At 44.0% G+C, this 144,179-nt stretch overlaps 1 protein-coding gene across 1 annotated transcript; it reads left to right on the top strand.

The window, feature by feature from the left end:
• Window positions 1-51,590: 51,590 nt before the first annotated feature.
• Window positions 51,591-143,799, top strand: CCNI (cyclin I). The gene is made up of 7 exons (XM_075861707.1): window positions 51,591-51,907; window positions 62,960-63,116; window positions 116,785-116,919; window positions 133,728-133,802; window positions 137,867-138,007; window positions 139,307-139,537; window positions 142,214-143,799. The coding sequence occupies exons 2-7, from the start codon at window positions 63,003-63,005 to the stop codon at window positions 142,667-142,669; spliced, it is 1,152 nt and encodes a 383-aa protein (XP_075717822.1). The 5' UTR covers window positions 51,591-51,907; window positions 62,960-63,002; the 3' UTR covers window positions 142,670-143,799.
• The last annotated feature ends 380 nt before the right edge of the window (window positions 143,800-144,179 follow it).

The following is a 144,179-nucleotide window of genomic DNA, read 5'->3' as shown; positions in this document are numbered from 1 at the left end:
ATACGAATCTGTACCCTTTTCTATCTTGGGGTCACTCTTGCTGATGGTAATGGTGATCCCTAATGAAAAGTAAATACATTAGCGGATTTGGCCAGACGTACTGCTTCACACTGATACATTGTAATTTGTTGGAACACCTTTGATTGGCTTACTATTCTGTCAATCGATCAGCTCACCTATTTGAGGGCCGTTTGTTTGGCGGTCATCAACCCTAGAAGAAGCCGGAAACGCCGGCGAAATGCAATACAGCATACACTCTGCATATATAAGATGTGTTATTTATACGAGTGATTGTGCTGCATGAAGATACTGGTAATTTTACCCAATAGCAGTGTAGATATGATATATAGTGAATAACTACAACAATTCACAATTAACACGCTACAACAATCTGGAGTCTCTGTACCCTATGGTTATTATCTCCATTTTACATAACAATTTGTGGGTATCCACACTTGGGATTTGTGATCCATACATACCTAAGCATCTTATACTCTTGTGTTTTTGTCCAACTTAGGGTAAGGCCACACGGTGCATCGTTGACGCGGTTTTGTTGCGGTTTTGTTGTGTTTGAAAACAGCATGCAGTAGGCTGCATGCGGTCAACTGCATGCGTTTTTTCTCTCTGTAATGCTGCAGTTGTGTTGCATTTTTAACCCCTTGAGGACCTAGGTTATTTTGGCATCAGGACCAGACCCATTTTTTCAAATCTGACATGTGTCACTTTACGTGGTAAAAACTTGGGAATGCTTTTACCTATCAAAGCAATTCTGAGAGTGTTTTCTTGTGACTTATTGTACTTTATGATAGTGGAAAATTTGGTCGATAAATTCAATATTTATTAGTGAACAACACCAAAATGTTGTGAAAAATTGCAAAAATTTGCATTTTTCTCAATTTAAATGTATCTGCTTGTAAGACAGATAGCAATACCACACAAAATTGTTGCTAATTAACATCCCCATATGTCTACTTTAGATTGGCATCGTTTTTTGAACATCCTTTTATTTTTCTAGAATATTACAAGGCTTAGAACTTTAGCAGCAATTTCTCACATTTTCAAGAAAATTTCAAAAGGCTATTTTTACAGGGGCCAGTTCAGTTGTGAAGCGGCATTTAGGGCCTTATATATTAGTAACCACCAATAAGTCACAACATTTTAATAACTTCACCCCTCAAAGTATTCAAAACAGCATTTAGAAAGTTTCTTAACCCTTTAGACGTTTCGCAGGAATTAAAGCAATGTAGAGGTGAAATTTTCAAATGTTCTTTTTTTGCAGAAATTCAGTATTAATCTATTTTTTTTGTAACACAGAAAGTTTTACCGGAGAAATGCAACTCAATATTTATTGTCCAGATTCTGCAGTTTTTAGAAATATCCCACATGTGTGCTACTGGACTGAAGCACCGGCCTCAGAAGCAAAGGATCACCTAAAGGATCTTAGGGCCTCCTTTTTATTAGAAAATATTTTAGGCACCCTGTCATGTTTGAAGGGCTCTTGCGGTGCCAAAATAGTGGAAATCCCCCAAAAGTGATCCCATTTTGTAAACTATACCCCTTGAGGAAATTATCTAGAGGTATAGTGAGCATTTTGACCCCGCAGGTTTTTTGCAGAAATTATTGAAACTAGGCCGTGAAAATGAAAATCTACATTCTTTCAAAGAAAATGTAGGGTTAGCTAATTTTTTCTAATTTCCACAAGGACTAAAAGAGAAAAGGCACTGCAACATTTATTTGTAAAGCAATTTCTCCCAAGTAAAACAATACCCCACATGTGGTCATAAACGGCTGTTTGGACACACTGCAGGGCTTAGAAGGGAAAGAGCGCCATTTGGCTTTTGGAGCTTAAATTTAGCAGGAATGGTTTGCGGAGGCCATGTCACATTTACAAAGCCCCTAAGGGACCAAAACAGTGAAAAATCCAAAAAAGTGACTCCATTTAGGAAACTACACCCCTTGAAGAATCCATCTAGGGGTGTAGTGAGCATTTTGACCCCACAGGTGTTTCATAGATTTTATTAGAATTGGGCAGTGAAAATAAAAAAAATCCTTTTTCTTCAATAAGACGTTGTAATGTCGGGGTAGGGAAACAGACAAGTGAGCCCTAATCTACCCGCTACTCAGTCCCTGCCTACTTGCAACGACCCGCCCTAGGCGACGGGGTACAACTGGGCGACGGTCCCTACACTCAATAGGTGCACAGACACTCGATAGGTGTACAGACAAACAGACAAGGGTACAAAGAAGCCAGGGAAATGGGGAAGTTGCCCACGGGAACACCGTGAGCAACAAGCGAGGTGAACGAGCCGAGTCAAACCAGGAGATGAGCGAGGTACAAAAACGCAGAGCAGAAGAGTGGTCAGAAAAGCCAAGGTCAATCACAAGCAGAGGATAAGTAGTTCAAGAAGCTGCAGCAGGGCCAGGAAACCAACAGAGAAGAATCACAAGCAAAGGAGGAACAGGAAAGGCAGGTATAAATAGACAGAGGGCGGGAGCTAGCTCCGTCTGGCCAGGCTGTGATAGGCTCTCCCACTCCTAAGCCTGCCATCCTGGGTGGTGGAAGATGGAGTCAGTCTCACAGACATAGAAGCAGGTGCAGACTGATTACCTATGGGCGTTGACACAGAAGTTGTGTCTGGCAGATCCTTTACAGGCAGTGAAAATAAAAATTTCATTTTTTTTCCCAATAAGCTTTAGTGCAAAATTTTTCATTTTCTCAAAAATAAAGCATGAAAAGAACCCCAACATTTGTTAAGCAATTTCTCCCGAGTATGGCAATACCCCATATGTGGTTATAAACTAAGTTTTGGGCACACGGCAGGGCTCAGAAGGGAAGGAGTGCCATTTGGCTTTCGGACTACAGATTTTGCTGGATTGGTTTCTGGTCGCTATGTAGCATTTGCAAAACCCCTGTGGGACCAAAACAGTGGAAACACCCCAAAAGTGACCCCCATTTTGGAAACTACACCCCTCAGGGTATTCACCTAGGGGTGTAGTGAGCATGTTAACCCCGCAGGTGTTTTGTAGAAATTAGTATGCACTCGATATTCCAGAGTAAAAATAGGATTGTTAGGTCTCCTGGTGTCATAATAGCAGTCGGCAGTCGTGCGATTGCAGGGCACAGCTTACTATCTGCTAGAAACCACAAAGATGCAGCGATCGCATCCAATCGCTGCATCTGAGGGGTTAATGGCTAGCTCCAGTTCCTGCCGTTACAGGTGGTTGTCAGCTGTAACATACAGCCGATATCCTCCGCTGATGACGCCGGCGCTATCTTGCCGGCGGCTACGGAAGCCTTTCAGGCCCCGCCTCCGGGCGGGGGCTGGAAGTTTTCCGTGCTAGGCACACCAGGAGGCCAGTATTAGGCCTCCGGTTGACATTGCAGCCACCAACACCCCGGCGATTTCATTGCTGGGGTGTCAATGAGCTGCAAACACCTTAAATGTAGCCATCGCTTTTGACGGCTGCATTTAAGGGGTTAATGGCGAGGATCGAAGCTAACGCCGTTACAGCCGGATGTCAGCTGTCAGATAAAGCTGACATCCGGGGATGATGGCACCGACTCAACTTCTGAGCCGTTGCCAAGCATTTGGCGTAAGTATACAACATTTTGTGGGAAGCACTGGCTTTCCATTTCGTATACTTATGACAAATATCGGGAAAGGGTTAAACCTGAACAGTATTAGTAAATCTGCCCCACTGTGTGCAAAATGTATTAATAAACAGCGCAGTCTCACTAACGCTGCCCATAGACATTGGAATTTGAAGAGATCTGCCAACTAAGGCCGGATTCACACGAGCGTGTTACATAGTTTGTACGGTAGAAAAAAGACACATGTCCATCAAGTTCAACCAAGGGATGGGAAAAGGGTAGGGGAAAATTTCTACACATAGGAGCTTATATTTTTTTGTTCTAGGAAATTATCTAAGCCTTTTTTAAAGCCATCTACTGTCCCTGCTGTGACCACCTCCTGCGGTAGGCTATTCCATAGATTCACAGTTCTCACAGTAAAGAAGGCTTGTCGCCTCTGCAGGTTGAACCTTTCTTTCTCCAGACGGAGGGAGTGCCCCCTTGTTTTTTGAGGGGGTTTTACATGGAACAGGATTTCACCATATTTTTTGTTTGTGCCATTAATATATTTATATAAATTAATCATGTCCCCCCTTAGTCGTCTTTTTCAAGGCTAAATAGGTTTAATTCTTTTAATCTTTCCTCATAACTTAGTTTCTCCATGCCCCTTATTAGCTTCGTTGCTCTTCTTTGTATTTTTTCCAACTCCAGGGCATCCTTTCTATGAACTGGAGCCCAGAACTGAACTGCATATTCTAGATGAGGCCTCACTAATGCTTTGTAAAGTGGTAATATTACATCCCTATCCCGCTAGTCCATGCCTCTTTTAATAAATGACAATATCCTGCTGGCCTTTGAAGCAGCTGATTGACATTGCATGCTGTTATTTAGTTTATGATCTACAAGTACACCCAGATCCTTCTCAACAAGTGACTCCCCCAGTGTAGCTCCCCCTAGGACATATGATGCATGCAGTTTGTTGGTACCCAGATGCATAACTTTACATTTATCTACATTACACTTCATTTGCCAACTGGATGCCCAAACACTATGGGCTTATTCAGACGAACGGGATATACGTCCGTGCAACGCGCGTGATTTTCACGTGCATTGCACGGACCTATATTAGTTTATGGGGCCGTGCAGACATGTGCGTGATTTTTACGCAGCGTTGGTCCACTGCGTAAAAGTCACGACATGTCCGTTCTTTGATTGTTTTTCGCGCATCACGCACCCATTTAAGTCAATGGGTGCGTGAAAACCACGCTTGCCACACGGAAGCACTTCCGTGCGACCAGCGTTATTCGCGCAACAGCTGTGAAAAAGATGAATGAAAACAGAAAAGCACCACGTGCTTTTCTGTTTACAAACATCCAAACGGAGTGTCATAATGATTGCGGCTGCGCGAAAAGCACGCAGCCACGCATCATATGCTGATGCCACACGGAGCCGTTAAGTGCCAGGCAAAACGCCGCATTTTTTGCGTGCGCAAATAGCACGCGCTCGTGTGAATCCGGCCTTAGTGTGTTCAAATCATCTTGCAATTCATGAACATCTTCCATAGACTCAACTATATTTTAATAATGAGTCCACAGATACTAGCACCAGTGATCAGAGAAACAGTCTAGATATACAAAGGAAACTTAAAAATCTACTCCACAGACGAACAAAAACGTGGTGGAATAGAGCTTTCCTTGAACAATATATACAAAAAGGGCTAATACCCAGAGGACTGCGTATACAGCTATTTCCCTCTTTACCCATAGACAATGAGAGCTTCATCTCTAACTGGGAAGAAGCCTGCAATCTATGTTCAATAAAATTTATGAATCTGCTCATAGGCCTCAACAAAGGAACACTAGAAACAATAGATAGTGAAATTGAGGCGAATCAAATTATACTTAAAGAGATAACTACACCAGAGAATCTCTTACTGTTTAGCCAAGATCTGGACAAACAGTTTGAAATCTGGGAAAAGGAGATTCAAGGCGTAAAAACGAAAAAACTTTTGAGAGATCAAAATGATGCATCTCAACAAAGAGTATATCGTTGGAGACGAAAAGAACGTCAGGGAAATCTGAGTAGATCATCGTCTATGTCCTCTATTTCGCTCCAGAGTGAGAACGAAGAAACAGTACAACAGTCTATTACACTTAGTCAAAGACCAATCAGATCCAAACGGAAATTTGATCATAAAGACAGTGGCTATAGTAAAAGGAGAATTAATAGGCCTGGTGAGTCATCGGATCGGAACCCCAAGGTAATTAATCTGTCAGAACATATATTTTCTAAAACTGACATAAATGTATTAAGTAGAGGTCTGACCTTTTCACCAACTGCACCATTTGATGCATTCACAGCAATAAAAGATCTGAACCTGTTCGCCAGAACTTTGATGTTCAAGAGATGGCATTACAAAGAAGAGGATCAGATCTTTAAAACTGCTGAGGAAAGGACTACACTAAGAGACCTAGAAATACTTATGGGTGAACAAGATGACACACAGGTAAGAGCCATTCCTGACTGTATTAAAAGAAAATCAGAAAAATTTCCACCTCTATTTTTATGCCCAGCAATTGACACATTTGTGAAAACCGTATCTAAAGAATTTGATAAAATATCGAAAACTTTGGTCAACGATAATCTATCTAAAAATGAAAGAGAAGTCTTTTTCCTTAATATCTAACGTTACTCGCTGCACAATCCTCTCGTCTCCGGCTCTAGCTCTATGCTTCATAGGCATTATGGACATCCCGCAATCCATGAGGACGATTGTGGGACATATAATAATGGCGACTAGAATTATAATAGCTAGATCCTGGAAGTCCCCGTCACCTCTTGTTCTTCAGGAACTCACTAACCAGGTGCGCTTGGATTGGTTAATGGAAAAAATGTTGGCAATACGAACCTTCCGATACTCTGCCTTTGCCTTACGTTGGTCTCTTTGGTCAGACTTTGTAGAACAACTTCCTGATATACGCTCGCAAACTCCTGTGGTATCTGTCTGCTGAGATATTTCCATTATATTTGTTTTTCGATTCTGGGAAGTATAGTTTCTGTCTCTCTGCATATAGGATTTAGACCTGATAAGGTTTGCACATTCTGTTAACCATAATATCTGTTTGACACGCAATAGATATGTATAACATTTACACTCCTTTTCTCTTCAGCAGTCACGGTTTCCTTTTTACTGTCTGTTTGTTTCTTATTGTTCTTCTGTAATTCTGTACTAATGATGTACCTCATTATCCTTTGGATTAAGGGTGTGAGGATTGTTGTAAATGCTCATGTTTTGTTTTTTTTCTCAAAAAATAAAAACTTTATTTGGAAAAAAAAAGGAAAGAGAAAGCCTTTATAGATTAAAAAATCTTAGAGATGTAATTTATAAGCCCGCCGATAAGGGGGGAAACATTGTTGTGTGGCCGAGGACCATGTATGAAAATGAAGCAAATCGTCAGCTAAGAGACAAAAAATGTTATAAAAAACTAACATTTAATCCTACTTCTTTTTATAGTGAACAACTGGTTAAAATTCTAAAACAAGCGATGGATGACGGTGTGACCAAAAATTTATATGATGCACTTATTGTCCCAATACCTGTAGTAGCGACACTTTACCTTTTGCCAAAAGTCCACAAAAATATAAAGACTCCACCAGGAAGACCGAGCATTTCTGGCCAAGGTAATTTCACAGAGAACATCTGTAAATTTCTAGATTACCATCTTAAGCCTTTAGTGGAATGTCTACCCTCCTACATTAGGGACTCATCAGATCTCTTGCAAAAATTGGAATGCACCCATCTAGATACCGATATGTGGTTAGTCACCTGCGACGTCGAATCGCTGTATACCAGTATCAGACACAGTGATGGGGTCAAAGCCACCAATTTTTTCTTGAGTATGAGTCATTTGGAGGAAGGGTTTGTTCAATTGCTTAGTACACTACTGGACTTTGCCCTTACACACAATGTGTTCACGTTCAATGGGTCATTCTACCTACAGCTCCAGGGAACGGCGATGGGGGCAGCCTGTGCGCCCTCGTATGCCAATTTGTTCCTGGGGCTGTGAGAGAGAAACCTATTCCTGTCAGATCATGGTACGTCAATGAACCGGGTCATCTTCTGGGCCCGCTTCATTGACGATATCTTCTTGATCTGGCAGGGCACTTCTGAGCAATTGCAACAATTTATGGCAGAATTGAATCTGAATGATCAGAATATTAAACTTACATACAAATGTGACCAAAAACAAGTAGATTTTTTGGACATCAAAATCCAATGTGATGAGAATGGTGATGTCCAAACTGATCTATTCAGGAAAGAAACCTCTTTGAACTCTCTTTTACACGCCACCTCTGCACATCCGAAACAAACGATTCCTGTTATTCCCACAGGCCAATTTCTTAGATTAAAACTTACTTGTTCAAGGAAAGAAGATTTTATAAAACAAGCTAAGGACTTAGAACATAGATTTATGGATCGGGGTTACAGCAATCGATGTATTAGGAAAGCGAAAAAAAGAACCCAAGAAACGGAGAGAAACAAACTCCTACAACCAGCGGTTCGAGCAAATAAAATCAATGAGGTGAGATTCATCACGCCATATCATTCCCGCTGGGAAGAGATGAAGGGCCATTTAAATAGATATTGGCCGATTTTGAAAGCTGATCCGATACTTAACAAAATATTACCTAAATTTCCTTCTGTAGCCTACCGTCGTGCTAAAAATTTGAAAGATCATTTGGTCCGCAGTTTCTATACCCCAGTCCCACAGGGAAGAAAATTCTTTGGAACTAAAGGCCCTAAATGGGGCTGCTCCCCTTGCGGAGACTGTATTTCATGTCTCAATGTTGAACGTGCAGTAGAGTTCACGGACTCTGAAAGAAATAAAACGTTCAAAATCGGGTGGCACATTACATGTGCGACACGAGGAGTGATATACTATGCAACGTGTCCTTGCAATAAAATCTATATAGGACTGACCACACGGGAATTTCGAATAAGAGTCCGTGAACATGTACGGGACATTGAATCCGCAAAGGAGGTGTATGAATCTGACAAAATAGAAAAACTAAAAACAATTCCACGTCATTTTAAACAGCATCATAACTGTAATTCCAGACTACTGAGGGTGCGAGGAATAGATCATGTGGAACTGAATATAAGAGGTGGAGATCTGATGAAGAAGTTACTAAGGTTGGAAAGCAAATGTATCTGGACTTTGAGGACCATGCAGCCGAGAGGCTTAAACGAATCGCATGGGTACGCTTCGTTTCTCTGATCACTGTGTATGTGTTTGTGTGGCAACATTTTTTAATTTTGTAATGTAATAATGTTTTTGTGATTTGAACATATGTTCTTCCTTCTTCCTAGTTCATCAGACATAGATATTTATGAAATACCATCGTTTCAGAGATGCATCAACTTTGCAATAAAAGAAATTATATTAAAATGATATGTTATACTGATTTGTATGGAAACGGTTTTTCAACTACTTGTTCACTAATCCCCATGGTAATATATATATATGGCAGTGGAAAATAATGAAATGCACAGACTTTTAATGAATAATTTTTAAATTCAATGAATTTGTTGTACTATTGCACTTTAGTCACTTAAATGTACATTTTTGTACTCTTAATGTTGGCACTAATTTGTTGTATATATCTTTTTAATATTCCTTCACATGACTATACATGCATATGATTTGTGTACGTATATATTCGTATATAATTTTTTATCACTAGATAGTATTTATTTACTTTTGTAATCACTTTGCACATATTATATCACCATGGTCAGCACATGTGTTTCACATATGTGTATGAATAGCACTTATATATGTATGTATATATTATATTTTCCTATATTATATAGTATTTATTTATTTATTCACAATGTCACACACATATATATATATATATATATATATATATATAATTTTTTATGCACATTATACTTTATGTGAATATGGTTTATTTCCATATTTAACTACTATTATTATTTTGTGTACCATATATAAAAATCTTTGTTTAATATAAAGTAATGTGTTTTATATTCAAATATAATTTATTATATATATATTTTTTTAATGTTCTGTGCCGAATGTCCAAAGGATCTTTCTTATGTCAAAATAATTTTTTGGTTATACATAATTATGGTAGGGGATATATGTACAAGTATTGAATATGGAATTTCCATCAAATGTTGTGGAACTCTTCTCTATATATATATCGTACTTGGTAGATTCATTGTAAACATACCTCAATCAAGTGCGCATGCGCTGGCGTCCCTAGCAACTCACCACGAGTCGGCATCTTGATGTGCACGTGACAAGAGACGCTGCTGTGACATCATCACGCGGCGTACTCATCACGCATCACATGATGCCCACACCATGTGATGATTGTCTATCGACAAACGCGGACATGACGCCAACAGTTGATTGAGGTAAATATTTGGTGCATTACTTTCACCTGGCCAATCGGTCTCTGATTGGCTTCTATGTAAGATAAATAGGAAGGATATACTTGTAAGTGCCACCCCCAGACGAAGGCGGAAGCCGAAACGCGTTGGGGCCGGTCGCCATTCTTTGAGTCTCAGCCACATGGGTTAGTACTTTGTTATCCATTGCTTGTTGTTCTTGTTGCTTGGAAGAAATATATACAAATTGCATTTAGCATTCACATATGTATGAATATATCTTTGGATATAATACTCTTTATTGGTCCGTTTGGTAACCTAATCTTCAGTATATGTTATTAACATCCTTCCTATTTATCCTCAAACAGCAGAACACATTATTTGTAACCAGTATACCCTACTACATTCATACTATGCTATATGCATTTGTTTTGAGGTATATTCCAATAAGCTCATATTCACATGATTTCATTTGTTGAACATTTGACTATTGTTTGGCGGCCATGCTTTTATTTGTGATTCATTTTTAGAAACACATATGTGTAACCAGTATAATATTGTTGTGTAATAAAAAGATTATATATATTTTTTGACTTATAGACTCCAGGGTCCTTTTCTTGTTTGGTTAAATATATATTGGGAGTACAGTCGCGTTACAAGGGAGGATGTACTTTGCTAGATGATGCAGTATGTATGCCCTGTGTATAGGATTTATTGAACTATATTACATAGCTTGAGTCATCCGCAAAAATAGAAATAGTGCTATTAACCATTTCCCGCAATTTCACGTACAGTTACGTGATGGAAGATGGTGTTTTCCCGCAATTCCACGTAACTGTACGTGAAACAGATGGAGCTGGCTCAGGTGCTGAGCCAGCGACATCCCCGCCAGGTGACAGCTGTATGTTACAGCTGGCACCCTGATGTAACGGCCAGTACCGGAGCTAGCCTCCGATCCGACCGATTAACCCCTCACATGCTGCGTTCAATAGAGATCGCAGCATGTGAGGCGTTTATAGCCACCGGCACCCCAACAACGTGATCGCTGGGTTGCCGGTGGCTGCCAAGGCGATCGGAGGGCTAATACTTACCTCCCGGTCTGCCAGTAACGGAATCCTCCTAGTGGGACTAAAGAAAAGTGTAAAAAAAAAGTGTAAAAAAAGTAAAAAATAAAAGTTGTAAAAAATACAATAAAAGTTTCAAATAATAACACAAAACACAATCGCCCTTTTTCCCTTATCAAGTCATTTATTATTGAAAAAAAATAATAAAGACATACATATTTGGTATCGCTGCGACCGTAACGACCTTAACTATAAGAATATAATGTTATTTATTCCGCACAAATGCCGTAAAAAAAAAACTAAAAAATACTGACATAATTGCTATTTTTTGGTCACTTTGTCTTCCAAAAATTGAAATAAAAAATGGTACCTATAAAAACTATAACTCGTCTCGCTAAAAAATTAAAACTGTTATGGCTCTCACAACTTGGCGACAGAAAAAATCCATTCTCTTTACAAAAGTTATTTTATTGTGCAAAAAGTTGTAAAACATAAAAAGTGCTATAAATTTGGTATCACCGGAATCGGACTGACTCGCAGAATAAAGGTAACATGTAATTTATAACGCATGGTGAACGCTGTATAAAAAGAATTAAAAAAATATGCCAGAATTACTGTTTTTTGGTCACCTTGCCTCCAAAAAAAAAAGGATAACAAGTGATCAAAAAGTCGCATGTACCCCAAAATGGTACAAAAAAAAAACTACAGCTTGTCCTGCAAAAAAAAAACAGCCGTCATACCACTACGTCTATGAAAAAATAAAATTAGTTAAGGCTCCAATAAGCCAGGAAATAAAAATATGCAGTTGTGCGGGCCCGAGGGGAACGTTTCTTCTGTTTCAAATGGCGAATTATCAAGGCCCCTAAAATTAGGGAACCAGGAAGAGGAGGGCCCAAACATATCTGCTGGAAGGGTGCCCGTATTATACCAGGACAACACTTCCCAGCAAAATTCCTCAAACTGCAACTGTGGACCAAAAGGGGAATAAGTAAAGACCATTTATTAGTGCGACACCGGCCTGTGCAGAAAGGATTGTGTCGCAGCGTAACACACATCTATGGATTATTTTATTGTTTTTTTTTACCACATTATTATACCACCTGACTATGCCCCTTAAATACTCCGCCCAGCTTACATGTACCCCCACATTATAAACGGAAACACCAGTAAGACTCCAAACAAAACTACCACCAAGCAAAATCCACGCTCCAAAAGCCAAATGGCGCTACCTCCCTTCTTAACCCTACAGTGTGCCCAAAAAGCAGTTTACTTCCACATATATGGCATCGCCATACCCGGGAGAACCCTTTTAACAATTTTTGGGGTGTGTGTCTCCAGTGGCACAAGCTGGGCGCCACATATTGGCATATTTATGGAAAAAAAATCCCATTTTCACTCTGCAACATCGAGTGCACACCAATTTCTGCCAATCACCTGTGGGGTTAATATGCTCACTACACCCCTAGGTGAATACCTTGAGGGGTGTAGTTTCCAAAATGGGGTCACTTCTGGGGGGGGTCCACTGTTTTGGTCCCACAGGGACTTTGCAAATGCGACATAGCGCCCAGAAACCAATCCAGCAAAATCTGTACTCCAAAAGCCAAATGGCGCTCCTTCCCTTCTGAGCCCTACACTGTGCCCAAACAGCAAGTTTATGACCACATATGTGGTATTGCCGTACACAGGAGAAGTTGCTTTACAAGTGTTAGGGTGCTTTTTTTCATTTATTTGTTGAGAAAATGAAAAATTTTCAGCTAAAACTACGTCTTATTGAAGAAAAAGTATTTTTTTTATTTTCACTGCCCAATTCTAATAAAATCTATGAAACACCTGTGGGGTCAAAATGCTCACTACACCCCTAGATGAATTCCTCAAAGGGTGTAGTTTCGTGAATCGAGTCACTTTTGGGGAGTTTCCCCTGTACTGGTACCTTAGGAGCTTTGCAAAAGTGACATAGTGTCAAGAAACCAATCCAGCAAAATCTGTGCTCCAAAAGCCAAATGGCGCTCCTTCTCTTCTGATCCTTGCCGTGTGCCCAAACAGCAGTTTATGACCACAAATGGGGTATTGCCGTACTCCACAGAAGTTGCTTTACAAATGTTGGGGTTCTTTTATTCCTTTATTTGTTGAGAAAATGAAAAATGTTGAGCTAAAGCTATGTCATATTGGAAAAAAAGGATTTTTTTTTTATCTTCACTGCCCAATTCTAAAAAAATCTATGAAACCCCTGTGGGTTCAAAATGCTCACTACACCCCTAGATGGATTCTTTAAGGAGTATAGTTTCCTAAATGGAGTCACTTTTTTGGTGTTTTCACTGTTTTGGTCCCTTAGGGGCTTTGCAAATGCGACGTGGTCTCCGCAAACCATTCCTGCTAAATTTGAGCTCCAAAAGCCAAATGGCGCTCTTTCCCTTCTAAGCCCTGCCGTGTGTCCAAACAGCCTTTTATGACCACATGCGGGGTATTGTTTTACGCGGGAGAAATTGCTTTACAAAAGTAGTGGTGCATTTTCTCCTTTTAATCCTTGTAGAAATTAGGAAAAATTAGCTAACCCTACATTTTCTTTGTAAGAATGTAGATTTTCATTTTCACGGCCTACTTCTAATAATTCCTGCAAAAAACCTGCGGGCTCAAAATGCTCACTATACCCCTAGATAATTTCCTCAAGGGGTATAGTTTCCAAAATGGGGTCACTTTTGGGAAATTTCGACTGTTTTGGCACCGCAAGAGCCTTTCAGACCCGACATGGTGCCTAAAATATTTTCTAATAAAAAGGAGGGCCCAAAGTCCTCTAGGTGTTCCTTTGTTTCTGAGGCCTGTGCGTCAGTCAATAAGGGGTATTTCTAAAAACTGCAGAATCTGGGAAATAGATATTGAGTTGCGTTTCTCTGGTAAAACTTTCTGTGTTACAAAAAGATAGATGAAAAATGAATTTCTGCAAAAAAAAAAAAAGAAATTTGAAAATTTCACATCTACATTGCCTTAATTCCTATGAAACATCTAAAGGGTTAAGAAACTTTCTAAAGGCTGTTTTGAATACTTTGAGGGGTGAAGTTTTTAAAATCGGGCGACTTATCGAGGGTTTCTAATATATAAGGCCCTAAAATCCACTTCACAACTGAACTGGTCCCTGTAAAAATAGCCTTTTGAAATTTTCTTGAAAATGTGAGGAATTGCTGCTAAAGTTCTAAGCCTTGTGATGTCATCGATAAAAAAAAAAAGGATGTTTAAAAAACAATGCCAATCTAAAGTAGACATATGGGTGATGTTAATTAGCAACAATTTTGTGTGGTATTACTATCTGTCTTACAAGCAGATACATACACTACCGTTCAAAAGTTTAGGCTCACTCAGAAATTTCCTTATTTTTGAAAGAAAAGCCGTTTTTTTCAATGAAGATAACATTAAATTAATCAGAAATACACTCTATACATTGTTAATGTGCTAAATGACTATTCTAGCTGCAAACGTCTGGTTTTTAATGCAATATCTACATAGGTGTATAGAGGCCCATTTCCAGCAACCATCACTCCAGTGTTCTAATGGTACATTGTGTTTGCTAACTGTGTTAGAAGGCTAATGGATGATTAGAAAACACTTGAAAATCCTTGTGCAATTATGTTAGCACCGCTGTAAACAGTTTTGCTGTTTAGAGGAGCTATAAAACTGACCTTTCTTTGAGCTAGTTGAGAATCTGGAGCATTATATTTGTGGGTTCGATTAAACTCTCAAAATGGCTAGAAAAAGAGAGCTTTCATGTGAAACTCAACAGTCTGTTCTTGTTCTTAGAAATGAAGGCTATTCCATGCGAGAAATTGCCAAGAAACTGAAGATTTCCTACAACGGTGTGTACTACTCCCTTCAGAGGACAGCACAAACAGGCTCTAACCAGAGTAGAAAGAGAAGTTGGAGGCCCCGCTGCACAACTGAGCAACAAGACAAGTACATTAGAGTCTCTAGTTTGAGAAATAGATGCTTCTCACAGGTCCTCAACTGGCAGCTTCATTAAATAGTACCTGCAAAACGCCAGTGTCAACGTCTACAGTGAAGAGGCGACTCCGGGATGCTGGCCTTCAGGGCAGAGTGGCAAAGAAAAAGCCATATCTGAGACTGGCTAATAAAAGGAAAAGATTAATATGGGCAAAAGCACACAGACATTGGACAGAGGAAGATTGGAAAAAAGTGTTATGGACAGACGAATCGAAGTTTGAGGTGTTTGGATCACACAGAAGAACATTTGAGAGACGCAGAATAACTGAAAAGATGCTGGAAGAGTGCCTGACGCCATCTGTGAAGCATGGTGGAGGTAATGTGATGGTCTGGGCTTGCTTTGGTGCTGGTAAAGTGGGAAATTTGTACAAGGTAAAAGGGATTTTGAATAAGGAAGGCTATCACTCCATTTTGCAATGCCATGCCATACCCTGTGGACAGCGCTTGATTGGAGCCAATTTCATCCTACAACAGGACAATGACCCAAAGCACACCTCCAAATTATGCAAGAACTATTTAGGGAAGAATCAGGCAGCTGGTATTCTATCTGTAATGGAGTGGCCAGCGCAGTCACCAGATCTCAACCCCTTAGAGCTGTCGTGGGAGCAGCTTGACCGTATCGTACACAAGAAGTGCCCATCAAGCCAATCCAACTTGTGGGAGGGGCTTCTGGAAGCATGGTGTGAAATTTCTCCCGATTACCTCAGCAAATTAACAGCTAGAATGCCAAAGGTCTGCAATGCTGTAATTGCTGCAAATGGAGCATTCTTTGACGAAAGCAAAGTTTGAAGGAGAAAATTATTATTTCAAATAAAAATCATTATTTCGAACCTTGTCAATGTCTTGACTATATTCTTTAGTCATTTTGCAACTCATTTGATAAATATAAGTGTGAGTTTTCATGGAAAACACAAAATTGTCTGGGTGACCCCAAACGTTTGAACGGTAGTGTATAAATTTAGAAAAATGCTAATTTTTGCAATTTTTCGCTAAATTTGGGTGTTTTTCACAATTAAATACTTAATGTATCGAGCAAATTTTGCCAGTCCAATGTGTCATGAGAAAACAATCTCAGAATCGCTTGGATAGGTAAAAGCATTCCGAAATTATTACCACATAAAGTGAAACATGTCAGATTTGAAAAAATTGGCTGCGTCCTGGAGGCCAAAACAGGCTGCGTCCTGAAGGGGTTAATAAATAAGTTGAATAGTAGTGGTCCCAGCATGGAACCCTGGGGTACACCACTTATATCCGGGGACCATTCAGAGTAGGAATCATTGACCACAACTCTCTGGATACGGTCCTTGAGCCAATTCTCAATCCAATTACAAACTATACTTTCTAAACCTATAGTCCTTAATTTACCCATTAGATGTCTATGAGGGACAGTGTCAAATGCATTTGCAAAGTCCAAAAACACTATATCCACAGCGGCCCCTCTGTCTAGGCTTCTGCTCACCTCTTCATAAAAACAAATTTGGCACGACATTTGCCCTGCGCCAGTCCCTTGGCACTATACCAGTCACTAGAGAATCTCTAAATATTATGAAGAGGGGGACAGAAATAACTGAACTAAGCTCCTTAAGAACTCTAGGGTGTAACCCATCTGGTCCCGGGGCCTTGTGTACGTTTATTTTATTTAATTTAGCTTGCACCATATCTACATTCATCCAATTCAGTATATCAACTGATATATTAACAGCACTGGCACCAGCTACATCAGCTGCTCTTTCTTCTGTTGTATATACAGAGCTAAAGAACCCATTTAGTAATTCTGCCTTCTCTTGATCCCCTGTGACCAACTCCCCATTACCACTATCTAGGGGTCCTACATGTTCAGATTTTTGGGGATTTGTTTTACTATCCTTGGCCACCTGCCTTTCATTTTGTATTTTTGCTGATTTTATTACCTTTTTACAGATTTTATTAAGCTCTTTATAATTTAAAAAGGCTACAGCTGTACCCTCAGATTTGTATTTTTCAAATGCCCTTTTTTTTTGTCATGTATTGCCCTTTTTACAGAAGGTGTAAGCCATGTGGGGTTTAATTTTAGTAGTTTATACTTGTTACCTATAGGAATAAATTTTGCACTATAATTACCCAAAGTAGATTTGAAAATCTCCCATTTATCATTTGTCCCATTATTTGACATTAGTTCTTCCCAGTCTATATCCTGAACCGCAGCCCTCATCCTGGGGAAATTGGCCTTCTTAAAATTAAGTACTTTTGCCCTCCCAGCCTGTGTTTGTTTTTTACAGTATAGGTAAAATGTAACTATATTGGGATCACTGTTACCGAGGTTTTCACGAACATTGACGTTCCCAACAAGCTCTGCATTATTAGAAATGACCAGATCCAACAGAGCTTCACCTCTAGTCAGGTCTTCCACAAACTGGCCCATAAAATTTTCCTGCAACAGGTTGAGGAAATTTCTCCCTTTTGCAGTTGAAGTCGAACCATGACACCAATTAATATCCCGGTAATTAAAATCTCCCATTATCACTACAGTACCGACCTGTGCAGCCCGCTCCATCTGTTTATATAGCTGACCTTCCATCTCCTCAGTTATATTGGGGGGTCTATAGATTACACCAAAAGTAATCTTTTCAGTGTTTACCTCCCTTTGTAATTCCACCCACAAGGTTTCAACCTCCTCACAATCTTCACCCTCTAATGTCTCATTCACACTCGCCTTCATATCACTTCTCACATACAGACATACACCACCACCTTTCCTATTCGCCCTGTCTTTCCGAAACAGTGTAAAACCCTCTATATTTACAGCCCAATCATGTGAAGAGTCCAGCCATGTTTCAGCAACACGAACTATATCTATATTTTCTTCCAGTATCAAGGCCTCCAGCTCCCCCATTTTGCTTGCTAGACTTCTGGCATTTGTGAACATACACTTTAACTTGCCTTTAAATGTTTCACTTTCAGTATCAGAAATGTGATTATTTGGCGTTATTTGGGCATTTTTATTTTCACTGCTGTTTTGTAACGAAAGGATCTCCTTATCCAGTTGTCTAGTCCTCTCCCCACCATCTGTTTCTCCCCCCACCAATATAGTCTGACCCCTCTCTAACCTAACTACCCCTTTATTTTCTACATTGGCCTCCCTCCTCAGCCCTAGTTTTACCCCTTCCCGACGTAAACAACTTTCAGATTTTCATTTTCGTTTTTTCCTCCCCACATTCCAGAAGCCATAACATCTTTATTTTTCCATCGATATAGTACTATGAGGGCTTGATTTTTGCGGTACGAGTTGTAGTTTTTCGTAGCACCATTTATTATTTTGCCGTATAACTGTATGTACTAGGAAACGGGAAACAAATTATTTGTGGGGTAGAAAATGAAAAAAAACAGCGATTCCTCCATTGTTTTTTGCGCACCTTTTTTACGGAATTCATTGTGCAATTAAAACAACATGTTAACTTTATTCTGCGGGTCAATACGATTACGGCGATACCAAATATATATAGTTTTTTTTATATATTTTACTACTTTTACAAGTAAAAACCTAAGTGTAAAAAAGAAAATTTATTTTGCGTCGCCAAATTCCGAGAGCCATAACTTTTTTATTTTTCCGTCGATTAAGTGGTATGAGGGCTTATTTTTTGCGGGATAAGCTGTAGTTTTTAATAATACCATTTTGGTGTACATGCGACTGTTTGATCACTTTTTATTTCCTTTTTTGTGTTAGATTAGGTGACCAAAAAATAGAGATTCTGGCGTTTACAATTTATTTTTTTTACGGCGTTTACCATGCGGGTTAAATAATGATATATTATAATAGTTCAGACTTTTGCGGACACGGCGATACCAATTATGTTTATTTATTTATTTATTTACTATGCTCTAGGGGGAAAATGGGAAAAGGTTTTTTTTTTAAACTTTTAATACTTTAACTTTTTTTTACACAAAACCTTTATTTAACAAATTTTTACTTTTTTTATTAGTCCCCCTAGGGGACTTCAACCAGCGATCGTTTGATCGCTTGCACGATATACTGCAATACTAATGTATTGCAGTATATTGTGATTCTGACAGGCACCTATTAAGCCCTGCCGGAGGCGAGGCTTATTAAGTGTATAAAGATGGCGGACCTGGGGGTCTTCATTAGGCCCCCATGCAGCTATAGCAACCATCACCCCCCCCCCCCCTGCGATTGCGCTGCGGGGAGCACGATGAGCTGTTATAGGGGGTCGCCCCCCCCTTTTTCTCACGATTTAAATGCTGCGGTCGGTATTGACCGCGGCATTTAACTAGTTAAACTAGCGGGATCATGCTCGAGCACGATGCCGCTAGTTACTCTGAAGTGTCGGCTGTAATATACAGCCGACACCGGCATCGTATGGGGCGAGCTCACTGCGTGAGCCCGATCCATACTTCCCCTTCCCGGCTATGACGTAACTGTCATATGTCGGGAAGGGGTTAAATACTCTGCCACCCCAGCTGGAAGTCTTTCCCCCAGCACAGCGAACCCCCTTCCATTTAGGTGCAAATCATCTGCAGAATACAGTTTGTACCCCAATGAAAATTCAGCCCAGTGCTCTAGAAACCCAAAACATTCTCCTCTACACCAAGACTTAAGCCAAGCATTTAACTCCCTGAGCTCCCGCTGTCTTTCCTGTGATGCGCATGGCACAGGCAGTACTCCTGAGAATATAACCTTGGTGTTCGCTCCGTGATATACGGTCCGCATGTTGGCCGCATTTCCCAGACCGAACACACTGCAGGGAGCCGGGCTCCTAGCATCACAGTTATCTATGACGCTATGAGTCACTGCCTCGCTGTGGGACAACTGTCCCGTACTGTAATCATGTTTTCAGTACTGGACAGTAGTTCCGCGGGGAGGCAGGGACTCATAGCGTCATAGATAACTATGATGCTAGGAGCCCGGCTCCCTGCAGTGTGTTCGGTCTGGGAAATGCGGCCAACATGCGGACCGCATATTACGGACCGAACACCCATGTGTGAATCCGGCTTAAGGCCCAGGCACCCTTCCCATCACATTTATTCCCTACATTTAGCGTGTACGTTTGGAAAGTGTACATAGGGCTCCATTAGACAGAGGGAGGCCAAAAGAGTACCCTTTTGGGCACTCTCGGGCTGGTATGCATCAGCACACATTTTTTTTTTAAGGATGGAATAGCGTTGTAGACTATAAAGGTGGCCGTAGCCCATAGAAATTAATAGATGAAAAATACGGTGGTGTGGATGGGGCCCAAGGCCAGGGCTACACCTAGACTTTTTGTAGAACTACTGATTGATTTTAACTCTTGAGTGATAGCTGCAGTCCACAAGATTGCATGCAACTCAATGTACTCATTTGGACTGCAGCTGTCACTCTATAGTTAAAATCATTCAGTAGCACTATAAAAAGTCTAGGTGTAGCCCTGGCCTTAGATTTAAAGGGGTTCTCCACTTGATAGAAGTGTGCCTTGACAAAAAGCTGATTATAAAGTGTCCCCCTGCTGGGACCTTCAGCAATCTGGTGTAAACTGTTGGGAATATTGTCACTAAGTGTTTATTTCTCTAGGGCTCCAGCACTACAGAGAAAAATAAGCATTACACAGTGCCTATTTAAATCAATAGATTGTCTGTGTAATACAGGAGACGCTCTTTGTAACCACTCTCTGCTCTAGCTAATAGATCCGCAAATAGATGTACAGTTATGTCCAGTGGATGGCACAGGCACAGGAGCTGTGCCCCCACCATCCTCAGTGGGTGCCGGCTGTAATATACAGATGACATTACCCTGCAATGGCCAGGATCGGAGCTGGCTCCAATCCCTGCAGTTTAACCCCTTAGATGACAGTCAAAAGCAACCATAACAAAAAAAAAATATTTAGTAAAAGTGTTATAAAAAATACACATGTACGGTATCACCGCAATTGCAACAACCCATATAATGAAGTTAACATATTATTTAAAGTGCATATTGCATGACGTAAAAGAAAATGCAATATAAACAACATTGCTGGTTTTTTCCAATTACCCAAAACAAAGTTAATAAATGTTAATCAATAAGTTCACACTACCGTTAAACTCCGTCTAGCTCTCATCCGTCGGAGGAAGAGATAAACGAGAGTCCAAACGGAAATCATCGCTTCCGTTAGAATTACCATTGATTTTAATGGTAATTCTTTTGTTTCAGGTGCTTTCTGTTTGCCTCCATTCGCTAGGTTTCTGTTTTTTTGACGGAAGCAAAAGCGCAGTCTGCAGCACTTTTGCTTCCGTGAAAAAAAAAATGGAAACCTAGCGAACGGAGGCAAACGGAAAGCATCTAAAACAAAAGAATTACCATTGAAATTAATGGTAATTCTAACGAAAGTGATGATTTCCGTTTGGACTCTCGTTTATCTCTTCCTCCGACAGAAGAGTTCTAAATGTACTATAACGGTAGTGTGAAAGGAGCCTAAAAAATACAACTCATCCTGCAAAAAACAAGCCCTCATACAGCTATAGAATAAGTCAAAAAATAAAGTTATGGCTCTTGCAATTCGGCGACATAAAAACTACGGCACAAGTTCCTAGAAGATGCTCCAGGATTGTTATTTCATTGATAATACAAGTATTTTCTAAAACAGACATATCAGGAAACTGACAGTTTCTCTTCAGCCCTTTCTCCGTACATTTACAGCGCTAGTGAATGAACTTCCTGCACAGCGCCAATGTATGGCGCAGGCATAGGAGCTGACACCCTGTTGCTACGGCTGGGATTGGAGATAACTCTGATACCAGTCATTTGACTCCTTGGATGCCACGGTCAATAAGGAGCTGTAGCCCCTTCAACGCACCCACGATGTGTTCAGGGGGTGCCGATGGGATGCCATGGCAGCCGGGGCTTAACAAAGGCCCCCAGGTCTGCCATGGACGTGAGCCTATTAGTTTGTGTCGAGGTAGGGGTGAATAGGCTGCCAGTCAGTTTTACGCTGAAGCAGTAAACTACAGAAGCAGTACAGTGTATTATGTAAGCGATCAGAGGATCGCATGTTTAAAGAGGCTCTGTCACCAGATTTTGCAACCCCTATCTGCTATTCCAGCAGATAGGCGCTGCAATGTAGATTACAGTAACGTTTTTATTTTTTAAAAACGAGCATTTTTGGCCAAGTTATGACCATTTTCGTATTTATGCAAATGAGGCTTGCAAAAGTACAACTGGGCGTGTTGAAAAGTAAAAGTACAACTGGGCGTGTATTATGTGCGTACATCGGGGCGTGTTTACTACTTTTACTAGCTGGGCGTTGTGTATAGAAGTATCATCCACTTCTCTTCACAACGCCCAGCTTCTGGCAGTGCAGCACTGTGACGTCACTCACAGGTCCTGCATCGTGTCGGCACCAGAGGCTACACTTGATTCTGCAGCAGCATCAGCATTTGCAGGTAAGTAGCTACATCGACTTACCTGCAAACGCCGATGCTGCTGCAGAATCATCTGTAGCCTCTAGTGCCGACACGATGCAGGACCTGTGAGTGACGTCACAGATCTGCACTGCCAGAAGCTGGGCGTTCTGAAGAGAAGTGGATGATACTTCTATACACAACGCCCAGCTAGTAAAAGTAGTAAACACGCCCCGATGTACGCACATAATACACGCCCAGTTGTACTTTTACTTTTCAACACGCCCAGTTGTACTTTTGCAAGCCTCATTTGCATAAATACGAAAATGGTCATAACTTGGCCAAAAATGCTCGTTTTTTAAAAATAAAAACGTTACTGTAATCTCCATTGCAGCGCCTATCTGCTGCAATAGCAGATAGAGGTTGCACAATCTGGTGACAGAGCCTCTTTAAGTCCCATTGTGAAAAAAGTATTTTTAAAAATCACAACTGTAAAATGTTTTAATAATGTCTGCCTACTATTTCCAATGTTGAAATCACTAGATAACTTATTGCCACGATAAATATGTATATATTCTTCTAATTCTAAGCAATCACACTTGAGACATTGTTTCTTGAGGACGGAGTTTCTCTGTCCTGTAGACATTTATTAAGGAAGCTAAAGATTACAAAGACAACACAAGGTTATTGAAATTGCTAATGGCTAGCTTTGGGCACGGAGAAAGCGTTTGACCGCATTTCTTGGTCGTACGCCCTCACTACCCTTAAACAAATGGAATTCTCAGGCACTATAATGTCGGCCATACAGGCGTTGTATTCTGCTCCTTCGGCAAAGGTATATACAAATTAGGTGTTTTCTGGAGAATTTGGAATTTCTAATGGCACTAGACAGGGTTGCCCATTGTCACCCCTCATATTCGTGTTGTCCATGGAACCTTTAGCTCAACTTCTAAGACTACATATGGATGTGCAGGGTATAAAAATTGGATCAAAGACGCATATTATCTCCTTATATGCGGATGACGTAATATTGTCTCTGTCCAGCCCGGAGACGTCTCTGGAAGCTGCTATGGACTGTAAATCTAAATTTGGTTGTGTCTCCCTTTATAAACTTAACACACAAAAGTCTCAGATCCTTCCCCTGCATCTCTCAGTCTCATCATTACATTTTCTCCAATCTAAATACCCATTTGTATGGAATAAGACACAAATCACCTATTTAGGACTCAATTTGACGGCTAAACATAAAGCATTATTCGGGACGAACTATATCCCTCTCCTACAGGTGTTTCAAGAGGAGATCGACAGAATGCTTAAAGTAGAGGTTTCATGGTTGGGCAGAATTGCCGCGTTTAAGATGCTTCTCCTACCAAAACTACTATACTTTTTTCGAAGCCTCCCCATAACAATTCCCAAATCTTATTTTAAGCGCACTCAACGCATTTTGATGAACTTTATTTGGGCAAAACAGAAACCAAGAGTTGCGTCTCACATACTCCTCAAAGATCAAAAGTCAGGGGGCCTAGGGGTTCCTAGTATATTTGGGTATTATGTTGCTTCTGTGGCAGCTCAAGCACAGTCGTGGTGGACTGGTGATATCTCAAAGCATTGGGTTCATATGGAATCATCCTATTTGGGATCCGGAAGTTTGAGATCCCTACTCTTCTTACCATTTTGGGATATACCACTCCCAGTTGAGATTTCCCCTCTCACAAAAGCCACCTTACACTGCTGGTCATACTTACGTTTACATGCGTCACAACGTCTATCTATAACTAGTTTCTATCTCCCATTTGATTTTTTGGAGCTTTCTATACCTAGCCTGAACCTTCAGTGTTGGAACACACGGAGAATGATTACATGTGACCAACGCTTTCATGACAATCAATTGTTGAGCTTTGCACGATTAATGTCTACATTCATTATTCCTCAGAGGGAGTTGTTTACATATATTAGGATAAAACATTTTATACATAGTCATGCAGATATTCACTTCCAGGGAAATCTCCAGGTAATGAGAGGGTTTAAGGCCTCATTTACACGAGCGTGTGCATTTTGCGCACGCAAAAAAACGCAGCGTTTTGCGTGCGCAAAAGGCACTTGACAGCTCCGTGTGTCATCAGTGTATAATGCGCGGCTGCGTGATTTTCGCGCAGCCGCCATCATAGAGATGAGGCTAGTCGACGTCAGTCACTGTCCAAGGTGCTGAAAGAGTTAACTGATCGGCAGTAACTCTTTCAGCACCCTCGACAGTGAATTCCGATCACAATATACAGCAACCTGTGAATAAAAAAAAGACGTTCATACTTACCAAGAACTTCCTGCTTCCTCCAGTCCGGTCTCCCGGCCGTTGCCTTGGTGACGCGTCCCTCTCTTGACATCCGGCCCCACCTCCCTGGATGACGCGGCAGTCCATGTGACCCCTGCAGCCTGTGATTGGCTGCAGCCTGTGCTTGGCCTGTGATTGGCTGCAGCTGTCACTTGGACTGAATTGTCATCCCGGGAGGTCAGACTGGAGGAAGAAGCCGGGAGTTATCTGTAAGTCAGAACTTCTTTTTTTTTACAGGTTCATGTATATTGTGATCAGAAGTCACTGTCCAGGGTACTGAACCAGTTTAACTCGTTCAGCACCCTGGACAGTGACTGTCTCCTGACGTCGCGTACCGGAAAAATTTTTGCCGGGTTCGGTCAAAACGAGTTCGGCCGAACTCGGTGAAGTTCGGTTCGCTCATCTCTAAATTCTGACACTCCGTTTGGATGTTTGTAAAAAGAAAAGCACATGGTGCTTTTCTGTTTACATTCAGAGTTTGACAGCTCTTGCACGAATCACGCAGTTCGCACGGAAGTGCTGCCGTGCGACCTTCGTGGTTTTCACGCACCCATTGACTTCAATGGGTGCGTGATGCGCGAAAAACGCAGAAATTTAGAACATGTCGTGAGTTTTTTTCAGCGCACTCACGCTGAGCAAAACTCACGGACTGTCTGCATGCCCCCATAGACTTGCATAGGTCCGTGCGACCCGCGTGAAAAGCACGCGCGTCGCACGGACGTATATCACGTTCGTGTAAAGGAGGCCTTACACTGGGAAGAAGGGCTTAAAATACCTGTATAACTCAATTTCCTCTCACTCGGAGTTTCATAAAACTGGTCCGATTGTTGGGAACAGGAGTTGGGGGAAACATTCTCAAATCATCAATGGACCTCAGCCTTTAAATGGACACATATCTCACTGAGATGTGTTTCCCATGTAAAAGTTGCCACTAAAACATTTCTTTGTTGGTATTATACACCAGATCGTTTACATACAATGTTTCCAAACGCCTCCTCATTATGCTGGTGCAAGTGTGGTAATGAGGGGGTCGCTGCTACATATTTTATGGGAATGTCCCCTTATTAAGAAGTATTGGAATGAGGTGATTAATCTATTGTCTGACATATTTTCTATGGAGGTCTTGCCTAACCCACAGTCAATCCTATTATTTTTGGAAATGGACAAAATACCTGTTATTCATAGGAGGGTATTTTGTAAGATCCTAGTTATGGCAAAATTGGTTCTTACACGGTATTGGAAGCAAGTGGAAACCCCTCCACTTTCGGAAGTAATTTCGGTAATAAACGCATCCTATGTCTACGAAAAAGCCATTGCATATGGAAATTTTTCGATATCATCTTTTGACAAATATTAGATAGCTTGGACAAGCTGCCACTATTGCTCAGGGACATAATAAACTATGCCCGGCTAGATATGGTGGATCTGTCGGATTAGTACTATTGTTGCTTTTGTTTGTTGTTTGTGTAATATAACATATGCTTGTATTGTCATCAAACATAATGTATAATTCAATTTAATGCATAGAGCATGGTCTAATCTGTGAATTCATTGATACTTGCAGTTTTTCTTTGTACCATGCTAACATCTTGTGGCAATGCGGATTTTGCTGATATTTTATGAGTTTATGTGAAAATTTTATAAACATTATTTGAACGAAACTGCTAATGGCGAGATCACATAAATGTTACCAAAGTGTCGGGATTGTGAATAGACATCATGTCCTGGCTGGAAGCGATGTCTATTCACTCTCAAGACACTTCAGTAACGTAAAAATGTGGGTGTATGTGACTGCACATCATGATCTAGCAAGATCACTATGTGCTGTGTAAATGAATGGAGAGGAGTGTATGACGATAATTGGTCAGCGTCATACACTTCTCTCCACAACGCCCACTTGGTCAAAAAGTAAAAACACGCCCACTTGGTCATATAGTAAAACACGCCCAGTTGGGCATTAAGAAAGTCATTAGCATAAATCTAAAATAGGTCATAACTCTGTCAATATTGACAGTTTTTCTAAATAAAAAAATCACTGCTGTAATCTACATTACAGCGCCGATCACATGATGTAGAAGATAGGCAACTTATAATGTGGTGACAGAGCCTCTTTAAGGGTAGGAACACACACAGTATGTTCAGAGTGGATACGCTGCATCAAGCTGGACAGAGTATCCGCCCAGAACACCACAGGGAATGCCTTCCGAAAAAACGGAACACAAAAAAACTTTCATACTTACCCCCTCTGTCAATTCTGTGTGTAGTCCTGGAATGACGCTGCAGGCCATGTGACCGCAGCAGCCTGTGATTGGCTGCAGCGGCCACGTGGGATGAAACTTCATCCCAGGAGGCCGGACTAGAGAAGCGGTGAACTTTTTTTTCTTACTTGCGATTTTTGCGGCTGAAAAGCTGTCATTCCGCCGCAAATGACGTAACACACTACTTTGTTGCAGTTTTTTTCCGCTGTATGGGGATGAGATTTGTTGAAATCTCATCCACACTGCTGCTACTGTAATACACTGCGTATTTTCCGCAGAAGAAATGAGTTGTGGAAAATCCGCAGTGTTTACACCGTGTGTGTTCGCACCCCAAGATAGCTGTCGGCTGAACACTCGTTCAATTCCTGACTCCTGCATACACTACGCACAGTGCATGTATATTCAATTGGGAGAGGGGAACAAAGGAATCGGCTTCCTGCCTCTGCACCAGGCGAGACCCCTATTCTAAATATAGGTACAGGTCCTAGAGCTGGTACCCACATTTATTAGACATTTATGGCATATACTGTATATATGCCATAAATGTCTAAGTTGGAAATATCCCTTTAATTGATCTTTTACAATACTACTTGGTGTTATTATTCCAACATGGTAAAGTTCTAGTGTTCACAGGGTTAAAACCTTTTTGTTTGTGTAAAGTACAGCTTTGTGGAGTACACAGAATAACTGTAAGTAGTGGTGGGTGTGACACTGCACATGGTGACCTCCTATTGGCTGTACAGACACACCTCCTAACCAGCTGACAGTACAATAGGCTCTTCTCTGCTTCTCTCTATGGGACAAGTGAGGGGTGTGTCTGGCAGCTACAGGAGGAGACCAGGGACAGGTCACACAAGTCTGATTCCTCCGCTGTGGAATGCAAAATAGTCTTATCTAGGAGTATACCAAGGGTGATGGGTTTATTTCCCCCTACAGTAATGTGAAGGCACCATGACAAAACGCTGCATACATAGCACATTGATTTGCAGACATGTTTATCATCAGCCAAAGATTTGTTTTGCCTTTTATATGAGACGTTGTCTTTTTGTTTTGCATTGTATTAACCCCTTCCCATACCTTAGCGTAAATGCACGTCCAGGTAAGCAGTAACTTCGCATAAGAACGACCTTTGTCAGTATGAGCGGTATTTACCGCTGGCTTTCCGCAGCGGAAATTCCATCCGAAAAACGAACCATAACGTGATGCGGTTTTCAGACGGAATGTACTGCAGCATATCTGTCCTGTGGGAACCCGACCTAATAAATTGACCTGCGCTGCGGAATCTAAATCCGCAGCATGTCGATTTATGCGATTTTCTGTTGCGGGTTTTCCCCCATTGAATTCAATGGGGATGCAAAACCCGCAACAGAAAGCCAAGTGTTGCGACTTTTGCGGCAGAATCGCTGCGATTCTGTCGCAAAAGTTGCAACTCAAGAAAAAAGAAATAACTCATACTTACCCAGACCGCTCTCCTTCGTCCTGCAGACCGGCCTCCTGGGATGACGTTTCATCTCATGTGACCACTGCAGTCAATCACAGGCTGCAGCGTCACATGGCCTGTGACGTCCTCTTGGGAGGTCGGACAACGCGCAGAAGAGAGGGAGGGGAAGTATGGTAATTTATTATTATTTTTTTAACCCAGCTCTGCATTCCACAGTGGAAACTCTGTTCGAAAAACTGCACCACGATGTGGTGCGGTTTTTCGGACGGAAGGTGCTGTGGGTTCTAGGTCGTATACGCTGGACAGTTTTTACGCAGCGTATCCGACCTGTGAGAACCCGGCCTTAGGGTATGTGCACATGGGGCGCATTGGCTGCAGATCTTCCGCAACATTTTTAATTGCGGAAAATCTGCAGCGTATTACAGTATCAGCAAAGTGGATGAGATTTGAACAAATTTCATCCACATGCTGTGGAATAAAATTTGGTGAGAAAATGTACATAAATTGACCTGCGGTGCAGATTTTTAACCCCCTGCATGCCAATTTATGCTGCGGAATCATTTCACTTTTGTTGTGTTTTTTCCCCTTCGAGTCCAATGCTGGGGAAATAGCCGCAACAAATAGCAAATTGCGTTTTTTTGCAGCGGAAAAATTGCAGTCTATACTTACTTCCCTGGCATTGTCATAGCGACGGCTCCTTGTTCATCCGGCTTTTCTCTGTGCTTCTGGCCTCCTGGGATGAGGTTTCATCCCACGTGACTGCTGCAGCCATTTACAGGCTGTAGCGGTCACATGGGCAGAAGCGTCATCAAAGTAGGCCGGGCTGCACTAAGACCAGAGGAACTAGTCGCATTCACTGGTGTTGCCAATGCAAGTTTTGACTTTTTTTTTCTGTTCTGTTTTCCGCAGCGGCAATTCTGGGCGAAAATGTGCACGAAAATTTGGTGCAGTCTTTCAGGCAGAATTCCCCACGTGTTCAAGGTCAGATAGGCTGTGTTCTTTTACGCAGTGTATCTGGGAGGCTGATGCTTGGTCTATCTAGCCCCACAACAGCCCTATAAGTGATGCAACATTCAGCTGCCCGATTACTCGGGGAGCCAGCTTAGTATATGCGCCATAAATAACATGTTGATTCTGTGGGTCGGTATGATTACGGGTATGCCAAATATATATAGTTTTTTTAATGTTTTACCCTTTTTTTATTATTCCGCTGATGTGGCCAAATATGGCCTTGTTTTTCGCGGGACAATGTGTAATTTTCATTGGTACTATTTTGGGGTACATGGGACTTATTGATTAACTTTTTATTTTTATTTTGGGGGGGGGGGTTAAAAAAATAAGGAATTTAGCATTTGTTTGTACGTTGATCAGTTGACTGTTTAACATGTTTATTTTATTGTTCAAGTCGTTGTATGTTCAAGTCGTTGTATGTGTATTTGTAAAAAAATGTTTTACACTTTTACTAAATTAAACCGCTTTTTATTAAAAAAGTGGTGTTATTTTATTTCCACTGTAATCTTTTTCTTAGTTAATAGCTTTATTTAACTGTTTTTAATTTTTCCCACTAGGGAACTTCACAATGCAGACTTCTGATCGCAGATTTAATGCTTTGGTGTGTTTAGTATACCAAAGCATTACTGCCTCTGGCATGGTCTGATAGGCAGTTACTGATGGCAGACCTGGGGGGCCGGCTGCCATAGCAACCCATCAGCGCCCCACGATGGGGTGACAGAGGGACTTCCCTCTCTCTGTCAAACATCTTAGATGCCGCGGTCACTATTGACTGCGGCATCTAAGGGGTTAAACTGCCGGAATTAGATTACTCTCCAATTCTTGCAGGGGCCCGCCTGTGTATAACAGTCGTGCTCCTGCCGCTGATCTTGTGGGTACAGTGGTACCCATGAGATGCGAGTGACAGATACATCAGCTATGATGCGGGAACTAGCACCTGCTTGTGACGATTATATCCGTTGCTCATCGTTAAGCTGCACTTTATGTGCACAGTGATAAAATAACGAACTGGGGAGATTTATTTAAAAAAATAGAGGAAAAGCGGAGTAAGTTTCATTTTACAAAGGCCCTAAGGTGTAATCTGATTGGTTGCTATGGGTAACTGTTTGACAAATCTCCCCATGTATTTTTACTTCTTTTGTGATATCAAAATGTGTTATAATGAGTTGATCCAAAGAGCAAATAAAACAAAAACGTTCAGCACAACAGTCTCCAGTGGTCCATTCAGTGTACACTACTTCCTAACGAAACAGGTCAGAGGAGAATGGCTCGATAGTTTCCAGCTAACAGGAAGATGACTGTAAGGCCTTATTCACACGGACGAGGTGCTTTTCTGTTTTCATTCATTTATTTTACTACTGTGTGAAGTGCTTCCGTGTGCCGTGCGCGATTTGCACGCACCCAATGACTTCAATGGGTGCGTGCTGCGCGAAACACGGGCAAGTATAGGACATATCATGAGTTTCACGCAGCGCAGATACGCTGCGTGAAATTTACTCACAGTCTGAACGGCCCCATTCACTAACATAGGTCTGTGCGACGCACGTGAAAATCATGGGCGTAGCACGGACGTATAACACGTTCGTGTGAATAAGGCCTAAGGGTACATGCTTAATAAAAAACAGCTGAAAACACGGAGATGTTTTCAAGAAAAAACAGCCTCTGATTTTCAGCCGTATTTTAAGCAACTTGCGTTTTTTATGGCCGTTTTTAGAGCAGTTTTTCTATTGAGTCAATGAAAAATGGCTCAAGAAGTCACATGCACCTCTTTTTACGAAGGCTTTTTTTACGCGGACAGTTTTTAAAAGCAGCCGTGTAAAAAACGCCCCGTGGGAACGAAACGCCGTTTTTCCCATTAAAAGTCATGGGCAGATGTTTGGAGGCGTTTAGCCCCTGCATTTTTTACGGCCCGAAAAATGGCTGAATATAGGTCGTGTGAACATACCCTAACTCATAGGAGCATTGCTGAAGACACAGCACGTCAAACTTCTCTCTTAGCTAAGAATAGGAAACTAAAGTGGACTCCCTTAAACTACATTCACACATAGCGTAATTGCTGCGGATTTTCGTCTGGATTTCCACAGTGCATAACAGTAGCAGCAAAGTGGGTGAGATAATAAAAATCTCATCCACAGGCTGCAGAAAATTTCCATGCGGGAAATTGGCCTCTGGTGCAGATTTTTTAATCTGCAGCGTGTCAATTCATGAAGAGGAATGATTGGTGTATTTGTTGTGGATTTTCCACAAGTGAAGTGAAATTCTATAAACAAATAGCAAATATTGCAAAGTAGAAAAAAAAAAACAACATATTTCCATTTTAAAATAAAAACTCTATGCTCACCCCCCTTGGCGTTCACATAGTGACGCATCATTCCTCCCCATTTTGTCTTAGTGCTGCCGACCTCCTGGGATGACGTTTCATCCCATGTGAATGCTGCAGCCAATCACAGACTGCAAAGGTCACATGGAAGAAAACGTCATCCCAGAAGGCTGGCAGCTCTGACACCAGTCTTAGGAGGAGTGACGCATCTCTATGGGAGACCAGGAAGGGTATGGACTTTTTTTATCCACTTATATGGTGTCCGCAGTGGCAAATCTAAGGGTACGTGCACACACAAAGGGTATGTTCATTCTGCTTATTTTCGGTTGTTTTTCTGTACTGACGGGCCGTTTTTTTACGGCCCATTTTTTTTAAAAACGGCCGCGAAAAATAAGTGCAGGTCACTTCTTGAGACGTTCTTGGAGCCAATTTTCATAGACTCTATAGAAAACAGCTCCAAAAACGGGCGTAAAAAACGCAGCGAAAAATGCTTAAAAAACGGCTGAAAATCAGGAGCGGTTTTCCCTTGAAAACAGCTCCGTATTTTCAGAAGTTTTTGCGTTTGCGTGTTAACATACCCAAACTCAAAAACTTCTGAAAATACGGAGCTGATTTCAGAGAAAACAGCCTCTGATTTTCAGGTGTTTTTGAAGCTGAAAATGAAGCTTCCTTGGATATGTTCACACGCAGTAGCAAAATACGTCTTTTAACAGCGGCGCGTAAAAAAAATGACCGTCGGCACACAACATTGTAAAGCACATTGAAATGAATGGGCAGATGTTTTCCGGCGCTTTGGAGCCGTATTTTCGGACATAATTCGGGGCTAAAACGCCGAATTACGGCCGTAAATAGGGTGAGTGAACCCAGCCTTAAAGAAGTGCAGGACACTTCTTTGGACGTTTTTGGAGCCGTTTTCTCATAGACTCCAAAGAAAACAGCGTCTATGAAAAAATAAAATTAGTTATGGCTCCAATAAGTCAGGAAATAAAAAATATGCAGTTCTGCAGCCCGAGGGGAACATTTCTTCTGTTTCAAGAGGCGATTTATGAAGGCCCTAAAATTAGGGAACCAGGAAGGGAAGGGCCCAAACATATCTGCTGGAAGCGAGGGCGCCCGTATTATACCAGGACAACACTTTCCCAGCAAAATTCCCCAAACTACAAAGGTGCGGAGTGTGGACCAAAAGGGGCATAAGAAAGGACGCCATATATCAGTGCGACACTGGCCTGTGCAGAAAGGATTGCTTTACAGCGTAACGCACATCTCAGGATCGTTTTATTGTTTTTTTTACCCCATTATTATACCACCTTACTATGCCCCTGATGTATTCCGCCCAGCTCACATATGCCCCAGATTATAAATGGAAACACCAGCAATGCTCAAACAAATCTACTACCAAGCAAAATCCACTCTCCAAAAGGCAAAGGGCGCTCCCTCCCCTCTGAACCTTACAGCGTGCCCAAACAGCAGTTTCCTTCCACATATATGGCATCGCAATTTTCGGAATTTTTGGGGTGTGTGTCTCCAGTGGCATAAGCTGGGCATGACATATTTGCCACTGAAATGGCATATCTAGGGAAAAATATACATTTTTAATTTGCACCATCCGCAGCGCATTCATTTATGGAAAAGACCTGTGGGGTGAACATGCTCACTACACCCCTTAATAAATGCCTTGAGGGGTGTAGTTTCCAAAATGGGGTCACTTTCTTTTTATTATTTCACATCTGAGCCTCTGTAATTGTGAACCAATACTTTGTAAATCGCCAAATTAGGCCTCAATTTTACATGGTACTCTTTCACTCCTGAGCCTGGTCGAATGTCCAGGCAAAATATTACGGTCACATGTAGAGTGTTTCTAATACTGGGAAACACCGCATAATAATTAGAGAGCTGTCTTGTTATGGTGGCACAAGCTGGGCCCCACATATTGGCATATCTATGGAAAAAAATCAAATTTTCACTAATTTCTACAAAACACTGTTTTGGTCTCACAGGCGCCCAGAAACCAATCCAGCAAAATCTGCACTCCAAATGGCGCTCCTTCCCTTCTGAGCCCTGCCGTGTGCCCAAACAGCAGTTTATGACCACATATGCGGTATTGCCGTACTCGGGAGAAATTGCTTCACAAATGTTAGGGTTCTTTTTTTTCCTTTATTTGTTGAGAAAATGAAAAATTTTGAGCTAAAGCTGCGTCTTATTGAAGAAAAAGGATTGTTTTTATTTTCACTGCTCAATTCTAATAAATTCTATGAAACACCTGTGGGGTCAAAATGCTCACTACACCCCTAGATTAATTCCTCAAGGGGTGTAGTTTCCTAAATGGAGTCGCTTTTTGGGCGTTTTCATTGTTTGTCCCCTCAGGGGCTTTGCAAATGTGACATGGCCTCCGCAAACCATTCCTGCTAAATGTGATCTCCAAAAGCCAAATAGCGCTCTTTCCCTTCTAAGCCCTGCCGTGTGTCCAAACAACCATTTATTACCACATATGGGGTATTGTTTTACTCGCGAGAAATTGCTTTACAAATTTGACGGTGCTTTTTCTCCTTCAGTCCTTGTGGAAATTAGAAAAAATTAGATAAAGCTACATTTTCTTTGGAAGATTTTATTTCAGGGCCTACTTCCAATAATTTCTGCAAAAAACTTGTGCGGTCAAAATGCTCACTACACCCCTAGATAATTTTCTCAATGGGTGTAGTTTCCAAAATGGGGTCACTTGTGGGGGGTTTCTGCTGTTTTGTTCCCTCAGGAGCTTTGCAAATGTGACATGGCCTCCGCAAACCATTCCTGCTAAATTTGAGCTGCAAAAGCCAAAGCTTTCCCTTCTAAGCCCTGCCGTGTGTCCAAACAGCCGTTTATTACGACATGTGGGGTATTGTTTTACCTGGGAGAAATTGCTTTCCAAATTTTGCAGTGCCTTTTGTCCTTGTGGAAATGAGAAAAAATAAATAAATCGCTAAACCTACATTTTCTTTGAACAAAATGTAGATTTTAATTTTCACGGCCTACTTCCAATAATTTCTGTAAAAAACCTGTGCGGTCAAAATGCTCACTATACCCCTAGATAATTTCCTTGAGGTGTGTAGTTTCCCAAATGGGGTCACTCTTGGGGGATTTCCACTGTTTTGGCACCGCAAAAGCCCTTCAAATCCGACATGGTGCCTAAAATATATTCTAATAAAAATAAGGCCCCAAAATCCACTAGGTGCTCCTTTGCTTGTGAGGCCGGTGCTTCAGTCCAGTAGCACTCTAGGGCCACATGTGGGATATTTCCTAAAACTGCAGAATCTGGGCAATAGATATTGAGTTGCATTTCTCTGGTAAAACTTGCTGTGTTATAAAAAAAATTGGATTAAAAATTTATTTCTGCAAAAAAATATGAAATTTGTAAATTTCCCCTCTAATTTGCTTTAATTCCTGTGAAACGTCTAAAGGGTTAATACATTTTCTAAATGCCGTTTTGAATACTTTGAGGGGTGAAGTTTTTAAAATAGGGTGACTTTTTGGGGGTTTTTAATATATAAGGCCCTCAAAGCCACTTCAGAACTGAACTGGCCCCTATAAAAATAGCCTTTTGAAATTGTCTTGAAAATTTGAGAAATTGCTGCTAAAGTTCAAAGCCTTGTAACGTCCTAGAAAAATAAAAGGATGTTCAAAAAACGATGCCAACATAAAGTAGACATATGGGGGATGTTAATTAGCAACAATTTTGTGTGGTATAACTGCCTGTCTTACAAGCAGATACATTTAAATTGAGAAAAATGCTAATTTTTGCAATTTTTTGCTACATTTTGGTGTTTTTGACAATTAAATACTAAATGTATCGAGCAAATTTTGCCAGTAACATAAAGTCCAATGTGTCACGAAAAAACTATCTCAGAATCGCTTGGAGAGGTAAAAGCATTCCGAAGTTATTACCACATAAAGTGAAACATGTCAGATTTGAAAAATGATGCTCTGCCAGGAAGGTCAAAAGTGGCTGAAGAGGGAAGGGGTTAAAATAAAAAAATGCTGGAAATAGATCACTCTGTGTGGAATGAATCTACATTATAATGGTGGATTTACACGAACGTGATTTGCGTTCGTGCAACGCGCGTGATTTTCACGCGGGTCGCACGGACCTATGCGAGTCTATGGGGCAGTGCAGACTGTCAATGATTTTTGCGCAGCGTGAGTCCGCTGCGTAAAACTCACGACAGGATCTATATTTCGGCATTTTTCGCGCATCACGCATCCATTGAAGTCAATGGGTGCGTGAAAATCACTACGTGCTTTTCTGTTTACAAACATCCAAACGGAGTGTCATTAACCCCTTCCCGCGATTGGGAGTGACTGTACGTCCGGAAACCAAGTGAGTTCCCGCAGACGGGGGTACAGTTACGCCCTGTAGATAAAGCGAGCACAGGAGCTGTGCGCGCTTTATCTTCAGCGGCTGTCAGCTGTCATACACAGCTAACATGCCGCTGCAATGGCTGTTACCGCCGATCGCAGCCATTTAACCCCTTCAATGCGGCTGGCAATGAACGTCCGCCGCATTGAAGTGGTTTACAGAGGGAGGGAGCTCTCTCTGTACCCCCGCCCCCCCCCCGCGATGGATCGCGGGTGGCGATGGTTGCTGTGGCAACCAGGAAGCCGTTGCTAGGCTTCCTGGTTGCCCAGGTACGGAAGCCTATTAGGTCCTGCCCGAGGCAGGACCTAATACGCTAACTGTCAGTTGATGAATGACAGTTACAATACATTGCACTACATAAGTAGTGCAGCGTATTGTACCGGGGATCAGAAGACCAGATCTTCATGTCCCCGGTCAGTGTAAAAGAAAAAGTAAAAAAAAATGTGAAAGAAAAATAAATAAATAATAAAAACAATAATCGCCCTGTTTCCCTGATCAACTCCTTTATTATTAGAAAGAAAATGAAAATATGAAAAAAAACTATACATAATAGGTATCGCCGCGTTCAGAACGGCCTGATCTATAAAAATGTCACATTATTTTTACCGCACGGTGAACACCGTAAAAAATTTTAATAAAAAACAATGACAGCATTTTATTTTTTGGTCATCTTGTCTCAAATAAAAATTCATAAAAAGTGATCAAAAAGTTGCAAGTAACGCAAAATGGTACCAATAGAAACTACAGTTCGTCAGGCATAAAAACAAGCCGTCCCGCAGCGATATCAACGAAAAAATAAAAAGTTATGGCTGTCAGAAAATGGCGACACTAAAACATGATTTTTTTAGAAAGAAGCATTTTTATTGTGGGAACGTAGTGAAACGTAAAAAAACGATATAAATTTGGTGTCGCTGTAATCGTATCGCCCCGCACAATAAAGTTAACATGTTGTTTATACTGCACGGTGAACACTGTAAAAAAACCAAAAAAAAAACGTTCTAGAATGGCTGTTTTTTGGTTTCCTCATCTCCCCAAAAATGGAATAAATAGTGATAAAAAAAAAATCGCATGTACCCCAAAATGGAACCAATAAAAATTACAGTTCGTTCCACAAAAAACGCGCCCTCACACAGCTCCGTCACCGGAAAAATAACACGTTATGACTCTCAAAACGCAATGATGCTAAATTATGCTAAATGACGGCCCAGACTAATTTTTTAGGTCCAGTAGAATTTCACTAAATACCCCACATCGTCATTTGCTGGACCCCACAGGTGGACCCTGTAGATGCAGCGGAGATGAGGAAACTTTAGGGCCTTGTGCAGCTTATAGGGCTAGTGAAGAATCAAAGATTAGGCAATACTGGAGCGCAGATATATTATATAATACCCCAAAAACCTGGCCTGTGCATGAAGGATTAGTTCAAAGCGACCACACCAATCCATGGATTATTCATTCACCCCATTATTACATCATTCTATTATGCCCTGATGCACTCCGCCCAGCTTATATATACCGATGTACTCCGCCCAGCTTACATATACCCTCATGCACTCCGCCCAGTTTACATATACCCTGATGTACTCTGCCCAGTTTACATATACCCTGATGTACTCCGCACAGCTTATATATACCCTGATGTACTCCGCCCAGCTTACATATACCCTGATGTACTCCGCACAGCTTACATATACCCTCATGCACTCCGCCCAGTTTACATATACCCTGATGTACTCCGCCCAGTTTACATATACCCTGATGTACTCCGCCCAGCTTACATATACCCTGATGTACTCCGCCCAGATTACATATACCCTGATGTACTCCGCCCAGCTTACATATACCCTGATGTACTCCGCACAGCTTACATATACCCTGATGTACTCCGCCCAGTTTATATATACCCTGATGTTCTCCGCCCAGCTTACATATACCCTGATGTACTCCTCACAGTTTACATATACCCTGATGTACTCCGCGCATATTATATATATCATGATGTACTCTGCACAGCTTACATATACCCTGATGTACTCTGCATAGCTTACATATGCCCTGATGTACTCCGCCTAGCTTACATATACCTTGATGTACTCCGCCCAGTTTACATATATCCTGATGTACTCCGCACAGATTACATATACCCTGATGTACTCTGCACAGCTTACATATGCCCTGATGTACTCCGCCTAGCTTACATATACCTTGATGTACTCCGCCCAGTTTACATATATCCTGATGTACTCCGCACAGATTACATATACCCTGATGTACTCCGCCCAGTTTACATATACCTTGATGTACTCCGCCCAGTTTACATATATCCTGATGTACTCCACACAGATTACATATACCCTGATGTACTCCACCCAGCTTACATATGCCCTGATGTACTCCGCCCAGCTTGCATATACCCTGATGTACTCCGCCCAGCTCACATATGCCTCCACATTATAAGATAAAATACCACTAAAACACCAAGCAAAATCTGCGCTTCAAAAGCCAAATGGTGGTCCAACTAAGCCTGGCAGCAGGGCCGCCATCAGGAATTTCAGGGCCCCCTACAGCTAAATTTTCTGGGCCCCCCTACCGTGGCACCGCCTGTTAACGGTACTCCGTCCAGCACCATATCATGGTACCCAGGGCCGCCATCAATTATGGGTACTGATGTGAGAGGCCCGGCCAAACCTAACTGAAAGGGGGGCCCGGCAACTGCCGCGACTTGCCTTTGGTAGAAAAAAAAAACAAACCCCTGCAATGGGGCTTGTTTTCTTCACCAAAAGAATGTCGTGAGCTGCGAGCCCCCCTTACAATTAGGTTTGGCCGGGCCTCTCACATCAGTACCCATAATACCCCCCTGATGGCGGCCCTGGGTAGCATGGGGGTCGTCATGGGGGCCGTCAAACACTGCCGCCCGTGCGACCGATCGCGCGCACCCGCAAACTCCCGCGCATGCCCACCCGCGACCGCCTGGAACCGCGCACCGAATTTTGAGGCAGATTTTGACCTGCCCACACTATCTTGCCGCGTTTTTTGCCCGCGGTGATTGAGGACAGCAGACAAAAAACGCAGGGAAAAATGCATTTTCTACCTCCCATTGATTTCAATGGGAGGTCAGAGGCGGAACCGCGGCAAGAAAGGACGTGCTGCTTTTTCTTTTTTCCGCGACTGGCTCCCATTGATTTCAGATTAAATCAATGGGAGGCGGTTTTGGAAGTTGTTTGGTGCTGATTCTGACGCAGTGTCCGAGTCAATATCAAGGCCCAAAAACTCTGTGAACTTCGCCTATTGTTAGGGCTTATTCAGACGAACGTGTAATACATCTGTGCAATGCTCGTGATTTTCACGCGCCTCGCACGGACCTATGTTACTCTATGGGGCCGTGCTGACTGTCAGTGAGTTTCATGCAGCGTGTGTCCGTGTGTCCGCTGCGTAAAACTCACGACATGTCCTATATTTGTGCATTGTTCGCGCATCACGCACCCATTGAAGTCAATGGGTGCGTGAAAATCACGCCCAGCACTTCCGCAGCCGTATAAACTATGAATGAAAACAGAAAAGCACCACGTGCTACAAACATACAAACAGAGTGTCATAATGATGGCGGCTGCGCGAAAATCACGCAGCCGCGCATCATACGCTGCTGACACACGGAGCGGTTATGGACCTTTTTGCGCACGCAAAAAGCACACGCTCGTGTAAATCCGGCCTTAGGGTAGGTACACACTAGGCATGAACGCTGCGGATTTTATGCAACACATTTTATTGTGGAAAATCCGCAGCGTATCACAGTCGCAGCAGAGTGAAAATCACTGACAGTCCGCACGGCCCCATAGAGTAACATAGGTCCGTGTGAGGCGCGTGAAAATCACGCGCGTTGCACGGATGTATTACACGTTCGTCTGAATAAGCCCTAACAATAAGGCCCAGTTCACAGAGTTTTTGGGCCTTGATATTGACTCGGACACTGCGTCAGAATCAGCACCAAACAACTTCCAAAACCGCCGCCCATTGATTTAATCTGAAATCAATGGGAGCCAGTCGCGGAAAAAAGAAAAAGCAGCACGTCCTTTCTTGCCGCGGTTCCGCCTCTGACCTCCCATCTAAATCAATGGGAGGCAGAAAATGCATTTTTCGCTGCGTTTTTTGTCTGCTGTCCTCAATCGCAGCGGGCAAAAAACGCAGCAAAAAACGCGGCAAGATAGTGTGGGCAGGTCAAAATCTGCCTCAAAATTCTTTAAGGAATTTTGAGGCAGATTTTTTCGGCCTGCAAAATACTCTGTGTGAACAGGGCCATACATGATCAGCACTTTGAGACACTTTACTCACCGTGTCAGAAGAGCTGCTCCCACTCCAGTCCTCTTCAGGCGATGTCTTCGGTCCAGATGTCGTCCTTGACCTCCAGGCTCCAGAAAATGGCGGGGATCGTAGAACTCCTGCCGCCGCGCAACAACTAGACTCCTCCCCCTCTCCTTACGCAGCTACGCTCTGGAGAAGGAGGATGAGGCGGAGTCGGACGAGGAGGACGACGAGGAGGCGGAGTCGGACGAGGAGTTGGAGGCGGGCCAGCAGGTAAGTAAACTGTGCGCCGCTGTCCCTGTGTGGCTGTCCTTCCCCGTAGATCGGACTTGTGTTGCGGGCGCACCGCCTCCCTCTCGGCGGCGCGCCTGGTCGTTCGCGCGTGGGCGCGCGCTTGCGGTCCTGCGCGCGCGGGTGCGAGCTTGCGGTCGTTCGCGCGCGGGTGCGAGCTTGCGGTCGTTCGCGCGCGCGCGCAAGCGGTGTTTCGCGGCGGTGATGAGAGGGGGGCCCGCAGCTCACGGCGGTGTTTGACGAGAGGGGGGCCCGCAGCTCACGACATTGTTTTGGTGAAAAGAACAGGCCCCATTGCAGGGGCCTGTTTTTTTCTACCAAAGGCAAGTCGCGGCAGTTGCCGGACCCCCCTTTCAATTAAGTTTGGCCGTGCCCCCTACACTAGTACCCCTAATACCCCCTGATGGCGGCCCTGTGTAGCGCGAATCACGCGCGTCACCCGGAAGTGCTTCCGTGTGCCGTGCACGATTTGCACGCACCCAATGACTTCAATGGGTGTGTGCTGCGCGAAACACGGGCAAGTATATGACATGTCGTGAGTTTTACACAGCGCACACACGCTGCGTGAAATTCACTGACAGTCTGAACGGCCCCATTCACTAACATAAGTCCGTGCGACGTAATAAGTATCACGGACGTATAACACGTTCGTGTGAATAAGGCCTTATATTGTCATTTGTAGTGAATTTTCAGTGCACAATCCGCACCAAAAATAGGAGGCAAGTAAGTGACTTATTCAGATGTCCATGTTCGGTCTGTGATATAAGGACCGTGTATCGGCCATATTTCCCGGACCGACCACAGTTCAGGGAGCCGGGTTTCTAGCATCACAGTTATCTATGATCATAGTCCCTCCCTTCCCATGGGAATACTGTCCCCGGTCCCGTACTGAAAGCATCATTACAGTATGGGACAGTATTCCCGCAGAGAGGCAGGGACTCCCAGCAACACTGATAACTATGATGCTAGGAGTCCGGTTCCATGAATTGTGGTCAGCCTGTGAGATACAGCCGATACACGCTCCGTATGTCACGGACCGAATGCGGCCGTCTGAATAAGGCCTTAGTCTAGTTACACAGTGTGGTGAAATCCCATTTTTTTGCCACAATTTTTGCAAAAAAACGTGACTTGACCGCACTGTGAGAATATAGCCTAACAGCACTTTTCATGTTTTGTATCTTTTTTTTATGCAATTTTCGTAATTGCGGCACAAATCACGCGGTTTTGCCGCGATTTTTATATAATCGCGGCAAAACTGCGCCATTTTTGCCGCGATTACGAAAATCGCGGCAAAAAAGCGCTAGGAAAACGAAAAAATACCAAAAAACTTTTTAACCAACTTTATACAATCTACAAATGGGGTCAGGGGGATGGGAATCAGAATGGATAGGGGAACATACTCACCAGCCTGCAGGTCCTGTCGGCAGTGTAGAGGAGCTGGGGGGCGGGATCTCCACACGCAGCTTCAGCACATGCTGCATCTTCCCCTCCAGTGAAGCTACAACAGGTATGCAGGGGCTGCCGCGAGTGTTGCTAGGGGAGTGTCGCTAGGGGGGTGTCGCTAGGGGGGTGCCGCGGGCGTTGCGAGGGGGGCCCGTGAGCATTGCGAGGGGGGGCCGTGAGCGTTGCGAGGGGGGGGGCAACAGTCCGAGGGGGGGGGCAACAGTCCGAGGGGGGGGGGCGACGGCAGCCCGGCGGGCCCCTTTTACTTCATTCATGTGGCCGGGCCCCTGACGGGAGTACCAGTAATACCCCCCTGATGGCGGCCCTGCCTGGCAGTGTGCCCAAACGGCAATTTATGACCACATATGGGGTATTACTTTATTCCGGAGAACCCGCTTAACAATTTATGGGGTGTGTGTCTACGGTGGTACAAGCTGGGCACAACACATTGGGCACTGAAATGGCATATCTGTGGAAAACAGCAATTTTCAATCTGCAACATCTATTGTGTACTCATTTTTGCAAAACACTTGTGCGGTCAAAATGCTCACTACAGCCCTAGATAAATTCTTTAAGGGATCTAGTTTCCAAAACGGGGTAATTTATCGGGGGTACCACTGTACTGATACTATAGCTCAATGCAACATGGGGTCAAAAAACGAATCTTGTAAAATCTCCACTCCAAATACTAAATGTCGCTCCTTCCCTTTAGAGCCTTGCTGTGTGTCCAAATAGCAGTTTATGACAACGTGTGGGGTATTTCCCTACTCTGGAGAAGTTGCTTTACAAATGTTACGGTGCTTTTTCTCCTTTATTTGTTGAGAAAATGAAACATTTTGAACCAATGCTGCGTCTCATTGGAAAATAATGTAATTTTTCATTTTCACTGCCCATTTCTAATAAAATATATGAGACACCTGTGGGGTCAAAATGCTCACTACACCCCTAGATGAATTCCTCAATGGGTGTAGTTTGCCAAATGGAGTCACTTTTTTTCCACTGTACTGGTACCTTAGGAGCTTTGCAAAAGCGACATGGTGCAGAGAAATCAAACCAGCAAAATCTGTGCTCCAAAAGCTAAATGGCGTGCCTTCCCTTCCGAGTCCTGCCGCTTGCCCAAACAGCAGTTTATGACCACATGTTGGGTATTTCCGTACTCTGGAGAAGTTGCTTTACAAATGTTGGGGTGCTTTTCATCATTTATTTGTTGAAAAAAATAAAAATTTTGAGGTAAAGCTACATCTTATTGGAAAATAATGTGATTTTTCATTTTCACTGCCGAATTCTAATGAAATCTATGAAACAGCTGTGGGGTCAAAACTCTCACTACACCCCTAGATGAATTCCTCTAGGGGTGTAGTTTCCTAAATGGAGTGACTTTTGTGGGGTTTCCTTTGTTTCGGCATCACAAGACCTCTTCTAACCTGACATGGTGCCTGAAATATAGTTTAAGAAAAGGAAGGCCCAAAAATCCACTAGGTGCTCCTTTGCTTCTGGGGCTTTTGTTTCAGTCCAGTAACACGCTAGGGCCACATGTGGGATATTTGTAAAAACTTCAGAATCGGGGCAATAAATATTCAGTTGTGTTTCTCTGGTAAAAACCTTTAGTATTACAGGAAAAATTGATTAAAATGGAATTTCTGCAAAAAAAAATGAAATTTGCAAATTTCCCTTCCACTTTGCTTTAATTCCTGTGAAACGCATAAAGGGTTAAGAAACTTTCTAAATGCTGTTTTGAATACTTTAAGGGGTGCAGTTTTCAAAATGGGGTGATTTGTGGGGGTTCCTAATATATAAGGCCCTCAAAGCCACTTCAGAACTGAACTGGTCCCTAAAAAAATAGGCTTTTGAAATTTTCTTGAAAATTTGAGAAATTGCTGCTAAACTTATAAGCCTCGTAATGTCCTAGAAAAATAAAAGGATGTTCAAAAAATGATGCCAATCTAAAGTAGACATATGGGGGATGTTAGCTAGTAACTATTTTGTGTGGTATAACTGCCTGTGTTACAAGAAAATACATTTGAATTTAGAAAATGCTAATTTTTTGCAAATTTTCTCTAAATTTTGGTGTTTTTCACACAAAAATATTGAATATATCGACCAAATTTTTGCACTAAGTTAAAGTACAATATGTCACGAGAAAACAATCTCAGAATCGCTTGGATAGGTAAAAGCATTCCGGAGTTATTACCACATAAAGTAACACATGTCAGATTTAAAAAATGAGGCTGTCATTTGGTCCAAAAGTGTCTGCGTCCTTATCCCCTTCCCGCTCCTTGACGTACTATTACGTCATGGCAGCTGTATCGTTCGCGCTCCATGCCGTAATAGTACGTCTCGGGAGTAACGGCCGTTTCGGCCGTCCTCCCGACACATACAGGAGCTGTGACAGCTGCTGTCTTGTTCAGCAGCTGTCACAGCTCCTACAGCGGGGACCGATCGCTGTGTCCCCGCTGATTAACCCCTTAAAAGCCGCGTTCTATAGAGATCGCGGCTTTTTAGGGGTTAAGCTGCCATCGCCGGCCTGCTACGCGATAGCGGCCGGCGATGGTGACTATGGCAACCGGACACCAAACAATGGCGTCCGGCTATGCCATAGACGGAAGCCTAGTGGGTCCTGACAATGTCAGGACCCACTATGCTTGCTGTCAGTGAGTAGCTGACAGTTCTAATACACTGCACTACGCATGTAGTGCAGTGTATTAGAATAGCGATCAGGGCCTCCTGCCCTCAAGTCCCCTAGTGGGACAAAGTAATAAAGTTAAAAAAAAGTTAAAAAAAGATGTGTCAAAATAAGAAAATAAAAGATTTAAAAGTAATAAAAGTAAAAATCCCCCTTTTTCCCTGATCAGTCCTTTATTATTAATAAAAATCTATAAACAAACAAATAAACTATACATAATTGGTATCGCCGCGTCCGTAACGGCCTGAACTACAAAATTATTTCATTATTTATCCCGCACGGTGAACGCCGTAAAATAAAATAATAATAAACCGAACCACAATCACAATTCTTTCGTCACTTCACCTCCCAAAAAATGGAATAAAAAGAGATCAAAAAGTCGCATGTACCTAAAAATGGTACTGATCGAAACTACAGTTCGTTACGCAAAAAATAAGTCCTCGCACGGCTTTATTGATTGAAAAATAAAAACGTTATGGCTCTTAGAATAAGGTAACACAAAAAGTTAATGATTGTTTACAAAACGTATTTTATTGTGCAAACGCCATAAGACATAAAAAAAACTATAAACATCTGGTATCGCCGTAATCGTATCGCCCCGCAGAATAAAGTGAATGTGTCATTTATAGCGCACGGTGAACGCTGTAAAAAAAAAACGAAAAAAAAACAATAGTACAATTGCTGTTTTTTAGTCACCACGCCACCTAAAAATAGAATAAAAACTGATCAAAAAGTCGCATGCACCCCATGAAAACTACAATGGATTCCTCAAGGGGTCTAGTTTCCAAATTGGGGTCACTTTTGGGGGGTTCCCAATGTTTTGGCACCATAAGACCTCTTCAAACCGGACATGGTGCCTAATAAAAAAGAGGCTTCAAAATCCACTAGGTGCTCCTTTGCTTTGGAGGCCGGTACTTCAGTCCATTACCGCCCGAGGGCCACATGTGGGATATTTCTCAAAACTGCAGAATCTGGGCAATACGTATTAAGTTGCGTTTCTCTGATAAATCCTTTTGTGTTATAAAAAAAATGGTATAAAGAGGATTTTCTGACAAAAAAAAAATGTACATTTCACCTCTACTTTGCTCTAAATTTTTGTGAAACACCTAAAGGGTTCATAAACTTTCTAAATGCTGTTGTGAATACTTTGAGGGGTCTAGTTTCTAAAATGGGGTATTTGATAGGGGTTTCTAATATATGGGCCCCTCAAAGCAACTTCAGAACTGAACTGGAACCTAAAAAAATAAATAAATGAGGCAATACTTCGCTTCTTACATTATACTGATAATGAGCCGTGCCCACCCCGAGATGACCCCAGTTTTGACCGTTTGTATAAACGGAGACCCCTATTAGACCGTTCCAGTGTCCGGTTTTCCCAAGCATACACCCCCGAGAAGTGTATTTCTATTGATGAGTCCCTGGTACATTTTAAAGGGAGGGTTCAATTCCGCGAGTACCTGCCGGGTAAGAGGGCAAGGTATGGCGTGAAGATGTATAAGCTGTGAGAGTGCATCAGGGTATACCTACAGGTTTAGGATATATGAAGGAAAGGCCACCCCCAAACCAGACTGCATCCTGGACTACAATAGGTACATGGGAGGGATGGACTTGTAAGATCAAGCCCTGAAGCCCTACAGCTCCATGCGGTGTGGTATAAGAAGCTGGCTGGGCACATCATACAGATGGCTTTGTACAATACGTACGTGCTACGTCGATGTGCAGGCCAGAGGGGAACTTTCCTGGAAATTCAAGAGGTGATTATCAAGAACCTAATCTTTAGGGACCAAGAAGGGGGGCACCCAGTACTTCTGGTAGCGAGCCCACACGCATCGTACCAGGGCAACACTTTCCAGGGGAAGTTCCCCAAACTGGCAAGAAGGGAAAAAGTCAAAAGAGGTGCAAAGTCTGCTATAAGGGATGACACAATATATCAATGTGACCCGTGTCCCGTTATAACCAGAGCTCTGTATGAAAGAGTGTTTTAAAATGTATCATACATCCCTTGGTTTATAATTTACCCCAATTTTACTTACCCTGATGCACTCCGCACAGCTTATCCCCCCTCGTCTTTCCCCTCTGAGCCCTGCTGTGTGTCCAGGCAGCTGATAACAGCCACATGTAGGGTATTGCCATACCCGGGAGAACCCACATTACAGTTTATGGGGTGTAGGTCTCCGGTCAAAATGCTCACTACACCTCTAGATGAATGCCTTAAGGGTGTAGTTTTTAAAACGGGGTCACTTCTTGCGGGTTTCAACTGTACTGGTACCTCAGGGGCTTCTGCATACATGACTTCGCACTAGAAAATCCCCAGTAGGCCAAATGGTGGTCCTTTCCTTCTGAGCCCTCCCATGGGCCCAAACGGCAGTTTATTACAACAAATGGGGTATTGCGGCACTCAGAACAAATTGCGCAACAGAATGGGGTATTTTGTTTCTTGTGAAAATAAGAAATTTTCAGCCAAAACTACATATTATTTGAAAAAAATAATTTTGTTTTCATTCCCAGCCCAATTCAAATAAGTTCTGTGAAAAAACTATGGGGTCAAAATGGTCACAACACCCATAAATGAATTCCTTGAGGGGTGTAGTTTCCAAAATGGGGTCATTTGTGGTGGGTTTCTATTGCTTTGATACCTCTGGGGCTCTGCAAATGCGACATGGCACCCGAAAACCAATCCAGCAAAATCTGTACTCCAAAGAACACACAGCGCTCCTTTCCTTCTGAGCCCTCCCATGGGCCCAAACGGCAGTTTATCACCACAAATGGGGTACTGCCGCACTCAGGACAAATTGGGCAACAAAATGGAGTATTTTATTTCTTGTAAAAATAAGAATTTTTGAGCTAAAATGACATATTATTGGAAAAAATATATATTTTTTTAATTCCCAGCCCAATTCAAATAAGTTCTGTGAAGAAACTATGGAGTCTAAATGGTCACATTACCCATAAATGAATTCCTTGAGGGGTGTAGTTTCCAAAATGTGGTCACTTCTGGTGGGTTTCCATTGCTTTGATACCTCTGGGGCTCTGCAAATGCGACATGGCACCCGAAAACCAAACCAGCAAAATCTGTACTCCAAAGAACACACAGCGCTCCTTCCCTTCTGAGGCCTCCCATGGGCCCAAACGGCAGTTTATTGCCACAAATGGGGTATTGATGCACTCAGGAGAAATTGGGCAACAAAATTGAGTATTTTGTTCCCTGTGAAAATAAGAAATTTTGGTAAAAAATTACATCTTATTGGAAAAAATTTCATTTTTTTTATGTCACAGCCCAATTGAAATAGGTGCTGTGAAAAAACTGTGTGGTCAAAATGCTAACAACAACCATAAATGAATTCCTTGAGGGGTGTAGTTTCCAAAATGGGGTCACTTTTGGTGGGTTTCCATTGCTTTGATACCTCTGAGGCTCTGCAAATGCGACATGGCACCCGAAAACCAATCCAACAAAATCTTGACTCCAACAAACATATAGCGCTCCTTTCCTTCTGAGCCCTCCCATGGGCCCAAACGGCAGTTTATCACCAAAAATGGGGTATTGCCACACTAAGGACAAATTGGGCAACAAAATGGGGTATTTTGTTCCCTGTGAAAATAAGAAATTTTGATCACAAATGACATTTTATTGGAAAAAATGACATTTTTTTCATTTCAGAGCCCAATTCAAATACGTGCTGTGAAAAAACTGTGCGGTCAAAATGGTAACAAAAACCATAAATGAATTCCTTGAGGGGTGTAGTTTCCAAAATGGGGTCACTATTGGGGGATTCCTACTGTTTTGACACCTCAACACCTCTTCAAACCTGGCATGCTGCCTAAAATATATTCTAATAAAAAAGAGGCCTCAGAATGCACTAGGTTCTTCTTTGCTTCTAGGGCTTGTGTTTTAGTCTACGAGCGCACTAGAGACACATGTGGGACATTTCTAAAAACTGCAGAATCTGGAAAATACATATTTAGTAGTATTTCTCTGGTAAAACCTTCTGTGTTACAGAAAAAAAAATGAATAAAATTGAAATTCAGCAAGAAAAATGAAATTTGCAAATTTCACCTCCACTTTGCTTTAATTCCTGTGAAATGTCTGAAGGGGTAAAAAACTTTCTAACTGCTGTTTTGAATACTTTGAGGGGTCTAGTTTTTAAAATGGGGTGTTTTATCAGGGTTTCTAATACATAGGCCCCACAAAGCCACTTCAGAACTCAAGAGGTACCTTAAAAAAAAGGCTTTTGAAATTTTCTTAAAAATATGAGAAATTGCTGTTTATGTTCTAAGCCTTGTAACGTCCAAGAAAAATAAAATAATGTTCAAAAAACGATGCCAATCTAAAGTAGACATATGGGAAATGTGAACTAGTAACTATTTTGGGTGGTATAACAGTCTGTTTTACAAGCAGATGCATTTAAATTCTGAAAAATTCAATTTTTTCAAAATTTTCTCTAAATTTTGCAATTTTTCACCAATAAACACAGAATATATCAACCAAATTTTACCACGAACATGAAGCCCAATGTGTCACGAGAAAACAATCTCAGAATCGCTTGGGTAGGTTTAAGCATTCCGACGTTATTACCACATAAAGTGAAATATGTCAGATTTGAAAAATGGGCTCTGAGCCTTAAGGCCAAAACTAGGCTGCGTCCTTAAGGGGTTAAAGAGGCTCTGTCACCAGATTTTGCAACCCCTATCTGCTATTGCAGCAGATCGGCGCTGCAATGTAGATTACAGTAACGTTTTTATTTTTAAAAAACGAGCATTTTTGGCCAAGTTATGACCATTTTTGTATTTATGCAAATGAGGCTTGCAAAAGCACAACTGGGCGTGTTTAAAAGTAAAAGTCCAAGTGGGCGTGTATTATGTGCGTACATCGGGGCGTTTTTACTACTTTTACTAGCTGGGCGTTCTGATGAGAAGTATCATCCACTTCTCTTCAGAACGCCCAGCTTCTGGCAGTGCAGATCTGTGACGTCACTCACAGGTCCTGCATCGTGTCAGACGAGCGAGGACACATCGGCACCAGAGGCTACAGTTGATTCTGCAGCAGCATCAGCGTTTGCAGGTAAATCGATGTAGCTACTTACCTGCAAATGCTGATGCTGCTGCAGAATCAACTGTAGCCTCTGGTGCCGATGTGGCCGACACGATGCAGGACCTGTGAGTGACGTCACAGATCTGCACTGCCAGAAGCTGGGCGTTCTGAAGAGAAGTGGATGATACTTCTCATCAGAACGCCCAGCTAGTAAAAGTAGTAAAAACGCCCCGATGTACGCACATAATACACGCCCACTTGGACTTTTACTTTCAAACACACCCACTTGGACTTTTGCAAGCCTCATTTGCATAACTACAAAAATGGTCATAACTTGGCCAAAAATGCTCGTTTTTTAAAAATAAAAACGTTACTGTAATCTACATTGCAGCGCCTATCTGCTGCAATAGCAGATAGGGGTTGCAAAATCTGGTGACAGAGCCTCTTTAAGGGGTTAATGATGGCGGCTGCGTGAAAAGCACGCAGCCGCGCACCATATGAACATGACACACTGAGCTGTAATGTGCCTTTTGCGCACACAAAACGCTGCATTTTTTGCGTGCGCAAAACGCACACGCTCGTGTAAATCCGCCCTAAGACATAAGAGTTTCACTTTTTGAATTGAGATACTGAAATAAATTAACTTTTTGATGATATTCTAATTAGTTGAGGACTGGTATATGGACAGTGAGGTCAGGGGCTCCTGCAAGAGCAGAATTCCTGTCCAGAGCGCCGGCAACGCTCCAGCCGGAGATTCCGCTCCTAGAGGGACCCCCAATGGCACTATCTACATAAGGGGTGTGGCGCTATCTACAGGGGCAGGGGTGCGGCGCTATCTACAGGGGGAGGGGTGTGGCGCTATCTACAGGGGGTGTGGCATTATATCGTAACTATCGACAGGGGACACTGTGGTTCAATCTACAAACGTGGGCACGGTGTGTGGCATTATCTGCAAGGGCACTATCTACAGTGGGCATTGTGGGAATACCTACAGAGGCATTGCGACACTATCTACATGGGCACTGTGGTGTTTTCATGGGGTTGGCACAAAAAACCCCTGACGACTGAAATTCATCAGTTCAACGGCAGTGAAAAACGGTCAGATGGCTGGGAAATGGATGAAGAGTTGGAGACACACTGATGCAAAACAGCAATGAAAAACTGACAGTTGATTTTAACAGACGTTTTTTTTTCACAGTTGTGTGAATATAGCCATAGATATAATATACTCTACTCACTCGCATTGGACTTAGGACGCTATAAAATCCTGAACTGTGAACATGGCCTTATGGAGGCAAGGGGCGTGGCCTGCACGGGGGCGGAGTCTGTATCAATAATTCCATAACCTCCATCTACATATACACATAATTCTTGAACTGATGTCAATGTTTTTGTCATGCAGTTAATAAGCTCCTACAGGTCGGGTAACACTTTATAAGCATTTATATCGAGCGCCAGAATCATTACTTCAGAGTCGACTTCTGTTGCTTACCAACCTATATACAGTACCTATATATCTACGTATATCTACCACCGTCAACAAGAAAACCAAAGAAAAATATTAACCGCAACTAAATGGAGCGGCTTTTATGTGCCTCCGCCTTCTTGCCCGGCGCTGCCTCCGCCCACTTTCATGTTTGTGCGCTCAGGCCCCTCCCTTTTCTCAGCTTTCTCCCAGCAGATATATCCGTCCGCCTCTCACCGGTCCCTCTTTCCCTCCCCACCCCCTTAGGAAGTAAAGTAGTCCTCCCTTCCTCTTCTCTCTTTTTCCCCCCCTTATTCTTCTAATTTTACACCCCATCCACCTTCTCACCCCCCAAGAAGAAGGACGAGATAACGTAATAAGGAGAGGCAGTAATCATGAGCCCCCCCAGCTTCCAGAAGTCAGGAGGACAACCCCTCATATAAATACATGGAGGACCTTATTTTATAAACAAATATATTGTTTTTTTATTTGATTTTTTTAATGGACCGGATGATCTCCAAATGCAGCAGTGAAACCTACAGCTTTACAGGGGAGGTGAGCTCCGGCAGGAACAATGACGGCCAGAAATGCTGTCATTGTGCGTGTAACGATGTCAGTCTATGCTATTTCCATTGTAATATATGCCATTTATTTACTATACCGGGTTCTTGTGTGTACATATAGACCTGGGGAGAGCCTGTGTTATGTATATGCAGTGGGATTTGCTGTTTTTAGAATAATGGGATGATTGTATTTTATTTTATGCATTACATGTATGTAGATTATAGAGCAGATTGCAAGCTCCTGGGGTTCTTAGCATCCAGATCAGATATCATAAGAGGAAAGAATCAGGGACCTCATCCTAATGTCAGGATGCAGTGAAGAATATTCCATGGGGTACACGAGCACCCCTATAAACTATAGAAGCAATAGGTAAATACATATATGTACACACACTATAAGGGGCTTGGTTACATTGTTGCTTTATTGTATTTATCATTTGTTTACAACAAGGGACATATATACACATAAATAATAGGGGAGATTTATCAAAAGTGATGCAAAGGAAAAGTAGAGAAGTTGCTAATGGCAACCAATCAGATTCCAGATCTAATTTATTAAAGGCCCTGTTCTAAGGGAAAGAAGCAATCTGATTGGTTGCTATGGCCAATTTACCTACTTTTCCTTTAAATACGTTTCGATCAATCTCCCCATTAGTAAAGTAGTTGCTTCTGTTTACTGAACTTTAGGTGTACGGTTAGAATATATTCACACCTGGCAGATTTGTTGCAGAGATTTCTGCCACTAAAAATCTGTTCCGTACATGTGAATGGGGTTGTTTCTGCAGCATTTACATGGATTTCTGCAAACCCCATTCACATGTATGGAACAGTCACCAAGATTTCTGAAACACATCGGCTGCGTGTCAACCTACCCTACCCTTAGGCCCCATACACTCGACTGTATTTTCATATATCCGTAAATACGGTCGGTACTGCATCCGTATTTGATCCAAAAAAAAAAAGGGGGAGGCTGCAAATGATGCCATCAACATGTTGCCTAGCAACGCTTACGTAAATATGGACGGTTTACGGATGCACATCCATAGCCGTCCGTATTTACGGAAGCGCCCATAGGCTTCTATGGGAGAGTCCTTGCCGTAATTACTGACAAGAATTGGACAGGATCTATCATTTTTTCAGCACGGACACCCATCAGAAAAAATACTGAAAGGTGTCCGTGGCCAATAGAAATGAATGGGTCCGTAATTCCGGACCGTAATTATTGATGAAAAATACGGTCGTGTGCATGGGGCCTTAGAGCTGAGATGTGATTGGTTGCCATGGGCAACACCACTGTTGTTGTTTGCACCAGTACATATATCTGACCTTTCAAGTGCCCAATTCCTATATTTTTTGCCATTTATAGCCTGTTTATGTGCAAGCAGTAGGTTCTGAGATCTGTTCTATATGTTTTACTGCCAAGCAATCGCGCTTTTGGGGCATTATTTTCATGTTCAATAACAAATCTGAAAAAAAGATGTAAAAAATAGTATAAATAAGTTACATAAGAGAGCTGTGTGGTACACAAGAATGTATAGGGCAGGTGGCAACATTTCTAGGGATAAATGATGGTCCATAGCAACATTGGAGCAGTTGGCCATAGCAACCAATCTGTTGACAGGGTTTTTGTTTGTTTTTTCAAAACATCTTCTGAAAAATGACACTTGGAATCTGATTGGTTGCTATGAGCTCCACCGTTCCATTCCATCAATTTTGATAAATATCCCCCAATTTTTCTCCTGACAATTTCCCTGGAAGATCTTCCACAAAAACGAAACAAAACGTTTACTCCCGATGCAGCATGATCTGAGTCATAACTAAAATTCTTTAAAAAGTCTGAAGGGACATTTTTTCCGGGGGTTTGCCTTTAAAATCAGCACTTCTTTAAAGTTCATCTAGTAAAGTAATATCTGTGGTCTGTGCTGTGGTACTGCCAGTTCAGCCCCGTCATGGGGAAACGTAGGCGCCTGCTCTGCTGACAGGCAGCCTGAAACTTGACTTAGTAATATGTCTTTAGGGGTATGTTCACACAGAGTGTTTTCAGCTGTTTTTCGGGCCGTAAACGTCCTGAAAAACGCCTGAAAAATTGGAAGCAGAACGCCTCCGAATATCTGCCCATCGATATCAATGGGAAAAACGGCGTTCTGTTCCGACGGGCCGTTTTTTCCGCGCCCATTTTTCAAAACGTCAGCGAAAAAGAAGTGCATGTCACTTCTTGGGACGTTTTTGGAGCCATTTTTCATAGACTCTATAGAAAAACAGCTCCAAAAGTTAAAACGCCACGAAAAACGCGACTTTGATTAAAAAACTTCTGAAAATCAGGAGCTGTTTTCCGTATTTTGAGATGTTTTTTATTTTGCGTGTGCACATACCCTAGGGCTTATGAACAAGGCATATGTGTAAGGACTCTTTCTACCTTCCTGCTGCCATCAGGACTATTACTACAGAGACCATTTTTAGGCCTGTTTTACACACAGTATTTAGCAGCGGGTTTTTCGTGGCGTTTTCCAAATGTTAGCTAATAGTGTAATATGAAAATGTCTACATACGCAGCATTTTGGTTTACAGGCTGCAGCGGTCACGGGATGAAACGCCATCACATGAGGCCGCTTAGACACAGAACAGTCGCTAGAGCAGGGACGGGTTGCTATGGAAACACCAGGAGAGTATTGGCCTTTTTTTAATTTCTTTTTGTTGTTTCTGGCAGCCGTTTTCCACAGCGGTTAATCCAGCGAAGTATGTGCACCAAAGTAAAGCACCATTTGGTGAGGATATTCGGCCAGACTTCCCTGCGTGTTCTGGGTTGGATACGCATGCAAATACCCTAAACGGGTTTCCTGAGATAAGAAAAAAATCTGGTTGGGGGGGGGGAATGTCATAAAACAATAAAAGATCCACAATCTAGTGACATAGGGATCAGACCACCATCAATGACATCTTCTGACATGTCTAGCTTCTAACTTTATAGCCAACTACAAAAACTTGGTAGCATTTGTCCATCTGTTTAAATGGGTGTGCAGTCCCTAAAAATTGATGCCCTATCCTCAGGATCGGCTATCAATATCTAATCGGTCAGGGTCCGACTGCCGGGACCCTCGCTGATCAGCTGTTTTAAAGGCTCTTTAGCCTTGTACGAGCGCTGCTTCCCCTTCATTCTTGCGGTCACTGCTCACACTGAATCGCCGATACAACAGTAGCGGCGGTTCACAGTTTTAGGCCCCATGCACACGACCGTGCTCGTAATTACAACTCGTAATTACGAGCATGGCCGGGCGCGGCCGGCCACGGGCAGCCGGCCGTTATTCCGAGCCGTGCTCCCATTATAAAGTATAGTAGCACGGCCCGTAAAAGAAAAAAATAGAACATGTTCTATCTTTTTCAACGGCACGGGCACCTTCCCGTGAGAAAACGGGATGGTACCCGTGGCCAACAGAAGTCTATGGGCCCGTTATTTCGGGTCGTAATTACAACCCGTAATAACGGGTGTTTTTACGGTCGTGTGCATGAGGCCAACCTTCTCCCATTGAAGTGAACAGAGTGTAATACTGTAGTACTTTACAGTGTGAGCAGTGACAGGAATGAAGGGAAAGCAGTGCTCGTACGCGTGCTGCGGCCCCCTCAAAAGAGCTGATCGGTGGGGGCCAAAAATAAGCCGTGTGAACATACCCTTAAAACCACATAGTGAAACATAATCTTTTTTTTCTGATCTGTTTTATGCTTTGAGTGAAGATTTTTTTAAATTCTATTATCTATGTATTATTCTGGGGGCACACTTCTTTCCTGAGCTGTTGTTAACAGCATTTAGAGATATGCTTTACAGCAGCCACATGGACTGTAGGAACCTATAAACAGGAGAGGGCCCTTTTACAGGAGAGTTTTCTAGGCATGCTATGTGACCTGCGCAGAGGTCATTGTGCAGGAAGGGATAGGAGAGGAGCTGTGTCCATCCCCTATTGTGAATGGTGGATCCTGTGTTCTCTATATAGAGGGGTTACCTATCATTGTAATCCTGCCTGTGATGATAATGATGATGAGACTGCTGAGAAGTGATCTCTACAGAACAGGAAGTGTCAGTCTATTGTGAATGGTGGATCCTGTGTTCTCTATATAGAGGTGTTATCTATCATTGTAATCCTGGCTGTGATGATGATGATGATGATGAGACTGCTGAGAAGTGATCTCTACAGAACAGGAAGTGTTAGTCTATTGTGAGCTTCAGTGGCCAGAGTCAAAACTGCAAGATTTTAGGAGTTTTTTTTTTTTTTTTAATATAGATAAAGACAAAGAGAGAAAAAAATGTTTAACATAAAAACTTGACTTAAACAATAGGCCTATATTTTGATGACACATTCCCTTTAACCCATTCCCAACGTATGTCATATACTTACATCATAAGTACATGATCTACTTCACTCTAACAAGTCGGGTCGCACTTTAGCGTGATCCCGCTCGTTTAACCCCTTAGATCTCACGGTCAATAGCGACCACGGCATCTAAAGCGTTAGAAAGAGGGGGCAACCCCATTTGATAGCCCATCGGCCCGCCCTTGATGCAATCGCGGGGTGCCGAAGGTTGGTATGGCAGCCTAGGGGCCTAATCAAGGCCCCCAGGTCCGCCAGCATAGTACTTCTATTAAGCCCTGCCTCCGGAAAACACGATATACTGCAATACATTAGTATTACAGTATATAGTGCAAGCGATCCAACGATTGCTGGTTCAAATCCCCTAATGGGACTAGTGAAAAAAAAAAAAAGGAAAAAACAGTTAAAGAATAAGAAAAATATTAAAAGTTAAAAAAATAACTTTTCCCCCAAAGCATTGAAAAAAAAAACACTGCTGAAACCGCCGCGTCCATAAAAGTGTGTACTATTACAATATAACATTATTTGACATGCACGGTGAACGATGTAAAACGCCAGAATCGCAGTTTTTTGGTTACCTCATCTTCCACAAAAAATGGAATAAGAAGGGATCAAAAACTTGCATTTAACCCAAAATGGTACCATTAAAACCTACAGCTCGTCCTGCAAAAAATAAGTTCTCATACCACAAGACAGAAAAATAAAAAAGTTGTGCCTTTTGGAAGGTGGGGAGGAAAACATGAAAATCCAAAAAATGTCTGTCAGGTGCCCAGTTGTCAGAGACAGGTTTATTCAATGTGTGCTGTATGTCCAGTACAGACCGTGGCAGTACCACTGCCTCTATCGGAAATGATGATTATGTGATCACCAGGATGCCAGTGGCAGGAGGGAGCCGCCCTAACTGCCACATTTGTCACTGCAATAGGTCCTGGCTGATTTCCCCTGCCGCTGGGGGGACCTGTTGCAACTGTCTGCGGTTATCTCCCTTCGAAATCTGACGGTGCCTTCACATTTTTTACAATATGAAATGACCACACTTTGTACATGAGAATTTAGCAGGTCAGTCTTGTAAACATAACATGTTGGGAGTGGCTATGCAAATACATTTATTTACAACATAATATGGTCAAGAAGTACAGTATGAAAGGCCGCACACCAAGCATAATATACATTTTTAACAGATACAAATGTATAAAAACCGACAAAAAAAACAAGCTTATACAATGTATAATTGGAGCTGCTGCGTTATCCACTCATAATACGGGCGTCAACAATAAATATGGGTATACACATACTATATAAACAACCATATGACAATATACATGTCCTGAAAAAACTGCAGCATGGAAATGATCTCCCCCGACGGAGCTGCACTAGGAGGTAGCGATACGCGTGGGGATAATTTCCAGGTTGCGGTTTTTTTCGGTCGTGTATATTGTCAAATATAATTATTTTATTATAAAACGGTTGTTCTGTTTTCTGGGGACTTTTATGGTACTTATGATGTCACATTGTTCATTCACATGTTTGCCTTGAAGCGTTCAAATAGTGCGCATTTTTCTGTGCAGTTTTTTTTGCACTTCAGACTCTTTAATACACAATTGCTGCAGGTATAGTGAATGCTTAGACCAGCATCATTGTTGCTGCATTTGCCCGAAGCAGTATCTACATTTGTTATATTATATACTCTTTCACATACAGCTATTAGTGTATGTGCACACGACCTCTTTTCAGACGTAATGGACGTGTTTTACGCCTCGAATTACGCCTGAAAAGACGGCTCCAATACTTCGGCAAACATCTGCCCATTGCTTGCAATGGGTCTTACGATGTTCTGTGCGTCGCTGTCAAAAGACGGCGCGTAAAATTACGGCCGCGTCAAAGAAGTGCAGGACACCTCTCGGGACGTAATTGGAGCCGTTTTTCATTGACTCCAATGAAAAACAGCTCCAATTACGTCCGTAAAAGACGCAGCGAAAAACACGTGCACTTGTAAAAACATCTGAAATTCAGGAGCTGTTTTCTCCTGAAAACAGCTCCGTAATTTCAGACGTATTTGGCTTTGTCGTGTGAACATACCCTTGCTGTCTTGTTTATGGTTATTCCATTATCTGATACAATTGTAACCATGTCATTGTATTATGTTTTTATCATCACTATGGTTGTTTATATACTATATGTATACTATTGATCTGTATTTATTGTTGACGCCGTTATATTGGTTGGATACTGAAGCAGGTCCAGTTTTATATTGTATGGACATTTTCTTGTTTCTTCTTTTTTTTTTTTTATATTGTTGTAATACATTTGTCTCTAATAAAACTTGAATTTCTATTATGTTGTATCTGTGCTATTCCATAATGTGATTATTGACCATATAATATTGTTAGTGCTTTTGCACATTTGCAGCACCCCAGTTTATGGACTCGGTATTTAGTGGTGCCTGTTCACAATATGCAAATAAATGTATCATCTATAAAAACTATACTACAATATTTTTATTTTTTTTTAAGGCTTCGTTTAACAGTATACTTTTAGTATATGCTCTATTTAATGTTTTAACAAGTAGTTAAAGGAGTGGTTTGCTTTTTGCAATCCTTCTTGTTACAAAATTCCTCCAAAGATGCGCTACCTGGTCTGTTTATTCTCTTCTTTTGGTTTGCTATTTTTGCTTTTCCTCTTTTAAAAACTAAAATGACAAAGTTTCTAAAAAAAAAATCCCCATCGATCACCTGCAATCTACAAGGTAACCTGGCAATTTCTTTGCAGTACCACCCACCACCACAGGGGAAATTAAGCATTACATGCTGCCTATTGATGGTGGCCCAGAACAAGACCCCCCTGCCACTCTATTAAAGGGGTTTTTCACCTTTCCACAGAAAAGTGTCTGATTGCTGGGGCCCCAACATTGGGACCCTACTGATCGGGAGAACGGGGGTCCTGAACCCCCCCCCCCCCATTTCACCGTACTCGCTCCATTCAAGCTCCTCCTCACTGTGGTCAAGCAGTGAGGTGAAATAGGGGATTTGGGGCCCTTGTTCTTGTGATCAGTGGGGGTCCCAGTGATGAGACAATTATCAACTATCCTGTAGATAGGTTATAATTGTCGTTCCTGGGAATACCCCTTTAACTCGGAATGCTCGTAGTGTATTTGAAAAAAAGGTTATTTTTGTTACTTTTTTTTTTCCTCCCAAAAAATTCAAATGCGCTACATTTTACCATATGACACCAATTCAGTTAAATTGGTGCTTGTCGTAGTCTGAAAATTTGAGACGCCTGGGACCTGCCGCTCCTGCACTCATTTTTTTAATAAACTGCACCGTTTAATTGATTATACTTAAAGAGGCTCTGTCACCAGATTATAAGTGCCCGATCTCCTACATAATGTGATCGGCGCTGGAATATAGATAACAGCAGTGGTTTTTATTTTGAAAAATGATCATTTTTGAGCAAGTTATGAACAATTTTAGATTTATGCTAATTAGTTTCTTAATGACCAAGTGGGCGTGTTTTTACTTTAAACCAACTGGGTGTTGTACAGCGGAGTGTATGAGGCTGACCAATCAGTGACCAATCAGCGTCCTACACTTCTCATTGTTGCAGCCCTGCTTCTTTCACTGCACAATCACACTGTGCTGTGGATCATGCTGGGCTGGAACAATGAGAAGTGTATGACGCTGATTGGTCACTGATTGGTCAGCGTCATACACTCCTCTGTACAACGCCCACTTGGTCAAAAGTAAAAACACGCCCAGTTGGTCATTAAGAAACTAATTAGCATAAATTTAAAATTGTTCATAACTTGCTAAAAAATTATCGTTTTTCAAAATAAAAACCACTGCTGTTATCTACATTTCAGCGCCGATCAGATTATGTAGGAGATAGTCAAGTTATAATCTGGTGACAGAGCCTCTTTAAGATTTACCAAAAAAGATCTTACCAAAGTTTTTCTTTTTTTGTACTGTGGATTAAATGAAAGGTCAAAAAAATCCTCTTCTGAACTGTATAATTGTAGTTTCATCCTGTGACTGGAGCTGGAATAGCCCTGATATTGTCATATCTGTAAGAGCTAATCTGTTTCTTCATTGACCCATTACTGGCATAGCAGGCTTTGCGCAGTCTGTCCGGATGAATACAGGATGTGGCACTGCCACATCCTGTATTTAATACATGCCTCTCATTGAGCGCTGTGTATAATGTGATCAAGAAGGCTGGACCGCTATGGCTCTCTGGGGAGTTTTACTGTCCCTGATACTTGTGCTGCCTTGTTGAAGCTACATGTTCTCTTGTGCAGCCAGTTTCTCATTGTACAGTATATAGAAACTCTTTACAGTCTGCGGCATGTCTTGAAACAGTTAATAAAAACATTTAGCCTTCTTAATAGAGCCCTGTGCAGTCATGTCTCTCTGCCAACTAAACTACATAGCTCCTAGATATTGTTATTTACAGTATAGACAGAGCTCTATTAAGAGCTCTGTATCAAAGAAGCCAACCGCCTGAAATGTGGGCATTACCAGCTGTGGTGACATGTTGTGAACATGTCACTTGCTTTTCTTGTTGCATCCGTTGGTACTGTAATGTGGAAGTACAATCATTGCTTGGATATTTCATAAGTCATGAGACAAGATTACTAAACCTCCATTGACCTTGATCCTTGTCCCTTCACCATAGTTTCCAACATTTTTTATTTTTTTCCAGGGACACTTAGGGTGTAGCTTTTTAGTGGGTGTGTGGCTTATCTGGTGGGCGTGGCAAATGGGGGCATGTCTTTCTGTACAGAATATCTGTATACAAATAGCCAAACTAGTGCATACATTTTTGTTTGTTTGACAACCACTATGGTAGCCAGTATCTCTCTCTGGTTATCTGATTGTATACAGGCATGTGATGTCTCACTTTCTCACTAGGGCTAGGTGATTATGTGCTGACCACTACTGGTAGCGTAAAAACCAGCATAGATAGATAGTGCCAGACTCCGTGCCCCTTGTAGATTATGCTCCACACTGCCCCCAGTAGATAGTACCACATGCCTCTCCATGTAGATCGTGCCACAGTGCCCTCTGTAGATAATGTCACAGTGTCCTCTGTAGAGAGTGCCACACACCCCTGTAGAGAGTAGATAGTGCCACACAAACCACTTGAAGATATGTCACCCCCCTCCTGTAGATAGCACTACACCTCCCTCCTCCCTGTAAATATCGCCACTGGAGATCCCTCTAGGGGTGGATTCCCCAGCCAAAGGGTCGACAACTCTCTGGCTGGGGATTCTGCTTCAGGAGGAGCTCCTGATGTCAATGTCCATATATGGACAGGGACTTTACGCGCTCCATCTAGGGGCGGAATACCCGGCCGGAGCGTCGGCAACACTCTGGCTGGGGATTCCCCTCCAGGAGGAGCTCCTGACGTTACTGTCAATATATGAATAGTGACGGCAGGGGATCCTCCAGGAGCGGAATTCCCGGCCAGGGGGTCGGCCACACTCTGGGCGGGGATTCCGTTTCAGGAGGAGTGAATGACCGAGCAGGGAGCGGATAGTTTCCTGATCTGCCATAATATTCAGTTGTATTTGAGTCCTGAAGATGCAGATACAATTGAATATGGAAGTTGCCAGGATACGTCTAGGACTGTCTCTGTAAATTTGGGACAGTCCCTGCAAATTCGGGACTGTTGGCTACTATGCATCACGAATGTAAACTGCACAGGACTTTCTGAAGGATCTTTACACATGAAGGATTTTTTTCTGTCTCTGACACTAGAATACATAGATATCTTTATCACAAAAACAGACTGGTGTAGAATTTTCCAGTGTATTTTTCAGTAACATGTCCACATACACTGCATTTGAACATGGAAAATGATAAGTTTCTCTATGCATCTTTTTGCAGTGGAGATCCTATTGGAAGAAGTGTGTTCTAGGATGTTATGGAGACCACTTATTTAGATTGTATACAGTACAAACTAAAGGCCCTATTACATCGGCCGATAATCAGCTGGTGCAGCGTGCAACGCTCGTTTGCTCCTGTCACAAGAAGCTATGGATGGGGACGAGCGGTCATTATTCCAATCGCACGTCTCCATATGTTATTATCATGTCGGCCGCGCGTCTCCCTGTTCAGACAGGGAGATGTGCAGCCGACAACGATAATATTTAACTTTTTTAAAAGATACGATCATCAGATGATGGAGTGTTTGCCCATTCATCTGCTGTTCGCTGCCCTGTTTACACTGGGCAATTGTCTGCAATGAGCGTTGTATGAACGTTTGTCTGCCCAATAATCGCCCAGTGTAAAACCCTCTTAACTGAGACTGGGTTTACACAATACAACTTGCAATCTGATAATGAGGACAGTGTGTGATCGGAGTTGACAGTGCTCAGATGAAAAGTCGCTACAGGTCATTTGCACCCAGCGATTTCTTCATTTTTACATTGAAAGGGTATGGGATCTGATAAGATCTGTTAGGAGCGGTTTGCTGGGTATAATTTTATCATTTTGTAATGTTTTGTTTTTTTGTTACTTTCCCTTTAAAATGGTACTAGATAACACCATACATTGTTATTGTGGTTTCTATATTAGTATTGTTATAGTCACATAATTTCTGATGTTATGCAATCGTATCTGATAGCAGCATTTTCTGTGCTGTCTGGAAACTGTTCAAAAAATCCTATGTTGTCTCTTTTGCAGGTAGCTGTATCCGGTTGGGTGGCAGGCGTATCCAAGGGGTACCATGAAGTACTCTGGACCCCTGGAGAGCCAGAGACTGTCCTTTCTATTAGAAAGGGCAGTCTCTAGAGAAGCCCAGATGTGGAAGGTGTACGTGCATAAGACACCAGCCAATCAGGTACGTCATTTTAAGTTCCTTAAACTTGAATAATGTTATCAGTTATTAATGTTCTGTATTTATTATCTATCTATTATTAATAATAATAATATTAGTCAATATATACAGTGAATACAAATTTATCAATATATACAATAGACAATATAGAAACAGAGCCATTTTAGATGAATAAAGCTAAAAGCCATCGTTCTACAAGTAAACACAAAATATATAGTTGACCTCTTCTAATTCATTATTGTGAAATACCACAGTGGAAATAAAAGGCAGTGTGGATTGTTGTAAATATTAGCAAGAAGATGATACAGCAATATATTGGTCAGTTACCCAGGATGTATAGATGTGCAATGATACCTCTAAGGTAATTACTGTGAAGGATGGTTTATTTGCTTATATTCTCTGTATGAAATTACATTATGAATTATCAAGCAGGATGCTGAATTACTAAGATATGTATTATGTGAAAGTGATTATAATAATGTTTAAATGATTTAGTTTCGTGCAGTAGTGTCTTGTCTGGAGTTCTTTTGTAGTGAATAAGAAAGTCATTGTTCCTTTAACACAAGTAATGTTGATTTCGTATGTTTTATCTTTGACTTTGGTTCCCATGCGAAGCTTGCAGAGAAGACACAGGGAGTGAGATGGGAGGGTGGCAAATATGCTTGTGGGAGTGCCTCCTCCATCTTACAGGAACATTCTTGCCAAGAGAGATAAGGCCACCTGTGAACCTGATGTGTGAAGAATTATAATGATGTAACTGGAATAATTCTTATGGTCTGCTATTGGCTGAATAAGAATTATTGTCACATTGCCTCTGATTGGTTAACCTCAAGTCTACACCCTATTTGAATTATATTATTATAGTTGAGTTTGGTAATAAACCCCCAGAGGAGTATTTTGAGCATATCAGCAGCGTCTGTGTTATTTCTCTTCTCTCGATATATATTGGTATGAAATCTGCTGATTAGGATGCTGGATAAAGTTCCTGGCGTGAGTGTCTGTTGGAACACTCGTCTAAATTTCAGTCTAATATATTTTGAGCCATTGACTTCCATGACATTACGTACGTACGTACGTACGTACGTACGTACGTACGTACATATATAAACTAAATAACAGGATTGTGTAATTACAGCACAATAGAAAAGCATACAAACATACCAATAGAAAAATCTGCCTTGCATTTCATATTTTTTCAAAAAAATCGTACCAAATTGTAATGACGGGGGTAGGGAAACAGACAAGTGAGCCCTAATCTACCCGCCACTCAGTCCCAGCCTACTTGCAACGACCCGCCCTAGGCGACGGGGTACAACTGGGCGACGGTCCCTACGCTCAATAAGTGCACGACGGACAAACAGACAAGGGTACACAGAAGCTATGGGAAATGGGGCAGTTGCCCACGGCAACACCGTGAGCAACAGAGTAGTGAACGAGCCGAGTCAAACCAGGAGTGTACGAGGTACAAAACGCAGAGCAGGAGAGTAGTGAACAAGCCGAGTCAAACCAGGAGTGTACGAGGTACCAAACGCAGAGCAGGAGAGTAGTCAGTAAGCCAGGGTTAATATGAAGCAGGAACCAATAAATCAAGAAGCTGCAGCAGGGCCAGGAAACAAACAGAGAAGAATCACAAGCAAGGAGGAACAGGAAAGGCAGGTATAAATAGACAGAGGGCGGGAGCTAGCTCCGTCTGGCCAGGCTGTGATAGGCTCTCCCACTCCTAAGCCTGCCATCCTGAGTGGTGGAAGATGGAGTCAGTCTCACAGACATCGAAGCAGGTGCAGACTAATTACCTATGGGCGTAGACATAGAAGATGTGCCTGGCAGATCCTTTACAGTACCCCCCCTTTTATGAGGGGCCACCGGACCCTTTCTAAGTGGACCTGGTTTATTGGGGAAACGAAGGTGGAACCTCCTGACCAATATCCCAGCATGAACATCCCTTGGCGGGTACCCAAGTCCTCTCCTCAGGCCCGTATCCTCTCCAATGGACCAGATCCTGGAGGGAGCCTTGGACCATCCTGCTGTCCACAATCTTGGCCACCTCGAATTCTACCCCCTCAGGGGTGAGAACAGGGACCGGAGGTTTCCTCGAGGGAGCCAAGGACGGGGAGCAGCGTTTAAGGAGGGAGGCATAAAACACGTCGTGTACTCGAAAAGTTGGGGGCAACTCCAGCCGGAAGGAGACAGGATTGAGGACTTCAATGACCTTGTACGGCCCTATAAACCGGGGAGCAAACTTCTTGGACAGGACTTTAAGGCGCAAATTTTTTGACGATAGCCACACCAGATCCCCGACCATAAACAAGGGGTTAGCAGAACGTCTTCTATCTGCCTGAGTTTTTTGTATGCTCTGGGACGCCTATAGGTTCTTCTGAACCTGGGCCCAGACTGTGCACAGTTCCCGATGAACGACCTCTACCTCGGGATTGTTGGAACTACCAGGTGAAACGGAGGAGAAACGTGGGTTAAACCCAAAATTACAGAAAAAGGGGAAGACCCCTGACGAGTTACTGAGCCGGTTATTAAGGGAAAATTCGGCGAGGGGAATGAATGAGACCCAATCATATTGACAGTCAGAGATAAAACACCTTAAATATTGTTTTAGAGACTGATTAGTCCTCTCAGTTTGGCCATTAGTTTCAGGATGGAAGGCAGAGGAGAAGGACAGATCAATCTCCAACTTTTTACAGAAGGCTCTCCAAAACAATGAAACAAATTGTACCCCTCTGTCAGAAACAATATTGACAGGAACCCCATGGAGACGCAGGATATGTTTGATAAACAAGGTATCTAACGTCTTAGTATTTGGTAGTTTCTTGAGGGGCACAAAGCGGTCTACTACAACCCACACCGCCGACTTGCCTTGAGATGGAGGCAAATCGGTGATAAAATCCATGGAGATATGGGTCCAAGGTCTCTGGGGAATGGGCAGAGAACGTAGTAAGCCCGCTGGTCGGGACCTGGGAGTCTTGGACCTAGCACAAACTTCACAAGCGGCGACGTAGGCCTTAACGTCTTTAGGCAACCCAGGCCACCAATAGTTTCTGGAAATTAGGTGCTTGGTACCCAGGATGCCTGGATGACCAGATAGTGCGGAGTCATGATTTTCCCTAAGTACCCTTAGCCGGAATTGCAGGGGAACAAACAGCTTGTTCTCAGGAAGGTTCCCGGGAGCTGAACCTTGATCAGCCGTAATTTCAGAGACTAAATCAGAATCAATAGAGGAAATTATTATACCTGGAGGCAAAATACAAGCAGGATCTTCCTCCGAAGGAGGGCTGGCCATGAAGCTACGCGACAGTGCATCAGCCTTAATATTTTTAGACCCAGCCCTATAGGTAACCAAAAAATTGAATCTGGTAAAAAATAACGCCCATCGAGCTTGTCTCGGGTTTAGCCTCCGGGCAGATTCTAGGAAAACCAGATTCTTGTGGTCGGTAAGGACCGTTACCTGGTGCCTAGCCCCCTCCAGGAAGTGGCACCACTTTTCAAATGCCCATTTAATGGCTAAGAGTTCGCGGTTGCCAATATCATAGTTACTCTCAGTGGGCGAAAACTTCCTGGAGAAGTAGGCACAGGGACGGAGATGGGTGAGGGACCTGGTACCCTGGGACAAGACAGCCCCCACTCCCACCTCGGACGCGTAAACCTCCACGATAAATGGCTCCATTTGGTTGGGCTGAACCAGCACCGGGGCTGAGATAAAGCACTTCTTAAGGACCTCAAAAGCCTGGACAGCCTCAGGAGGCCAGTGGAGGAGATCAGCACCTTTGCGAGTGAGATCCGTAAGAGGCTTAGCGATGACCGAGAAATTAGCAATAAATCTCCTGTAATAATTAGCGAACCCCAGGAAGCACTGTAACGCCTTCAGGGAGGCAGGTTGGACCCATTCCGCCACAGCCTGGACCTTAGCGGGGTCCATGCGGAATTCATGAGGAGTGAGGATTTGACCTAAAAATGGTATCTCCTCCACCCCAAACACACATTTTTCGGTCTTCGCAAACAGTTTGTTTTCCCGAAGGACCTGGAGCACCTTCCTGACATGCTCAATGTGGGAGGACCAGTCCTTGGAAAACACAAGTATGTCATCAAGGTACACTACAAGAAATACCCCCAGGTAGTCTCTTAAAATCTCATTTATGAAATTCTGGAAGACGCGGGAGCATTACACAACCCAAAGGGCATGACGAGGTATTCGAAATGACCTTCGGGCGTGTTAAACGCAGTCTTCCACTCATCCCCCTCTTTGATGCGGATAAGGTTATAAGCCCCCCGTAGATCAAACTTGGAGAACCATTGGGCCCCCTGAACCTGATTAAAGAGATCAGGAATCAAAGGAAGGGGATACTGGTTCCTTACAGTGACCTTATTCAGGTTACGGTAGTCAATGCATGGCCTAAGACCACCATCCTTCTTCCCTACGAAGAAGAAGCCAGCACCTACCGGAGAAGTAGAGGGGCGAATGTAACCCTTGGCCAGGCATTCCTGGATATACTCTCTCTTGGCTTCACATTCGGGACAAGAGAGATTAAATATCCTACCCTTAGGGAGCTTAGCTCCTGGTACCAAATCGATTGCGCAATCGTATTCTCTATGAGGTGGTAACACTTCGGAGGCCTCTTTAGAGAAAACATCAGCGAAGTCCTGAACAAACTCAGGTAGCGTGTTCGCCTCCTCAGGGGGAGAAATAGAATTAACAGAAAAACATGACGTTAAGCATTCATTACCCCATTTGGTAAGATCCCCAGTATTCCAGTCAAGCGTGGGATTATGCAACTGCAACCAGGGAAGGCCTAAAACCAAATCGGACGATAATCCCTGCATTAACAGTACAGAGCACTGCTCCAAATGCATGGAGCCAACGAGGAGTTCAAAAACAGGGGTATGCTGTGTAAAATAACCATTAGCAAGAGGAGTGGAGTCGATACCCACTACAGGGACAGGTTTAGGCAAATCAATCAAAGGCATAGCTAGAGACATAGCAAATTCCTCAGACATGATATTAGCAGAAGAACCTGAATCCACGAAGGCACTGCCGGTAGCAGACCTACCACCAAAAGAGACCTGAAAGGGAAGCAAGATTTTATTACGTTTCATATTTACGGGAAATACCTGTGCGCCCAAGTGACCTCTCTGATTGTCACTTAGGCGCGGAAGTTCCTCCGACTGGTTATTCTTACGCCTAGGACAGTTGTTCACTTGATGCTTGTCATCCCCACAGTAGAAGCAGAGACCATTCTTCCTGCGGAACTCTCTACGTTGTTGGGGGGACACAGAGGCCCCGAGTTGCATAGGTACCTCCGAGTCTTCCGTGGAAGAACGAAGCAACGGAACCTCGGGAGGCATCATGGGGGAGTCAGAGGAGAAAACACAAAGACGTTCAAGTCGTCGTTCCCTTAGACGTCGGTCCAGTCGTACCGCTAAAGCCATAACCTGGTCTAGGGAGTCAGAAGAGGGATAGCTAACTAGCAGGTCTTTCAGGGCGTTCGACAGACCCAACCTAAACTGGCATCTTAAGGCAGGGTCATTCCACCGAGAAGCTACGCACCACTTCCTAAAGTCAGAGCAATACTCCTCAACAGGTCTCTTACCTTGACGTAAGTTCACCAGCTGACTCTCAGCAAAGGCAGTCCTGTCAGTCTCGTCATAAATGAGTCCGAGAGCAGAAAAGAAAAGATCAACGGAGGAAAGTTCCGGGGCGTCAGGAGCCAAGGAGAAGGCCTATTCTTGGGGCCCTTCCTGGAGCCGGGACATAATTATACCCACCCGCTGGCTCTCAGAACCTGAGGAGTGGGGCTTTAAACGAAAATAGAGCCTACAACTCTCCCGAAAGGAGAGAAAAGTCTTCCGGTCCCCTGAGAACCGGTCAGACAACTTGAGGTGGGGTTCAAGAGGTGAGGTGAGGGGCACTACCATGGTAGCATCAGGCTGGTTGACCCTCTGAGCCAGGGCCTGGACCTGTAGGGAGAGACCCTGCATTTGCTGAGCCAGGGTCTCAAGGGGGTCCATAGTAGCGTCAGGGACCAGGGTAGACTAGGTATATGGGCTTGTGATTATGTAATTACGGGGGTAGGGAAACAGACAAGTGAGCCCTAATCTACCCGCCACTCAGTCGCTGCCTACTTGCAACGACCCGCCCTAGGCGACGGGGTACAACTGGGCGACGGTCCCTACGCTCAAAAAGTGCACGACGGACAAACAGACAAGGGTACACAGAAGCTATGGGAAATGGGGCAGTTGCCCACGGCAACACCGTGAGCAACAGATTTGTGAACAAGCCGAGTCAAACCAGGAGTGTACGAGGTACAAAACGCAGAGCAGGAGAGTAGTGAACAAGCCGAGTCAAACCAGGAGTGTACGAGGTACCAAACGCAGAGCAGGAGAGTAGTCAGTAAGCCAGGGTCAATATGAAGCAGGAACCAATAAATCAAGAAGCTGCAGCAGGGCCAGGAAACAAACAGAGAAGAATCACAAGCAAGGAGGAACAGGAAAGGCAGGTATAAATAGACAGAGGGCGGGAGCTTGCTCCGTCTGGCCAGGCTGTGATAGGCTCTCCCACTCCTAAGCCTGCCATCCTGAGTGGTGGAAGATGGAGTCAGTCTCACAGACATCGAAGCAGGTGCAGACTGATTACCTATGGGCGTAGACATAGAAGATGTGCCTGGCAGATCCTTTACACAAATGTTATATATCTTACACACTGGCGGGAATATATCAACATGTTAACGCCAGAACTAGCGTAAAAGCCAAAAATTTTGGCACATGCCATAGTTGCGCTACAATTTGCTACTTTTCTTGCCACTATACGAAAGTGGTGATAGGAGGGGGTGGGTCAGAAACCGGCATGTCATGTCATGCTGCAAATCTACACCTGCTCATAGCAGGCTTAGATTTGCATTTCTGTCACACGGACAGCCAAAGACGCGCCAAATTTATTAAGAGGTGTGCAGCTCTTAAAATCTTTGTCGTATTTTCCGTCAACATAAATTACTTTAAAGGGAATGTGTTGCCAGCAAAACATGTTTTTTTTTTTTTAGTTAAACAATTAGTGTGTAGGTGATTAAACATTTGTTCTAATTTTTTTTTTTTTTTTTCACGAGTCAGGAAATATTATAAATTGGATTCAATTTATAATATTTCCCAGCACTGGTCACTAGATGGAGCCATTCCCAAAATTGCAGCATTGCATGTGGTAAAGCAACCACATTGCTTTATGCTGCAAAATTGGGTAAAAATCCCTCGCTCTAGTGAGCTCTCAGAATCCCCCCCCTCCTTTATCCTGGCTAGTGCTGGGAGAAACGAGGGGTTTGAACGGTCTAACCTCCTACACTGTGTGTCGCCATTTTTTGAGCTAACACACAGTGTAGTAGGTTTACATACAGTAGTAAACACACACTGAAACACGAACATACATAGAAATAACTTACCTGCTCCATTCGCCGCCGCTCCCTCCGGTCCATCCGCAAAATGCAGCATTTTGCGCGTGCAAAAGGCCCATAAAAGCTCCGTGCGTCAGCAGCGTATGATGCGTGGCTGTGTGATTTTCGTGCAGCCGCCATCATTATGACACTCTGTTTGTATGTTTGTAAACAGAAAAGCACATGGTGCTTTTTTGTTTTCATTCATACTTTTTACTGCTGTTGCGCGAATCACGCGCGTCACACGGAAGTGCTTTCGTGTGCTGCGCGTGATTTTCACGCACCCATTGACTTCAATGGGTGCGTGATGCGCGAAAAACGCACAAATATAGGACATGTCGTGAGTTTTACGCACTGGACACACGCTGCGTAAAAATCCCGGACAGTCTGAATGGCCCCATTGACTAACATAGGTCCGTGCGAGGCGCGGGAAAATCACGCGGGTTGCACGGACGTATTATACGTTCGTCTGAATAAGCCCTAACAAAGATAGATGTAAGCAAATAACACTTTAGTCTCAGCTTTGCTGCATTGCTCCAGTTATATGATCCCACAGATGACTTTTTCAAGTTCCCATTTTATGGCCTTGAAATGATGTTTGCAAGAAGCTTAGCTCACGGACTGTGCGGAATTTATAGTTTTCATTGAACATTCTAGACAAGGTATTATGTTGTAATTTAGCTAATGCCTGGAGTTTCTTTTAATAAAATATTTTTTGTTCTATTGTTTTTATACTGTAATTTGCAGTTTTTTCAGATTATTTTAGATAGGCTCATACCTGCCCCTCGGAGTCGGGGAAAGTTCTGTTTTTGACAGTTTAGTATGTGCTATCATATGAACTAGAAATTAGAATACAAATTTATTTGTTGGGGAAATTTATTGAAAGATTTACGCCATTTTAGTGGTGCTAAAAAGTTTTCCCCTTTTCCCAGAACCGCACCATTAGAGAGGGAACCTCCCCACTAGGGACAGGAAACATTGATATAAAAAGAGGCAACTCCTCTTGCTCCCCGTGTTTTCCTGTCCCTTGAAAGGAAGACCTGGATGAGCTCTAGTTTTTGGAGCTCTAATAAGAAAACAAATAGGGGGCATCTTCTTCTAACCAAATTTGTGGGCTGGGGTCTCCTGGGCTGCTAAGGGACCAGAGACTATGGAACCCTCAGGGGTCTCGGCAGCGTAATTCTCCAGAAGTGGCTGGAGTACCTGCAAGTCTTGTCTGGCCCTGATCTCTAGGGGCCTCTCCTCCCTTTTTAGACGGCCCCGCAAGCGCCTTTGTGGGGGTCAGCATTCTCTGGGTCAGCATGAGGCTGACTTCCATTGACACAGTTCATGCCGCCAGCATGGTGTGTAGGGTTGTTCTATGCACGCAGTAATGTGCCACTGATCCTTCCCTGTCGAAAGCCAAGCAGAGCGGAAGTGACATGAGACGATCGCCACCATAGTCAATATGGCGCTGGGCGGTTTAATTTTTTTGTTTAAAAAGGAACCATCCAGACGCAGGGAACAACTTAGAGGCTTCCCAGCATTTTTTGCCAAAGCATCTTTCTGTGACCAGCTCTCCTCAAGGCCCGCTATTATGGATGCGGGGTAAGGAGCCAGAAATGACCCACCAGGACTCCTAGGATGGTCAGTCTAGAGGTCTTCACTCTGGTGGATGCACTGTGCGAGTATACACCTAATATTTATGTATACTACATGTATTTTTTGTATGGTTATTTCAGGGGGATACTGTCCCTAGGAAGGCCCTCAGGAAGAATAGTAACAAAGAATTCAGTAATTGCGAAAAGAAGCTGCCGCTTATAACAAACAGGGCCGCCATCAGGGGGGTATTAGGGGTAGTGGTGTGAGGGGCCCGGCCAAACCTAACTGAAAGGGGGGCCCGGCAACTGCCGCAACATTCTTTTGGTAGGAAAAAACGGGCCCCTGTAATGGGGCCCGTTTTTTTCACCAAAAGAATGTCGTGAGCTGCTGCTGCGGGCCCCCTCCCCTCGTCATGGGGGGCCGTCAAACAGTCCGCCGGCGCGCGCGCACCCGATCGCGCGCACAAGGAAACTCCCGCGCGTGCGCACTCGCGAGCGCGCACCCACGAACGCCCGCACTGGAGACCGCCCGCGCGCGCACCCGCGATCGGCCGCGCGCGCACCCGCGATCGGCCGCGCGCGCACCCGCGAACGAAGCGCGCGCAGCCGCGGACACACATGGACAAAACTTACCTGGAGCCTGGCTGGAGGTGAAGGACTGGACGTCTGGACCGAAGACCTCGCCTGGAAGACATCGCCGGAAGAGGACTTGAGTGGGAGCAGCTCTTCTGACACGGTGAGTAAATTATCTCAAAGTGCTGTTTATGTATGGCCCTGTTCACACAGTATTTTGCAGGCAAAAAAAAATCTGCCTCAAAATTCCTAAAAGAATTTTGAGGCAGATTTTGACCTGCCCACACTATCTTGCCGTGTTTTTTTGCTGCGTTTTTTGCTTGCGGCGATTGAGGACAGCAGACAAAAAACGCAGCGAAAAATGCATTTTCTGCCTCCCATTGATTTCGATGAGAGGTCAGAGGCGGAACCGCGGCAAGAAAGGACGTGCTGCTTTTTCTTTTTTCCATGACTGGCTCCCATTGATTTCAGATTAAATCAATGGGAGGCGGTTTTGGAAGTTTTTTGGTGCTGATTCTGACGCAGTGTCCGAGTCAATATCAAGGGCCAAAAACTCTGTGAACTGGGCCTTATTGTTAGGGCTTATTCAGACGAACGTGTAATACATCCGTGCAACGTGCGTGATTTTCACGCGCCTGGCACGGACCTATGTTACTCTATGGGGCCGTGCAGACTGTCAGTGATTTTCACGCAGCGTGTGTCCGTGTGTCCGCTGCGTAAAACTCACGACATGTCCTATATTTGTGCATTGTTCGCGCATCACGCACCCATTGAAGTCAATGGGTGGGTGAAAATCACGCCCAGCACTTCCGCAGCCGTATAAACTATGAATGAAAACAGAAAAGCACCACGTGCTACAAACATACAAACAGAGTGTCATAATGATGGCGGCTGCGCGAAAATCACGCAGCCGCGCATCACACGCTGCTGACACACAGAGCGGTTATGGACCTTTTGCATGCGCAAAACGCCACGTTTTTTGCGCGTGCAAAAAGCACATGCTCGTGTGAATCCGGCCTTAGGGTAGGAACACACTAGGCATGAACACTGCGGATTTTATGAAACACATTTTATTGTGGATAATCCGCAGCGTATTACAGTCGCAGCAGAGTGGATGGGATTAGAACAAATCTCATCCACACGCTGCAAAAATAATGGACCTGCAGTGCGGCTTTTGGCTTTTTAAGCCGCAGCATGTCAATGTATTCTGTGGGATCGCCGCTCCTCTGTTGCGGAAATGCTGCGGTTCTGCCGCAAAATCACAAATGAGAAAAAAAAAAGGTACTTTTTTAAATTGATAAAAAGTTTAGACTTACCCCGGCCGTAGTCCTGGTGACGCGATCCTCTATTCTTAGCGCAGCTCGGCCTCCTGTCATGACGTTTCATCCCATGTGACTGCTGCAGCGGTCACATGGTCTACAGCGTCATCCCAGGAGGCGGGGCTACGTTCAGAAGAGAGAGATGCGTCGCCAGGACTACGGCCGGGGCAAGTCTAAACTTTTTTTTCCCTGCAGGATTCCCGCAGCGGACACGCCTCACCAAACCTGCGCCACTATTTGGTGCGGTTTTGCTGGCAGAATTCCCTGCGGCTACCGGGGCGGATAAGCTGTGTAGTTTTACTCAGCATATCCGCCTAGTGTGTCCCTTATGATGTCGCTCCTGGAGCTGCTGCCGGTCTCTAAATAGGCAGTTGGTTCAGTAGAATTTGGAATTATTTTTTTTTGGGAACCAGCTTAAAAAAATACAAAACTTTTGTGTTAGGGCCTCTTCACATCACCGTTCGCTTCCGCTCCGGGGTTCCGTCTGAGGTTTCTGTCGGGTGAACGCCGCAACGGAAAGTGAAAGTGACAGCACAGCTTCCGTTTCCATCACCATTAGCGCAGTCGACTGCGCTATTAATTCCGTCCGAAAACCAGCCGGAATGGTGACGAACGGAAACCATTAGCGATGTTTCCGTCACCATTGAGATCAATGGTGACTGAAACGGAAGCTGTGCTGTCACTTTCACTTTCCGTTGCGGGGTTCACCCGACAGAAACCTCAGACGGAACGGAAGCGAACGGTGATGTGAACAGGCCCTAACACAAAAGTTTTGTATTTTTTTAAGCTGGTTCCCAAAAAAAAATAATTCCAAATTCTACTGAACCAACTGCCTATTTAGAGACCGGCAGCAGCTCTACCAAAGGCAGGTCGCGGCAGTTTGCCGGGCCCCCCTTTCAGTTAGGTTTGGCCGGGCCCCTCACACCACTACCCCTAATACCCCCCTGATGGCGGCCCTGTTTGTTATAAGCGGCAGCTTCTTTTCGCAATTACTGAATTCTTTGTTACTATTCTTCCTGAGGGCCTTCCTAGGGACAGTATCCCCCTGAAATAACCATACAAAAAATACATGTAGTATACATAAATATTAGGTGTATACTCGCACAGTGCATCCACCAGAGTGAAGACCTCTAGACTGACCATCCTAGGAGTCCTGGTGGGTCATTTCTGGCTCCTTACCCCGCATCCATAATAGCGGGCCTTGCGCGAACAATGCACAAATATCGGACATGTCGTGAGTTTTACGCAGCGGACACACGGACTCACTCTGCATGAAAATCACTGACAGTCCGCACGGCCCCATAGAGTAACACAGGTCCGTGCGAGGCGTGTGAAAATCACTGACAGTCTGCACGGCCCCATAGAGTAACATAGGTCCGTGCGAGGCGCGTGAAAATCACGCACGTTGCACGGATGTATTACACGTTCGTCTGAATAAGCCCTAACAATAAGGCCCAGTTCACAGAGTTTTTGGCCCTTGATATTGACTCGGACACTGCGTCAGAATCGGCACCAAAAAACTTCCAAAACCGCCTCCCATTGATTTAATCTGAAATCAATGGGAGCCAGTCGCGGAAAAAAGAAAAAGCAGCACGTCCTTTCTTGCCGCGGTTCCGCCTCTGACCTCCCATCGAAATCAATGGGAGGCAGAAAATGCATTTTTCGCTGCGTTTTCTGTCTGCTGTCCTCAATCGCCGCAGGCAAAAAACGCGGCAAGATAGTGTGGGCAGGTCAAAATCTGCCTCAAAATTCGGTGCGCGGTTCCAGGCGGTCGCCGGTGCGCATGCGCGGGAGTTTGCGGGTGCGGGTGATCGGTCGCACGGGCGGCGGTGTTTGACGGCCCCCATGACGACCCCCATGCTACCCAGGGCCGCCATCAGGGGGGGTATTAGGGGTACTGATGTGAGAGGCCCGGCCAAACCTAATTGATAGGGGGGCCCGCAGCTCATGACATTCTTTTGGTGAAAAAAACGGGCCCCATTGCAGGGGCCTGTTTTTTTTCTACCAAAGGCAGGTCGCGGCAGTTTGCCGGGCCCCCCTTTCAATTAGGTTTGGCCGGGCCTCTCACATCAGTACTCCTAATACCCCCCCCTGATGGCGGCCCTGGGTACCATGATATAGTGCTGGACGGAGTACCGTTAACAGGCGGTGCCACGGTAGGGGGGCCCCGAAAATTTAGCTGTAGGGGGCCCTGAAATTCCTGATGGCGGCCCTGATAACAAACCTCTTTGCCCTGATTGTATAGTTAAGGTGTTGATGGAAAAATCCCCCTTCCTAGACAAGGTTATAAACATTTTAACATTTTAATTTGCTCAGGTCCACAATTCTACTAAGGCCCTTTTCAAAATAAGTGATAGACCCAGCACTTTGGATATCCCTCTGATATCGAATGGAGTTATAATGAAGAGGAATCAGACTCTTCTTTATCTACTATTTCAACCGCAAAATAAGTGATAGACCCAGTGATTACGTTTTTAATTTTTTTTATTTCAAAATGACGTGGGTTCCCCCCCATTTTCATAACCAGCCAGATACAACACGGCGGCAGCAGCCTAGAATTACTAGGGTGGGAAGGGTCATGTTTTTTGGCCCTTCCCAGCCTCCTAATACCAGCCTGCAGCCGCCCCAGTGCCCGAGCTTGACTACAGATGGTCGGGTACTGGATCGTACCCAGCACTTCCCGACACCCCTGGTGGCAGTGGGTACCGGGGTAATACTGGGGGGTTAATTGCAGTCTTTTTACTGGCTAACACTAAGCCCCGCCTTAGTAATGGACATTGTCAATCAGACAACTGCCATTATCCAGGTGCTAATAAAGTATTAAAAAAACACAGAGGCATGATAAAATATTTTTACTCAAATAAAAACTCTCCCACACAAAACTCGTTAACCATTTTATTAAAAAAAGCAAAAACGATAAATATTTACCATTTGCAAGGTATTTGGAAATGAGAATAAAGATATGTCACAGAGCATACCTTACTCCTTCAAGGGGTTATCTGATGGATATATATACTAACTAATTGTTTTAAATGTGGCAAGGTTGACGCAAATCTATATCACTGCTTGTGGACATGCCCTGTGATACAACAATTTTGGGATAGAATAAGAACTTTTACTTTAACACACCTGACTAACTTCGTTCCTAATGATGCCTTGTGGGCTATTTTTGGATATCTGGACAAAGGATGTTATAACTATACATGGGGAGCAGGTAAATTATTGCATATGATAGCGGCAGCGGGTGTAAAATCTATTTTGCACACATGGTTGCAAAAACGAGCGTCGCCGTTCCAATTGTTTTTGGATAAATTCACATTTTTTGTTCAAGATGGATTGGACGGAAACCTCAATACGTAAGATGGCGCTCATAGAATCCTTTTTTGACACTTGGGGTAGTTTTATCTCTGTTCTTCCACAACGGAATAGAGAGGCTATCAAAACCAATTTCCAGAACACTGTATGGTACCAGGAAAGGGTATTCATGGGATCATCACCGATGTCATAATAACAATATAAGTGAAACCCGGAACTACGTGTTTGGAACCTGTTAGGCGGGACCGCAGGTTTCCCATTAACCCCTTAACGCTCAGCGACGTACTGTTCTGTCATGCTGACCGCCCCGTTCGCGCTCAGTGACGGAATAGTACGTCGCGGGAGTAACGGCCATTTCGGCCGTCTTCCCGACACATGCAGGAGCTGTGACAGCTGCTGTCTTGTACAGCGGTTGCCACAGCTCTTATAGCGGGGACCGATCGCTGTGTCCCCGCTGATTAACCCCTTAAAAGCCGCGTTCAATAGCGATCGCGGCTTTTTAGGGGTTAAGCTACCATCGACAAAGTCAGGACCCACTATGCTTGCGGTCAGTGAGTAGCTGACAGCTCTAATACACTGCACTACGTATGTAGTGCAGTGTATTAGAATTGTGATCAGGGCCTCCTGCCCTCAAGTCCCCTAGTGGGACAAAGTAATAAGGTAAAAAAAAAGTTAAAAAAATATGTATCAAAATAAGAAAATAAAAGTTTTAAAAGTGATAAAAGTAAAAATCCCCCTTTTTTCCTTATCAGTCCTTTATTATTAATAAAAATATATAAACAAATAAACTATACATAATTGGTATCGCCGGGTCCGTAACGGCCTGAATTACAAAATTATTTAGTTATTTATCCCGCGCGGTGAACGTCGTAAAAGAAAATAATAATAAACCGTACCAGAATCACAATTGTTTGGTCACTTCACCTCCCAAAAAATGGAATAAAAAGAGATCAAAAAGTCGCATGTACCTAAAAATGGTTCTGATCGAAACTACAGTTCGTTACGCAGAAAATAAGTCCTCGCACGGCTTTATTGATGGAAAAATAAAAAAGTTCTGGCTCTTAGAATAAGGTAACACAAAAAGTAAATGATTTTTTACAAAACGTATTTTATTGTGCAAACGCCATAAGACATAAAAAAAACTATAAACATCTGGTATCGCCGTAATCGTATCGCCCCGCAGAATAAAGTGAATATGTCATTTATAGCGCACGGTGAACGCTGTAAAAAAAAAAATGTGAATAAAAAAACAATAGTATAATTGCTGTTTTTTAGTCACCGCCACTTAAAAATAGAATAAAACTGATCAAAAAGCCGCATGCACCCCATGAAAACTTCAATGAATTCCTCAAGGGGTCTAGTTTCCAAAATGGGGTCACTTTTGGGGGTTTCCACTGTTTTGGCACCACAAGACCTCTTCAAACCGGACATGGAGCCTAATAAAAAGGAGGCCTCAAAATCCATTAGGTGCTCCTTTGTTTCGGAGGTTGGTGCTTCAGTCCATTAGTGCACTAGGGCCACATGTGGGATATTTCTCAAAACTGCAGAATCTGGGCAATAAGTATTGAGTTGCGTTTCTCTGGTAAAACCTTTTGCGTTATAGAAAAAAATGGAATAAAAAGGATTTTCTGACAAAAAAAATAAAAATTTACATTTCACCTCTACTTTGCTCTAAATTCCCGTGAAACACCTAAAGGGTTCATAAACTTTCTAAATTCTGTTGTGAATACTTTGAGGGGTCTAGTTTCTAAAATGGGGTGTTTGATGGGGGTGTCTAATATATAGGCCCCTCAAAGCAACTTTAGAACTGAACTGTAACCTAAAAAAAATAAATTGGGCAATACTTTGCTTCTTACATTATACTGATAATGAGCAGTGCCCACCTTGAGATGACCCCAGTTTTAACCGTTTGTATAAACAGAGACCCCTATTAGACCGTTTCAGTGCCCGGTTTTCCCAAGCATTCACCCCCGAGAATTGTATTTATATTGATGAGTCCTTGGTACATTTCAAAGAGAGGCTTCAATTCCGCCAGTACCTTCCGAGTAAGAGGGCAAGATATGGCGTGAAGATGTATAAACTGTGCGAGAGTGCATCTTGGTATTCCTACAAATTTAGGATATATGAAGGAAAGGACACCAGTATTCAGCCCCCAGAATGCCCCCCCCCCCCTTACTGGGAGTTAATGCAAAAATGGTGTGGGATTTGGTGCACCCACTGCTGGACCAGGGTTACCACCTCTACCTGGATAATTTTTATACCAGCGTCCCACTCTTCAACTTCCTCGCTTCCAGAAGTACTGCGGCATGCGGCACTGCTAGAAGAAATCTGAGAGGCCTCCCTAAGACTCTGCTCGGGAAAACAAGAAGGGGTGAGAGCAGGGCACATTCTAGCAGCAACATATTGTGTGTCAAGTACATGGACAAGAGAGATGTCCTTGTATTGACAACAATACATGCCCAAACCAGACTGCATCCTGGACTACAATAGGTACATGGGAGGGGTGGACTTGTCAGATCAAGCCCTGAAGCCCTACAGCGCCATGCAGTGTGGTATAAGAAGCTGGCCGTGCACATCATACAGATGGCATTGTACAATGCGTACGTGCTACGTCGATGTGCAGGCCAGACGGGAACTTTCCTGGAATTTCAAGAGGTGGTTATCAAGAAACAAATTTTTAGGGACCAGGAAGGTGGGGCACCCAGTACTTCTGGAAGCGAGGCCACACGCATCGTACCAGGGCAACACTTTCCAGGAGAAGTTCCCCAAACTGGCAAGAAGGGAAAAAGTCAAAAGAGGTGCAAAGTCTGCTATAAGAGGGGGATAAGGGAGGAGACAATATATCAATGTGACACGTGTCCCGAAAAACCAGGGCTCTGTATGAAAGTGTTTTAAAATTTATCATACATCCCTTGATTTTTAATCTACCCCAGTTTTACTTATCCTGACGCACTCCGCACAGCTTATCCCCCTCATCTTTCCCTTCTGAGCCCTGCTGTGTGCCCAGGCAGCTGATAACAGCCACATTGCCATACCCGGGAGAACCCACATTACAGCTTATGGGGTGTATGTCTCCGGTCAAAATGCTCACTACACCTCTAGATGAATGCCTTAAGGGTGTCGTTTTTAAAACGGGGTCACTTCTTGGGGGTTTCAACTGTACCTCAGAGGCTTCTGCATACATGACTTCGCACCAGAAAATCCCCAGTAGGCCAAATGGTGGTCCTTTCTTTCTGAGCCCTCCCATGGGCCCAAACGGCAGTTTATCACCACATATGGGGTATTGCCGCACTCAGGACAAATTGGGCAACAAAATGGGGTATTTTATTTCTTGTGAAAATAAGAAATTTTAAGCTAAAACTACATATTATTGGAAAAAAATATATATTTTTTTAATTCCCAGCCCAGTTGAAATAAGTTCTGTGAAGAAACTATGGGGTCTAAATGGTCACATTACCCATAAATGAATTCCTTGAGGGGTGTAGTTTCCAAAATGTGGTCACTTCTGGTGGATTTCCATTGCTTTGATACCTCTGGGGCTCTGCAAATGCGACATGGCACCCAAACACCAATCCAGCAAAATCTGCACTCCAATGAACACACAGCGCTCCTTCCATTCGGAGGCCTCCCATGGCCCCAAACGGCATTTTATCGCCACAAATGGGGTATTGCTGCACTCAGGAGAAATTGGGCAACAAAATGGGGTATTTTATTCCCTGTGAAAAGAAGAAATTGTGATGAAAAATTAAATTTTATTGGAAAAAATGTAATTTTTTAAAAATTTCACAGCCCTAGGCCTCATTTACACGAGCGTGTGCGTTTTGCGCGCGCAAAAACCTCAGCGTTTTGCGTGCGCAAAAGGCACTTGACAGCTTCGTGTGTCATCCATGTATGATGCGCGGCTGCGTGATTTTCGCGCAGCCGCCATCATAGAGATGAGGCTAGTCCACGTCAGTCACTGTCCATGGTGCTGAAAGAGTTAACTGATCGGCAGTAACTCTTTCAGCACCCTCGACAGTGCATTCCGATCACCATATCGAGTAACCTGTTTAAAAAAAAAGAGGTTCGTACTTACCGAGAACTTCCCGGCCGTTGCCTTGGTGACGCGTCCTTGGTGACGCGTCCTTGGTGACGCGCCTCTCTTGACATCTGGCCCCACCTCCCTGGATGACGCGGCAGTCCATGTGACCGCTGCAGCCTGTGCTTGGCTTGTGATTGGCTGCAGCTGTCACTTGGACTGAATTGTCATCCCGGGAGGTCAGACTGGAGGAAGAAGCCGGGAGTTATCGGTAAGTCAGAACTTTTTTTTTTTTTTTACACGTTCACGTATATTGGAATCGGAAGTCACTGTCCAGGGTGCTGAACCAGTTTACCTCTTTCAGCACCCTGCACAGTGACTGTCTCCTGCCAGGTTCGGTCAAAACGAGTTCGGCCGAACCCGGTAAAGTTCGGTTCGCTCATGTCTAAGACACTCCGTTCGGATGTTTGTAAACAGAAAAGCACGTGGTGCTTTTCTGTTTACATTCAGTTTGACAGCTCTTGCGCGAATCACGCAGTTCGCACGGAAGTGCTTCCGTGCGACCTTCGTGGTTTTCACGCACCCATTGACTTCAATGGGTGCGTGATGCGCGAAAAACGCACGATTATAGAACATGTCGTGAGTTTTACGCAACGCACTCGCGCTGCGCAAAATTCACGCATCATCTGCACTGCCCCATAGAGTAATATAGGTGCGTACGACACGCGTGAAAAGCACGCGCGTCGCATGAGCGTATATTACGCTTGTGTAAGTGAGGCCCAATTCAAATACGTGCTGTGTAAAAACTGTGAGGTCAAAATGGTAACAACAACCATAAATTAATTCCTTGAGGGGTGTAGTTTCCGAAATGGGGTCACTTTTGGGGGATTCCTACTGTTTTGGCACCTCAACACCTCTTCAAACCTGGCATGCTGCCTAAAATATATTCTAATAAAAAAGAGGCCTCAAAATGCACTAGGTGCTTCTTTTCTTCTGGGGCTTGTGTTTTAGTCCATGAGCGCAGTAGAGCCACATATGGGACATTTCTAAAAACACAGAATCTGGACAATACATATTTAGTAGTGTTTCTCTGGTAAAACCTTCTGTGCTACAGACAAAAATTTAATACAATTTGAAATTCAGCAAGAAAAATGAAATTTGCAAATTTTACCTCCACTTTGCTTTAATTCCTGTGAAATGCCTAAAGGGTTAAATAACTTTCTAAATGCTGTTTTGAATACTTTGAGGGGTCTAGTTTTCAAAATAGGGTGTTTTATGGGGGTTTCTAATATATAGGCCCCTCAAAGCCACTTCGGAACCGAACAGGTACCTTAAAAAAAAGGCTTTTGAAATTTTCTTAAAAATATGAGAAATTGCTGTTTAAGTTCTAAGCCTTGTAACGTCCAAGAAAAATAAAAGAATGTTCAAAAACTGATGCCAATCTAAAGTAGACATATGGGAAATGTGAACTAGTAACTATTTTGGGTGGTATAACCGTCTGTTTTACAAGCAGATGCATTTAAATTATGAAAAATGCTATTTTTTATAAATTTTCTCTAAATTTTGCAATTTTTCACCAATAAACACTGAATATATCGTCCAAATTTAACCACTAACATAAAGCCCAATGTGTCACGAGAAAACGTTCTCAGAATCGCTTGGATAGGTTTAAGCATTCCGACGTTATTACCACATAAAGTAAAATATGTCAGATTTAAAAAATGGGCTCTGAGCCTTAAAGAGGCTCTGTCACCAAATTTTGCAACCCCTATCTCCTATTGCAGCAGATCGGCGTTGCAATGGAGATAAGAGTAAAGTTTTTTTTTTTTTAAAACGAGCATTTTTGCCCAAGTTATGGCCATTTTTATATTTATGTAAATGAGGCTTTCTAAAGTACAACTGGGCGTGTTTACAGTAAAAGTACAACTGGGCGTGTATTACGTGTGTTACATCTGGGCGTGTTTACTTCTTTTACTAGCTGGGCGTTCTGACGAGAAGTATCATCCACTTCTCTTCAGAACGCCCAGCTTCTGGCAGTGCACAGACACAGCGTGTTCTCGAGAGATCACGCTGTGTCGTCACTCACTTCCTGCCCCAGGTCCTGCATCGTGTCGGCCACATCGGCACCAGAGGCTACAGTTGATTCTGCAGCAGCATCAGCGTTTGCAGGTAAGTAGCTACATCGACTTACCTGCAAACGCCGATGCTGCTGCAGAATCAACTGTAGCCTCTGGTGCCGATGTGTCCTCGCTCGTCCGACACGATGCAGGACCTGGGGCAGGAAGTGAGTGACGACACAGCGTGATCTCTCGAGAACACGCTGTGTCTCTGCACTGCCAGAAGCTGGGCGTTAACGAACAGAAGTGGATGATGCTGATTCGTCAGCATCATACACTCCCATTCCCAACGCCCAGCTAGTAAAAGAATTAAAAACGCCCCGATGTACGCACATAATACACGCCCAGTTGGACTTTTACTTTAAACACGCCCAGTTGGACTTTAGCAAGCCTCATTTGCATAAATACAAAAATGGTCATAACTTGGCCAAAAATGCTCGTTTTTTAAAAATAAAAACGTTACTCTTATCTACATTGCAGCACCGATCTGCTGCAATAGCAGATAGGGGTTGCAAAATCTGGTGACAGAGCCTCTTTAAGGCCCAAACTAGGCTGCGTCCCTAAGGGGTTAATCATTCCGACGTTATTACCACATAAAGTGAAATATGTCAGATTTAAAAAATGGGCTCTGAGCCTTAAGGCCAAACCAGGCTGCGTCCTTAAGGGGTTAATGCACTCTGGGGCATTTATGCCTGTACCTACCGCAAGGGAATAGGGTATACAATATTTGCTGGGTGGCGGTGTTTTTGGGAATGTGGGAAGCATGGCTGGCTCTAAGTTCCTCCTTGGTACTTCTGCTTGCACTTGAGAAAAGTGCTGTTTGATTTTTGATTTGCTATTATTTTATTATTTTCTTTCTTATATGATTTACTGTACTGATAGGGGCATGGCAGACGCCTCTATACTTCTGATTTTTGTGTACAAGATCAGCTTCATTTTCTGCTATAGTATCGCTCATTGTTATTATCACAATGCCCTTGTCGCTTTGATGTTTCTGTTTCATTGTTTATGGTGAAAATCACAATAAAAACAATAAAAACATTTGTTAAAAAACCCCCAAAAAAACGTAGATCATCGCAGTAGTCCACCGAATCTACGACGTAGTCCAATAGGTCCAACGGAACCTGCAAAGAAAATACAGTTAGGCCTCAAGCACATTTCAGTGAAATGCTTCAGTGTGCTATCCGTTTTTTTAACGGATAGCACACTGACCCATTCATTTGTATGGGGCCATGCACATTTCTGTTTTTTTGCGGTTTTTGTGTGTGCTTTTTGCAAGGTTTTGGGCGCGTAGTTAGGACTCCCATTGACTCTGGGAACATTTGGCGCATTTTATTCACCAAAGAATTGATCCAATTCTTCTTTTTTACGCAACACGTTTTTTAAAACCGCTTCTATAAAAAACTAATGGCTCGCTTTCCCATTGATGTAAATGGGAAGCTTAATCAAGCATTTGACGCTTTTTTCACGTGTTTTTGATAGATTTTGTGTTGGCTTTTTGCAAGTTTTTTGGCACATAATTAGGACTTCTATTGACTATGGGAACATTTAGCGTGTTTTACGTGCAAAAGGATTGACTCGACACCTTTATTTACACAACGCGTTTTTTAAAAATGCGTGTAAAAAAGCGCATTGTATGTACTAACAATTTCTTCCCCATTTATGTAAATGAAAAGCGTAATCAAGCGTTTTTTTATGCGGTTTTCGACACGTAAAATGCGCCAAAAAAACGTGTCAAATACATGCTGTGTGAGCCTGTCAACTGAAAAGTCATTCACCACAGGGTCTCCCTCTTGACTTTCATCATTCTTAGCCTTTTACCAGCTGCCATTGTACAATCACTCCCAAAATGGAGCTGGACAATACTTAGCAATTTGAAGACAACTTTTCCTGGCTTGTAGTCAAAAATAGGGAGGAGGGTGAGTCTCTCTCCCACATTTACATCAGTTGTAAGTCAGGCTGCTTTGCCTGATTCACCTTGCTGTAATTCTGGGACGTGCTCCCTCTGGTGGCCAACATAGGAAAACATGTCAAATTATTATTACATTTTTAATACATCCCACCTTGTGGAAGAAAAAAAAATACAGCAAAAAACACCTTAAAAAATATAATAAAAATAAATAACTTACGTTAAAAAATGTTTTTAATTCACGACACATTCTCTTTAAAGAGTTGCAAACTATTTACCCCTGCAATATATTGCAAATTCCTGGAGGATTTCTGAGAAGTTCCTAGGTTCTTTTAATATACTATCCTTAGTAATGGGGCAGATTTACTATTGAAAATGTGGCAGAATTCTGGCGTAATGCTGTGCGCCACAATCAATAACTGTTGCAGATACTTTCTGCGCCAATACGGTGTGGCTTAGCGGGAAATGTACATGGTCTAGCATGTTACACCAGTGTGAATTAAAATGCGAAGCCGTGCACCAAAATTTTTGGAGTAGAAAACTGGCGTTAAAGAGGCTCTGTCACCAGATTTTGCAACCCCTATCTGCTATTGCAGCAGATAGGCGCTGCAATGTAGATTACAGTAACGTTTTTATTTTTTAAAAACGAGCATTTTTGGCCAAGTTATGACCATTTTTGTAGTTATGCAAATGAGGCTTGCAAAAGTCCAAGTGGGTGTGTTTAAAAGTAAAAGTCCAAGTGGGCGTGTATTATGTGCGTACATCGGGGCGTTTTTAATACTTTTACTAGCTGGGCGTTCTGATGAGAAGTATCATCCACTTCTCTTCAGAACGCCCAGCTTCTGCCAGATCACGCTGTGACGTCACTCACAGGTCCTGCATCGTGTCAGACGAGCGAGGACACATCGGCACCAGAGGCTTCAGTTGATTCTGCAGCAGCATCGGCGTTAGCAGGTAAGTCGATGTAGCTACTTACCTGCAAACGCTGATGCTGCTGCAGAATCAACTGTAGCCTCTGGTGCCGATGTGTCCTCGCTCGTCTGACACGATGCAGGACCTGTGAGTGACGTCACAGCGTGATCTGGCAGAAGCTGGGCGTTCTGAAGAGAAGTGGATGATACTTCTCATCAGAACGCCCAGCTAGTAAAAGTATTAAAAACGCCCCGATGTACGCACATAATACACGCCCACTTGGACTTTTACTTTTAAACACACCCACTTGGACTTTTGCAAGCCTCATTTGCATAACTACAAAAATGGTCATAACTTGGCCAAAAATGCTCGTTTTTAAAAAATAAAAACGTTACTGTAATCTACATTGCAGCGCCTATCTGCTGCAATAGCAGATAGGGGTTGCAAAATCTGGTGACAGAGCCTCTTTAACTAATCCAACAAGGTGGTATAAGAAAGAGAAAAATATCTAACATTTCTAGCTAGATGCGCAACATTTGTCATACAGCCTGCTCCAATTTGGCGCATCTTCCGACTGCCTAGTCTAAGTTTACACTGTCTAAAACTTAGACAGTATTAATATATCTGCCCCAGTGTGTCTGAAATCCTGGATTTTATGAAGGCAGGTTTGGATAAAGGGTTTGAACCAGCAGCCCTGAAGGTTCATGTTGCCGCATTAAGTGCACTTTTTTATCGAAGGGCTTATTAACATCGTTTCAAGAGGTCTGGTAAAGCCGCCTGTTTGAACCTTCCATCAAGCTTATTATCCTTCAAGTCCGTTTTTCTGGTGGCCATGACTTATTCCAAAGTCAGACCCAGCCTTTATTCCCAAAGTGGGCACCCAGTTCCACTGGTCCTAGGAGGTAATTTTTCCTTCTTTTTGTCAAAACCACAAATCTATCACGGAGCCCTGACTGACACAAACTGAAATCTATTTCAATGGTAATGGATCCGGTGCCAATGGTTTCCGTTTGTCTCGGTTGTGTAAGGGTTCCGTCGTTTTGACGGAATCGATAGCATAGTCGACTACGGTATTCATCCCGTAAAAACGACGGAACCCTTGCACAGCAGAGACAAATGGAAACCATTGGCACCGGATCAGTCACCGTTGAAATCAATGGTGAAGGAAACGGAAACCTATGGTTTCAGTTTGTGTCAGGGCTCCGTTTCGACGGAAAGCTAATACAGAACGGAGCCCTGATGCAGATGTGAACATAGCCTAAGCTGTGCTCACTCTGTGACATCATCCAGTCACAATGATATCTGCTGCACTTATTGTCTGATTGTGGTGTACCCTTTGTGGCATTACAATCTAGTCATAGCGTCACCTACTGCACAGACTGTGAGACCGTGCCATTCCCTCTTTGTTACATACCGTATTTTTCAGACTATAAGATGCACCTGACTATAAGACGTACCCAGGTTTTAGACAACAGAAAATAGGAAATAAAATTCATATTTGACTACTTTTACAAAGAAAAAACTATTTCTTAAAAGAAAATTTTTCTGTTTCACCACATTCTGAGAGCCATAACGTTTTATATTTTTTCATCGATTTGAGCGATGTGAGGGCTTATTTTTTGCGGGACGAGCTGTAGTTTTTATTGGCACTATTTTTTGGTACATACGATTTTTTTTATCGCCAAAGTGACCAAAAATGCTATATTGTAATACTTCTGACTTTTACGGACGCAGTGATACCTACCTATTTTTTAACATTTTTTTTAACATTTTTACTTTGTGCTTGGGGAAAAATGGGAAAAGTTTGTTTTTTTTTTCAAACTTTTAATATTTTTTTTACACCCCTGAAAATGTATGTAACTTTTTTTTTTTTACACATTTAATTAGTTCCCCTAGGGGACTTGAACCAGCGATCGTTAGATCGCTGGTACAATACACTGCAACACATGGATGAGTTACGGAAACAGCGTAACTCGCTGAGCTACGCTGTTTCCGTAACTCCCATAGTTGTGAATGGCAGTTACAGAAGCAGCGTAGCATGCGGGCAACGCTGTTTCTGTAACTACTATTCAGTTCTATGGGAGTTACGGAAATTGCATAGCTCAGCGAGTTACGCTATTTCCGTAGCTCGACCATGTACGCTGTTTACTTGGCTACCAAGTTCCGGAAATAGCGTAGCTCGCGGTGCTACGCTGATCCGTATCTCCCATTCACTTCTATGGGAGTTACAGAAACAGCGCAGTTCAGCGAGCACTTGGCTGTTTCCGCAACTCACGACCACCTAACCAGGAAGTGGCCGGGAGACAGCGGAGCAGAGTAAGGTAGAACAGGATTTAGGGGGCCCCGTTCTAGAGATAGATACGGGTCCCAGAGGTAGGACCTGCATCTATCTGACATTTGACATATCCTGTGGATATGTATTAAATGTCCCTCGTGGGAAAACCCCTATAAATACCACGGTCGCTATTGACCGCTGCATTTAACTAATTTAACGGCCAGGAACAGCGCGATTGCTGTTCCTGACCGTTAGCTGTGTTTTACAGCTGACACGCTGCTCTGACACCTGCAGTGCATGGAGCGGGCTCAGTGCGTGAGCCTGCTCCGCTATAAACATCATCCCCTCCCCGCTCCATAAAGTAATGGCACATCATGGATCGGGAACGGGTTAAGTAAGGAAGCGGTTAAGGGGCCCGGCACAGCCGGGTCCCTTGACTGCCGACTATAAGATGCAGGGACTTTTTAGCAAAATTTTTTTTTTTTACGGCGTAGACTGTGCAGGTTAAATAATGATATATCGTAACCCCTTCAGGACTGAGCCTGTTTTTTTTTACGGCGTAGACTGTGCAGGTTAAATAATGATATATCGTAACCCCTTCAGGACTGAGCCTGTTTTGGCCTTCAGGACGAAGCCGATTTTTCAAATCTGACATGTGTCACTTTATGTGGTAATAACTCCGGAATGCTTTTGCCTATCCAAGTGATTCTGAGATGGTTTTCTCGTGACATATTGTACTTTATGTTAGGGAAAAAATTTGTTCGATAAATTCAATATTTATTTGTAAAAAACACCAAGATTTAGAGAAAATTAGCAAAAATTTTCTAAATTTAAATGCATCTACTTGTAAAACAGATAGTAATACCACACAAAAAAGTTACTAGTTTATATTTCCCATATGCCTACTTTATGTTTGCATCGTTTTTTGAACATTCTTTTATTTTTCTAGGACGTTACAAGGCTTAGAACTTTAGTAGCAATTTCTCATATTTTCAAGAAAATTTCAAAAGCCTATTTTTTCAGGGATCAGTTCAGTTCTGAAGTGGCTTTGAGGGCCTTATATATTAGAAAGTCCCCATAAATCACCCCATTTTGAAAACTGCACCCCTCAAAGTATTCAAAACAGCATTCAGAAAGTGTTTTAACCCTTTAGGCGTTTTACAGGAATTAAAGCAAAGTAGAGGTGAAATTTACAAATTAAATTTTTTTTTTCAAAAATTAATTTGTAATACATTTTTTCTGTACCACAGAAGGTTTTACCAGAGAAACGCAACTCAATATTTATTGCCCAGATTCTGCAGTTTTTAGAAATATCCCACATGTGGTCCTAGTGCGGTAATGGACTGAAACACCGGCCTCAGAAGCAAAGGAGCAACTAGTGGATTTTGGGCCTCCTTTTTTTAGAATCTATTTTAGGTACCATGTCAGGTTTGAATAGGTCTTGTGGTACCAAAACCGTAAAGACCCCCCAAAAGTGACCCCATTTTGGAAACTATACCCCTCAAGGAATTTATCTATGGGTATAGTTAGCATTTTGAACCCACAGTTTTTTTGCTAAATTTATTTGAATTAGTATGTGAAGATGAAAATCTACTTTTTTTGTGAAAAAACGTAAAAATTGAAAATATTTACAAGGAATAAAGTAGAAAAAACACCCCAACATATGTAAAGCAATTTCTTACGATTATAGCAATACCCCATATGTGGTAATAAACTGCTGTCTGGACCCACAGCAGGCCTCAGAAGGGAAGGAGCACCTTTTGGATTTCTGATTTTGCTGGAATAGTTTTCAGTGCCGTGTCACGTTTGCAATGCACTGGAGGGATGAAAACCGTGGAAACCCCCCAATAGTGACCTCATTTTGGAAACTACACCCCTCAAGGAATTTTTCTAGGGGTAAAGTTAGCATTTTGACCCCACAGTTGTTTTGCTAAAGTCATTGGAATTAGTCTGTAAGAACTTAGAAATTTTTTATTTTTACAAGGAATAAAGGAGAAAAAGCACCCCAGCATTTGTAAAACAATTTCTCCTGATTATGTAAATACCCCATATGTGGTAATAAACTGCTGTTTGGACCCACACCGGGGCTTAGAAGGGAAGGGGCACCATTTGGCCTTTGGAGCTCAAATTTAGCTGGAATAGTTTTTGGGTGTCATGTAGAATTTGCAAAGCCCCTGAGGTACTAATACCGTGGAAACCGCCCAAAAGTAACCCCATTTGGGAAACTACACCACTTAAGGAATCTATCTAGGGGTATAGTGAGCATTTAGACCCCACACGTCTTTTGCAGAATTTATTAGAATTAGGCCGTGAAAATTAATATCAACATTATTTCCACTAAAATGTTGAATTTTTTCAATTTCACAAAGGATAAAGGAGAAAATGCACCCCAACATTTGTAAAGCAATTTCTCCCGAGTACGGAAATACCCCACATGTGGTCATAAATGTTTTTTCATTAGAAAATAAATTAACCCTTTCCAGACTGATCCATGTTTTTCTTTTTCTTTTTCGTTTTTCCTCCCCGCTTTCCGAGAGCCACAACGTCTTTATTTTTCCGTCAATATTGCGGTGTGGGGGCTTATTTTTTGCGGGACGAGCTGTAGTTTTTGTTGGTAACATTTTTTGGTACAGAAGACTTTTTAAGCACTTTTTATTACATTTTTTGGTAGAGCGAAGGTGACCAAAAAACTGCGATTTTGCCATTTAAAATTATTTATTTTTCACGGTGTTCACCGTGTGAGTTAAATAATGGTATATTGTAATAGCTTGGACTTTTACGGACGCAGCGATACCAATTTTGTGTATTTTTTTACATTACTTTAGAGAAAAAGTATGAAAAGGGTTTATTTTTGGACTTTAAATATTTATTAAATTTTTTCCACTAATAATAACTATATACTTTTGTTTTTACATATTTTATTAGTCCCCCTGGGAGACTTGAACCAGCAATCGTTAGATCACTGGTAGAATACACTGCAATACTAATGTATTACAGTATATTGTGATTTTTACATGATCCTGTAACAGCGCGATCGCTGTTTCTGTCCGTTAGTCCCGGGTATCAGCTGTAATACACAGCTGACACCCGCAGAATATGGCGCGGGCTCAGCGCATGAGACGCTCCATATATCCCCCACCACGACATGCTATTAAGTCAAGGTGCGCGAAGGGTTTAATGCGCAGCCGATGGTGGAAAGTGAAAATTAAAATTTTCCACTGATGTGCCATTTTAGTGCACTATATGTTGTGCCCAGTTTGTGCCACAAATACCACAAATAAAATATTAACAGGGTTCTCCCGGGTATGGCGATGCCATATCGGTGGACGTAAACGGCTGTTTGGGCACGCTGTAGGGCTCAGAAGGGAGGGACGCCATTTGGCTTTTGGAGCGCAGATTTTGCTTGGTAGAAGCTCTGGCGTTTTGCTGGTATTTCAGTTTATAATGTGGGGGCAAATGTAGGTTGGGCAGAGTACATCAGGGGCATAATAAGAGGGTATAATAATGGGGTAAATAAATAATAATCCGCAGACATGTGGCCAGTGTTGCACTTATATTATAAATGGCGCCCGATCTTATCCGCTTTTGGAACGCTCTGCACATTTTGCATCGCCATATTCTGGGAGCTGGAACTTTTTTTATTTTTTCACCACCGGAGCCGTGTGAGGGCTTATTTGTTGCGTAACAATCTGTAATTTTCATTGGTACCATTTTGGGGTACATGCGATTTTGTTGATCACTTTTTATTCCATTTTTCGGCAAGCCAGGTGACCAAAAACCATCAATTCTGACAATGATTTTTATTTATTTTTTACAGCGTTCACCCTGGGCTATAAATGACCATTATATTTTATTCTGCGGGTCGGTACGATTATGGCGATACCATATGTATATAGGTTTTTTTATGTTTTGCAGCGTTTGCGCAATAAAATAACTTATTTAGAAAATTATTTATTTTCTGTGTCACCATATTCTGAGAGCCGTAACTTTTTTATTTTTCAGTCAAAAAAGCTGTGTAAGGGCTTGCTTTTTTGCGGGACGGGTTGTAGTTTGTATCGGTACAATTTTGGCATACATGCGACTTTTTGATCACTTTTTATTGTATATTTTGCGAGGGGTGGTGACCAAAAAATAGTGATTCTCGCTTTGTTTTTCATTTATTTTTTTTTGCGGTGTTCACCGTGCAGGAAAAATAATATTACAGTTTTATAGTTGGGGTCGTTACGAACGCGGTGATACCAAATATGTGTACTTTTTTTTTACGTGTTCATTTTTTTCCTATAATAAAAGACTATAGGAAAAAAAGCAGTTCATGTTTGTCACTTATAACTTTTATTTTTACACTTTTTTTAAAACATTTTTATTCTTTTTTTTACTTTTTTCACTTGTCCCACTAGGGGACACTTAGACTTGCAGCTCTGATCGCTGCTGGAATACATTACACTACACACGTAGTGTAATGCATTCCAACTGTCATTGTGAGGGTATGTGCACACACACTAATTACGTCCGTAATTGACGGACGTATTTCGGCCGCAAGTACCGGACCGAACTCAGTGCAGGGAGCCGGGCTCCTAGCATCATACTTATGTACGATGCTAGGAGTCCCTGCCTCTCCGTGGAACTACTGTCCCGTACTGAAAACATGATTACAGTACGGGACAGTTGTCCTGCAGAGAGGCAGGGACTCCTAGCATCGTATATAACTATGATGCTAGGAGCCCGGCTCCCTGCACTGTGTTCGGTCCGGTACCTGCGGCCGAAATACGTCCGTCAATTACGGACGTAATTAGTGTGTGTGCACATACCCTGACACGTAACAGTCACACTGACAGGAAGCCTACGACGACCACCCACGGGGTGGTCCTCATAGGCTTCTGTACATGGCAACCCGGAAGCCATTGTCTGGCGTCCGGTTGCCATGGGTACGATTGCCAGCCCCCGTGATTTCACATGGGGGCTGCCGATCGGCGCTAAACACCTTAATTGTGGCGTTCAAATCGAACGCCGCAATTAAGGGGTTAACTGCCGAAATCAGCGGCGACAGGCCGCTGATCGGCAACGGGGAATGCAGGGCAGACGCCCTGCACAGTTAACCGCCGCTGCGGTGTAGCGCCGCGCGGCGGTTAACTGTCAAAGCACAGACGTTACTGCACGTCAAGGTGCGCGAACTTACTGCACACATTGACGTACAGTTACGTCAAGGTGCGGGAAGGGGTTAATAGTTCAGACGTTTACGAATGCGGTGATACCAATAATGTTTGTTTATTTATTTTTTTACTATGCTCTAGGGGGAAAATGGGAAAAGTTTTTTTTTTTTTTTAACTTTTAATATTTGTTTTTCTTTTTTACATAAAAAAAACAACTTTATTTTACAAGTTTTTACTTTTTTTATTAGTCCCCCAAGGGGACTTTAACCATCGATTGTTGGATCGCTTGCACTATAAACTGCAATACTAATATACTGCAGTATATTGTCTTTTGGACAGGCTTCTATTATGCTCTGCCGGAGGAAGGGCTTAGTACTAGCACAAAGATGGCGGACCTGGGGGCCTTCATTAGGCCCCAGGCAGCCATAGCAACCATCGCCCCCCCCGCGATTGCATTGCAGGGGGCGCGATGACCTGCTAGAGTGGGTCGCCCCCCTCTGTCTAATGATTTAAATGCCGCGGTCGCTATTGAGCGCGGCATTTAACGGGTTAAACAAGCGGGATCGCGCTCGAGCGTGATACCGCTCATTACTGTGAAGTGTCGGCTGTAACATACACCCGCTATTGTATGTACATTGGTTGTGTCAGGTATTTCAGTTTCTGCTCCATAAAAGGGAATGGGGTGGAGCTGCAGTCCGAAATCCAATCTGTAAACGGGTATAGCACTGTTTTTGGAAGAAAGCAGACATGTTTTTCTAATCCTGTGCAACCCATTTAAGTTACATTTGCAGTTCTCCCTTTCTCCTCCGCCATAGGCCGATTATGCCATTTGTTTTAAAGGGGTTTTCCCATAATCATTATTTATTACCTATCAACAGGACAGGTGATAAATATCTGATTGTTCGGGGTTCCACCTCTGGGACCCCCACCGATAATGAGAAGGGGCTCAACTTGCTGTTCCTGGGAGCCCTATAGGAATGGAGTGGTAGTGCGCATTCTCGACCACTGCTCCATTCATTTCTATGGGGCTGCTGAGCTCCGCTATATAAGGCAGCCCCATAGAAATGAATGGCCGAGCATTCACATTACCGCTCCATTCCTATGGGGCTCCCAGGAACGGCAAGGTAATCCCGTTCTCGTGATCAGAAGGGGTCCCAGCGATTGGACCCCCACGGATCAGGTATTTATCACCTATCCTGTGGATAGGTGATAAATAATGATTATGGGAAAACCTCTTTAAGGTCACTTCACTTGACTATGGCAGGCAGGCAGTCACGACATGCCATGTTGGAATAGATCTTCTAAGACTTTTTCTACTGGTGTCTCACCAGCCAGATAATAAGACACCATTTTGTTAGTGGCTCCCATATTGCGGCAATAGTTTTTTGTTTTTTTTTCTTCTACACAGCACTGAGTGAAACTATTTAAAAAAATATCAAATACATAAATAAATCGTCATAATAGAAGCTTCATCAGATAAAGCATTACCTATGCTCACCTGCTATTTACAGTGATAAAACTCTTATTGAACTTTTGTACTAATGTACTTTTCATGGTAGAAGAATTTAAGATCTGTAAATGCCCAAATTTTGATTTAGCGCCTGTTTTCAAGTGCATGTATGGCATGCCACAGAAAGAACAGTTGCATTGTATTTGTAGCAGTCGGTTCCACAGTCTGTAGAACGTCTGGTCATGTGTGTTTTTATGTCCTAAGGCATTCTTTGCAGTAATAATCTGTATAATGTTCTTATAGGAAGGTTTTATTTGCTTCTACCCGTCAGTGCTGCACAATTACTGTGGCGATTGTCTAAATGCCAGTTATTAAATAAGTGGCGTGTCTACAGAGAGGTTTTATTGTTGTATATACAGGTAGCACAGAATATAACAAAGTATCTGGAAAGCAGGTCTGCGCTTGTGTCCTCCTGATGTTGTATTCCATTTATGGAATTCTATATTTTCACAATTAATGTAACAATTATTTTACACTCTCTTTACACTGGCAACATGGTTCTGTTCCAACAGGTTTCGCTGCCCCTGACAAGCAAAGTCAGTATTTCTGAATATTTTAAAAATATGCCAGTGTATGTGTATTGGATCATACTGAAGATGGGTTATTTATAATCTAGTTGTTCTGTCCTTTTATTGAATTATTGACGTTACTGTAGCATGTCTTGCAGTAATCTAGATATATCAGAGCTGTTCTTTCAGCTCTATGATAACTCATGATAGCAGAAGGTTACATTGTGCCAGTTTAGAAACATTGACACAATCCACTTTGCTACCTCTGTTAAAAAAAAACTAAAATTTACATGAGGTCCTCCTCCATGTGCTGGGTTATGCTATTTGGCACCAGAGGGCTTTGCGCTTGTTTGTCCATCCTACCCAGTTCTTGTAGAAGAGAATGGAATTGTGACAATTGGGCAGGCTCTCTCCTTCCTTCCTTGCTTGCTAATGTTGTAGTACATAGGCCCTATTCACATAGCATTTTTTGGCCTTCATTTGGCATATACAGTACACTGGGAAAAGCTCCTGACATATACGTTAAACATGGGCTGTAACAGATGCCTAATAGTGGCATCCATTACCCATAGACTATTATGGGATACGTTAAACGTATGCATCATGAACTCTTATGAGCCTTTTCATGACGTACACTTTAAACGGATACCATTATCCGGGATTATGACTGAACGCCAGAGTCAGAATCCCCCCTAAGCGTAACGATACCGCAGTGGCGAGGAGCCCAGGTGGGCCAGGGATAGCCGGCTCTCTTTCTCCCATTCGAGGGGGCGGAAGGACCGGCGCGTAGAGCCGCATGCCTCGGGACCGGAGTGCGGTCGGAAGCCACACCACCTCTCCCAGAGTGCATCGCATCTTCGTTGGGAACCCGGTGCTAAATGATTCATAGACTATCTGATTCTGGGTCAAGGTTTCATACGTAGCAGAGCAGATACCTCGCTGCGATCTATTGAAAGTCATTCCTCAAGCCGAGCTTGGAGCTTGCTCTCATTGGGCTTGATTAACTAAGTGGCTTGTGAAAAAGTGGAGTTATTAAACCGGAGTTGAAAAGCGGAGTTAAAGTCCCTGTAAGTACTCTTCTTCTTTTCTTTTACTTTATCAATTGTTCACTGTTTTTTGTAACTGGGATAATGGACAGCAAGGTTGGAGGTTTTCTTCAGTGCACAGTCTTCTATATGTTTGCACGACTACAGCAGGAGTTTCACGGTCAATACCTCTGTGGCAGATGTGATCATGCTGTTCATCTGGAAGATCTGGAGAAGCAAAATGCAACACTGAGGGAAATAGAAAATCTTGAGTGGAGCATGCTGCTCACTGAGCAAGCAGTTAGTGGGGTAGATCTAGAGAGTGAAGACATGGATCAGCGGGAACAGGCAAGTAGCTGGGTTAAGGGCAGTAGAAAGAGGTCCAAGAAAAAGGTCAATCCTGTTTCTGTTTTTCCAAGCAAAATTGCCAAGTTGGGTGATGAAGTGAGGGTGTCAGTCTCAGATTTGGCAGCCCCAGTGGATACTGATCTCCCTAACAGCCGGAAGAACAGCCCAGCTAGTAGTCGGCGGGATGGTAATGCAGGTAGGGGAAGACAATTAGTAGTTGTAGGGGATTCTATAATCAGGAAGACAGAATAATTTGTCGCCAAGATCGCCTCAACCTAATGGTTTGCTGCCTCCCAGGGTTCGGCATGTGGTAAAACAGGTGGATAAATTACTTGGGGGGGGGGGGGCTGGTCATGACCCAGCTGTCATGGTCCATGTGGGAACCAACGACAGAATACATGGTAGGTAAGGGAGCCTTAAAAATCATTTTAAAGAACTAGGCTACAAGCTGAAGGGAAGGACCTCCAAGGTTGTATTCTCATGCATACTGCCTATGCCATGCGCATCACAGGAAAGACGGTGTGAGCTCAGAGAGTTAAATGCATGGCTTAAATATTGGTGTAGAGGAGAAGGCTTTGGGTTCCTAGAGCACTGGGTTGACTTTTCATTGGGGTACAAACTGTATTCTGCAGATGATTTGCACCTAAATGGAAGAGGGTACGCTGTGCTGGGGGAGAGAATTCTAGCTGGGGTGGCGGAGTATTTAAACTAGGGCTGAGGAGGGAGGTCAATGTAGAAAATAAAGGGGTAGTTAGGTTAGAGAGGGGTCAGACTATATTCGTGGGGGGAGAAATAGACTGTGGGGAGAGGGCTAGACAACAGGATAAGGAGATCCTTTTGTTACAAGACAATATTGAAAATAAAAATGCCCAAATAATGTCAAATAATCAAATTTCTGATACCGAATGTGACAAATTGAAAGGCAAGTTAAAGTGTATGTTCACAAATGCCAGAAGTCTAGCAAGCAAAATGGGGGAGCTTGAGGCCTTGGTCCTGGAGGAACATATAGATATAGTTGGTGTTGCTGAAACATGGCTAGGCTCTTCACATGACTGGGCTGTAAAGTGTTTTACACGATTTTGAAAAGACAGGACAAATAGGAAAGGCGGTGGTATATGTCTGTATGTGAGAAGTGATATGAAGGTGAGTGTGCAAGAGACAATAGTGGGTGAAGATTGTGAGGAGATTGAAACCTTGTGGGTGGAACTAGAAAGGGAGGTAAACACTGAAAAAATTACTTTTGGTGTAATCTATAGACCCCCCAATATAACTGAGGAGATGGAAGGTCAGCTATATAAACAGATGGAGTGGGCTGCACAGGCAGGTACTGTAGTGATAATGGGTGATTTTAATTACCGGGATATTAATTGGTGTCCTGTTTCTGCTACAACTGCAAAGGGGAGACATTTCCTCAACCTGTTGCAGGAAAATTTTATGGGCCAGTTTGTGGAAGACCCGACTAGAGGTAAGCTCTGTTGGATCTGGTCATTTCTAATAATGCAGAGCTTGTTGGGAACGTCTATGTTCGTGAAAACCTCGGTAACAGTGATCACAATATAGTTACTTTTTACCTATACTGTAAAAAACAAACAGGCTGGGGCAAAAATACTTAATTTTAAGAAGGCCAATTTCCCCAGGATGAGGGCTGCAATTCAGGATATATATACTGGGAAGAACTGATGTCAAATAATGGTACAAATGATAAATGGGAGATCTTAAAATCTACTTTGGGTAATTATAGTGCAAAATTTATTCCTATAGGTAACAAGCATATACGACTAAAATTAAAACCCACATGGCTTACACCTTTTGTAAAAAGGTCAATACATAAAAAAAAAAAGGAGCATAGCCTTTGTAAATGAAAGAGCTTAATAAAATCTGTAAAAAGGTAATAAAATCAGCAAAAATACAAAATGAAAGGCAGGTGGCCAAGGATGGCAAAACAAATCCCCAAAAATTCTTCAAGTATATAAATGCAAAAAAGCCAAGGTCTGAACATGTAGGACCCCCAAATAGCAGTAAGGGGGAGTTGGTCACAGGGGATCAAGAGAAGGCAGAGTTACTAAATGAGTTCTTTAGCTCTGTATATACAACAGAAGCAAGAGCAGCTGAGGTAGCCGGTGCCAGTGCTGTTAAAGGGTAACTAAACGTTCAACAAACTTCTGACATGTCATAGTGACATGTCAGAAGTTTTGATTGGTGGGGGTCCGAGCACTGAGATCGCTAAAATTAAGCGGCAGAAGCGCTCGTGTGAGCGTTTAGCTGCTTAGTTTCTGTTCGGCTTTTTCTGGAAAGCCGATGTAGCGGTGTATGGGCCCATATACACTACCGTTCAAAAGTTTGGGGTCACCCAGACAATTTTGTGTTTTCCATGAAAACTCACACTTATATTTATCAAATGAGTTGCAAAATGACTAGAAAATATAGTCAAGACATTGACAAGGTTAGAAATAATGATTTTTATTTGAAATAATAATTTTCTCCTTCAAACTTTGCTTTCGTCAAAGACTGCTCCATTTGCAGCAATTACAGCATTGCAGACCTTTGGCATTCTAGCTGTTAATTTGCTGAGCTAATCGGGAGAAATTTCACCCCATGCTTCCAGAAGGCCCTCCCACAAGTTGGATTGGCTTGATGGGCACTTCTTGCGTGCCATACGGTCAAGCTGCTCCCACAACAGCTCTATGGGTTTGAGATCTGGTGACTGTGCTGGCCACTCCATTACAGATAGAATACCAGCTGCCTGCTTCTTCCCTAAATAGTTCTTGCATAATTTGGAGGTGTGCTTTGGGTCATTGTCCTGTTGTAGGATGAAATTGGCTCCAATCAAGCGCTGTCCACAGGGTATGGCATGGCGTTGCAAAATGGAGTGATAGCCTTGCTTATTCAAAATCCCTTTTACCTTGTACAAATCTCCCACTTTACCAGCACCAAAGCAACCCCAGACCATCACATTACCTCCACCATGCTTGACAGATGGCGTCAGGCACTCTTCAAGATTTCAGTTGTTCTGCGTCTCACAAATGTTCTTCTGTGTGATCCAAACACCTCAAACTTCGATTCGTCTGTCCATAACACTTTTTTCCAATCTTCCACTGTACAATGTCTGTGTGCTTTTGCCCATATTAATCTTTTCCTTTTATTAGCCAGTCTCAGATATGGCTTTTTCTTTGCCACTCTGCCCTGAAGGCCAGCATCCCGGAGTCACCTCTTCACTGTAGACGTTGACAATGGCGTTTTGCGGGTACTATTTAATGAAGCTGCCAGTTGAGGACCTGTGAGGCGTCTATTTCTCAAACTAGAGACTCTAATGTACTTTTCTTGTTGCTCAGTTGTGCAGCGGGGCCTCCCACTTCTCTTTCTACTCTGGTTAGAGCCTGTGTGTGCTGTCCTCTGAAGGGAGTAGTACACACCGTTGTAGGAAATCTTCAGTTTCTTGGCAATTTCTCGCATGGAATAGCCTTCATTTCTAAGAACAAGAATAGACTGTCGAGTTTCACATGAAAGCTCTATTTTTCTAGCCATTTTGAGAGTTTAATCGAACCCACAAATGTAATGCTCCGGATTCTCAACTAGCTCAAAGGAAGGTCAGTTTTATAACTCCTCTAAACAGCAAAACTGTTTACAGCGGTGCTAACATAATAATTGCACAAGGGTTTTCAAGTGTTTTATAATCATCCATTAGCCTTCTAACACAGTTAGTAAACACAATGTACCATTAGAATACTGGAGTGATGGTTGCTGGAAATGGGCCTCTATACACCTATGTAGATATTGCATTAAAAACCAGACGTTTGCAGCTAGAATAGTCATTTAGCACATTAACAATGTATAGAGTGTATTTCTGATTAATTTAATGTTATCTTCATTGAAAAAAACTGTGCTTTTCTTTCAAAAATAAGGACATTTCTAAGTGACCCTAAACTTTTGAACGGTAGTGAATGGTCCATTGAGTCCATACATGGCTATATCGATTTTCAGGAAAAAGTCGAACAGAAACTAATGACATATGAGAAGATTGTTGAATGTTAAGTTACCCTTTAATACATCAATTAATATAGCTAATTGGCTGAATGTAGATCTGGTCCAAGCTAATTTAAATAAAATAAATGTGCACAAGGCTCCGGGACCAGATGGGTTACACCCTAGAGTTCTTAGAGAGCTTAGTTCAGTTATTTCTGTCCCCTGTTCATAATATTCAGAGATTCTCTAGTGACTGGTATAGTGCCAAGGGACTGGTGCAGGGCAAATGTGGTGCCTATTTTCAAAAAGGGCTCTAGGTCTTCCTCGGGTAATTATAGACCAGTAAGCTTAACATCCATCGTGGGACAAATGTTTGAGGGACTATATGCAGGAGTATGTGACAAAAAATATTCTAAGTGACAGTCAGCATGGTTTTACGACAGACAGAAGTTCTCAGACGAACCTGATTTTCTTTTTATGAAAGGGAGCAGAAGCCTAGACAAAGGTGCCGCTGTGGATATATTGTTTTTGGACTTTGCAAAGGCATTTGACACTGTCCCTCATATTTACCCTCTAATGGGTAAATTAAGGACTATAGGATTAGAGAGTATAGTTTGTAATTGGATCAAGGACCGTATCCAGAGAGTTGTGGTCAATGATTTGTACTCTGAATGGTCCCCGGTTATTAGTGGTGTACCCCAGGATTCCGTGCTGGGACCACTATTATTCAACTTATTTATTAATGATATTGAGGATGGGATTAATAGCACTATTTCTATTTTTGCAGATGACACCAAGCTATGTAGTAATGTTCAGCCTATGGAAGATGTTTGTGAATTGCAAGCTGATTTAGGCACACTGAGTGTTTAATCATCCACTTGGCAAATGAGGTTTAATGTAGATAAATGTAAAGTTATGCATCTGGGTACCAACAACCTGCATGCCAAATATGTCCTAGGGGGAGCTATACTGGGGGAGTCACTTGTTGAGAAGGATCTAGGTGTACTTGTAGATCATAAACTAAATAACAGCATGCAATGTCAATCAGCTGCTTATAAGGCGAGCATGATATTGTCGTTCATTAAAAGAGGCATGGACTCGCGGGACAGGGATATAATATTACCACTTTACAAAGCATTAGTGAGGCCTCATCTAGAATATGCAGTTCAGTTCTGGGCTTCAGTTCATAGAAATGATGCCCTGGAGTTGGAGAAAATACAAAGAAGAGCAACTAAACTAATAAGGGGCATGGAGAATCTAAGTTATGAGGAAAGATTAAAAGAATTAAACCTATTTAGCCTTGAAAACAGATTAAGGGGGGGGGGACATTATTAACTCATAAATATATTAATGGCACATACAAAAAATATGGTGAAATCCTGTTCAATGTAAAACTCCCTCAAAAGACAAAGGGGCACTCTATTCGTCTGGAAAAAAAAGGTTCAATCTGCAGAAGCGACAAGCTTTCTTTACTGTGAGAACTGTGAAAATTCTATGGAATAGCCTACCGCAGGAGCTGGTCACAGCAGGGACAGTAGATGGCTTTAAAAAAGGCTTCGATAATTTCCTAGAACTAAAAAATATCAGCAATATGTCAATGTGTAGAATTTTTGTTTTATCCCTTCCCTTTTTCCTATCCCTTGGTTGAACTTGATGGAAATGTGTCTTTTTTTTCAACCGTACTAAGCAATTATAGTCATGGGTGACTTATGCCACTGTTAGGCATCCGTCAACCATAGACTAATATGGTATCTGTTTAATAACTGGGTACTGTGCGTTTAAATTCTTCGCCATTTTACGGTGCAGTCATCTGCAAGAGATTTTGTTGTAGAGATCTTCTGCGACTGAAAATCAGTTTCATTCATCTCAATAGAACTTTCAGAAATCCATCCATCTGCTGCAGAAACAACCACATTCAGAGGAATAGATCTGATTTTTAGGCGCAGAAAATTTCTGCAGCAAAATCTGGCACGTGTGATTGCACTCATTAAGATCTGTTCTAGCTGTTGTGGTCACAACGGTACCACTACGCCTTGATTTCTGTAGGTTCCAAATTAGAAGAAGGTATATATATGAGCTGTCTAGCACCCTAAGACCATGTTTTCAAAAGAAAGACTCCAATTTATTATCATATACAGGGGTAACTCATAGGGGGTAGTCTGCAAAGGGAGAAACCCTCCCTCTGATCTTGATAAATATAGAAGAGAGTGAATTCCCTTGTACTTAAGCACGTGATCAATAAATGTTACTTGCATGAACTGTTTTACTGCCAAGAAATAACTAAGTAATCTGCAGAGCATCTGCACATTATTACAAGGCAAACTAAAAGACAAAAAATTAATATCACACTGTGCATTGTATACTGACACAAAATACAAAACATGGAATTTTTAAGTTATTCCTTCACAAATCCCACCTTTTGTGATCAATTAGGTTACTGAATTACCCACAAATGGAACTTTGGCTACGTCCTTTAGCGAAGGCCAGGCTTACGGAAGTGGTATTCTTCACCTGATTCACCATAGATCAGTGACCTAATATCTCACAACAATCTTTCATTATAGAGTAGAGGTCTTCTACCAAAAGACGTCCTTATTTTACAAAAAGCATAACAATTAAAACATGTTCGTATCACAAACAAAATCATTAAACATATAAGTGGTTGAAACAGGTAACTTAATATTTTTGAAGCCATGGGTGAGAACCCTATAAAGATGTTATACCAATGATGTGTAGTGACATCCTAAAGTTGCGATGCCAAGTGTGTTAAATGGCCTCCAGTAATAGTGGCTGCCATTTTCACCGTTTGTAAAGTCACATTGTGCGCTGTCATCATTTTCCTCACCTGGTTAGACTCTAGTAATATTTCCCTAAATTTACTCAAGGGCAAAATAAGATTTTCGTAGGGTAAAGGTTCTGGTACCCATACTGTACTAATAGTTTCTTCTAGATTAGGAAGAAACACAATGGTTTGGTTGTTCCACTGTATGTGTGTAGTATTATACATACATCCTGAAAAGGCATTGGTTTTATCGAAGGATGTTAGAGTTTCTGGTTTGTTAGTTATTATTTGTTTAGTCAAATTAGCAGGAGCCCAGGCAGCCGTCCATGACCAGCATATTCCAGACACTTGTAAGTAAATAAGTGATTTCATGATTTTAGAGTTCTTCCGTGTCCTTCTCCTTGGGATATAGAACCTTTTTACAGTGGCTGGCGTGAATCCAGTTGGGTTTTCCTTCAAGTTTCACTGAGGTACTTGTGGTTAGCAACACCTGGAAAGGACCATCGTATCTGGGGTCAAGACTTTCCCTCACGTGTCTCTTTATCACAACCCACTCTCCAGGCTGAAGCTTATGAGAGCCTTCACAATTGTCTGGATCTGGAATGGAAGAGAAAACTGGAGAATGTATTTTAGTAAGGTGCCCGTGTAAAGCTTGTACATAATCGGTTAACCTACCATATACTGCATTTGAAGCAACTGTGGAAAATAACATCCTAGCCTAGGAACCGAGCCAAATAAAACTTCATAGGGACTCAGCCCTGTCCTTTTGTTGGGTATATATCTCACCGAAAAGAGGGCTAATGGTAAACACTCGTTCCATGGTTTCCCGGTTTCCACCATTGCCTTTTTGGATTTTAAATTTTAGAGTCCCATTTAAACTCTCGACCTTCCCACTACTTTGTGGATGGTATGGTGTATGGAATGTTTGATCTATTCCTAAAGCTGTCATGATCTGAGTCATTACCCCTCCTGTAAAGTGAGAGCCTCTGTCACTCTCAATTACCTCGGGTACTTCATACCGGCATACCACTTCAGCCATTATTTCCTTGGCAGTGGATATTGCAGTCGCTTTGGCCTTTGGGAAAGCTTCTGGCCAACCTGAAAACATGTCAATGCACACAAGTACGTATTCATAAATTCCCACCTTTGGTAATTGGATGTAATCGATCTGTAGTCTCTGAAAAGGATACAAAGGTCTTGGGGTATGTTTCTGAGGTACTTTTACAGTTCTTCCAACATTATTGTGAGCACATATCATACATCCCTGGGTTTTTTTTGAGGCCATCAAGCTGAAACCAGGGGTGAACCAATGTCTATGTACCAAGTCACTCATGGCTTCTTTTGACTTATGTGTCTTACCGTGAGTTACCTGGGCTATCATAGGATGTAACGTTCTAGGTAGGCAGAGCCTGTCTTTCAAAGTCCATAACGCATATCCTCTTTTGATGGCACCTTTTTCCTGCCATATCCGCTGTTCCTCTGGGCTGGCATGTTTCTGTAGAATTTGTAACATTTTAGGGTTAACAAAGTCACGCACATCCTCCGGGTGTAGTACAGTCATTGTGGTAGCAAGGGGGGGGGGGGGGGCAGATGTTTTGGCTGCTTCTTTTGCTGCGCTATCTGCTAAATCATTACCCTTGTTTTTCCATGCTGTTTACCTTCGTGTATGCTTTTATTTTTATAATGGCTACCTGAGTAGGTTCCATTAGGGCTTCCATTAAGACTTTTACCAAGTGTCTGAGTTTTTGATAGGTGTGCCTTCTGACGTGAGGAATGCTCTAGCTTTCCATATAGGGCCATAGTCATGAGCAATCCCAAAAGCATACCTTGAGTCCGTATATATGTTAGCTGTCTTATCTTTTGCTAACCTACGGGCTTCTGCGAGAGCTTTCAACTCCGCTTCCTGTGCTGACATATGGGATGATAGTGCCTCGGCTTTGTGTACTACTTGTGTATCTACTACTGCATATCCTGTATGGAAATTACTGTCCTCGAAGTACCTTGAACTGTCCACAAAGGGAATAAAGTCAGGGTTATGTAATGGTGAATCCTTGACATGTGAAAAGCCCACAGTCTCCTGGGCCATAAGGGCCATGCAATAATGATCTTCCATAGAAGGAAGAAATTTATACCAAATACCTGTATCTTCTCCCCCATGCTCCAAAGGCAGTAAGGTAGCTGGATTCAGGGTGGTACATCTATGGCGGGTCACCTGCTCAGGAAGAAGCAAAGCACATTGTAATCTCAGATGTCGAGCAGTAGATGGGTGTTTCGGCTGAACCTGTGTGAGTACTGCTGAAATATCATGGGGGGCATAAACAGTCACAGGGTGGTTGAGTACAAGATCTGCTGCCTTGTCCAGGACTGCCTGCACTGCTACTATTGCCCTGACACAGGATGGGGCCCCTCTGGCTACCGGGTTGAGTCTGACAGAGTAGTAGGCAACAGGACGGTGTTGTTGACCATGTGACTGTGTAAGGACAGCGCTGGCATATACTTGTAATTCAGTGCAATAAAGCCTGGAGGGTTTGGCATAATCTGGAGTTCCTAAAGTGGGGGCTGTTTGTATGGCTATTTTAAGAGAATAAAAATTGTCCAGTGCCTCTCCTGTGAGAGAGAAAAAGGTCCAGCTTTGAGACAATCATAAAGTGGTTGCATGAGAGCCGAAGCATTACGAACCCAGGGCGTAGACAATATGATACTAGCCCTAAAAAGGTACGTAGGGTACTAAAAATTTGTGGTGGGGGTATTGTTGGGATCACTTGCACCCTTTCAGGTGTTAGATGTCTAATCCCTTGTGACACACAGTGGCCCAAAAATATCACCGTGGTACAACAAAACTGAAGTTTCGCTCGCGAAACCTTGTAGCCTTTTGTTGCCAAAAACTGCAGCAATGACAGGGATGTTTGGATACACTGATCCTGATTGTGGCAATATAATAAAAGATCATCTACATATTGAAGAAGGACCACATCGGGGTCAGGATCCCAATCTTCAAGAACTAGGCCCATTGCAGCCATATACATACTGGGGAATTCTGGGTGCCTTGCGGGAGCTCCTTCCATGCATATTGTTTGGAAATGAGTGAAGGCAAACAAGTACCAGCAGCCAAGATGTAATGGTACAGAAAAGAAAGCATTTGCCAAATCAATTACAGTAAAATGTGTGGCATTGTGAGGAATTTGGGCCAACAAGGTCTGGGGATTTGGCACAATCGGGGTATTATATACAGTAGCAGTATTGACAGCTGTAAGATCATGTACCATACGATATTTGGCTGGTTCCCCCTTATCCGTCTTCTTTTTGACTGGGTACAATGGGGTATTACATGGGGACACTATTTCAGTGAGGATTCCTGCCCGCAGAAAATCCTGAACACTAGCAGAAATTGCTTCTGACTGAGCCATGCTCAAAGGGTATTGTTTCTTCTGTGGGAGTGGGTGGCCAGGTTTGAGACTTGCAGTCACCGGTGGGACTGAAAGAACTCCTACATCCGTAGGGCCAGCTGCCCATAAGCTGACTGGTATCACGCTAAGGAGGGTCTCCACTTCTGATGGGACAGACATAACATTTGAGACGACATCCGTTCATCCCAAGGGTTAAGATCACAGGAGGCAATAAGACATAATTCTTCCTCTCCCCAGTGTCATGTCAGCTGCACTGTCCCATCTTCTAGATATTCTATACTGGCCCTGAGCCTCTGTAACAAATCTGCTCCTAATAAATTTACAGGGGTAGTTTCGCTAGTGACGATGCGAGTGACTACAGATTTGTGAGGACCAAACGAGAGGATAACTGGCTTTGTGAGGGGGTTATGGACTACTTTCCCCTCTACCCCCACACATGGTTGTGTTTCACCAGAGATAAACTGAGTGGGTATTTGACTGGCACTTACTACTGTTGTGGCTGCTCCAGTATCAATGAGAAGAGGAATTGGCCTCTGCCCATCTATGGATAGAGATACTAACGGGGCGGGTCCTAATTTAATGGGCAGGATTGAAGCAATTGTGCCAGCTTCTGGATTGCCAATTTCTCATGATTGATACCCATAATCCTCCTCATTCGGGCGATGCCTGCCCGAGTGCTGCAGAGGAGGTTGTTCTTGAGCTCCTTCCTGTGACTGAGTTCATGGCTGCCGATTGGGGTCTCTAGATCTCTTTGGGGCATTACAATTTCTGGAAATATGTCCAGGCTTATCACAATTGTAACAAATCATCTGTTTTCGGATCCCCTGCCCTGTCCCCCTTGATTCTGATTCTGTGGGTATTAGGTAGCCACTCCCGCTACAGAATTTTTCTTTCTCTGTTGTTTCTGACTTTGTTCTACCCCCTGTGCCACTTTCATGAGGTCTCGTGGATCTAGGCTCCTCCATTCAGGGCGGGCTACTCCTACAGCTTCTTTTATAGGTTTCTTTAACCCTTCCATAAAGGATAAATCCCTTTTTCTCTTCCAGTTCCTCATTCCTTTTTCTGTTCCCGTCATAACATTCATAATAAAACTTTCCTCCACATTCGACTTCCCTAGCCCCTCCTCTTTGTACTTCCTTGGACACTTTTTCCCAGGCATTCGCTTAGTCCGTAAACATTTTATCTTTCAACCATCCACTTTGGGTTCTACATACCTTACCCTTTCATCAGTCTCCTCAGGTTTTTGACTTTATCTCTCCCTTCCCATTGTTTTACTATATCCACCGGAGAACTCCCGGTTTCTTCTTCTGGGGTGTCAGTGTCACTAAATTCCCCATCTTGGTCACACTATGTGTCCCAGCATCACCTTGTCTACTGGGATAGGGCAGACTGATAGATAATCACTTACTATCTATTTTCTACAGTCAATCACAAACTACTCTGGCCAGAGCTTTAAAATGTGGACCAGGGTCTGTGACACTCACCCACACCCAGACTATCCAATATAGTAACAAAACTCCAAAAAATAACAATCAAAAACAACAATCCTAGCATAAGTGAGACATGATCAAAACACATTCTTTACCTAAAACACATTCACACAACCGTTACAGAAATCAGGCACTTTTCCTGAAGGAACAAGGATTCATGGACTGGCAAGCATTTTAAGTCCCTCTTACCTTATGTCTCCCACTTCTCTCCGAACTCTGTGTAGGGCAAAGAGATGGTGCAGAGCAAAGTTGTAAGGGTAAAGGCTTCATACCTTGTGCTGCAGCGATGATCTGCACGTTCCTGGCTAGCCACTGGATGGCGTTCGGAGAGTCGGGAGCACCAAGGTGTAGCTGCCGTTCCCTGTTCGGGCGCCAATTTCTGTGGTCGCAACGGTACCACTACGCCTTGATTTCTGTAGGTTCCAAATTAGAAGAAGGTATATATACTCCAATTTATTATAATATACAGCGTATATTTATAAGACACATAGAACAAACAGCATGACTCATAGGGGGTAGTCTGCAAAGGGAGAAACCCTCCCTCTGACCTTGATAAATACAGAAGAGAGTGAATTCGCTTGTACTTAAGCACGTGATCAATAAATGTTACTTGCATGAACTGTTGTACTGCCAAGAAATAACTAAGTAATCTGCAGAGCATCTGCAGATTATTACAAGGCAAACTAAAAGACAAAAAATGAATATCATACTGTGCAGTGTATACTGACACACAAAATGCAAAACATGGAATTTTGAAGTTATTCCTTCACACTGTCAGTGAATGGAAACATTCTTAGGGCTTATTCAGACGAATGTGATATACGTCCGTGCAACGCGCGTGATTTTCACGCGCCTCGCACAGACCTATGTTAGTCAATGGGGCCGTTCAGACAGTCCGTGAGTTTCACGCAGCGTGTGTCCGCTGCGTAAAACTCACGACATGTCCTATATTTGTGCGTTTTGCACGCATCACGCACCCATTGAAGTCAATGGGTGCGTGAAAATCACGCATGCCACACGGAAGCACTTTCATGTGACGCGCGTGATTCGCGCAACAGCAGTAAAAACTATGAATGTAAACAGAAAAGCACCACGTGCTTTTCTGTTTACAAACATACAAACAGAGTGTCATAATGATGGCGGCTGCGCGAAAATCACGCAGCCGCACATCATATGGTGATGACACACGGAGCTGTTAAGAACCTTTTGCGCTCGCAAAATGCCGCGTTTTTTGCGCTCGCAAAATGCACACGCTCGTGTGAATCCGGCCTTATTTACAAACAGAAGCTGGAAACCTTTCCTGACCATGTCAAGCTTCCCCAGGTGCATGGTTTATTATTAAATGTATCAGAAATGTTCACCAGTGTCAGCAGGGCATGATCGGGACAGGTTTTCAGTCTTAGTCCTGGTTCCCACGGGTTGGATACGCTGCATAGAAACTACGAAGCGTATCCGACCTGGAATCCGCAGCACATTCAGTCCGAAAAACCGCACCACATCGGCTGGAATTCAGCGGTAAGCAGCTTAAAAATATATATTTTTTAAAAATGCCGTTGTCATAGTGACACATTTCTCCTTCGCCGTCCAGTCGGGCCTCCCTAAATGACGCTACAGCCCATATGACTGCTTCAGCCTGTGATTGGTTGCAGAGGCCACATGGGATGAAACGTCATCCTAGGAGGTTGGACTGGAGGAAGAAGCAAGGAGTTCTAGGTAATTATGAATTACATTTCTTTTCTGAGTTGCGATTTTTGTAGCGGAATCGCTGCGATTCCACCGCAAAAGTCGCAACGCTTGGCTTTCTGTTTCGGGTTTTACAACCCCATTGAATTCAATGGGGAAAACCTGCAACAGAAAATGAAAACACAGCATAAATTGACATGCTGCGGATTTTCATTCCGCACCGCAGGTCAATTTATTAACGTTTTCTCTCCGTTTTTTTTTCCGCAACGTGGGCATGAGATTTTCTAAATCTCATCCACTTTGCCGCTACTGTAAATGCTGCGGAATTCCCACATTGAATTCCGTTTACGCTACATGGGAACCTGGCTTTCGGGTAAATAAAACCAGCGTAAGGCATAAACTGCGAAAAAAGATGCAAATCGCAGCGTGCAACAAATTTTACCGTAAAATGTGTGACTTTTCTAATCGTTCACCAAATTTGGATGAGTGAGTAAAAGTTGGCGTGGCTTCCAAGGAGACGTACTTTAGGCCACATTTATTAATAAAAATAGGTGAAAATGCAGCTAGCAGGGGTAGATTCTATTTTCTGACGTCAATCATTCCAACTGTCTCCTTTACTTGACTTGTGTAACATAGGTCCCTGTGACAAGAAGTTGCTGTGCCTTTCTTTATGCTGTTTGCAGGAAACTTCTAGTGAGATGCTGTACACTTTATTAGAAGCTCCTTTAGCTTGGAGCCCGCAGCTTACTTTTTCCCACGTTGATCGCTGGATCATGTGGGGTTTTAAAGTTGAAGTACAGGCCAGTGTGCGCAATTCATGTTTGAAGTAGACTCAAAGGTTGAAGGGTCAACGTCCTACACATACAACACTACTTTATTATTTCATTGTCTATTATTCAGATGTGAGCTGCTTTAAAGACTAGTATACAACACTTTTATGTGTGTTGAAATATTTTGCATTTAAAGAAAGGTTTTACATAAACTCTGCTGTGCGCTTGTACTGGTATAAAGAATAAATGTCATATAAGCATTGACAGCATGTTGCCAGGCAACGCCCCAAATGTGTGTGCTTAGCAACGGCAACTGCAGCCTGTATTTGACACCACTGGATCTCTATGCTCTCGTGGAGACAGTGGTGTCACTCATTGTTGAGGCTGGTAGTGTGGATTTGTCGCCATGCAGATGCCCCAACAGTAGAATATTTTGTAAACTCTGTTTAGTATCTGCAATGCACTTTATTATTTGTAGAAAACTTGTTAACTCATAAAAATGAGCTATGCAACTAATAGATCTTAGAATTTGTAGCAGTAGCTTTAGAAATGTAGATATTTTTTCTTATTTGTCATGGTCTTGTACCTTGGCGTTTTATCATGCTGTACATGTCTTGTTGACCTTGGCACCCAGACCATAGACATAATCTGAATATTCCACAATTTTGCTAATGTAAACTCTGCTCTAGTCCTGGTCGATAACCCTAGAAAGTGCACGAACTACAGATGTGTCCACCCTTACCTTTGCTTGAATTTGTTTGATTCCAATTTCTCCTTAAACCAATTCAATCCAATATCGTGACATGCTAACAAAACCCTTGACTGGTAGCAATTCACACCACAATGACTGGGTGGTCACCCATAGACACTTATAGCACAGACATCTTGTGACAGAGTATGGCGAAATCATGTGGGGTTTTTTTTCTTCCAAAAATCTCATCCACATGCTGCTGAACATTTTACGCATGGAAATCGGAGCATGCTGCATATTTTCAAATCTCCAACCTGCTAATTCTTTTCCGGAGGACCAAGATGTTTTTTTCATTTTTACCACCTCATTATTTTGTCAGCCATATTTTATTTTTATTTTTAATCAGTCAACCCACCATGACTTATTTGTACACCATGCCGGGAGGGGAGAAGTATGGAGCGGGCTCAAGATTTGAGCCCGCTCCATATGCAACAGGTGACAGCAGTATATTAGAGCTGACACCCTGCCACTCTTCTATTCATCTGAATGGGGTTTGTAATCTATGCACATGCTGCAGAAACAACTACATTTAGGCTATGTTCACACGCCCTATTTACGGACGTAATTCAGGCGTTTTAAAACCATCTGCAAACATCTGCCCATTGAATTCAACGGGTCTTTCGGTGTTCTGTGCAGACGAGGTGTATTTTTACGCGCCGCTGTCAAAACACGGCGCGTAAAAAGAGGCCCGCCTCAAAGAAGTGCATGTCACTTCTTGGGACATAATTGGTGCCGTTTTCGTTGACTCCATTGAAAAACCGCTCCAATTACGTCCGTAATGGATGCCGCGAAAAACGTGTGCACTTGTCAAAACGTCTGAAATTCAGGAGCTATTTTCGCCTGAAAACAGCTCCGTAATTTCAGACGTATTTGGCGTTACCGTGTGAACATACCCTTAGGCTGGATTTACATGCGACTGAAATGCTGCAGATTTTCTGCGTGGAAAATTGGCAGCAGATTTCAGTCCCAGCGATGTGGATGAGATTTGAACACATCTCATCCAAATGCTGCTGAACATTGTTCACGTGGAAATCGGAGCATGCTCCGGATTTCACGCTTTTTAATGTAGAAGGGGTGAAAATCCACAGCAAAAACAGCACAGAACACCTGCAGATTCTGCAGAACACATGCTGCGGAAAATCTGCAACGAATTTGCTTCCATCTAAATGGAACTTGCGGAAATTCATGCATCTGCTACAGAAACAACCCCATTGAAACGTACAGAACTGATTTTCAGTCGCAGACTATTACGTGTGACTGCTACCACGCTCATGGCTGGTTCCCTCATTGTTAAGGCAATCCATGCTATTTCTGTGAACTAATCCCGATACAGGACGTAAACTGGATAATTTGCCTGCTTAAAGGAATGCTTTGCTATGGAAAATACCTACTTGTTTTAAGGGTCCCTTGACAATAAGCCGGTCACAAAGTTTTCCCCTGCTGGGAACCCTAACAATCAGCTGTAATCTGTGGGGAAACTTTGCAGTTAGGCCTCTTGCAAACGACCGTTGTGCCACTCGGGCCGTTTTTGACGGCATCCGAGTGGCACCCGATAGTCTTCACGGACCCATTCACTTTAGCGGGTGAATCGGGTCTGTGAAAATGGTCCGTGTCTCTGATCCGAGGAAAGATAGAACATGTCCTATCTTTCCTCGGATCACTGGTGGGACTCGGTCGGCACACTCGGTCGTGTGCGTGAGCCGTTAGTGTTCAATTTACTTGCAGCAACAACACAGGGGAAATAAAACATTACACGTTTCCCATTCATATCAATGGGTCGTCTGTATAATGCAGAAGCGGGCAGTCTTTGTAACCGCTCTTCACTCTGACCAATAGATGAGGATCCTGATTAGAAGACGCTCCTCTATTACCTCAGAATTCCCTAATTGGGTAAATGAAAATGGGTTTTCTAAACTGAACAACCTCTTTAACCACCAAACATTTCATTTTAGGGAGTTGAACAAGGATGTAAGTACGTAGCCATATTAGTTTAGTTCTCTGGTGAAGGAAAATGGAGTTAAACATTAGTTTATGCTCCTATCTAGTCAAGTCCGGTCATTCCAGGTGAATGTGTTGTGGTGCTACAGACGCTGTGTGAACCACAAACATTCAATTTTGCAGCAAGCCGCGTTGTTGCTATGTACAGTTGCATAGTAAAGCACCATGTCCAAAGAAGATTTGAGGCACAAAAAAAAAACATGGCATTGTGTAGCATTTCAGTTGGGCTATTTACCTTTCAATATTAAACTCACACTATTGTGAAATAAGACACAAATAAATGAAAAGTCTGCCGTGGCCTTATTCAACTAAAGCTAGCCAGAAGATTTGCCCTCCAACCCCAGCCTCTTATGATATTTCTTTTTTTACTATAGAGTAGCTGGATTGTAAAGGGGCATTATACATTCAATGAGGGGATATTTCCTCGTTCCATCAGCCAGTTAGCCAATGTGCCTAAGAAAATGTTTATGGCACATAACTTTGAGACGTTCTATTGATGTCTATGAAACTGCCTGCTGCTGGTTTAATGGGTCCGGTAGTGACTCCCAAGGTTGGATGTATTAGAACTTTGCATTATTCCATGGCCATGGGAACCTCCAGAACATCTGAGACCTCCACCTGTCATACAGGCTGGCAAATTCTACCATCATTTTCTCATATAATATCTTTAGGAATAGACATAATGTGTAGTGTGCCGCCACTATTCGCATATTGCAATGCTAATCATTTGTTTCGTAAGCCAGTCAAAGCTGTTTTGCCTGCTTAATCCTGGACATGACTAGTATCGTGCTCCAAAGTGCACATGTAAGTACTTTTTTAGTTCTTGAGGCTGCCAGCTTTCCTTGCTGTGTGTGTATTACAAGGAAAAGCACATGGGGATCTGTGAGAGAGTCATCCATTGCGTGTTTAACTGTAGAATGCACGAAGACGGGGGCATTGCATGTCGGAGTGCAATGTAAACACAACTTATGTCTATACTCACAAATGAGCAGTGCGGACTGTGTCTGATCTACCATGAACCTAGAAAATAAATGGCCAATGTGCATTAGATCCCTTTTGAAGTGCATTGAACCGGATTTCCACTACATTCCAAACTTTTTTGTAGATTTATTCCTAAGTCTGCACTATTAAGATCCTACTACTGTATATTTTCAAACACGTGGCCGTATGTTCCCAGCTTAATGTTTTTGTTTTTGGGTACTAAGTAGTAGGGACGGAAGGCACAGAGGCATGACTGTGTTAGTAATATACAGAAGATGGACAGTCATGGAGTTTATACTTATATGCAGACTCTTCCTTTTACTTCTTGGGCCTTACCAGCCAGAACAAGATGCTTGGCCTCACCAGAGGTTGAAGTCAATGCCAAAATTAAAAATGTATGTCAATGTATCCTTCATTTTGTTTCCTGAACTCTGTATAACAATACAATAAACGCTCGATCATCTGCTGGTCGTATCATTTTAAAAAAAGTAACAGATTATTGTTGTTGGCACCACATCTCCGACATGATAATAATCTATGGGGACGAGCGATCGGAGTAACGACCGCTCGTCCCCATCCATAGCTCCGTGCGACAGGAGCAAACGAGCGCCGATTCACGATGTCTCGTTGATTGGTGCTCGCTGCATCAGCCGCTTATCGGCTGGTGTAAAAGGGCCTTTAGATTTCAACATGCCCAATCAGTTTGTAAGAAAAGAATAACTCCCTATTGAGAACACACGCACACTCGGCAGAGCTTGTGTATGGGGGGGGGTTGAGAGGAACAGTTGTCGGCCAAATAAGCATTTGGCTGATTGATATCTAAAGTGTATGGCCAGCTTTATCAGTAGTTTCCACAGGACGTCATTATCTTAAGATAACAGGCGGTACAGCAGATGTATCCAGCTTTTTGCAGGTTGTGATGCATTTCCAGATATGACAGGTTGTCATATGGTTTGACCATAGTACCACATCCAAGTGATTCTATGACATCCCTGGTGCCACTAGTGTACAACTGTATCTACAGCTGCCAACCGCTGGGGAGCCACATGCATAGGGCCTGAGAGCCACATATGCCTTCCCAGCCACTGGTTGGGGAACATGGAAGTAGAGAGTCAACACATTATTTACTGCCTTCACATTAAAAATAAATATTAATAATTACCAAGAAAATCACAATCCTGAGCTGTGGACCAGAGGTCATGTCCCTCTGTTTGGGAAATGGGACCAGAATTTTATTTGCCACGTATTATCATCAGTGTTTTTACTACGTGAATAATTGGAATTTCCATAAGAATTTGAACTGTTTCAGTTACATGTTTGCTAAGAGGGAGCGTGATTATCCATTAAGGAATCTATAGGACCCCCTACTGACTCATTGGATATGATATTAAGCTTTCCCTTTCGACACGGCTACTTCTGACGTAAACTTCCAATGTATGCCACTGTATAGGCATACTGTGGTATATGTCGCCCGTAGGCTTTCATTGTAAAGAAACGTATACCGAACAGTATACTTTTTTTCTCTGGGTATCTGTATGGAATAGCGCAGATGACAGCAGAAAAAAGGTATACCGATGTATACCAGCCTTCGTCGGATGTATAGGGGCTTATGGATACATTTAATGTATAAGCCGGTGCATAAAGGGCCTTTCTCATTAAGGCGCAGAAACAAGACTAGTAAATTACAAACTAGGCTCTGCTACATCTGTACATGCTATAAGTGTATGCTTTGCAAGGATTACTTATTGGGTTTATAAGGGTTGCTACTGAGCCCCTTAATCTAGAATAACCTAAATGATCAAACTGCCTGTTCTGGATGAACTAATTCTATGTTTTTTTTTATTTTTCTATATTGTGTTTTACAGGATGCAGCTATTTCTCCAAAACAGCGGGAAGAGGTGATCCACTGGTTGGCCGAACTGAAACACCAGTTCCATATTTACCCAGAAACCCTTGCTCTGGCCATAAGTATTTTGGACCGTTTTCTGGCCTCTGTAAAGGTGATCACTCACATTACTGTCCAATGTTACTGACTAAGGCCTCATGCACATGGCCATGCCCGTAATCACTGCCCGTGGTTGTAGCCACGGACAGCCACCCGTATTATGGGAGCACGGTCCGTAAAAAGCAAAATATAGGACATGTCCTATCTTTTCCGGCGGCTTTCTACGGCCCGGACACATTCCAGTAAATATACGGACGAATTCTACGGTTGTGTGCATGGGACCTTACACACTGTGTGAAAAACTAACCTCTTTTTAGCCCCTGCACATATATAAAAACACAGCTCTGCAGTATAGCAGCATCACAGCGAGTTGTCAGGGACAGCCAAGCACCCAGTACAGATGGCAGAAACTTTTTTTTTTTTACCAATTTTGCCTTCTTGATCTGTGTATACACGACTCCAAATGAGCAACTGACGGGGCAATGCTGCTGGGTCTAACTGTTACGTGCGGATTTTGCTGCTTCTCCATTGAAAAGGGTGAAATCCGAAGTGAACATCCAGAACAGAATAGAATGAGCATGTCGCAGACCTGAAAAACTGCAGATTTCCATTCAAATCTCATCCACATGACTGGGACTGTAATCTGCTGTGGATTTTTCCGCACTGAATATATGCAGCTTTACCGTGTCCTGTGAATCGAGCCTAAACAGGGTTTTACACTAGACTATTATCGTGCAGACGACCGTTCATTATCGCTTGTTGGAGATAATTGCCCTGTGCAAACAGGGGAACGATCAGCAGATGAACGGGCAAACGCTGGTCGTATCTGGTCGATCATCTGCTGGTCGTATCGGCAGCACATCTCGCTGTGTAAACAGGGAGACGCGCTGCCGACATGATAATGTATGGGGACGAGCGATCGGCATAACGACCGCTCGTCCCCATCCATAGCTCCGTGTGACCGGAGCAAACGAACGCCGATCAACGATGTCTCGTTGATCGGCGCTCGCTGCACCCGTCGCTTATCGGCCGGTGTAAAAGGGCCTTTAATGTGGTTGTTTCTGCCACATGTGCATAGATTACAAACCACGTTCAGAAGAGTAGAACAGTCGCAGGGTGTCAGATGTACAGATATACAGCTGTAACCTGCTAACGTATGGAGCAGGCTCAGATCCTGAGCCAACTCCATCCTACTTTCATCCTGACATTGACTAATTCTCCATACCTCATGCTTTTGACTGAATAAGCAAAACATAGGGTAGGCCTAGGAAAACTGGTACCAGACCTAAAATCTTTGCTGACGTGTTGACATCTTGACCAGGCCCAGCATCATACTTCTGGTGGTTGTAGAAAAACGAATTTGCATCGCTTTAACAACACCTTTTGAAATAAGTATAATTTTTAGAAGAATGTGACACAGCGATATTATCTTACAAAACTAAACCTGAAAAGAGGTGCCTCCCTGTCTGCTACCTAAATTATTATAAATACAGCCTTACTGAAGTGATGAAATAGCCACCCTGATTATATCAGAGAGGAACCTGGTGTCGAACAGCAACCTTTCATACCAAAATTGCTGTGATTGGGCTACATATAGTAGAATAACAATAAATACAATCTTTATATGGTGCCCACAAATTCCGCAGCACTTTAGAATTCATTGGATAAGTGTACAGACAACATCTGACCGTGCATAGAGAAAAAAAAAATGAATTCATAATTTAAACAAGAGGAGTGTGGACCCTGCTCACAAGAGCTTACAATCTATGAGGAAATAAGGGAGACACAAAATGTAAAAAGTGCTGGTTTTGTACAATGGTCCAATGGTTATATAATAGGATAAGTGCACCTAAAGCTGGCGAATATCTGTGTATGACAGATACAAAGTTCATTAGGGTCCAAAGAGTTTCGGGAATACTCTTGCATGAAGGGATCAGGTTCTGAGGACTAATGTAATTTGGATTATAGAAGATGTTAGTCATTGGTAGAAAGTAGGGTACAAATAGGGTGGTAGACAGAGTTGAGGGAGGAGATTTAAAGGGAATGTGTTTTTTTTTGTTTTTTTTTTTGTTAAACTTATTATTTGAGTGATTACACATTGTTTTAATTTTTTTAATTTTTTCACAAGTCCGGAAATATTATAAATTAGATTCTAATTTATAACATTTCCATGTGCTGGTCACTAGAGGGAGCAGTTCCCAAAATTGCAGCATGGTCAATGTGGTAAAGCAACCTCATTGATTTATGCTGCAAATTTGGGGTAGACACACTCTCTAGTGTCCTCACACAATCCCCCCTCCCTTATTCTGGCTAGTGCCAGGAGAAGGAGGGGGTTGAATCTTCAAACCTCCTACATTGTGTGCCGCCATTTTCTGGGCGACTGCACAGTGTAGGAGGATTAGATACACAGCACATACGCAAACATAAATTACCTGCTCCTGCCGCCTCCACTCCTATGCCTTGCGCCTTCGCTTCCTTGAACATATGGCCGGAAGCCGCGGTCTGAAGTCGTTATCTTACTGTCCGGCAGCGGCTTCCGGTCAACATGAAAATGGCGCCGGATTTCGCTCTGCTAACGAGCTTCGTTTTGGTCTGTGTGGGAGCGGCGCATGCGCCGTTCCCCCACTGACCACAAAACGAAAAGATTCCACAGCACTGGACTGCAAGTGGGTGCACGCCTCAATAAGACCTGGTCCGCGGTCCTGGATATCAAGCAGACAAAGAATGGACAGAGGCAGCACTTCCAAAAAGAGCAAGAGCTATTTATTCACCCATGCGACGTTTCAGTCCAACTGGACTTTTTTCAAAGTCGCATGGGTGAATAAATAGCTCTTGCTCTTTTTGGAAGTGCTGCCTCTGTCTATTCTTTGTCTGTTCCCACACAGACGGCGTATGCTGCAGAGAATGGAACGGCTCCCGTTCGCATTCTCTATGGGGATGTATGTGCCGTATTCCATCTCTGTATGTGTCGTTAATCGACACATACAGAGATGAGAAAAAAAAATGGCAGCCCCATAGAGAAGTAAAAGTAAGAAAAAAGTTAAAAGTAGAACACAAATAAATAAATTTTATTTTATTATCATACTAAAAGCAATATGATAAAAAATAAATAAATTTCATGACACCTTCCCTTTTAAGGAGGTGTAGCACTGTGGAGAGACTTGTGGGTGGAAGAGATAAGTTAAAATTGTATTCTAAAGTGAATGGGCAACCAGTGTAGTGATTGTCACAGGGTAGAGGCATTGGTGTAGCGGTTGGTCAGAAAGATGAGCCCGGCTGCTTCATTAGGGATAGAGGGGAGAGTTTTTGTCAAGGGGAAGACCGATTAGTAATGAGTTACAGTAGTCAAGACGAGAGTGAATCAGAGCGACAATGGGAGTTTTGACAGTAAAAAAAGGGCAAATTCTGGAGATGTTTTTGAGGTGCAGGGGACATCAAAGGGCAAGTGATTGAATATAAGGAGTAAAGGAAGGAATTGAGGCCAACATATCCCCAAGACAGCGGGCGTGCTAATTAGGAGTTTGGTAGTAGAGTGCGGAAACCAGATTGTAAGGGGTCAAGAAGAGTGTTTAGCAGAGTGATAGCGCATTAGGCGAGAGTAAACCAAGCGTTCCAGGAGTTTAGAGATGAAGAGGATATTAGAGACCGGTTGGTAGTTTGCAGCGCAAAATAGGTCAAGAGATTTTCAGTAATGGAGTTATGACAGCATGTCTAAAAGACCAGGGATAGGTCTCAGAAGAAAGAGAGAGGTTAAATATTTTAGTTAGGTGACTAGTGACAGCCGTGGAGAGAGACTGTATGAGGTGTGAGGGGATAAGGTCACCAATGCAGATAGAAGGGCGAGGAGAAGAAAGGAGCCTAGAGACTTCTGTCATTAGGTCAAATATTAAAAGTGAGGAAGAAGAGGAAGTGTGGGAGGGAAGGGGATCGATAGTACTTGACCTGCCTAAGTAGAGTCGTGTGTTAGTAAACCTTCCCTTATCCCTACCTATCCCTCCACCCCACCTTTAGAAAAGACACGTGACACCGAGGTTGGATGTGAAATGGCCACAGCAGCCGTTTATTAATTTCACAGTTTTATAAAAACAATTTAAATCCGAAACGTTCGGATAACTAATTAGGAATCCACCAGAGAATTCCTCCTAATAATTCACATGACCCAACATGGGTCAGAATCATAAATAACAATTTAACGTTAACATTAATCCGAGCAGGGGAAGTCCTTGAAGCCATTTTAGATATTCCTTTTTAACACACCCCGAGTTAGCCATCTGCAACCACCACCAACCAATTACCTCCAGCCGTAAACAAGCTCAGAGGCACCGCTCACCTCTGCAGATGGCTCCAACCACCAGAAGACCACTTCAAAGGGATAACACCCGATGAAGCCTTCAAGTGATATACCTTCCACCAGAAGACCACTTCAAAGGGATAACACCCGATGAAGTCTTCAACCATGTACCTTTTTTGGGGGACGCATACCCCCGATGCGACCCCCCCACCATTTTGTACTGACTGACCTCAAGGACTCCCCCCGCCAGCTGCCATGACACCAGGACCTACTCCGAATGAAAAGAAAAAACATGTTCAATAAGCACACAATAAAATTACAACACTCATAGACGGACTTAATAAAGACCACAAGGGATAACGAACAAATGGGCGGGAGGGTGGGAGCTTGCTCAAGTGTGTGTTACTCCTCCCGCTGCTTCCGGCTCAGTGCCGAAAACAGCGGGAAGCTCCGTAACGGCCCCTAACTCCTCCCTGTCCCTCCTCCACCTCCTCCTAACTCTCCCTCAACACTTAACCCTTTCCCTCCTAGGTCTGTCATGGAGGCTTCCCTCCTAAGCCCTGCAGGCTGCGTCCAGCCTCTTCTTGACCTGCCTAAGTAGAGTCGTGTGTTAGTGAACCTTCCCTTATCCCTACCTATCCCTCCACCCCACCTTTAGAAAAGACACGTGACACCGAGGTTGGATGTGAAATGGCCACAGCAGCCGTTTATTAATTTCACAGTTTTATAAAAACAATTTAAATCCGAAACGTTCGGATAACTAATTAGGAATCCACCAGAGAATTCCTCCTAATAATTCACATGACCCAACATGGGTCAGAATCATAAATAACAATTTAACGTTAACATTAATCCGAGCAGGGGAAGTCCTTGAAGCCATTTTAGATATTCCTTTTTAACACACCCCGAGTTAGCCATCTGCAACCACCACCAACCAATTACCTCCAGCCGTAAACCAGCTCAGAGGCACCGCTCACCTCTGCAGATGGCTCCAACCACCAGAAGACCACTTCAAAGGGATAACACCCGATGAAGTCTTCAACCATGTACCTTTTTTGGGGGACGCATACCCCCGATGCGACCCCCCCACCATTTTGTACTGACTGACCTCAAGGACTCCCCCCGCCACAGCGAAACAGGCCTTGACCACCTTAAGCCTGTGAGTTCCGCCACTCCACCACCGCCCTTTCAATTCCCTCTGCTATTGCCAAGCTCCACAGATCAATACCAACCTCTGTCAAATGAACCCCATCGCTCCTCCAGTAGTTCCCCTCTCCTGACTCCAAATCCCTGTGCCGCACGCAAATGCCCCCGTTCTTGGCTACAAAACGGGACACCGCACGATTAACTTTAATGCGAGCCTTATTGACTCTTTCCACTGACCTGGCCAGCCGCCAATGTTTCCTTGCGACAATGTCCGACCACACTATCACCAGCCTGGGATAAGAAACCCACAAACACAACATATCGTGTTTTATATCCCGCACCAACTCACGAAAGGGGTGGACTCCCAAGTCATTCCCACCCACGTGCAATACCAAGACCTCTGGGAACCTATCAAGCGGGGCATATGTCTGGAATTCTGCTAACACCCTGCTCCATGACATACCTCTAAATCCCAGCCAATGCAAAACCGCATCTTGTCGCGGAATGCGCAACTGGCGATCGTCCGGGCGGACGTCCGCCCTCAAAGCCCCCCAATGCACGTAAGAGTGGCCCAGCAACCACACCAAACACGGAGGCGGATCTGAAACGGAAAAGAAAGTTAGATACCACCACACAAACATTTTTGTGAGCGCTAACAACAAGACTCATAACAGATGAGGGCGGACATAAGACCTAAATCTGTTGGACTCCCAACGACCGATGCGCCGCACCCCCTCATCATCCAACCCCCAGCGCCCTGCTTCTGTTGCTGCGCCAATCCTGAAGGAATGAGATGAATACGAGCCCGCCGCGACACCGACCGCCGCCAAACATTTTTTAAATACAGCTCCAAATTGAAACCTGGACAAAAACGACCCGTCCTCGTGACGTAGCAATGGCAACTCTGGAGACCCCACATGTGGCTTAAAACCCCGCATGCACGCTACCGGGCACATAGCCGAACCAGGGAGGGCGAACAAAACTATCAGCTTCCCCTTCCCTAATTGGTCAGTTTTTGACCGACGCAACCATACCTCAAGCCGATCTGCATATAGGCTCACCTCCCCCAGTCTCAACACCCCTGCCTGCTTGGTACTTGGCGACACCAACTCGCCAATTCTAAATGCCCCAAAGAACGCTAAAGAAAAAGCTAACCGAAACAACTCCATCTCGGCCGAAGAACGACAAACCGATGCTAATGAACCGCCCAAAGAGCTAAGCAGAGAAAACGACACAGGCCTTCTACGATCCGCCTCGACCCTACCTCGGCGCAAACCCTTCAAAGCCTGTCCCACTAAAAATTCCTTAGATACATCCCGAAAGCCTCGCAACTTAAAACCAAACGCCACCGCAGACATGAACCGGTTAACCTTTGCCAATGAAAACCCCGCCTCCCAGGCGTCCCCTAACCAGTACAAAAGTGCCACCAACCTGTCTCTATCCGTGTTGACGTCACCCAACTCTCTTACCCACTCCTCCCACTGCCTCCAACAAGCAGCATAAGCACTCCACGTCGTGCGCGCCAAAGACCTTTCCACCAATCGTTCTACGGGACCGAGACCAGATCCCAAAGATGTTCCGGACAAGCCAAACCGAGACGTTCCGCTCCCGGTGCCAATTGCCGAAACCGGTCCCACTGCGAGCGAGAAAGAGCATCAGCGATACAATTCCGTACCCCCGGCACATGCACCGCCACCACCCACGCGTTCAACGACAAGCACACCAACACCAAATGTCGCAACAACTGAACTACCGGAGGAGAGGACGCCGTGATGTTATTAATGGCCAGTACCACCCCCATGTTGTCGCAGTAAAAACGAACCTTCTTATCCCTGAGCCTGTCCCCCCAGATGGTCGCCGCAACCACGATGGGGAACAGCTCGATCAGGGCCAGATTCCGCGTGAGTCCACTGGACACCCAGCTAGCCGGCCATTGACCTGCGCACCACGGACCCCCCCCCCGTAAGCTCCAAAACCGCCCGCCCCAGCTGCATCCGTAAAAATATTTAAATCACTCGTATCCTGCGCTGGAGCCATCCATAGCGAGCGACCGTTATACTGGCCCAAGAAGTCATCCCATACCTGCAGATCAGCCCGATGCTCCTCCTTGAGCCGCACAAAATGATGTGGCGCACGCACTCCCGCCGTTGCCGCCGCCAACCGTCTACCAAACACCCTCCCCATTGGCATAATCCGGCAAGCGAAATTCAACTTCCCCAGCAACGACTGAAGCTCACGCAGCATAATTTTCTTTAACCTACAAGCCCGACGTACCTCCTGACTCAAAGCCCTCAACTTATCCGCAGGAAGACGACACTCCATTGCCACCGAATCTATCTCAATTCCCAAAAAACAAATCGTCGATACCGGGCCCTCAGTCTTTTCTGGCGCCAAAGGGATCCCAAAATCCCTCGCAACCTTCTGCAGTGCATGAAGCAGATTACCGCAAACCGGCGAACCCCCCGGGCCGACGCACAAGAAATCGTCTAAGTAATGTATCAACGAGTCGACCCCGGCTACTCCCTTCGTCACCCACTCCACGAAGCTACTAAACACCTCGAAGTATGCGCAAGAAAGGGAACACACCACGATCCACGTAAAAAGCCCCATTCCAAAAACAACCCAACAGCCGTTGGCTTTCTGGATGAACTGGCAACAACCTGAACGCCGCCTCGATGTCGGTCTTTGCTAGCAGCGCACCTGGACCCGCAGCACGAACTAACCCCACCGCCTTATCGAATGAGGTATACACTACGTAGCACAACTCGTGATCAATCCCGTCATTTACCAACGAACCCTTGGGAAACGATAAATGCTGAATCAAATGAAATTTCCGGGGCTCGCGCTTTGGAACAATACCCAATGGGGACACCACTAAATCTTTTATTGGCGGATCAACAAAAGGCCCCGCCATGCGACCCAACGAAACTTCTTTAAACAATTTTTCCGACACGACCTCGGCATGCAAGTAGGCCGATTTAAGGTTCCTCCGCGTAACCGGGACCTCATAAGGAGGCGGAGGAATAATAAAACCAACACAAAACCCCTCGTAAAGTAACTTGGCCGCCGCCCTATCCGGATACTCATTTAGATAAGGGGCCATCCTTTCCACCCTCACCGGTGACAACCCCTTGACCAGCCGAGGAGGACTAGTTCCCTGACCTCTTTTTTCGCATACATTTTGCCGCCCCGTGGGATGCACCATTACACTCTGAACACACGTGCTGGAACTTGCACGTGGCCCCGAACTTACACTGGCCATCGTTAAATTGCCAGCAGAATCCCAACTTTGCCCCGCCGCCTTGTCCGACCTGACTGGACTGGCCCCCCTGGCCGACGCTCCCGAGAAAGGGCTGCCTAACCGGAGCCGTAACCCTTAACCAGAGAGCAATATCCTTCTGGTCCCACCGATTCGCCGGCCGAACCGCTTTACGCTGACGGAATTGCTCATCGTACCTTAGCGACGCCTGCCCCCCGTACGCCCTATGAGCCTCCCCAATGGCGTCAAAATAGCAAAACAACGCCGAACAATTTTCCGGCGCCTTTTCTCCTATTACACTGGCTAATATGGCGAACGCCTGCGACCAATTAACGAATGTCTGCGGGATAAGCCTATACCGCCGACGTTCCTCCTCGTCCTTCTTACTCTCGTCCCGCTTGCTCTTATCCAAATTGAATTTAGCAAGCGGCAGGAGAGAAAAAATCTCGACGTATTCGTCCTTCCAGATACGCTCACGCACCTCCGGTTTTAAGTGCGCCCCCAACGGACCTTCGAAGCAAACATACACCTCCCCACGAGCACGATCATCAATACGCACCCGATCGCCTTCTTTTTGTGCCTCGGTCTGTACCGACACCGCGACCGCCTCCCTAGCCGCCATCCCGGGCCGCGCCTGTACCGATCCCACTTCCCTGGGGCCTTCCCAAACTACCGCCGGGGACACCTCCGTAACTACTGGCGCCGCTGCCCTATCTAGACGCCCGACCAGCTCCCGCAAGCAACCCACTAAGTCCGCTAGACCCGCGCCGTCGCGCCCGCCCGCGCCACTACCGGCCACCGATGCGACGCTAGCAGCCCCCCCGCCGACACCCGACATAAAAATCGCTGGATACGACAAAGATGGAGTTATGCACTCACCGGGCTGCACAGGCGCTGTGTTCCCGTCAGCCGGACCATCCTGACCTCGCCGATACACGTCCAGTTCACCTTCCTCCAGCTCCTCTCTCGCAGACGAATGGCCATCCCACCGACATCTCCGAAACGGGGATGATGACGCGCTGACAGATGGGCCGGCAACCTGCCGCCCGACCGCCGGGACCCAGACCTCCAACCGGACCTGTTGCCTCGACGTCGCTGCAGGTCTAGGCGTCCGTCTCGACGATCTCGATGAAGCCTGCCCCCCGGCCGGAACATCACCAGGTGGGGCGGCCGTAGCTTGTCCTCCAAATCTTGCATCTGATGGGGGAGGGGTGACAGGGAGCCCGGCCTGCGACTCCCTGATAACCGCCGGACCCCGTCACGGCTGGGGATTCCTGCCAGGACGCAGGGCCTGCGAAGAGGCGGCCCTCCCAGCTGCCTGGCCTGCAGCGTCCATTGTAGGGCTCCCCCTGCGACGCCGTGTCCGCGGGACCACCTCAGGGCTGAAGCATTCTGGAGGTCGGGACCGCCGGGAGCGACGGGTGGACCCGGCCTGAGTCACCGTCACCCCTGGCGACGCTCTCTGCCTCCTCTGAGCAGGAGCGGGTGTTGCTGACTCCCCCCCGCCGCCATATTACTGCCAAGAAGGGGGCCGGGGGAGGGGAGCCTGTCCCCGACATCAACAGACCTCGTATGCCGGGCCTGACGTGGCGATTCGGCGTCCGGGATCACGGTAAGTGCCGCCACGGTCTCCTCCAGCCATCCGGGACCGTGGTGCACAGCAGCGGCGCGCAGCCGCGCAAGTATAACAGCCTCAGACATCACACACAGAGCGGGGCAACGGGGAGCTTGCTCAAGTGTGTGTTACTCCTCCCGCTGCTTCCGGCTCAGTGCCGAAAACAGCGGGAAGCTCCGTAACGGCCCCTAACTCCTCCCTGTCCCTCCTCCACCTCCTCCTAACTCTCCCTCAACACTTAACCCTTTCCCTCCTAGGTCTGTCATGGAGGCTTCCCTCCTAAGCCCTGCAGGCTGCGTCCAGCCTCTTCTTGACCTGCCTAAGTAGAGTCGTGTGTTAGTGAACCTTCCCTTATCCCTACCTATCCCTCCACCCCACCTTTAGAAAAGACACGTGACACCGAGGTTGGATGTGAAATGGCCACAGCAGCCGTTTATTAATTTCACAGTTTTATAAAAACAATTTAAATCCGAAACGTTCGGATAACTAATTAGGAATCCACCAGAGAATTCCTCCTAATAATTCACATGACCCAACATGGGTCAGAATCATAAATAACAATTTAACGTTAACATTAATCCGAGCAGGGGAAGTCCTTGAAGCCATTTTAGATATTCCTTTTTAACACACCCCGAGTTAGCCATCTGCAACCACCACCAACCAATTACCTCCAGCCGTAAACCAGCTCAGAGGCACCGCTCACCTCTGCAGATGGCTCCAACCACCAGAAGACCACTTCAAAGGGATAACACCCGATGAAGTCTTCAACCATGTACCTTTTTTGGGGGACGCATACCCCCGATGCGACCCCCCCACCATTTTGTACTGACTGACCTCAAGGACTCCCCCCGCCACAGCGAAACAGGCCTTGACCACCTTAAGCCTGTGAGTTCCGCCACTCCACCACCGCCCTTTCAATTCCCTCTGCTATTGCCAAGCTCCACAGATCAATACCAACCTCTGTCAAATGAACCCCATCGCTCCTCCAGTAGTTCCCCTCTCCTGACTCCAAATCCCTGTGCCGCACGCAAATGCCCCCGTTCTTGGCTACAAAACGGGACACCGCACGATTAACTTTAATGCGAGCCTTATTGACTCTTTCCACTGACCTGGCCAGCCGCCAATGTTTCCTTGCGACAATGTCCGACCACACTATCACCAGCCTGGGATAAGAAACCCACAAACACAACATATCGTGTTTTATATCCCGCACCAACTCACGAAAGGGGTGGACTCCCAAGTCATTCCCACCCACGTGCAATACCAAGACCTCTGGGAACCTATCAAGCGGGGCATATGTCTGGAATTCTGCTAACACCCTGCTCCATGACATACCTCTAAATCCCAGCCAATGCAAAACCGCATCTTGTCGCGGAATGCGCAACTGGCGATCGTCCGGGCGGACGTCCGCCCTCAAAGCCCCCCAATGCACGTAAGAGTGGCCCAGCAACCACACCAAACACGGAGGCGGATCTGAAACGGAAAAGAAAGTTAGATACCACCACACAAACATTTTTGTGAGCGCTAACAACAAGACTCATAACAGATGAGGGCGGACATAAGACCTAAATCTGTTGGACTCCCAACGACCGATGCGCCGCACCCCCTCATCATCCAACCCCCAGCGCCCTGCTTCTGTTGCTGCGCCAATCCTGAAGGAATGAGATGAATACGAGCCCGCCGCGACACCGACCGCCGCCAAACATTTTTTAAATACAGCTCCAAATTGAAACCTGGACAAAAACGACCCGTCCTCGTGACGTAGCAATGGCAACTCTGGAGACCCCACATGTGGCTTAAAACCCCGCATGCACGCTACCGGGCACATAGCCGAACCAGGGAGGGCGAACAAAACTATCAGCTTCCCCTTCCCTAATTGGTCAGTTTTTGACCGACGCAACCATACCTCAAGCCGATCTGCATATAGGCTCACCTCCCCCAGTCTCAACACCCCTGCCTGCTTGGTACTTGGCGACACCAACTCGCCAATTCTAAATGCCCCAAAGAACGCTAAAGAAAAAGCTAACCGAAACAACTCCATCTCGGCCGAAGAACGACAAACCGATGCTAATGAACCGCCCAAAGAGCTAAGCAGAGAAAACGACACAGGCCTTCTACGATCCGCCTCGACCCTACCTCGGCGCAAACCCTTCAAAGCCTGTCCCACTAAAAATTCCTTAGATACATCCCGAAAGCCTCGCAACTTAAAACCAAACGCCACCGCAGACATGAACCGGTTAACCTTTGCCAATGAAAACCCCGCCTCCCAGGCGTCCCCTAACCAGTACAAAAGTGCCACCAACCTGTCTCTATCCGTGTTGACGTCACCCAACTCTCTTACCCACTCCTCCCACTGCCTCCAACAAGCAGCATAAGCACTCCACGTCGTGCGCGCCAAAGACCTTTCCACCAATCGTTCTACGGGACCGAGACCAGATCCCAAAGATGTTCCGGACAAACCGAGACGTTCCGCTCCCGGTGCCAATTGCCGAAACCGGTCCCACTGCGAGCGAGAAAGAGCATCAGCGATACAATTCCGTACCCCCGGCACATGCACCGCCACCACCCACGCGTTCAACGACAAGCACACCAACACCAAATGTCGCAACAACTGAACTACCGGAGGAGAGGACGCCGTGATGTTATTAATGGCCAGTACCACCCCCATGTTGTCGCAGTAAAAACGAACCTTCTTATCCCTGAGCCTGTCCCCCCAGATGGTCGCCGCAACCACGATGGGGAACAGCTCGATCAGGGCCAGATTCCGCGTGAGTCCACTGGACACCCAGCTAGCCGGCCATTGACCTGCGCACCACGGACCCCCCCCGTAAGCTCCAAAACCGCCCGCCCCAGCTGCATCCGTAAAAATATTTAAATCACTCGTATCCTGCGCTGGAGCCATCCATAGCGAGCGACCGTTATACTGGCCCAAGAAGTCATCCCATACCTGCAGATCAGCCCGATGCTCCTCCTTGAGCCGCACAAAATGATGTGGCGCACGCACTCCCGCCGTTGCCGCCGCCAACCGTCTACCAAACACCCTCCCCATTGGCATAATCCGGCAAGCGAAATTCAACTTCCCCAGCAACGACTGAAGCTCACGCAGCATAATTTTCTTTAACCTACAAGCCCGACGTACCTCCTGACTCAAAGCCCTCAACTTATCCGCAGGAAGACGACACTCCATTGCCACCGAATCTATCTCAATTCCCAAAAAACAAATCGTCGATACCGGGCCCTCAGTCTTTTCTGGCGCCAAAGGGATCCCAAAATCCCTCGCAACCTTCTGCAGTGCATGAAGCAGATTACCGCAAACCGGCGAACCCCCCGGGCCGACGCACAAGAAATCGTCTAAGTAATGTATCAACGAGTCGACCCCGGCTACTCCCTTCGTCACCCACTCCACGAAGCTACTAAACACCTCGAAGTATGCGCAAGAAAGGGAACACACCACGATCCACGTAAAAAGCCCCATTCCAAAAACAACCCAACAGCCGTTGGCTTTCTGGATGAACTGGCAACAACCTGAACGCCGCCTCGATGTCGGTCTTTGCTAGCAGCGCACCTGGACCCGCAGCACGAACTAACCCCACCGCCTTATCGAATGAGGTATACACTACGTAGCACAACTCGTGATCAATCCCGTCATTTACCAACGAACCCTTGGGAAACGATAAATGCTGAATCAAATGAAATTTCCGGGGCTCGCGCTTTGGAACAATACCCAATGGGGACACCACTAAATCTTTTATTGGCGGATCAACAAAAGGCCCCGCCATGCGACCCAACGAAACTTCTTTAAACAATTTTTCCGACACGACCTCGGCATGCAAGTAGGCCGATTTAAGGTTCCTCCGCGTAACCGGGACCTCATAAGGAGGCGGAGGAATAATAAAACCAACACAAAACCCCTCGTAAAGTAACTTGGCCGCCGCCCTATCCGGATACTCATTTAGATAAGGGGCCATCCTTTCCACCCTCACCGGTGACAACCCCTTGACCAGCCGAGGAGGACTAGTTCCCTGACCTCTTTTTTCGCATACATTTTGCCGCCCCGTGGGATGCACCATTACACTCTGAACACACGTGCTGGAACTTGCACGTGGCCCCGAACTTACACTGGCCATCGTTAAATTGCCAGCAGAATCCCAACTTTGCCCCGCCGCCTTGTCCGACCTGACTGGACTGGCCCCCCTGGCCGACGCTCCCGAGAAAGGGCTGCCTAACCGGAGCCGTAACCCTTAACCAGAGAGCAATATCCTTCTGGTCCCACCGATTCGCCGGCCGAACCGCTTTACGCTGACGGAATTGCTCATCGTACCTTAGCGACGCCTGCCCCCCGTACGCCCTATGAGCCTCCCCAATGGCGTCAAAATAGCAAAACAACGCCGAACAATTTTCCGGCGCCTTTTCTCCTATTACACTGGCTAATATGGCGAACGCCTGCGACCAATTAACGAATGTCTGCGGGATAAGCCTATACCGCCGACGTTCCTCCTCGTCCTTCTTACTCTCGTCCCGCTTGCTCTTATCCAAATTGAATTTAGCAAGCGGCAGGAGAGAAAAAATCTCGACGTATTCGTCCTTCCAGATACGCTCACGCACCTCCGGTTTTAAGTGCGCCCCCAACGGACCTTCGAAGCAAACATACACCTCCCCACGAGCACGATCATCAATACGCACCCGATCGCCTTCTTTTTGTGCCTCGGTCTGTACCGACACCGCGACCGCCTCCCTAGCCGCCATCCCGGGCCGCGCCTGTACCGATCCCACTTCCCTGGGGCCTTCCCAAACTACCGCCGGGGACACCTCCGTAACTACTGGCGCCGCTGCCCTATCTAGACGCCCGACCAGCTCCCGCAAGCAACCCACTAAGTCCGCTAGACCCGCGCCGTCGCGCCCGCCCGCGCCACTACCGGCCACCGATGCGACGCTAGCAGCCCCCCCGCCGACACCCGACATAAAAATCGCTGGATACGACAAAGATGGAGTTATGCACTCACCGGGCTGCACAGGCGCTGTGTTCCCGTCAGCCGGACCATCCTGACCTCGCCGATACACGTCCAGTTCACCTTCCTCCAGCTCCTCTCTCGCAGACGAATGGCCATCCCACCGACATCTCCGAAACGGGGATGATGACGCGCTGACAGATGGGCCGGCAACCTGCCGCCCGACCGCCGGGACCCAGACCTCCAACCGGACCTGTTGCCTCGACGTCGCTGCAGGTCTAGGCGTCCGTCTCGACGATCTCGATGAAGCCTGCCCCCCGGCCGGAACATCACCAGGTGGGGCGGCCGTAGCTTGTCCTCCAAATCTTGCATCTGATGGGGGAGGGGTGACAGGGAGCCCGGCCTGCGACTCCCTGATAACCGCCGGACCCCGTCACGGCTGGGGATTCCTGCCAGGACGCAGGGCCTGCGAAGAGGCGGCCCTCCCAGCTGCCTGGCCTGCAGCGTCCATTGTAGGGCTCCCCCTGCGACGCCGTGTCCGCGGGACCACCTCAGGGCTGAAGCATTCTGGAGGTCGGGACCGCCGGGAGCGACGGGTGGACCCGGCCTGAGTCACCGTCACCCCTGGCGACGCTCTCTGCCTCCTCTGAGCAGGAGCGGGTGTTGCTGACTCCCCCCCGCCGCCATATTACTGCCAAGAAGGGGGCCGGGGGAGGGGAGCCTGTCCCCGACATCAACAGACCTCGTATGCCGGGCCTGACGTGGCGATTCGGCGTCCGGGATCACGGTAAGTGCCGCCACGGTCTCCTCCAGCCATCCGGGACCGTGGTGCACAGCAGCGGCGCGCAGCCGCGCAAGTATAACAGCCTCAGACATCACACACAGAGCGGGGCAACGGGGAGCTTGCTCAAGTGTGTGTTACTCCTCCCGCTGCTTCCGGCTCAGTGACGAAAACAGCGGGAAGCTCCGTAACGGCCCCTAACTCCTCCCTGTCCCTCCTCCACCTCCTCCTAACTCTCCCTCAACACTTAACCCTTTCCCTCCTAGGTCTGTCATGGAGGCTTCCCTCCTAAGCCCTGCAGGCTGCGTCCAGCCTCTTCTTGAGGACTAAGAGATGATTTCATGCCAGGTGTCGTAAATTTTACCTTTTAAAATAAGTGGCCAGGTCTTCAGCACTGAGATGTGTGATACGCCTCTGCTCTTCAGGACTAACGGCCCTTTTACACTGGCCAAGGATCGGGCAAACATATGAACGCTCGTTCCCCATCATTGCTCTGTGTAAACCGTGCAACAATCAGCCTATGAACAAGCAAATGCATGGAAATGCGTGGGAACCTGCAATTGTACTAACGATCACTCGTCCTCACACATAGCTCCTTCTGAAAGGAGCAAACGAGCGCCGATCAACGAGCTGTCTCGTTGATGGGTGCTCGTTTTTACGGCCAATATTGGCCGGTGTAAAAGGACCCTAAGGAGTGAAAAGTATTGTTTTAGATTATTAGATCGTGTGGAGATGAGAGAGGTGAAATGGCCAGAATCCCTAATTCACCTGAACAGTGTGAAACGATAAACCTGAATGCTAATTATTTCATTTTTTTGGCAGGCCCATTCAAAATACCTGCGGTGCATTGCAATCAGCTGCTTCTACCTTGCTGCCAAAACCGTTGAGGAGGATGAAGTAAGTTATTCAGCATCATTTCTAACTAAACATCCATCTAAATATATAAACAACACAAAAATTTGAACAGCACATTCCAACAAAATGAAACAAAACGTGTATACAGGTGCAAGAACGCATGTGACTGCAAATTTATACAGTACACAAGAAAATGGCGACCGCACTCTGTGAACACTAATGCCACCTAAACCGCTAAACATAAATAAATATGCATTACTGCTAAATCTACTTACAATAGGGAGGTTCTTAGCGCGTATTTTGATCAAATTGTGTGAGCCCGCCTGCCACGACAAGGCAACCTCTATGAGGTGAGAACCTACACTGCACATAGCACGTGGCAGGTGGGCGATTTAGCAGTAATGCATACTTATTTATATTTAGTGGCTTAGGTGGAATTAGTGTTCGCAGAGTGTGCTGTATAAATTTGCAGTCACAGGTGTTCTTGCACCTGTATACACGTTTTGTTTCATTTTGTTGGAATGTACTGTTCAAATTTTTGTGTTTGTGATTCATATATATGGGATTAGTGACTGCCTCCATTTTTGTTCTTCCACTCCTCCCATTCTGCCCTGGGTGATTTTAAATAGTTTAACGCTGGTTCCTATCATCCCCAAGCATATGTAGGCTTAGTCCCAGTTCTGGGTGTATGTGCAGCGTAGGTTCCCACCTCATAGAGGTCGCCTTGTCGTGGCAGGTGGGCTCACACAATTTTATCAAAATGTGCGCTAAGAACCTCACTATTGTAAGTAGATTTAGCAGTAATGCATATTTATTTATATTTAGTGGCTTAGGTGGCATTAGTGTTCACAGAGTGCTGTTGCCATTTTCTTGTGTGCTCCATCTAAACATAGTTGTCATGGTAACAAGAAATATAGTCTATTTACCTAGTCTATCCACTTTCCTAAAAATATGATTTCTTTATTCGGAGAGCCTAGATGTAAGGAACTTTATGCATGATGATTTTAAAAACGTTGCTCCTCGTCTAGAGTTGTAGCTTACTTGTCTTTACGTATAAAATCTGGAGTAGACACCAACAACAGATGGCACATGTACAAAGACTGTAAATTGTCCCCTTAGTTTTCAACCCTACTTTGATGATACATATGTTTTGTGCATAATACACATTTGTGAATGCAGAGCATGTTACTTGTCTGAAACCCGCTTGTAATGTCAGAGCAGCTACCCTAACAGAAATACATTTGTGATGTTGTTACAGCAGCTTACCTAACAGAAAAAAATGTGTGATGTTACAGTAGCTTACCCTACACAAAATCATTTGTGATGTCACAGTTGCATACCTGTCTGAAACCCACTTGTGATGTCACAGCAGCTGACCTGACCGGCATTTCTGATATCGGGGCTACCTACTAGACTAAAACTTGTGATATCACAGTAGTTTACCAACAACAGAGGGCCCCTGTGCCTGAACAGAATATAATCTCCTTGATTTACAACTGTTAATTTGATGACTCTCCAGAAAATCCCTCACCTCTGTATGAATCCACCACTAATTGTAAGACATAGATAGGAAGGAGTCTAGCCTTTTACATGTGATTTAAGATAAAGAACCAATATTATTTATGGGCCCCTTAACCTAAAGGGCTCTTGTTGAGCTGCACAAGTTGCACATACAGTATCGTATGTCTTTACTGGCTATGAATGAGTTAACTTGTTATCTATGATGTCTCCCAAATTCGTGTTTCCAAACTTGTTCTGCACCAAACAATACCACAGCAGAATTATGATTTAGGGCTCATGCACACGACCGTAGTGGTGTGCACGGCCCGTGGTTTGCGTCTCGGACGGCCGCGGAGTGTCGTACGCAGGCCATCCGTGAATCACGGGTCATGCACATGGCCGTGTACTTTCATTTCAATGAGCCCGGACTGCAAAATGCGGCCGTAATAAGACATGTCCTATCTTTTTACGGTCTGGCCTCCAGGGCAATGCACGGTCGTGTGCATGTGCCCATAGAAATGAATGGGACTGCAGCTCACCCGCAGATTTGCGGGAGAATTGCGGCCAAAAAAACACGTTCGTGTGCATGGGGCCTTAGAGTCGAGTAAATACCCCTGTAGCAAAGGACAGATAGACAAGAATGGGCACATACTTGAGAGAGATTTCAGAAAAGTGTCAGTAATGAGGTCATTTTTAGTTTGGATATTTGAACCTGGGGCTAGTTTTTCATAAATACATTATGTTGCTAGATTGGGAATTTCATGGGCATTTTTCTGCAGCATATAGGATGTATTCTTACGTCATTGTCAACTTGCAGTTCTTGCCGTGATTTTGTACAATGCAAATTGACAATGATTTGTGATCTCGGTCTTAGAAAATAGTCCTACTTAAAGAGGCTCTGTCACCAGATTTTGCAACCCCTATCTGCTATTGCAGCAGATAGGCGCTGCAATGTAGATAAGAGTAACGTTTTTATTTTTAAAAAACGAGCATTTTTGGCCAAGTTATGACCATTTTTGTATTTATGCAAATGAGGCTTGCAAAAGTCCAAGTGGGTGTGTTTAAAAGTAAAAGTCCAACTGGGCGTGTATTATGTGCGTACATCGGGGCGTTTTTACTTCTTTTACTAGCTGGGCGTTAGGAATGGGAGTGTATGATGCTGACGAATCAGCATCATCCACTTCTGTTCGTTAACACCCAGCTTCTGGCAGTGCAGACACACAGCGTGTTCTCGAGAGATCACGCTGTGACGTCACTCACTTCCTGCCCCAGGTCCTGCATCGTGTCGGCCACATCGGCACCAGAGGCTACAGTTGATTCTGCAGCAGCATCAGCGTTTGCAGGTAAGTAGCTACATCGACTTACCTACAAACGCCGATGCTGCTGCAGAATCAACTGTAGCCTCTGGTGCCGATGTGTCCTTGCTCGTCCGACACGATGCAGGACCTGGGGCAGGAAGTGAGTGACGACACAGCGTGATCTCTCGAGAACACGCTGTGTCTGCACTGACAGAAGCTGGGCGTTCTGAAGAGAAGTGGATAATACTTCTCGTCAGAACGCCCAGCTAGTAAAAGTAGTAAACACGCCCAGTTGTAACACACATAATACACGCCCAGTTGTACTTTTACTTTAAACACGCCCAGTTGGACTTTAGAAAGCCTCATTTACATAAATACAAAAATGGTCATAACTTGGCCAAAAATGCTCGTTTTTTAAAAATAAAAATGTTACTGTTATCTACATTGCAGCGCCGATCTGCTGCAATAGCAGATAGGGGTTTCAAAATCTGGTGACAGAGCCTCTTTAAAGTGTAACTAAATGTTCGACAAACTTCTGACATGTAAGTAGTTTTGATTGGTGGGGATCCGAGCACTGAGACCCCCACCAATCTCTAAAATGAAGCGGCAGAAGCGCTTGTGTGAGCGCTGAGCCGATTAGTATCTGTTTGGCTTTTTGGGAAATTTAATGTATCCGTACAGGCTCAATAGAAAGTCTATGAGCCCCTACTCCGCTACACTGATTTCCGGAAAAAGCCGAACAGAAACGAAGCGGCTGAGCGTTCACACGAGCACTTCTGCCCCTTCCTTTTAGCGATTGGTGGGGGTCTCAGTGCTCGGACCCTCACTAATCAAAACTTCTGACATGTCACTATGACATGTCAGAATTTAGTAGAACGTTTAGTTACACTTTAAGCTGGTCATAAACAGAAGATCAAAATCAGCCGAATGTCTATGGGGTAGCCTGACTGTCCCCTGAATCCAGATGTTGGGGGGGGGAATGAAGGATCGGTAATGTTGGATTTGTCCCCTGTTGTCACTGAAATAAGAACGCTTTTGGGCACGGAAGGAGAGAGCTTTTTCTGCTTTATACAGTTCTCTAATGTGTACGACCAGCTATACATCGTGAACTGCTCTGTATTCTGATATAATTTAATTGAAATAATCTAAAAATGAATGCTGGGACAGTTAGATGTCCGTGACATATTTGGCCCCTTTTAACTTTCACATATTATCAGTACAGATTATCAATATATTGTAAATGTTTTCTAGATTTTTTATTTTCAACTGGAATTGTGTATTTAATTTGCGATTTTGTTTCTGCTGTAGCGAATTCCTGTCCTCAAAGTCTTGACTCAAGGAAGTTCCTGCGACTGCTCTCCAGCTGAGGTTCTCAGGATGGAGAGGATCATTCTGGACAAACTAAACTGGGACCTTCATACGGCTACACCGTTGGATTTCCTCCACATTGTAAATATGCTTTAAGAAACCATTTGAATTAAAAAGATTTGGAAAGGAAGACCATTAAGAAAGTTGGGAATTTTAAACGGGATGACTAATCTATGCGGGTCCCTCACGTATCTCCAGAATGGCGGTCACTCGACCATCCCCCCCTCACGCCTTGTGAATGCATCTAGGCAAAGAATGAATGGAGAGGTGGCCATGTTTTCGTAACTCCTATAAAAGTGTATGGAGAGAGCTGCGCACATGTGTGGCCACCTCTCCAGTCATTCTCCACGTGGATGCGCATCAACAGCTCTGTCTGGTGCTGCAGCTCAGCCCCATTCACTTGGATGCAGCTGGGCTGTAGTACCAGATACAGTTAGGCTGGGTTCACACGACCTATTTTCAGACCTAAACGAGGCGTTTTAAGCCTCGATTTACGTCTGAAAATACGGCTACAATACGTCGGCAAACATCTGCCCATTCATTTGAATGGGTTTGCCGACGTACTGTGCCGACGACCTGTCATTTACGCGTCGCTGTCAAACGACGACCCGTAAAAAAGACGGCTCGTCAAAAGAAGTGCAGGGCACTTCTTGAGACGTAATTTTGAGCCGTTTTTTATTGATTCCAATGAAGAACAGCTCCAAATTACGGCCGTAATTGACGCCTCGCAAAAGCGAGTACATGCAATTACGTCTGAAATTACGGAGCTGTTTTCTCCTGAAAACAGCTCCGTAATTTCAGACGTAATGGTCGTTATCGTGTGCACATAGCCTTACATGCACAGTGCTGTGTTTGGTACTGCAGTGAGGAACTACAGTGCTGTGGCTTCTACATTCTGCTGGTTAGCAGGGGTCTTGTGTATAGCCCATCATTGTAAGTCGGGGAAAAAAAACTGAAAAAGTTGGAGGCGATCATAATATTCAGTTCTTGCACAATACGGACATGTCACAAATACGGAGGCACAGTAGTGAAATTGATGTTCTGCAAAGCTGTAGCTTCTGTTACATGAGGGAAGTAAATGTGAATATGACCTTATTATTACATGTAGGTTTAGATCTTTTATATGCTCACTTACCTCATTGCTTTAATGTTCTTTCTAGATCGCAAAGCTTTTGTTTACTTGCAGTAAAGGCAAATAATTAAAGAGAAACCTAGGTTATGAATTGTTTTTGTCTACAATATTATTCTCCTATCTATAATTGTACACAAGACTGTGAATTAAGTTTTTTGCAGCCTTTAAACACAAAATATGTTAGCGAATAGCCGCTTGATGTATCAGAATGTGTGTTGTCATCTTGTATTTTTTTCATCTGTTACCAGTTCCATGCCATGCTGCTGATTACCAGCCCACAATTGTTAGACAATATGCCTGAGGTGAACCCATCACAGCATGTAGTTCTGCTGACTCGCCAGCTTCTACGGTGCATAGCCTCTCACCAGCTTCTGCAGTTCAAGGGCTCCATGCTGGCACTGGCTGTTCTCAGCTTAGACATGGAAAAACTGCTTCCTGATTGGCTTGCTATTACTATCAAACTGCTTCAATCTGCACAGGTGAGCAGCGTAATTTGGGTTTTAGACCTTGACTCAACCGGGCAGAGTGGTAAATGGTAAATAGTAACGAAACAGCGTTCAAGACTTGGACTGGGGGAGTTGATCTGAATTACAAAACCCATACAATTATTATCTAAAAAGTATCCATCTCCGTGAATGTAAAAGATAAGATTCTGGATGCCTGCAGCTGCCACTGGAGGGAGCTTACTGCATACTGCTATTCATTCTACACAAAAATAATACGGCAGGCAGTAAGCTCCCCCTAGTGGTAGCTGCAGGCAGCCACAATCTTATCTTTTAAATCTTATGTCTATGCAGGGGTCTAAAGCTTTGTTTTAGAAAGATATATTAAGAACTTAATAAGCACAACATTTTTTACCTAAAACAACATGATAAAAGTTGGACATTCACTATAACGCTGAAGCTATAAATTAGGGCATAATAATTATTACACTTGGATTGATTCTACATAAAAAAAAAGAATTATGTACTGTTGAACTGCATTACTATTAGGCTACATTCACACGTGTGACGGACGTTTTTTTAATGGCCGTCACACGGACGTTTTCAGAACAATGAAGTTCTGTTTCTGTATTCACGTTGCCGTTTTTTTTAATGACCCGTGAATATTGGCTGTCAAAAAAAAGGACATGCCAGATTTTTGGCCGTTTTCACAGCCAGACGGCTCCCATAGAAGTCAATAGATCCATTTTTACCGGCCATTTTGCAGGAAACAATCCTTGTAACGGCGGTAAAAACTGATTCTGGCTGAGCACTGCACGCACACATCGCTACTTTGAGCTCTGAGCCTGGGGAAGCCCCTGACAGCACTGTCCATATAAGGACAGTGAAGTCAGAGCATTAAACAATAGAATCCCCAGCCAGAGCATCGCAAGATCTCTGGCCGGGGACTCCAGTCTTGTAGATAGCACCCCCCTGCCTGAAGATGGCAAACCCCCCCATCCCCCATATATGGACGGGGACGTCAGGGGTGCCGTCTATGATGAATCCCCAGCCAGAGGGATTTCTCTATTTATTGGGGAGGGGGGCGCTATCTACAAGGGGTGGTGCTATATGGAGGTGTGGCACTATCAACAGGGGACACTGGCACTATCTACATGGGCACTGTGGCACTATGTGGGCACTGGCACTTTATATGTGGGCACTGTGATACTATGTGGGCAATGTGGCACTATCTACAATCGGCACTGTGGCACTATGTGGGTACTGTCACTATATGTGGGCACTGTGTCAGTATCTACAGTGGGCACTGTGACACTATCTACTGGGACATTGCAGCACTATCTCCCAAGTGGTTGGGACAAAAAAAAACTGACATATGAAATCCATCCTTTTGCGGTAATGAAAAACGGATGACAAACGGCCATTAAAAATGGACAGACGGTCTGGAAATGGATGAAAATTTGGAGACACACTGATGCAAAATGGCCATGAAAAACTGACAGTTGATCGGTTTTTAATGGCCATTTTTTTTCACTGTCGTGTGAATGTAGCCTAACGCCTCATGCACACGACCGTGTGGGCCGGCCGAGTCCCGTCAGTGATCCGAGGAAAGATGGAACATGTCCTATCTTTCCTCGGATCGGAGACTCGGATAATTTTTCACGGACCCGATTCACCCGCTAAAGTGAATGGGTCCGTGAAGACTATTGGGTGCCACTCGGATGCCGTCAAAAACGGCCCGAGTGGCACAACGGTCGTGAGCATAAGGAATTATGGTCCCATTTACAATTTCTATCAGTCCTAGTACATACGATTTTTGTAATGATGTAAATATGCATCTTATAATAACCGTTTTTGAAGTCAATGTTCATTACCCCTTGGCGCACCACGATTGCTTTATAAAAAAGCTCCATGGCGCACAGTTAGGCAGAATGAATGCACGGGCGCAGTAGCTATGCGACCAACAGCAGGAGCCTGGCTGTTAAATGTTTTAGATGCAGTGGTCAATAGTGACCATGGTATCTAAGGAGCTTGACATAGCGGGGTGCTGATGGGTTACCATTTCAGCTGTGGACCTATCATAGGCCCCCAGGTCTTCCATAGGCATTTGCCTATAAGGCCATGAAGATTGCCTGTTGGGGATACACTGATAGGCAGTAATGCTCTGGAATATGAAGTATTCCAAAGTATTATGTAGGTGATCAAACGACAAATGGGACAAATAAAATGAAGTTTAATAATGAATAAAGAAAAAGACCCCCCCCCCCCCCCCCAAACATATTCAATTTTATAAAAATACTAAACCATAAAAAAATAAGTTTTTGGTATAGCCGCAATCATAATGACCCATAGAATAAAGCTAACATATTTTTTTTATGCTGCATGGCACGTGGTGTAAAAAAAGAAATAAAATAATGGCGGATTTACTGCCCACCTCGCAAAAAAAAAAAAATTTTTCAGAAAAGATTCCAGTAAATTATAAGCACCCAAAATTATGGCAATAAAAACTACAACTCGTCCTGCAAAAAACGAGCTGTCATACAATTTGACCATCAACGTTAAAATAAAAAAGTTATGGCTCTAGCAATACGAATTGGTGGCCCAAACTAGGCCATACCTTAAGGGGTTTATATGTGGTTTGTAAATGTTCTTTAAGCTGGTCGTGGGTAAATTGTTGTGTCACTGATTGACATGTAATCTGGTTTCTCATAGATGGATAGCACCCAGCTGTTTCTCTGTCGGGAAGAGGCATCACGACACCTTTCTCCTCTTCAGGCTTCCTTGCCTCCCAACGCTGTATATGTCTACAGTCCCCTCAAGCGGACACTGGTGACCTGCAACAGAAGAGAGTACCAATTCCGTCCCTCCCCTGTCCCAGGCCCCAGAGTCCATCACAAGGGCAAAAGCACACCAGGATCTCTTATGAAGGGAGCATCTTACATCTACCAACGACTGGCAGCTCCTGTAGCCTGCAAGCAGGCCTCCACTAAGAGGAAAGTGGAGCAGATGGAAGTTGATGACTTCTATGACGGGATCAAGAGGCTTTATAATGAAGATAGCACTGTAGAGGTTGGGGGTATGGAGATTGCTGCATGCAATAGTGGTCTGTCCAGGCAGGAGGGCAGCATATCCCCTTGTCCCCAGTTACAAGCAGTGTCTGTCATGTAATATCAGCACTTAAACATTGCAAAAACCACATGCTAGATTAGATTCCCATTGACACCTTCATATGTTGTGGGGTACCGTTGTCAATGCAGTGCATTGCAGGCCCCCTAAACAGGTATGGTGTTCAAATCACACTTACAGCTATAAAGTGTAGTCAAAGGCCATGCTCTACCAGTCTGGACAGAGGTCTACGAGCCCTGCCTGATTTCTCATGCTGCTGATTCTTGTTCCATCTCTGTCTTTTAAATAAAAGCTTAAAAAAATATAAATGAAAAGAACAGAAAACAAAAAAAATTACCAAAACAACCAAAAACTGTGACAAAAAAATTAGCAGAATTGTTTAACCTTCTAGTGTTGTCAGTTCCATTGTGTTCTGCAAGTATATCTACTGTATTTTGTGCACCTTGACATTTCCCTGCAAGCCTGTCCTATCTTGTGTTCTAGAATTGTCCTTCAGTAGAAGCTCTTATTGCTTTCTTGTGAAAACTGACCTTACACGAAAAAGATTTTCATTCTTATCAAATTAACAGACAAAATAATACCTAGGAATTGACTTATTCCATTGTAAGTCCTAAATGCACTCGGCACTTGTGTGGGTTTACGTATGACGCATACTTCACAAAATAATCGGTGTTTAATTAGTTCTAGAAATTGCGTCCTTGCTTTCATTCCAAGCATTGGGCCCGGCAGTTCTCTGCTTGTAGTAAGCTGACAATGTGTATTCTTGCAGTCAATGTGGCGTGATCTTCCTTGCAGGTCTGCACCCACCAGATCATTTTAAAACATTTCAAACATTAGGGACACAAATAAGAAAGGACTTCAATTTGTTGTGTTCAGAATGCACCTTGATACAACCCTGCCTGGTTTAGAAGAATGATGTTAGCATATTTTGCACTCAGGATTTCCTTGTTTTCCCCTGGGACAGTGTTCTATAGAGTTCATAAATATCAGAAAAGATTAAATAGTTAGCAATACCCTTTCTATGTCCCAGCATGCCTATTTATTCTTTCTGTAAATCTGTCTCTCACAACAAACTACTTTCGAGATCACTGCTCAATCTGGAGCAGGCATGGCCGACGGAATCTAACTCCCATGTAAGTTTTTCCTGGTTGCAATAAAGTAAATTGCCCTAACGCTTTGTCTACTCTAGTTTATGGTCGATGGGTGTGCTTGATTTTTTCAACGTATCTTAATCTTTAGGCTGGGTTCACAAGAGCATGTTCGGTCCGTAAACGACGGAACGTATTTCGGCCGCAAGTCCCGGACCGAACACACTGCAGGGAGCCGAGCTCCTAGCACCATAGTTATGTACGACGCTAGGAGTCCCTGCCTCGCTGCCGGACAACTGTCCCGTACTGTCATCATGTTTTCAGTACAGGACAGTAGTTCCACGGAGAGGCAGGGACTCCTAGCGTCGTACATAACTATGGTGCTAGGAGCCCGGGTCCCTGCAGTGTGTTGGGTCCGGGACTTGCGGCCGAAATACGTTCCGTCCTTTACGGACGTAGCATGC

This window comes from Rhinoderma darwinii, chromosome 1 (genome assembly GCF_050947455.1).
Source record: "Rhinoderma darwinii isolate aRhiDar2 chromosome 1, aRhiDar2.hap1, whole genome shotgun sequence".
In the NCBI taxonomy this organism is placed as follows: Eukaryota; Metazoa; Chordata; class Amphibia; order Anura; family Rhinodermatidae; genus Rhinoderma; species Rhinoderma darwinii.
The sequence above is the reverse complement of the archived record's forward strand: the minus strand, read 5'-3'. Positions and strand labels throughout refer to the sequence as shown.

Coding starts and splice junctions, on each gene's coding strand:
- CCNI (XM_075861707.1), top strand. CDS start 63,003: ATGAAGTACTCTGGACCCCTGGAGAGCCAGAGACTGTCCTTTCTATTA. Junction 116,920..133,727: donor GTTTTCTGGCCTCTGTAAAG/GTGATCACTCAC, acceptor TTTTTTTGGCAG/GCCCATTCAAAATACCTGCG. Junction 133,803..137,866: donor AAACCGTTGAGGAGGATGAA/GTAAGTTATTCA, acceptor TTTCTGCTGTAG/CGAATTCCTGTCCTCAAAGT.